This window comes from Cetorhinus maximus, chromosome 9 (genome assembly GCF_964194155.1).
Source record: "Cetorhinus maximus chromosome 9, sCetMax3.hap1.1, whole genome shotgun sequence".
Lineage (NCBI taxonomy): Eukaryota > Metazoa > Chordata > Chondrichthyes > Lamniformes > Cetorhinidae > Cetorhinus > Cetorhinus maximus.
Window position 1 is genome coordinate 667,122 of NC_135887.1, and position 112,690 is coordinate 779,811.

The 112,690-nt window shown below is 43.3% G+C and overlaps 1 protein-coding gene and 1 long non-coding RNA gene across 2 annotated transcripts; one reads left to right on the forward strand and one right to left on the reverse strand.

Annotated features, from left to right (window-relative positions):
- Nucleotides 1-7,596: 7,596 nt before the first annotated feature.
- Nucleotides 7,597-63,402, reverse strand: LOC144684308 (apoptosis-inducing factor 3-like). Its single transcript, XM_078547930.1, has 18 exons — nt 63,268-63,402; nt 61,974-62,083; nt 60,162-60,271; nt 52,229-52,273; nt 52,036-52,117; nt 49,000-49,112; nt 42,402-42,488; nt 37,937-38,028; nt 33,726-33,856; nt 26,605-26,720; nt 26,209-26,280; nt 26,027-26,090; nt 25,833-25,909; nt 19,763-19,880; nt 17,243-17,341; nt 11,481-11,556; nt 11,263-11,367; nt 7,597-9,255 (listed from the first exon to the last, which is right to left on the reverse strand). The coding sequence occupies exons 1-18, from the start codon at nt 63,312-63,314 to the stop codon at nt 9,222-9,224; spliced, it is 1,578 nt and encodes a 525-aa protein (XP_078404056.1). The 5' UTR covers nt 63,315-63,402; the 3' UTR covers nt 7,597-9,221.
- On the forward strand, nt 12,795-38,799 carry LOC144684309 (uncharacterized). The gene is made up of 3 exons (XR_013577481.1): nt 12,795-12,999; nt 25,874-26,092; nt 38,022-38,799. It is a non-coding gene; the product is annotated as an uncharacterized LOC144684309 (long non-coding RNA).
- Nucleotides 63,403-112,690: the final 49,288 nt, after the last annotated feature.

The following is a 112,690-nucleotide window of genomic DNA, read 5'->3' on the forward strand; positions in this document are numbered from 1 at the left end:
CAAGCTATGAGCGGATGATGTAGAACAATTATAGAACTGAAACAAGAGTTCATTGGAGACAGACCTGGCCAACAGTGAAACCAAAATGAAGGACAAGGACAAAGCTCTACTGCAGACAGAGAAAGGAAAGACAGAAATAAGATAGGAAAATGTCAATCTGACACTGAAACTCAAGGACCTAAAGGAAAAAGCACAGGATGCCTCAAACATACCGAGAACCATTGAGTTGTTGAAAATGAAATGGTGTGAAATGAAAACAGAGAACCTAGGGCAGAATCCCGTTGGCGTTGGGCGTCATGGTGGGTGCGAGCAGGCAATATGACAAGAAGGCCAAAAATTGGTTTTACGCTGTCGTGAGACCAGTTTGCGACCGTCCGCTCCGTCCATCAATGGTTGGCCTCATTTCCTGCTGCCACACGCCAGGAATCTAATTTCAATACTTCAGCTTCTTATTATAAACCCTGCTCACCGGAAACATCCCCCGCCATGTCAAATTTACCGCCCATGCTGATGTGACTTCAGAATGGCGTGATTCATAACTGCCTTTAAAAGGGTTGCACCTGGTGACCTGAACTTCGAGGGGAACTCGGAGTTGAGTGCACACAACCTTGCGCAGTGTTCACAAGCATCACCCATAGGACATCAAGGAACAGACATCGCGTATTTGGTGGGTCACAGGCAAGTCGCTTTCCCCCAGCTGGCTTTCAATGTGGCACCGGGGCAGACCAGGGTGGGGTGGGATAAGGCTGCACAGATTAAAGAAAGGACACAGGCACATGCCAATGGAGTTGGGGGTGGGGGGAAGGGAATCGGCCATGCACTTGGAAAAGCTCATCCAAAGTGAGCATTCTTTTGCAGCTAAGACCGTTCAGCAGCAGCTCCATTGACAGGCTTGAGGTCAGGCCTCCCTGAAGCTTCTCTGCCCACACAAGCAACACAAGAACATGGAAGCACCACCAAATGCTCCAGAACTTTTCACCCCTCGGGCGCAGACTGCAAATTAATCTGTGATTTAGGGGGCAGCAAAGCAATTGGCCGACTGGGCAAGTTGTACAATCTCCTTGCGAAAGGTGGCCCTGGTGCAGTCACTGCAAGGGGTTCTGAGCACCTCCACCAATGTCTTTATTAAAGTTTGGACCATTAACCCTCATGATTCAAACTAACAGCACAGCCTTGCAGTGCGGGTTAGGAGAATGTCTGCGCCTGAGCTGAGAGCACAGCCTGCAGTCCAGAGGCTGAAGCTGCTGCTAAGTCGGTCAAGTGGAGTGGGGCGGAGGTGGGTGGGGTTTCAGGCAGCCTTAAAGCACACTGCACACTGGCCATCCAAGTGGTGGCCAGCATTCTCTTGCATGTGTGGAGGGGCCTTGAGACTTAACCAAAAGAGGTTTTTGGTACACCCATGTTAACCCACGCACCTCTGTCTTTGATCCTGCAGGAAGAGAATATCAGGATCATGGAGCCTGGTGATTTAACAGGATGCATCATGGCTTACAGAGAACAGAGAGAAAGAAGAAGAGTGTAGCAGAGGCGACTGGCTTGGCAAAGGGAGGAGCACCTCCGTCAAGATGAAGGGGCGGCAGAGCCTGCTGTGCACGCAGCTGAATATCCACAGAGAGCCATCGCTTGTAGGCACCTCGCTGGACCTGGGATCTATAGATGACGCTAGACATTCCTGCAGATGACGGAGAATCTGTGTCGCCCTGACTGCACATTTCTAGGGAACTGGTCGGTCGCTTACGCCACCTGCTGCAAGATTTGGTGCCACAGGGACATGGAGGGCATCCACTGCCAGTGGGTATGAAAGTGATCGTGGCGCTCAATTTTTATGCCAGTGGCTCCTTCCAGGGCTCCACAGGTGACCTGTGCAGGATCTCACAAGCCTCCACACACAAATGTACCCAGGAGGCCATCTTTGTGAAGGCACAGAACTTTGTGCATTTCAAGCGGGATCAGGAAATCCAGGAAGCTGGAGCACTGGGAGTTGTGCAGATCTCAGGTTTTTCACAGGTGCAGGGTGCCATCAACAGCACTCATGTGGTGCTTAGATCGTCGTGGCAACAAGCAGCCAACTATGTCAACCACAAGGACACTCATTGAATGTTCTGCTGGTGTGCGACAATGACAAACACATCCTACAGGTCTGCGCACGATTCCCAGGGAGCGTCCATGACTCCTACATCCTTAGGAGGTCTCAGATCCCTGACATCTTCCAGGGTCCAGGGAAGCTGCAGGGTTGGCTCCTCGGGGACAAGGGCTACCCACAGAGGATGTGGCTGATGACACTCATGCAGTGGCCTCACACTGCAGCAGAGCGATAGTATAACAATGCTGCAACCTGGACTTTGGTGGAGCAAATGATAGGTATTTTGAAAATGAGGTCCTGGTGCCTTGACAGGTCCAGGTGACCCCTGTAATACAGGCCACCAAGGGTTTTTTGTTTGTTCATGAGATGTGGGCATCGCTGGCTAGGCCAGCATTTATTGCCCATCCCTAATTGCCCTTGTTGAGGGGGCAATTTTTTTTAAGAGTCAACCACATTGCCATGGGTCTGGAGTCACATGTAGGCCAGACCAGGTGAGGACAGCAGATTTCCATCCCTAAAGGACATTAGTGAACCAGATGGGTTTTTACAGCAATCAACAATGGTTTCATGGTCATCATTAGACATTTAATTCCAGACATGTATTGAATTCAAATTCCACCATCTGCTGTGGTGGGATTCGAACCCAGGTCCCCAGAGCATTCCCCTGGGTCTCTGGATTACCAGTCCAGTGACAATACCACTACGCCACCGCCTCCCTATGCCACCGTGCATCACCATAGCTTGCTGTGCGCTACACAACCTGGTTCTGCAATGGGGGGAGGACCTGGCCGAGAAGGAGATGGAAAAGCTGCTTGTCTCCTCTGATGAGACAGACGTTAAGGAGGATGCTGACAATGATGCCATCGCACTGGTCTGACGAGGTAGGTGCGCTCGGGAGTCCCTCATAGCTGCAAGATTCATGGAGGATGATGACGAGATGCAATGAGGACATTCCTGACATCACCACCTTGCATCTATGAATGTTTGACTCCTGTGTGGCTGATGGCAGCGCACATACCCTCAGAGGCAATCAGTGCATGGCAGGGACTGCAGAGCAGGGGAATCACAGCCTTGTCGTCTGCTGGATGTTGCACTGCTGGGTCCCCACTTGGTTGAGCAATGCCGACCTCACCGTCAGCACAGGAACGGTTCAGATTGTCATCGGCCAGCTGGCTGACCCTGTTTTCAAAGTCTGTGAGAATCCTGATGCCAGGCATTCCTCCACCAGTCTGCAACCTCTTCCTTTTGTCATGTGCAAGCTTGTTCTGCATAAATACAGGATGCCTCCCAGATCAGATGCTAAGGATGCCTGGCATGTGTGGGTGGTGAGTGGTGCCATGGATGGGATGAGGATCAGGGCAGATGAAGGTGTGTGTGAGAGAGAGAATGATGATGTCTCTTGAACTGGCAGTGAGTGAGATCCCTGTGGATGTGTGATGGGTTTGCAACTGTGTGAGTTGAGAGTGATGAGAAGAGTGACTTACCCTGTGGAATGGAGGAGATCATTCATCCTCTTTTGGCACTGGGTCCTCTTTTGCAGGGTGTTGACACTGACCACCACTGCCACTGCTTTCCATGCTGGATTGGTGACCTTGCTTGCTGGCCTTTGCCCAGAGCAGGGGTAGAGGTCTTCATGGCAGCCTCCACTGTGTCCATTAGATGCTCAAGGTGGGGGGCGGGGGGGGAGGGGGGGGTGTCGCTAAATTTGGAAGCAGCATGTTTCCTCCCTTTGGCAGCCATGACTTTCCAGCAGCTTCCGATGCCTTAGAGAGGGCTCGCTCTGTGCACGGGCACCCATTAAATATGGTGCCCAGATTACAGAAGGCCTGAGGTGATGGTGGGGTGGACGAATCAAAAGCTGCTCCACCAGCAAATCCGACGGGAGCTCCAGGAAGGTGGTGACATGGCATGAAAACCCGCCATTGCAGCCAGCGGGTAAAACAACCTTTTTCACACCCACTACCACATTTAGCGCCCATCTGGGATGATTCCGCCCCTAGAATGTTAATAAAAAGTTGAGCAGTTGCAAGAAAAAATAGAAGTTCTCACAAAGGAGCATGAAGAGTTCCAGACAATTAGCAGAAGTGAAATTAGAGACTGTGAGCTTGAAGGGGAGCAGATGAGAATTAGGCTCTGCTAAGGGAAAACTGTTCAGTGCAGAGAGCCAATATTCATGTACGGGAAGATAAGTTTGCTAATGAAAAATTAGAACTTGTTGAAATATCTATTAAGTATCCTGAGCAATGCCTGAAACAGGAAAAGGTGATGAATCAGAACAATTGGTCAAATGCAGAATTAATAACCAAAACTGATGAAATGTTGGAACTTCATCCTGAAAAGAGAAATGAAATTGTTATTTGGTAGTACGGAACTTGAGTACTGATAAAAAATGGACATGTCCAAGCTTTTCATCTTGCACTCATCAGAACACTCACAAGAATACCAATATATTGGGGGAAAACAACAATTTATACTGTATGTGAAGAGAGTGCTGAGTGTTGGCAAGTGGTGTTGCCATGGTGAATGCACCAGTGATGGTGACTGACAGCTGTTTGAAATTTAAACCAGGCAGCTTGACCCTGATTGGTCAAGGCATTGCCCTGAGGAATGAGTCAGCGAATGGCTATCACTTATTTTGTTTTGTTGAAACAGGTGCAATTTGTGTACATGTTCTTTCTGTCCTGATGAGTGGAAGATGAAAGCTTAGACATGTCTCTTTCTCAGCAATATTCTAGGACTGAAATTATTGAGCTTCAATCCAATTTGAGCAACATGAAAGATGTTATGTGCAGAATGGAAGAGCAAATCCAGACTTTAAAGGCAGATAAGGAAACTTCTGAGAAATAGATCAAGGATCTGATGAATTATTTCAAAATGTCTAAAGAGCAGTCAGTACAACTATTTTACAATTTGTATTTATTTTGAGAAGCGTGCTTTGAATTCAGTAGTAATAAGACCACCGAGTCTTATAGGTTTCTCACAAAACTAAATTAAACCTAATTAATAAAAAAAGATCTTAAGCACATACAGAGGTTTACAAATTACTACTATGATAACTCCTAGCCTCCCTAGTTAATCTAACTCCCAGTTACACCTCTGTCAAGGCAACAGTAAGACACAGATTTTAAAAGACCCAGGCAAAGTAACCCGATACCCTGAAGAGTTGAATTCAAAGTGAGTTTTCTTCACTTCAGTTTGTGTAGACAGCAACTTGAGGCTTAGATGCTGAAGGCTTTTCCCACTGGTTAGACCTTAGAATTCCTTCCTCTTACACATATGGCAGAGTTTTCCCATTGGCGTGCGGGAGCAGGCTCTGCACGCACGTGCGTAAAATGATGCGCGGTGACGTTGGGCGAGCGTGCTGATGTCACCGCGCGCCATCACGATAATTCATTGCACAGGCGCGTGATGCTCTCCAATGCGCACCCGCCATTAATTAACAGGCAACTTAAGGCCCTTGACGCTCCAATTGACATGATTTTTCAGCGCCCGTGCGATCTTTGGATCGGCACACAGGTGCAATGGGCAGGCGGGTAGGACACATTTGTGTAAACCTCACCCACGGGTGGGGTAAGAGGGCTCAGTGGGGTTGCGAGTGTCTCTGTCAAATATTGATGTTTCAAAGTTACTGATACTTGCCTGTGTGATCTGCAATACTTCAAAACACATCCCGGCTGCTTGGTCTGGACTCACAACCTTCAGGTCAGCTCTCTGCAGTGAGGAATCTTTTTTGGGTCCACAGGTTTCAGGAAGACTTCCCTTAGACTGGGAATGGGAGCTGAACTCTCCACTGAAGGCAACTCCTCTGAGGAGGAAGGGAGGGCTGGAAGGGGGAGGAAGCCAGGAATGCACATGGAGCCTGCAGGGGAGCCACCTTTGGGAGGTCAGGCACAGGCACAAGGGGCGCAGAGAGATCTGGAAGAATTGTCAAGCCTCCAGACCATCTGAATTTATAAAGTCAGAGTCTTGAGGGGGTGTGGGGCAGGGGCAGGGGGTGGTGAGGATGTGGAGGAAGGGGTAGCAAGTAAAGATTGTATTGTAAATATATTTAAGTAAGGACTTGGAGGGGCCTAGTATAAGAGTATTCGGCAGAGAAAGGGTTAATGTGGGACTAGAGAACAGTACTGCCCACGGTATGAAGTAGAGAGTCACATGATAGTGGACTGCGTGTCGATTAGCTTGGAAGGAGCCAGTGTGGAGACAGCACCCATGCAGGGCTGTATCTTGGAAATGTCTTTTTTTTTATTCATTCATGAGATGTGGGCATTGTTCATGGGCATTTATTACCCATCCCTAATTGCCGTTGAGAAAGTGGTGGTGAGCTGAGCTGCCTTCTTGAACTGCTGCAGTCCATGTGGTGTGGGTACACCCACAGTGCTTATGGTGGGGGGTAAGTTCCAGGATTTTGACCCAGCGACAGTGAAGGATCAGCAATATATTTCCAAGTCAGGATGGCAAGCGGCTTGGAGGGGAACTATATAGTTATGGGTTACCAATAAACAGTTTATGTTCAACCACACAAACCTCAAGACCTCTTAGTGAAACACCAAACAACCTTACAACAAATTTTGCTTCAGAAAGTTTACTTGTGGCCTGTTAAGTCCCACATATATGCATCTACGTGGCCCATGAAGACCAAAAGCTTAGATATTCTTCAGCCACACTGTTTTGTTTGTTAAGGATACATTATAAAAAGACAGAATCACAGAATTGTTACCACACAGGAGGCCATTTGGCCCATCGTGTCTACGCCGGCTCTCCAAATGAGCATGACTTAGTGCCATTCTCCTGTTTTTTCCCTGTACCCTCGCACGTTATTTGAATAGAAACAATCATCTAATGCCCTCGTATGCCTCAATTGAACCTGCCTCCACCACACTTCCAGACAGTGCATTCCAGACTCAAACCACTCGCTCTGTAAAAAAGTTTTTTCTCACATCACATTTGCTTCTTTTGCAAATCACTTTAAACCTGTGCCCTCTTGTTCTCGATCCCTTGATGAGCGGGAACAGTTTCTCCCCAACTACTTTATCCAGTTCCCTCATGATTTTGAACACCTCTATAAAATTTCCTCTTAGCCTTCTCGTCTCCAAGGAGAACAGTCCTAACCTCTCCCATCTATCTTCATAACTCAAGTTTCTCATCTCCTGGAACCATTTTTGTAAATGTCTTCTGCACTCTCTCCAATGCAACCACATTCTTCCTATAGTGTGATGCCCAGAACTGAACACAATACTCCAGCTGAGGTCTAACTAGTGTCTTATATAAGCTTAGCATAACCTCTCTGCTCTTCTACTCTATAGACAGGATGGAAGTTCCAATTCTAATAGCTATGGGAAAACTTAATTAAATTAACATGTACCAGTGATGCTATAAAATGCACTCCACTTACTGGAGAACAACATTGATTCAAAAAGACAAAAATTGGCCCTCTCAGCTAAATGACCAGGATAAATAAAGCACTAACACCAGGGGACACTAATAGTTTCAGAATTAAGTTTACAAAGAGATCATTTTGCATTTATGATTAGGTTTTTGCAGTTCGGAAAGTGAAACATCAGTGAACAAGATTCGATATAAAAATCATAAACCAATCAACATAAATGTGATTTCTTTCACCTGAAACTATAAAATCTGTGTTAGTCATGTGTATGAAAAAGAACTTTTATTTAAACACAATGTGAACTGTTTAGAAGCACAAAATATTTATTTTGCTTGACAAAGAAACTTGTGAGAACATTTTTTTTATTTAAAGTGGATTGAGCTGAAATGTTCTTGTATCAGTTCAGAACAAGCCATCCAAAAGAGAGCCCTGCATCACAGAAATGGTGTAACTTTGCTGGAGAGAGAAGACAGACAAGTTAACTCAGGAGGTCAATCTCTCTTGCAGACACATTTGGTCTGTTCTGGAATTGGCACAGATTCCGTGTTTTCATTGTGAACGTCCAAAGATAGATGTCGCAGCAAAGATAGATGTCGCAGCAAAGATAGATGTCGCAGCAAAGATAGATGTCACAGCAATGTGGCAAGCATTGCTCCATCCTCAGATATGGAATTTGTATCTCAACCAGAGGTATAAATATAGAATCAGATTTAGATGCTACTTTCAACAAATACATTCTAGAATAGTTCTAATTTTTGAGAGGAAAAATAGAACAACTCCCTAAAAATCCAACAGACTGAAAAGTCTGGTTTTTCGTGGCTTGAAAGTGACAGGAAACTGAGAGAGAATCATTTTTGAAAAGGATATGAAAAATGGAAAATGCAGAATTTTAAATGAGTACAAGTCTAAGGTACTTTGCCATCTTCCTTTTGCAGCTGCTGACAAAGTACATTGCCACCATTTTCTGATTTGATTTCAGATTTCCAGCAATCCTTTCCATCATGTTTTTGGGACAAAAAGAATTCCTGAAATTCCTCACCTTGGTGTTTTTGTCTGTTTTTGGTGGGATTTAAGATGCATCTATGTTGCAAAAGTTGAATATAAAGAAATATGTTCTTCATTTGCAGATTCCTCATTTGTAAACTTTTTTTTTAGTTTCTGAATTAAACAAATAAAATGCCAAAAATAATGTGTGAAGAGAGGGATTAACAAGAACAGATCAGCTTATGTTTTTTTTTAAATAAAAAAGAGCCCTCGAGTCTTGAATACATGATTTTGCAACAGACTTAAGCTACAAGTTGAAATGCATCTTTTCCAACATCATAACAGGACCAACCCACCAATTCATGCTCAGTTCATTGGAATATCCGATTATAATGAATAATATATATCATTGCCAGTCATGGTGATTAATTATGCATTCAGATTCCCACCTAGTTACTCAATGGCTAATTATACAAATGAAAATAGATATCAGAACAAGAAGCTACCATTGAAAACACTATTCATTGCATTTTTATGGTATTTCTATAAATTTCTGTTTATTCAGCAGAGTAAAAATTAAACTTTGGACAATGCTAAGATATATTGAATTATCAGATCATAAAAATCATTTCTTGCGTTCTCCAGATGAATATACAACAATGATTCAAAATAAAGACTTAATGAAATATGGGAAAGTCAATCAAGTGTTGCAAGACTCCCTTAGGACCAGGATTCGAAAAGAAGTTCGCTTGAAGCACAGGTAAGCATATATCAGATGTTTTTAAGCCATGGCCTGTCCCCAGCCCTGTTAAAAAAAGATGGATAAGTACTTCAGTCACATACACCTTGCACTGCATTACAATCAGGACAATAGGCAAGCAGTTGGAACAAAACAGCAATTGGAACAAGAGAGCAGAGTCGTACTGAGGGAGGTTTAGAAGTAAGGGAAGCAGATTTTCCTCCTCTTGCACTTAGACATAGGAGCTTCACACAAGAAATGCACAGATAATTAAATTGAGCTGGAGGACTGCATGTCTGTAACGAAGAATGGTTTTCTGGCCATTCATTCAGATGAGTGGAGAAACACGTGGGCTCCTATATCAGAGTCGGATCCTCTCTGCCTGATTTTCCACAATATGTGTTTTTCCCAACCGTCCCTAATTGCCCAAGAGCAATGCTTGTCACAGACGTCTGTTCAAGACAACAGCTATTACAGAATACATATGCTGCAGAAACTTAAGGCAGAGTGCAACACAGGCAATAAAGAGTTCATGTCACACAAGATGGGATTAGTTAACAAAATAAAATTAAATGCAAAGCTGCAGCAACATTTATCCGAAGAATGTTGAATTGCCTATCTTTCAGATCAATATTTTAAGAAACTTATTTGTGCTACACAATCCTAAAATTGCATGTATCTTAAAATGCTCAACACTCCAATCAGCACTGTCACAGGGGAACTGTGGTTGAAAGGAAACAGAAATTAGAGATTGGGTAAAAATATGGTAGCGCTACTTCACTGGGCCCCTGTCAAGTTTCACCCCCAGCTGGGAGCATGAGGTTGGTGAATTTACTTTCATGAAAACATTGATCCGGTATCAAACTCTAAGACGACATCTAAACAGTCAATTCTAGTTTTGTGCGTTATCCCATTTACCACAAAAAGTAGCATTTTGTTACTAGTGCAGAGCAAAATATTAATACCATTTTATAAAATCTTTTACCAGCTTAGAGGTAAGTGAACATTTTCGAAACATAGCTCTAAAATCAACAATGTAGATTTACTCTAATTCTTGTTTTTTAAAATCATGCAACATGAAAGAAGCACAAAATTAAACACTTCCATGGATTAAATACAATAGTGTTAGAAAGTGGTTAAATATTTCTTACATCTTTCCATATGAATACTGACTAATCAGGTATTCACTGAGTAGACGACACTGGTTTGTGATGCTACAATCAACTTTGTCACCTCCCTAACACAACCTTGTTGTTCCTGAGCATAGTACATTTAAACCTCTCTCAAGAGTCTAACACATGACTAACTGGTGTCAGTGACGCATCATCATCTACGTCATACATTAGCATATTGATTCTGTTAACCCTTACTGTTAAAGTTGACTAGAAGGTTGTGTGAGTGATAAGATATGCAGATATTAAGTTAAAAATATTTGAAGATATTTTTTAATGGTGATAAAAACTCAGATATTAAATGAACAGGAGTGTGGATTCAGTTTGTTCCTCAACTTTTTTTAAAGAACTATTTTCCTGATTGAAGGTATACACAAGATAAATGTGCCCTATAAATTCTCCCTGGGCTAGATTTTTTGCCCAACTGGTAATTGTGTAGGAAGGCTAGCCCTGCTGTATATGGCCACATGTGCAAGCATAAGATGAATAGAATTTTAACAGCAGAATGGGTAAAGTGGCATTAAGAGAGGGAGAGGGAGAGAGAAAACATTTTTTTAAATCACACTTTACTCCCATGAAGCAAAAACATGCTAGTTTGTGCAAGTGTCTTCATCAGTTTTAGTGCATTCCTGGGCTAAGTTCAAAGTGCACAATTCATGCTAATTATTACAACATTTTAGTACCCACATTTAGTACTAAAATTCTAACAATGATAAGCAATCATAAATATTTTACAGTGAGCTTCTGCAGTTAATTTGAGAGAATTGTGGCCTACATTAAGTTTTTACAATCAAAGACAAAAAAGTTATGGCCCTTATTTTGTTAAATTCAGGAAGAATTTCTCACATTAGTAAGACAAAAGTCTCACATTAAACCAAGTTCATTTTTAAAAGCGACATACTGAGCTTCAGTCTTTGATATGGTCTTTCCTGAGGCCAGAACTTCAGCCACCTGGGCAACCACAGGGTCATAGTTCAAACTAGCAACCGCAACAACCTTATCCTCTCTAAAAATGGAAACAGAATATTACAGTTAGAAAACACAATTTCCAATTTCAGCTTAATAATTTAGAATGTTTTTCTTTTTTGCTTTTTGAATGTGTTCACACTGAAAACGTACTTGATGTAAAATGCCACAAACTTCAGTTCACCAATGTTGCCTTGAAATATGACTTCTTCATAACCTGTGCCATATCCTGCCAAAACAAAAAGTACAAACTCTTCAAGAAAACTTAAAATGTGATTGCCTTGCTGGACTCCCAAGTTATTAGTGTCTACAGGGTAACTCTGTACTGACTGGAAACAATGTCCACAAAGTGGATTTAGTAGATACCATAGAATCACAGAATGGTTACAGCACAGGAGGAGGCTATTCAGGCCCTTAGTCCATGCTGGATCTCTACAGGATCTTAGCTCGTCACACTTTCCTGCACTCCCCCGCCGCCCCACCCACCATAAAAAATAAGAGGGATCCCTAACCACTTTGTGTCATATCATGAGCAGAATCCTTTAACAAGTTCTTTAAATAGAACACACTATTCAAAGTTGAAATGGGAATACAATTATCATTTTTTTAAAAACTTAAAATTAATTAGCGCATGAGGGTGCCGCAGGCTTTACAGGGTTTCAGGCTATGGTAGTTTTCATTGGAGTGTGTGTGCATGTAGAGGATTTGGGAGGGCTCAGGGGTAGTTGTTGAGGAAAATCAACAAAGAGAGAAATAGCCAAGACAAAAAGTAATGGGGCCTGTATTTGATGCATTTTTGATTGCCTAAATAAAAGAGTTCGCAAATCTTTGGGTACCCAGCAAGATTTTTTAAAAATGCTTTCTTTCAGCTCAGACCATTTCCACATTCTGTGATATAACTCAACAGGAGCTGGTTTCTGCTGAGCTTGGTAATCAGTCTCCACTGTCTCCGCAGCCACAGGAGATTAAAGTTCAGTCTTTTGCACTGCATCTCTTCCAGTCAAGTGTCTCTGTCTGAAGTAGGCCTCAGCACCTTTTTAGGTGCGATATTCTGTTCTCTCTGGGTTAGTCAGTCAAGTATAATCCACATAGGAATTTTCCAGAGAGTGGTTACTTTATATTCTCAGCCAGCTTTTGCTTCTATGTCTTTTTAAAAAAACACGTACCTTCCTTTAAAAAGTTCAGTATGCCAGTAAGTAATTCAGGGCTATGATCCACTGTCATGACAGCTGTTAGCGATCTGCTTGCCATTGCAATAATTGATGGGTTCCCTGCTTTGTCATTTTGCACGAGAACTGCAACTAAGCCAACCAGGCTCGCGTCTACAACTAGCTGGGTGGTTTCCTCAGGGTCCAAATAGGCATCTGTGCAACTTGCTGATAACCACTGTTTGAACTGGTGTACTAGCCTGTTTGTGAGATGTAGTCCACTCCCATCTGATGGTCTCGTCAGATTGCATAGCGGGGCAGCTCACACAGCAAGGCGAGGAATGAAGTGACTACAGTACGTGGTGAGTCCTAGCATACTCTGAACTTTGTGCACATTTGTAGAATCTGCAGCATTTGCAATGGCTTTAATTTCCCATGGATCAGGTGACACCCCTTCACCACTGAACACATGACTGAAGAATTTGATGCTGCTTTTATTGAACAAGCACTTGTCTTTGTTCAAGGTGAGGTTACATTCTAAGATGTTGTAGACATGCCTCAAGTTCACTTTTAGTGTGACCATAGGTTAGAATGTCATCGCTGGTGCTCAGCGTGCCTTCAAGTATTTGAAGTGCTGTCTGAATTATGCACTGAAATATCTCAGCTGCTGAATTCACTCCAAAGTTAAGCCTCCTGTATCGAAAAAGGCCAATTCTGTAAGCTCAATTTGATGGTATCCTGCATTGAGACAAGTTTAGCAAAGTGTTTAAAACCATACACTTTATGATATTGATTGTCCACATATCAATGCAGATTCTCATCCAGTTCTCATTCTTGGGTTTCTTGATGACTTGTATGGGAGAGATCCAAGGGGTAGACTCATCATCAACTTTCTCAATAATGAGAAGGCCAAGTAGACACTGTAGTTCCTTCTCAGTCTGCTTCCTGACACCAAAAGGTATTCTCCACAATTGATGCATTTCTGGGGTCACATTAGGGTGCACATGGAACATGGAATTGGACTTTTTCAGTTTGCCGATGCCAGTGAAGCAGTTAGCATACAATTCAAGAATGTTGGTGGTATGCGTAGGAATTGCATGTGTGATGGTAATCATGTGCAGGTCTGTTGCTGTATGGAAATTGATAAGTGGGTCACACTTCCCAGATATGACAAAATACAGCCTTTATTCTGGTGTCTTTGAATGAGGTTGGCGTTTCAAAAGTCCTGAGAATTTTCGGTGGTGGTTTGTCACTGTTCTAAGGGAAAGTTTTCATATTCCCTGGTTTGCAGAATATAGGACAATCCAGGTTTCTTGAACATTTTGACTCCCATGACACTTGCAGATGCTCCAGTGTCTATGGGAACATTTACGTCTGAGCAGCCAATGGTCAACATCTCACGTGGCTGTTTACTGTGTCTGAATGAGAGAAAAAAAACTATGTTCAGGGTCATCTGCCTCTACTTTGACCACATTCCCTCGCCGTTTTGCCGTGGTGGTGGTACACACACGTGGCATTCGTCTGTTGCTAGTTGTCTTAGCAGTTGATTTTGCTGATGAGTGACAACATGAACAAAGTGGTTGGATTTTTCCACAGGCTTTACACTGTTTATCAACAGTGGGACACTCTGTCTGGAGTGGGTAAACACCACTACAGTAGAAATATTGTTTGCACAAGTCACAACTCTGCAAGACGGCAATTGTTGCTTTGCAAGTGGTTTCCTGTCACATGAGCAATAAAGAGTGTTCACAGGAGTTGAACTTGTAGTGTGTTTTTTGGCAGCCTCAACTTCAGTAGCTCTGGAATCTGAAAGCGATAGTAACCTTGCTAACTCCAATATGTCTGACAGCTTTCTGTCTTTCTTGAGTGCTTTTTGATGCAGTTGGCTGGAGAGCCAGCCTTCAATTACTTGCGTATTGGTTTCCCTTTTGACAATTTCCATATTGCCAAAATCACATTTGGTTGTTAGTTGCCTCAAGCACATACAATACTGGTCAATTTTCTCGTTTGCTTCTTGCTTTGTGTGTGAAGATGATTGTTTCATCTATTGTGCTTTTCTTGGGTGTGAAATAGGGCATTAGTGTCTTTGTAGCTGAGTCAGTCATTTTTCTTAGATGTAAGTGTTTCAAAAACTCCTACTTCTTCACTGCTGTAGTGGAACAGTAAGGTCTTTATCCTTGCATCTTCTGTGATGGAAAAATCTTCCATAGCACCTTCGATATGTCTCAGCCACTTTTGCCAATGTGGGAATACAGATAGCTCCAGATGTGCTGCCAAAAGTTGATAGATTGGCCAGAGACAACACCATTTTCATCAACAAAAATGAAGAAATGTCTCTGTAAAGCTTTCCTGCTTATTTGATCCAAGCTCATATGCTTTCAAGGCAGCCTGATAGTTTCTTGGAGGTCTGTAGCTTATAATGCTGACTTAACCTAAATTCTGTTTTCTTTGCGTATAGGCAAAACCATCCAGAAAGATTCATACCTTCTTATTTTGCAGCATCCTCATTGTCAGTGAGGTTCATGGGACTTGAAACAGCCAGAGTCAGACCAGAATAAAAGTGCATGAGCAACATGGTTCCTTTTACTAAAGCAGCTTCTTCATACTCCCTGGACAGGATTTCCGCCCCCCCGTCGGGGGCAAAGTTGAAGTGCGGGCACACGGAGTCACCCCTCCAATTGGCACCCCCAATCGCGGGCATGGCGCCATTTTACGTGGGCGGGCCAATTAAGGCCCACCCAGCGGGACGTCCGCGTGGAAGCGCTTTGCGCTCCCTGCGTGGGTGGGGAGAATCTCTAAACCCAAGAGTGAGCTCTTTCACGCATGCGCACGGAAGAGCGCACTCATCCTCCTGAGGCTAAGCGCAGCCTCAGGGAGATCACCTCTACTGTCAAAAACATTAAAAATAGAAAAAAAAAATTTCCCTGACATGTCCCCTCATGTGACAGTGTCACATCAGTTGGGACATGTCCATAATTTTTTAAAAAACTTTAATTAAATTTTTTAAAACCTACATGAAACCTCATCCCGCCCGTGGATGAGGTTTGATGCTTTTTCTAATTCCTGCCAGGGCTCCCGGCCTCCCCGCCAACCTTAAGGTTGGACGGGCAGGTCCATTAATTAGTTTAATGACTGTCACTGGCCTGAATTGGCCATTGACAGGTCGGCGGGCGCACAGCTGATTTTGCTGAGCCCCCGCCTACCGGAAAATTTAAATGGGGCGTGGTGACGTAGGGAGTTCCGCCCGACATCACCGCGCATCATTTCACACATCAGCGACTGGGCCCCGCCCCCCTCGCTCGCCAACGGGAAAATCCTGCTCCCTGTTTCTGCTTGCAAACTCCCTCTGCTGGCACAATTCTGCATGGTATCTTCAAATGAACAATACGTATGGCATTGTACTTTTCAAAACATTAATACATTACAATAAGAGGGGTTTTAAATGTTAAGGTATACATTCCTTCAGTGTTTTCCCCCTTTAGTCCTCACTGAGCTACACCTGCCACCTGTTGCCCACTCCAATAACTTGTCTTTGTTCTCCTGTATTGTTATATGTTCTCCCCTCACAAATAGCGTTACAGTTAGGTGTAAGAGCCAGAGGGAAGCTAAAATCAACAGTCCTTCAAATAGCTTTACTTTAATTCAACCAGAGCCAGCAATGTAACTACTCATTTAATCAGAACTCAGGTCATTAAATCACTTGGACTTTCATATTCCTTCTTTGGCTAAATGAGAATATGTATACAGGTTTCACAAGCTACGCATCAATTTCCGCTTTACACTAACGCTAAACTTGCATTGTCAGTCCAGAGACAGGGTGTGACCTGACTGCAGAGCAGAGGGAAACTCACTGGAAGGGTAGCCTCACATTATTTAGTATATTAGATGGGGTGTAAATGCAGTGCAGGGTCAAATCTAGTTTTATATTGTGCTTGGGGATCTGTTAGATCTCCTGGGCACTTATTAAACCAAGTGACTGAACAAAAATGTTTAGATATTCATTTAATAGTACAGAACCTGAGTATTGCTGAATAAAGTGACATGCTATCTAAACTTTTCACTTTGCACTAATCAGGATAGCTCCTAACAGAAATTACCAAGCTGTAATGGGGGAAAACGATCAAAGTCCAATTGCCAACCAATCAGCACTCTCTTCTCATGCATTATAAATTGTTGCTGCATTACAGTTTGGTAATTACTTGCGAGTTATCCTGATGAGTGCAAAACGAAAAGTTTAGATAGCATGTCTCTTTTTTTAGCAATGTTTAGATAGTGAGAATATCACGTACATCTCTAAACATTTACGTTCTTAAAATAAACTGCAGAGAGAAAGAGAGTTGCATTTATGTATATCCACGCATATGTAGGATTCTCTCATAGGCAGGTTGATTATATCTCCATCAAGACAAGGCCAAACAATGTTAGCAGGTTACTATGTGGTTGAAAATAAAAATGCAACAAGAAGTTTAAAACTCAGCAGCTGTACTCTATATGTACCCCAATTATAGTTAAGCATTTGAAGACTGCAAATACTGGTGGGACAATTTGGTTTGTTTTATGTATGAAGATTAGATCAGTGGTATATCATGCAAGTGGGAATGGGTAAAAATAATTCTTGCAAAGGAAGCCAAACATGCTCTTGATGCATTGCACTATTGTAAATTACAATTATTTTCATACTATCATGTACTTCTACATAGCGGGGAATGACCACATTTATTTTGGTTGTTTCCCCCAGAATGATGTGTCCCAAAAAATTACCGTTACCTGCATATCGGAAGCTCTTTCCAAAAAAGTGTGTCCAGAAGAATGGCACAGTATTAATGCCAGTGTTTTTCTTTTGCATGTTCAATGCAGCAACATGACCTAAATAAGAAACAGGTCTTAAAACCATTTTCATATTAACATGCACAATGCAGTCTAATGGACAATGCTACACAATTACACCTATATAACATACATTTATATAGCACCTTTAGCATATTAGAACATCTCAAGGCACTTCACAAGAGCATTATAAAACAAAACATGACACTGAGCCATATAAGGAGATATTGGGTGGAATTTAGTTTCAGCAACAGAGGACCCCCCCCCCCCCTCCCCCTACCCCACCCCCCCTCCCCCTACCCCAACCCCCCCCTACCACAACCCCCCCCACCCCACCCCCCCTCCCCCACCCACCCTCCCAACCCCACCCCCCCTCCCCCCACCCCCCCCACCCCACCCCCCTCCCCCTCCCCCACCCCCCTCCCCCTACCCCACCCACCCTCCCCCCCCCTACCCCACCCCCCCCTCCCCCCCCCCCTCCCCCACCGCCCCCCTCCCCCACCCCCCCCTCCCCCTCCCCCACCAGCTGGAGAACCGGTGGGAGCCTCGCTTCAATCTGTCAGGCCTCCCAATCAGGTACTTACCTGGCCGGCATCAGGCCTTCCACATCAACAAAGGGCCCCAGAGGGAGGAAATCTTGGCCCCGAGAGTTGCTGGCTAATCAGAGGCCAGCCGCTCTCCATGGCTGGCAGTGTCACCAGGGATGGTGGCTGCAGTCAATAACGCTCTGAGGCCTTCACCAAGGATTGTCACTGGATCCCTGGAAACAGGTGTGTGGTGGGATGGGGATCATGAGGAGGGAGTCACCAGTGAGGGAGGTCAGGTGCAAGGGCTTTCAGCAGACCCCACTTCCCAATGCCAGGTCCAATCGGGAACTGAGTGCCTGTGAATGAGGGACCCCCCAATAGGTCTCTGGCAAATCTGACAGGGTTTGGTGGATCTTCAGGAGCCACAGGAGACCTGCGAGAATCCTGTTAAATCTCTAAGCCATAATTAGATTCCAGTGGGCTCAGGGATAATTGACATCCCTCCACCGAGGGATGGGATTCCTGTGTCAGGCCCTTCCCACCCCCTAAGCAGTGCATAACTTTCCTAATTCTGGAAATCAAAAGTGGGTGCACCCATCCGATTCTCCCGGCACCCCCGCCCCACTCTCCCCTCAACCCCCCCTGACATCGTGCCCACTCTGGCAGCCTCTGTTAAATCCTGGCCGTTAGAGATGACCAAAAACTTGGTTAAAGAGGTAGGTTTTAAGGAGCGTCCTAAAGGAAGAATGAGAGGTTGAGAGGCAAAGAGGTGTAATTGAGGGAATTCCAGAGCTTAGGGCTCAGACACATGATGGTGTAGCCACCAATTGGGTTGCTCAAGAGGCCAGAGTTAGATGAATGCAGATATTTCAGAGGGTTGGAGGAGATTACAGGGATAGGGAGAAGTTAGGCCATGGAGGGATTTGAAAACAAGGGTGAGAATTTTAAAATCAAGACATTGCTTGACTGTTCTTTTGTTCTTTGTAAGTAATTCCTACGTCTTATGTTCTTAAAGTGCATTAAGTAGTTTAACTTTGCGATGAGTCTCAGTAACATTTTCCCAAGGATCAAGCATCAATTGTGGAGGCCACACCCTCCTCCCACAGGGAAATACCTCTGAAACCAAAGTGATTGTTTCTTAGCTTTAAACATGATGGATGGGAGTAAAGAAATACTATCCTCCTTGACATTTTGTTTAATGAGCACAAAACAAAGTTGTATACATGCTACATAATGGGAAATATTCACAGTTGTTCTAGTTGTTCTGGTCCACAGCCAGCTTTGTAGACACCCAGTACAATGGATCTGTCTGATGGGGAAGGGCAATATTGGTGATGTGTGTGGCAGCTTGGCATCTGCCCAACTACAATTAACATAACCAGAGATCAGCATTCTACCTAACCACAGCATGCAAATATTTTGATTTTGATATTTTCTGTAAATATTCAGCGTAAGGATGTAAATGTTACCAGAGGGAGCACTTCTCCACTTTTAACAACCAGCATCAGTATAAGCAGATCAAGATTAGCTACACTCCTTTGCCTAAATGGCATTCTGAGAAGAGTTCACCTTCCTGGGTCAATGTAACGTCTCATTTTCTACACCAGTTACCTATGTGAACTCTCCAAATTACAATGTCAACTAATGCTGAATTTTTGAGTTCCATGAGGTAGCTTCTGTCCAAATAGGATCTGGGTCGGGATTGGACAGACATATTTTGGTTTGCACTCTTTCGGTCTACAGAGCGAACTATCCCACCAACACCAGGTAGAAGCCTATTTCTCAGACAACAGGCCCTACATTATTTTCCAAACACAAAAATTGACCAAAAAGCCTCCTTCTGTGCCAGAAAACAGGGATGAAAGAAATAGGAAAATTTTCATTCCACACTGCAATTTCTAAAATAATATTTTTCACATGACCATCTCATTACCTTGCATATGTGCTAGCTGCCAGTGACCAATATTAACCCTCTGGTTATTTTGCAGTGGTAGTGGAAATGAAGTAATGTCCCCAGCTGCAAATACTTTAGCAACACTGGTCTGCATGAACTGAAATGAAGAGCCAAAAAAAGAGAGAATAATCACTTTCCTGGTACAATCCAAATCACAGCATTATATTCAGCCTGCCACAATATTCCATATAGTTCAACTTCTGACTCAATCATATTCATTTTATTTATTCATTCATGGGATGTGGGCATCACTGGCTAGGCCACCATTTATTACCCATCCCTAATTGCCCTTGTTCAGAGGGCACATAAGAGTCAACCACATTGCTGGCCTTAACAGGCCTTTTCAGTAATATGAAGAGTGTTTAGATTCTTCAGTCCCTAATATAGTGCACCATCATTGGATCAATTTTTCCATATGTTTTGATAAAACTGGACTATTAGTAACACACAATGGAAGGAAGACTGGTCCAGTGAGTGCTTCCACATTCAGATTCAGTGCTATGACGGGATGTAATGCAATTTTAATATCAAAGACTTTCATTTCAATAAATCCCAGGGGACAATTCCCTTTAGAGTTTTATCTAGAAGTTACAGAAATTAATCAAAGTGAAGGTGACATTAAAAACATGAACTGTCAGGAATGGACAGTTAGTAGGTGCAGCCATTCAAGTGACTTGAATCCATTGGCAAAACAGAGAAGGCTTTATACAAACAAAGTAGCGCTACAGTCAGAAGGAGGCCACTCGGTCCATCATCTCCATGCCACTTTCTATAAGAACTAACCTAGTTCCGCCCCCATGCCTTTCCCCATAACCCTACATATTTTTCTCTGCAGATAATGATACATTTCTCTTTTGAAGGCCTCAATTGATCTGTCTCCAAGCAGTGCATTATCGATCCTAACCACTTCCAGGGTAAAAAAGATTTTCTTCATGTTGTCATTGCCCCTTTTGTCAAACACCAGGAAGCACTGAGGGTGACAGAGGCACAGAATGTACTCTGGGTGGGGGACTTCAATGTCCATCACCAAGAGTGACTCAGTAGCACCGTTCCTGATGGTGTCAACCTGATGAAGCTACAACACAGGACAATTTGCATGCTAAACAGCAGAAGCATCATTCAATAGGCAGAGCTAAGCGATCTACAACCAACAGATCAGATCTAAGCTCTGCAATCCTGCCACATCCAGTCGTGAATGATGGTGGACAATTAAACAACTAATTGGAGGAGAAAGCTCCACAAATATACCCATCCTCAATGATGGGGGAGCCCAGCACATCAGTGCAAAGATAAGGCTGAAGCATTTGCAACAATCTTTAGCCAGAAGTGCTGAGTCGATGATTCATTTTGGCCTCCTCCAGAGGTCCCCAGCATTACAGATGCCAGTCATTAGCCAATTCGATTCACTCCGCGTGATATCAAAAAACAGCTGAAGGCACTGGTCACTGCAAAGGCTATAGGCTCTGACAACATTCTGGCAAGAGTACTGAGGATTCATGCTCCAGAACTAGCTGTGCCCCTAGCCAAACCGTCCCAGTACAGTTACAACACTGGCATCTACCCGGCAATGTGGAAAATTGCCCATGAATGTCCTATTCACAAAAAGGACAGATCCAACCCAGCCAATTACTGCCCCATCAGTCTACTCTCGATCATCAGCAAAGTGATGAAAGGGGTCATCAACAGTGCTATCAAGTGGCAACTCACTCAGCAATAACCTGCTCACTGACGCTCAGTTTGTGTTCCACCAAGGCCACTCAGCTCATGACCTCATTATAGCCTTGGTCCAAACGCAGACAAAAGAGCTGAGCTCATGAAGTGAGGTTAGAGTGACTGGCCTTGATATCAAGGCAGCATTTGACCAATTGTGGCATCGAGGAGCCCTAGCAAAACTGCAGTCAATGGGAATCAGGGGGAAAATTTTTACCGGTTGCAGTCATTCCTAACATAAAGGAAGATGGTTGTGGTTGTTGGAGGTCAAGCGTCTCAGCTCCAGGACATTACTGCAGGGGTTCCTCAGGGTAGTATCCTCGGCCCAACCATCTTCAGCTGCTTCCATCATAAGGTCAGAAGTGGGGATGTTCGCTGATGATTGCACAATGTTCAGCACCATTCACTACTCCTCAGATACCGAAGCAGTCAGTGTCCATATGCAGCAAGACATGGACAATATTCAGGCTTGGGCTGGTAAATGGCAAATAATATTCATGCCATACAAGTGCCAGGCAATGAAGTTCTCCAACAAGAGAGAATCTAACCATAGCCACTTAACATTCAGTCGCATTACCATCACTGAATCCCCCACCATCCACATCCTGGGGGTTACTATTGAATATAAACTGAACTGGACCAGTCATATAAATACTGTGGCTACAAGAGCAGGTCAGAACTGGGAATTCTACAGAGAGTAACTCATCTCCTGACTCCCCAAAGCCTGTCCATCATCTAGAAGACACATGTCAGGAGTGTGATGGAAAACTCTCCACTGGCCTGGATGAGTGCAGCTCCAAAAACACTGAAGAAACTCAACACCATCCAGAACAACGCATCCCACTTGATTGGCAGTCCATTCACCACCTTAAACATTCACTCCATACATTATTGAAGCACAGTAGCAGTAGTGTGTACCATGAACAAGATTCACTGCAACAACCCACCATGGCTCCTTCAACAGCATCTTCCACAACCTTTACCACCTGGAAGGACAAGGGCAGCAGACACATGGGAACACCACCACAAGTCATATAGCATCCTGACTTGGAAATATATTGCCGCTCCTTCACTGTCACTAGGTCAAAATCCTGGAACTCCCTTCCAAACAGCACTGTGGACTATAGTAGTTCAAGAAGGCAGCTCACCACCACCTTCACAAGGGCAATTAGGAATGGGCATAAATCCTGGCCTAGCCAGCAATGCCTTGAACAAATATTTTAAAAACCTTAAGTTGATGTCCCCTAGCTCTCAATCCTTTCCAAAGGAACAGTTTCTCCCCACCTACTGGGTCCTGACACCTCATGATTTTGAGCACCTCCATCAGATCTCCTCTTTATCTCGTCTTCTCCAAGAGGATCTGTCCCTGCTTCCTTCTGTCTCGAAACATACAAATTAAATGCAAAAGTATAGATTCCCTCACCAGCCTAACTGGTTTTCTGCCCTCATTCAGGCTTGCTTAGAAAAATATGCTACTTCCCTCTGTACCTTCCTTTATATTTTTCATCAGGCCCATCATGACATATATACCAATGGACCTTCCAAAAATGGCAACTCAATTTAATCCCATCTTTTACCCTTGGCAAAGATCTTGATTGAAGCATTCCTCAGGGATCAGTTTTTCAAACTTCCTACCCATTCTGTTTTCTCTCTTCACTGTTGCCTACCCTGCTTCTGCCAAATCAGCATTCACCATTCTCTGCATTTCCCTTCACAAAAGTCATTATACTGCTAAAATGGCCCTTACATTTCAATTTTATAGCACTAACTGAAACCCGATTCATACTCACCTTTTGATCCTTATTGAGACCCCGCCTTGGCTATTCTTTCCACTATTTGCTCCATCATCGTTAAGTTTCCGTGAGGGTATTCCCCTTATTTTTCTTGTTCCTTTGACCACCTGATCCTCTTCTATCTTTCCCCACTCCTAAATTTCACTGTTCTCTTTTCCTCTCTCAACCTGCCCCTTCATATTCACTCCCCAACTATATCGCTGACCATCTCCTTGACTATCATTTCTCGCAGCCTTTGTAATATTTCTTTACTGACAAAGGTATCACCGACCATTTATCTTTTTTCACTCTCACCAGGACCATCCTTTCCCCCCTTTATCCTCATTATTCACCTCTTCCCCTGCTCTCATAAATCATTCCCTAATTCCCAACTTCCTCACTTTGGTCACTCTCCCAACTTTATACCTCTGCCATTCATGTAGTTCCCTAATCTGTCTTCAATGCCCATATTTCTAGCAAACCAATCACTGTTTCCTGCACTTATCACTTCCCCAATACAGTCCCAACCTCAACCCTCTCAACGCCCAAGGAGTGCAGATTTTAGCACTCAGCCCACAACTGGTCTTATCAATTGCTAGATCTGGGTTAATCATGCCAAGCTTTCCCATGTTTCCAGTCTGTCAACCAACCCTGCTGACTATTCTAAGATCATCCCAAACTCTTTTCTAAATGACTAGCCACCTCCCGAAACTCTTCTTCCCTGTTCCACTCACCTTCACATTAAAACGTCACATGAGGCGGTCATGCGTTTCTTTAAATCAAAGATGGCCGAGCTGCACAGTTACCTCCACTGCAACCACAAAGCCCAGTCCCTAACCTCTCCCACAACTCCTGGCCACTAACTCTGTGCCCACACTTTCTGAAATGTTTCACTCTCTCTTCTACTCATCTCTCCAAAATCACGTAATTCCTGCTCTTGTTCCCTTCCACTTCACTCATTTTCTTTCCATTATAAATAATTCCCTCCTTTCACCCATCATCGTACTGCCTTTCAAAAATATTGCCATCATCCCCTTTCATAAAAGACCAATGTAATGGCCTCCCCATCTCCAATCTCTCTTCCCTTTCGGAGGTCTGTGAAAGTGTCACTTCCCAATCCCACAGCAAAATATCCCAAACTTTGCTTGAACTCTGACAGGCAAGCTTTCTTCACTTACATGGCACTGAAATTACTTTTGTCAAAATCTTTAATGCACCCTTTGTGACTGTAATCATGATGTTTCATCTTGCCTCATGCTCCTGGACCTTTTGGCAGCATTTGTTATTGTTGGTCATAAGAACTTAAGAAATAGGAGCAACAGTAGCCCCTTGTGGTTGATATTCTGCCTCAGGTCCACTTTCTCACCCACTCCCCATATCCCTCAATTCCCTGAGAGATCAAACAACTGTCTAGTTGTGCCATCTTCCTAAAGCACCTCTCCATCAACATCCAAAACTATGGGGCATCCCATGCATTAGTTTGTTCCTACCCTACCGAATGCAACCAGTACATCTCCAGTAATGGTTTCCCTCCTGCCTCCCACATTGACATCTCTCTAGTCCTCAAGGGCCTATCCTTTGTCCCATTCTATTTTATTCTTGATCTATATGCAGCCATTTACTGATGGCATCTGCAGGCACAAGATTGGCTTGAACCAATTGCTCTACCACCACCCTCAACCATCTCCACTGTGTCAAATGGCTTATCCAACATAAAGTCTTGAATATACCACAAACTCCTTTAACTCAACATCATGAAGACTGAATCGGTCATCTGGCTCCATAGGAGCTCTCTTGCCACTGATTCTATCCCTCTTCGTTGGACATTCTCTCACCCTAAGCCAGATCATTCAGAATAGTCAATGCTTAGAAAAGCTTTAAATCATATACCCTGTCCATCACCAAGATTGCTTACTTCCATCCCTGTAATACTATCCCCACCTTAGCCACTGAAACCATTACACGTGTGTATCACTTCAAGGCTTAACTATTCCAGCACCTCTGCATTGATGTCCAATCCCCCTCCCTTCATAAAGACTCATAGAAGTGAGTTAAATAAAAATAAACTACAACTTGTTCAAAATTCTCCCATTTGTTTACATGACTAGCACGAAATCTCATTCACCCATACTGCCATCTTCACCAACCTATCCTGGTTTATCATCCCACAATACATGCACCTCTACACATTCTTGCAAGAAATAAATCAAAGACCTCCCGCTTTACAGGAAACAGACAATTTATAAAAAATCTTGAAGCTCTCGCCTGTGGGAATCCCTTATTTTGAGTTTCTCCATGCGTCAGATAATTTCCATTACCAATGCAGTAGGAAGAATCCCTGGAAAGTACCCTGGAAATTGACAGTTGGGACTCGCTTGTATCCATGTGGGGAGGAAGAACGGCAGCAATAAAAACAATGAGGAAAGCTTTACTTCTGCATTTGAACTTGAAAATGGGGGAGTGGTGCATGTTAAAAAGAGTAGCATACAATCATCTCATACAGAAAGGGTTACCCCTTAAGATGACTGATTTTAAGGTAAAAGAATTCAAGATAAGACAATCTTCACCTGATCAACAACAACTGTTCCCTTTGAATCTGTCTTTATAGGACTTCCTCTAAGGAAACTGGTGGCAGGTGTCACTCCTTTCCACCAGGCAGCAAGTCATTCATGCAAAAGAAAACAAGATTTGAGAACACCAGCAATCGGAAACACTAAAAGATTCGAACAAGGCATCTAGTTAAAAGGGAAGAAGTTTATACCAATTCCAACGACACAGATATCTGTTGGGAGAACCTTTCCGCTTGCAAGTACAACTTCTTTCAACTGTAAATATATGAAAAGCAATTGTTTTTCAAACACATGGTGCAGAACTTGAAACAGTGTGCAAAAATATAAGGAAACAGTTGTAAATTTAAATAATTAAACATTTAATGGGCTTTACCAATCCATCCTCTCCCCTTAGTTCAGTCACATGATCCAGCATGTAAAACTTAATGGCTTCTTGTTCAAACATCTGTAATTTTACAGGTTTAAAATTAGAATACCAAGTTAGAAGTTCCACATTTTATTTCATTCTAGTAAATCCAACAGGACAGTGGAGACCATGTAAAGTTTATATTAAAAGCTGAGGATAACTGCAGCAGGTCTAAGTGCTCTTCTTGAACAGCAACAAAATACTTTGAAAAGTTTGACATAAATTAGAAGTTAACAAAATGGAGAAAGTAGAAAATACAAAACAGCAGTTTCCTTTCAGAACTGTCTCTGATCTACCATTTCCAACCATGCTATCTGTGAGTTCTGAATCGCTTGCATTTCAGACATTTGAATTTCAACTTAACTTCATTATAGCTTTGCCGATCTCCATCCCCAGCACATTTTGGTATGGGACCTCACTGGTGCCAATCACCGACACAGACTTGGCTTTTTCAGCTAGATAGGCAGCTACCTCCATTCCTGGAACATGAGAGTAAAATTCTTCAGAGAAATATTTCCATGGCTTCATTTTATGGAGCAGTGTGCCAGCCATGGTTCAGTGACAGCACACTTGGCTCACAGTCAGTAAGTTATGGATTCAACTTCCACTCCATAGGTTTGCATAAAATCTAAGCTGACACTCTAATGTGGCACTGAGAGAGTGCTGCATTGCTGGAGGTGCTGATTTTCAAATGAGGCATTTAAGTGAGGACCTGCCTGTTCTACAGGGTAGGCATAAAAGGTGCTATATAAATCTGGGGGCAGAATCATCCCAGATTTGCACTAAGTGCAGTAGTGGGCGGGAAAAAGGATGTTTTGCCTGCTGGCCTCAATGGCAGATTTTCGCACTATATTGTCCCAATCCCACCTTATTAATCATGCATTCCCGGGAAACACGCTGTTTCGCTGGCGAGAAGCTGATTCCCCAGCTATGCCATCACCTCGCCTTTTCCTCACACTGGGCACCATATTTAAACTGCAGCTGTGCGCACACCTCTCAGCGCTTCCAGCCCGGGACTGCTGCACAGAAGACTTGGTCCCGAAAGGCATGAAGACTGCAGCCCCCTGATTCAGTGACGCATCCCTGGGACACCTTCTGGACACTGTTGGAGCCCGCCGCGATGTCCTCTACCCCTGCTCTGGCTGCAGGAGGTCCATCAGTCTCACCACTCTGGCTTGGGAGGTGATGGCAGTGGTGGTCAGTGCCAACGCTGCACAGAAGAGGTCCTCCATCCAGTGCAGAGAGAGGATGAATGATCTCATCCGTGCCATCAGGGTAAGGCAGCCACCTCATCACTCTAAACTCACCCACTCACAAACCCATCACACATTCACTGGCATCTCACTCACTGCCAGCTCAAGGGACATCACCACTCACTCTCTCACACACATACCCTCATCTCCATCTGGCTTCACACACCATGGGATATCGCCCTTCCCCCGAGTCCTGCGGTTGTTGCAAAGCCACCACCCCCCCCAACCTTACGGCTGGTTGCGTGAACCCCCCTAAAAGTGATGTGGTGCCTGTGAAGCGTGGCGCTGATGACTGTGAGTGCTGCCTGAGGCAAGGTGGGCAAACAAACCTCAAAGTCCCAAGTGAAGTGCAGCCCACCAGGTGCACGTCGCTTATGTTCAGTTGTGAAACACATCGACATGCAGTCACGCCAATGTGCTCGGATGATCCAGCGTGAGGGGTGATTCTGACGAGCAGGGCTTATAATGGTCTGATGTATTAAAATGAAGTTCCTGACGTGTGGCAGTGGGAAACAGGGCTCACCATTGATGGGCAGAGCGGATAATTGCAAACCAATTCTTGGCCTTCCCGCCATATTGTCTGCTCACACCCACCATGGTGCCTGTGCCAAAGGGCACGGAAAATTCCACCCTATGTCTTTAATCTTCTTAATAGACAAACATAGAAAAATTTTAATTGCCATTAATGGGGTCGTCCACAGCTGACCCATCATTAAATAGTTGACACCATATAGTATCTTTCAAACACTTTAAATAGACATCACTGCCTAGGAGAAGCTTTTATTGTAGTTGCTGCAATGCTGCTGCCTTTACCCCAAAACTCCGCTGTGCACATCTGCAATGTGACATATAACACGACAAATAAACCTATCATTCAGCTCAAAGCAATTTCACTGTCTAAAATATTAAGAAATCCTTAGATTATTGGTTTCAGGTTACACTAGGATATCTGAATCTTTTGATTATTTGACTTTGACTTTGATTCAGAAACACACTGCGAATTAATTAAACTGGTAGATGATACCAGTTTAAGCAGCAGCAATAGAATTGAAAGAGGCAGCTCAGAAAACGTAGAATAAGCTGGACAAAATATGCAAGTAGGCAGATGGTCAGATAGTAGATTAACTTTAATACAAATGTGCAAAGTATTTCTCATAGGATTAAAAAATGGGTGTAATGAACTCCATAAATGGTTGATATAGCTAAGGATGAAGTTGAAAAAGACCTATGAACCTTAGCAGACTTAGTGCTCAACATGTCCAGCAATTAACAAAACTAATGGAAAGTTGAACTGTATTGAAAAAAAGAATATATAGTCAAGGGAAGTCATGATCAAACTGGACACTGCTCCAGTCAGTCCATACCACACAACCTGTGTCCAGGTTGGGTCATTGAGACACAAAGGAAACATGCAAGCATTGTAAATAGACAGAAAAGCCATGAAGTTGATTCCCAGTACTTGTAGTCTGAGTAATGAAGAAAGATGAGAAACTTTGGCAGGTTCTTTCCGTCCCCATTGGTGCAAGTGTCAGGGCAGCCTGAGTGAACAATATGGCGAGAAGACCAAAAAGACCACTACATCGTGAAACTAGTTTGCAATCGTTCGTTCCACCTGTCAATGGTGGGCCATGTTTCCAACCATCAGACATCGGGAACATCATTCCAATACATCTGTATATAATTATAATCCTGCTCCCCACACTGGTTCACCCAGGCATGTCATTGTGCATGTTTCATAACAGCATTTAAAAAGCGTGCAAATGGCAAGCTGAACTTCGAGAGGAACTTGAAAATGAGCGCATACTAATGTTCCACAGCGCTCGCGAGGGTCACCTGCTCAACTTCAAGGAAGAGGTGTCGCGCATTCAGGCAATGGCACAGGCAAGTCGCTTTTTCCCGGCTGGCTGCTGTGCCAGGGCAAGGGCTGCACAGCAGTTGGGGTGAGTTGGGGGTGCAAGGAAGCATGGCCAGAGGCGAGTTGCAGGGGGGCAAAATAAATGAATTCACGGCACAAATAGAGCTTAACGGGTATGATCTTATAGCCATTATGGGGACATGGTTACAAGGAGATCAAAGCTGGGAACTAAATATTCAGGGGTATGTGACTTTTCAAAAGGACAGGCAGGAAGGAAAGGGTGGTGGGGTAGCTTTGTTAGTACGAGACGGAATAAGTACAATAGCAAGAAATGATCTTGGATCGGAAGATGTAGAATCCATGTGGGTGGAGGTAAGAAATAACAAGGGGAAGAAGACACTGGTGGGAGTAGTCTATAGGCCCCCTAACCAGTAGCTATACTGTAGGACAGAGAATAAATCAGGAGATAATGAGGGCATATAAAAATGCAGTACATTATTCATGGCTGACTTTAATCTTCATGTAGATTGAGAAAATCAATTGAGGTAGCCACGAGCAAGAATTCATCGTGTATTCGGGACAGTTTCCTAGAACAATATGTTGTGGATCCAACCAGGGATCAGGCTATTTTGGATCTGGTAACATGTAATGAGGCAGGTTTAACAGATGATCTCAGAGTAAAAGATCCCCTAAGAAACAGCACAAAAACAGAAACAGAAATACCTGGAAAAACTCAGCAGGTCTGGCAGCATCGGCGGAGGAGAGCACAGTTGATGTTTTCGAGTCCTCATGACCCTTCAACAGAACTAAGTAAAAATAAGAACAGTGACTAGTAGAATTTAGCATTAAGTTTGAGAGTGAGAAACTTGGATCGGAAACAACTGTGGTAAACTTAAATAAGTGTAATTACAAAGGAATGAGGGCAGAGTTGGCTGGAGTGGACTGGGAAAGGAGTTTAGCAGAAAAGACAGTTGATGAACAATGACAGGTGTTTAAGTAAATAGTTCATGACTCACAACAAAGATATATCCCAGTGAGGAAGGAGGATTCTAGGGAGAGGATAAACCAACCATGGTTAACCAAGGAAGTTAAGGATGTATGAAATTGAAAGAAACATACAATGTGGCAAAGATTAGTGGTAAACCAGAGGATTAGGAAAGTTCTAAAAACCAACAGAAGATGATCAAAAAAAGTAATAAAGAAGGCTAAAATAAACTTTGAGGTTAAACTGGCAAGTGTTATGAAGCTATTAATGTATATATTATTGGAAAATATTTCTCTTTTAAATTAGAGGTTTAGTCTGTGGGTGTGTCTTAATTGGGTTAAAGCCAGCTAGTCTGGGTGCTTTGATGTGTACTAGTTTTGATATGTGGGAGAGATAAAGTGCATTTTTTGAATAGAGCATTCAAGAAGTGGGGTGAAAACTACCACCTAGCTAGCAGGTATCAAGCAATATGTTTATATTACTAATAAAATTGGTACTATGAAAAGGGGTTTTATTGTTAGAAGAGGCTGGTGATACAATGAGAATTTACATTCAATGAGCGGTGGTGGGTATAACTTCAGCAGTTTTGTGTGTGCAGGGCAGAGACAATGTGAGATCAAAAGGCAGCTGCAAGCCTCCAGCTGACTCCACAGGAACCAAAGTGAAAAGAGCCTCATTTTGAATTCGTAAGGTGAAAATGTTTTGCCTGGTGTTTGGTTAAGTCTATGGGTTGCTGTTGCCTTAATGGAGATTAGTTTGGGAATTTGTTAAAAGTTATGATAGTAGTAATTTGTAACCATGTGTATATATATTTTAACCTGTGCAAATTAATAAAAAGGTTTCATTTAGTTTAATGTAAAACCTCGAGAACTGGTGGTCTGATTCCTGAATTTAGAGTTGCATCTCAAACATAATGCTTAAAATTATAGGCTATGATGGTTGTTTGAAGTTTCCCTCTGGGATTTTTAAATAATTCAGCTGTACCAACTGCATCGGTCATAACAACAAGTAATATAAAAATGAGCCGTAATAGCTTCTTTAAATATATAAATAGGAAGAGAGAGGCCAAAGTGAACATAGGCCCCTTAGAGAATGAGGCTGGGGGAATAATAATGGGGAACCAGGAAATGGCAGAGGAGTTGAATAAATACTTTGTATCAGTCTTCACGGTAGAAAACACTAAAAGCATTCCAAAAATACTAAATAATCAAGGGGCAAGAGGGGGGAAGGAAATAAATACAATAACTATCACTAGAGAAAATGTACTAGGGAAACTAATGGGGCTAAAGGCCAATAAGTCCCCTGGACCTGATGGGTTACATCCTAGAATATTAAAAGGAAGTAGCTACAGAGATAGTGGATGCACTGGTAGTAATCTTCCAAGAATCCTTCGATTCTGGAAAAGTTCCAGAGGATTGAAAAACTGCCAATGTAACACCCTTATTCAAAAACAAGGTAACTATAGGTCAGTTAGCTTATCATCCGTTTTTGGGAAAATGTTAAACCCTGTTATAAAGGATGTAATACAAAGCATTTAGAAATGCATAATATAATCAAGCAGAGTCAGCAAGGCTTCATGAAGGGGAAATCATGCCTGACAAATTTATTGGAATTCTTGGAGGAGGTAACAAGCAGGATAGATAAAGAGGGACCAGTAGTTGTAATATATTTGGATATCCAAAAGGTGTTCGATAAGGTACCACATAAAAGGCTACTTAAGATAAGAATCCATAGTGTTGGGGGTACTATATTAGCATGGATAGATGATTGACTAACTAATAGGAGACAGAGAGTTGGGATAAGGGGTTAGGGTTAGTGGAGTGACGCAGGGATCAATAATGGAGCCACAATTATTTTCAATATATATTAATGGCTTGGATGAGGGAAGTGAATGTACTATCACCAAGTTTGCGGATGACACAAAGATAGGTGGGAAGGCCAATGGTGAGGATGACACACAGTCTACAGGGGGTAAATGACAGGTTAAGTGAGTGGGCAAAAGACTTGGCAGATGGAATATAATGTGTTTTTTATTCAGTCATGGGATGTGGGCTTCACTGCAGGGCCAGCACTTATTGCCCATCCCTAGTTACCCTTGAGAAGGTGGTGGTGAGCTGCCTTCTTGAACCACCGCAGTCCATGTGGATATATATCCCTCCTCCATCCCCACCCCCTTTCCGTTTCTTCCCCCTCCCTTTTGTTTTTTCCAATAATTTATATAGATTTTTCTTTTTCCACCTATTTCCATTATTTTTAAATCTATACCTTTAATGCCCTGATAGTCTTTCCACCCCACCCCCACTAGAGCTGTACCTTGAGTGTCCTGCCATCCATTCTTAATTAGCACATTCTTATAGATAATATCACCACCTTCAACACCCCTTTGTTCCTTTGTCTGTGACATCTTTTGATTATCTGCTCCTATCACTGCTTGCTTGTCCCTACAACCACCTCCCCCCCACTTCTCTCCCCCCACCCCCCCCACCTTAAACCAGCTTATATTTCACTCCTCTCCTATTTTTACTTAGTTCTGTTGAAGGGTCATGAGGACTCGAGACGTCAACTTCATTCTTCTCCACCGATGCTGCCAGGCCTGCTGAGTTTTTCCAGGTAATTCTGTTTTTGTTTTTTCATCTCCCAGTCAATTCTGGCCAGCTCCTCCCTCATGCCTCTGTTGTTGCCTTTATTCAACTGTAATACCGTTACATCTGATTCCAGCTTTTTCCTCTCAAATTGCAGGGTAAATTCTATCATATTATGGTCACTTCCTCCTAAAGGTTCCTTTACCTTAAACTCCCTTATCAAATCTGCCTCATTACACATCACTAAATCTGGAATTGCCTGTTCCCTAGTGGGCATACTGCATGCAATCACTGGGCTCAAAAAGAAACACTCCATAATTTATAGCACCAACAACTACACCTTGATTGTGGTACTGCCTCGTAAATAATTCATCAGTTGGAGCCCATTGAGGAGAAACAGAAAATGCTGAAAATATTTAGGTCAGGTAGTATCTGTGGGCAGAAACACAGTTAACATTTGAGGCTGATGATCTTTTATTTGAGGAAAATCAAGCTAGCTCTGTTACTGGTAAATGATCTTCCAACCTGATTTTTTTTTTTTACACTGTCCAGGTAGCTATTACTAAGTGCAAAAAGGGAAAAGTTGCCCCATATTATGTAATAGAAAAGTGCAAGCATTTACATGCAATCACAGGGCTCCAACAAAAGAAATACTCCTTAATTTGTGGCATCAGCAGAGCCACTTGAATTCTGGTACAGCCTTGGAAAACTAATTTCTATCTTGCATACAAATACCTTTCCAGCTCTCCATTAAGTAATGGAAACCTATACCGTCAGTAAGCTTCTCCAGAAGAAGTTTTTAAAATTACCAATGAATGAGGAGCCCACGATGATGACACCCTTTCCTGTTGCTAGTTCATCAATTTTATTCGCATCTTCAGGGGTTCGCAAGAGACAAACGTTTTTTAGATCTGCTCCTGGACAGTCAAGCATTCTAGGGCTGTATTTAAAAGGATAACATGACATAAATAGAGCAATGCAAGAACTCAGAAGGAACACAAGCATGCCCAATGTTTTGATCTGCGGCTGTGATGCTAACCAGGATACATAGCAGAAACTACACTGAATTCCAAAGAACTCAGAAATAAAACAGATCTTAGGCACTTTTAAATTAATAAGCACCACATTGGCAGCAAGACAGTACCAAGTGTAAAACTATTGAAACACACTTCATTTGTTATTTAAACATACCATGGAAGGCTTCTTTATTTGACCTGTACATATGCAGCTACAAACATACCTGCTTTTTGTTGATACACATCCATGTCTGTTACAAACCCAGTTCATAACCTTGTTCCTTGCATACAGGGAACTATTCAATGAGGCCAGTCTGCTGTACACCAACCAAAAACAGGTTTTGATTTGTGCATCACAAGTCAATGCACTGATGCTTCACTGAAAGTGCTGGAAGTAATATGAAATTGCCAGCACATGAAATGTTTCTAAAACTAGTGCACATATGCTCTTTTAGATCAGTAAAGCCATGAGCTCAGTGATACTGTCATAACTTGGCATTGAGGCTTCCCATGAGTTTGTGGGATCCTTAATTGCCATTGTATAATTGTGACATGTGTCAATTTCTACAGAAAAATATATTGGGTAGTTTGCCTTGGTTTTGAATCAATTGGTTGACTTAAAACTGGGTAACTAGTAAACCTAGATGGTGAAAAAAACTGATATGCTCCAACCCAAACTGCAATTAGAGATTGCTAAATTATAGCGATAGTTTTATTTGTTAACTGATTTATAAAAGGCTATGGCAAATGCAGCAGACTAGTAAAACGAGCAGCAATGTGTTGATGCTAGTTTATATAACTAAGAACATTAGCTGGTTTTAAGGTAACTTGGCAATTTTCTGCCCCTCCACAATTACCTTTGTTAATGATCTATCCTTGGTCTCCTCTTATTTTTCAACTATATGCTGCCCATCTGCAACATCATCTTAAAAAAATGTTTCCTCATGTATGCCGATGACGTCCAGCTACCTTGAAAAAGCATCTCTCTTGACATCTCCACTTTCTAAATTGTCAGACTGCTTGTCCATTGTCCAGTTCAGCAGGAGTAGAAATTTTCTCCAAATAATATTGGGGACACTGAAAGCCGTTGGCTTCAGTGCCTGTTGTAAACCCCATTCCCTAACCACTACTACCATCCCTCTTTCCAGCAACTGTCTGAGGCTGAACCAGACTGTTCACAACCTTGGTGTTGTATTTCACCACACATCTTCACCATCATTAAAACTGCTTAATTCCACCTCTGTAATAGTGCCCGACTCCACCCTTGCCTCAGCACATCTGCTGCTGTAACGCTCATCCATTTCTTTGTTACCTCTAGACTTGACTATTCCAATGCACTCCTGGCTGCCTGTCACATTCATCCCTTTGTAAACTTGAGGTCATGCAAAACTTTGCTGCATGTGTCCTGCTCACACCAAGTCCTGCTCATCCATCACCCCTGTACTCTATGGCTTACATTGAGCTGTTGCATAACCAGGAGCCAATCTTAAAATTTTGATCCTTATTTTCAAATTGCTCCATGGCCCTGGGACCTCCCGATCTCGGTAACATCCCAAAAACCCCCCAAGATAACTGCACTCTTCCAATTCTGGCCTCTTGTGCATTGCTGATTTGAATTGTTCCACCATTGGTGGCTGTGTCTTCAGCTGCTGAGGCCCTAAACACTGGAACTCCTTCCTAACCCTCTCTGCAACGCTGTTCTTTTAAGGTGTTCCTGAAAGCCAACCTCTTTCATCTGCCTGAATATCCCCTTGTGTAACTCAGTGTCCAATTTTGATCGTTAACACTCCTTTGAAGCATTTTGGGACATTTAGGCCAAGATTGTTTTCTTTTGAATAAAGGAGATTGAAAGAAGAATTATTTGAGGCGTATAAAATGAGCCTAGATAGAGTGGATAGGAAGAACGTATGTCCCTTAGCAGGGAGGTCAATAACCCAGGACATAGATTTAAAATAATTGGTAGAAGGATTGGTGGGGAGTTGAGAAATAACGATTTCACCAAGAGAGTGGTGGGGGTCTGAAACTCACTGCCTGAAAGGGTGGTAGAGGCAGAAACCCTCATCACTTTTAAAAAACGCTTGGATATGTATACACTTAAGGTGCTGTGGCCTACAGAGCTATGGATGAAGAGCTTGAAAATAGGATTAGGCTAGATAGCTCTTTTTCAATCGGAAAAGGCAGCATGGGCCAAATGGCTGCTTTCTGCGCTGTAATTCTACATTAAAGGCTCTATATAAATGGAAGTTGTTGTTAATTAAGATAGGAGCCTATATAGTCCAGGTAACAGAATTAATTATATAACCCTTTAAGAAAAATCAAATAAGGGTGTCTACTAAAGTTCAAAAATTTCTCTTTAAAATTAAGAGCACAGACAAGGCGTTTCAATAATTAACTCACAAAAATACCCAGATTTAAGATTATTCCCTGCAATTGTTAATACAGGGATGGAGCAAGATGGGGTTGGGGAGGGAGGTGGAGGTGGAGGGGGAGGGGGAGGGGGAGGTGCTATGGTGACCCAGACGTCCCAGAATTGGGGAGGTTCTGCCAAATTTAATGGTGTCACCTGCTTTTCAGATTTTAACGCTGTTGCTCACTCAGCAACCCGATTGGCTGGCCAACTGCCAGATCGGAAAGCCAGAGTTGTGGATGATCGATAACCTGGAAAGATCGAGAGTTCTTGGGCACTGAAGGGTGGCAGATAGGAGTCAGAGCTGCAATTAGGATGAACGGGGTTATCAGGAGAGATTGCAGGTTGGAGAGTGAGGGTTTGGCTGATTGCAATAGAAAACCTGCTTGAGTGGTCAGAATGGGAGAGAATGGAGCACTCCTGCTCCTCTTGACCCACAAGCAATGATATAAAAAGCATTCATTTGCTAGATCCAGCTGCCCTTGCCTCCCTTTAGCTGTAGGATTCCCTAAGCAAAAGTACAGGAAATAACTTCAAATATTATAATTATGGATCCACCTCTCTAGACTACTCAAGGCCCTGATATTCACCGCAGTTAAAACAAAGCGAGGTGCATTTGTGATGTGTTGGGTTCTGTGAATTTGACAATTTAACCTTCCCATGACTTGCCCTGCCAGCCTTGAGAATTAAACTTGCCCCAATTTCCACCTTCCCCCACGGTGATGACTTGATGTTCTTTGGTCATAATATTCAGTGCTGTATTATTCAAAAGACTGGGTAAGGAAATTCTGGCAAAGTTATTAATAATTGGTGAACGTACTCTTTGAAAGTGTTGTTTCTATAGTTTGAAGCAAAACAAAGAAATTGAAAATCAAGGGAAATCTGGACAAATACAGTAATTAACATCTTAGAGTTGAATTATGAAAATTCAGGCAGTTTTGTAGACAAAAGACAGGTGTGAAGACAGTATGAATAAATGCAACACTCAGAACCATGAGGGAGGAGATAAAAAAGATTACTTCAGATTTCACTGGAGTAATTCTGTTTTAAGCAATGGAACTAAGCTATGATGAAGAAATCCAAATGAATCTCAGCAAAGTGCATAAAAAATGCATTTCAAATAGTTTCCCTTGTTTCTGCAGCAGGCAGACAAAAGTAGAAATAGGAATTTAAAATTAGTGAAAAAATGAGCAACACCTATAAAATTTTAATACTCTAGCTTCAGATACACCTTAATCTTGCTTAAAGCCTTCCTTAAACCTGCACACCAGAGACATTCTTCCTCCTGACCACTTCTAATCCAGCCAGACATGCTAGTCAATGAATTTAAGAAGGCAGAAAATAAATTTACCAAGGATGGGGGAAAAAATGGCATTTTTCAAAGCCTCAGACATCACCATGAGGCAGTCCGTACTTAGCTCCTAATATGCATAATTCATTCTCTATCTCATTTGAGATCCAAGCAATAAAGCGTGGATTTTGTAAAAAAAAATCCAAAAGATCTAGGCAGGTTATGAGGAACCCAACCCACATATAGGATTACTAGCAGCAGTTACTCAACTCAAAAGGGACTGATTTAAGAGGATCAACCACTTACACGCTGCCTGTTGCAATCAGCAAGTTGTCATATTGCTGAGTAGTTCCATCCTTGAACCTGACTTTCCTATTTTTTGTGTTCACAGATGTGGCCTAAACACAATAAAACAGAGGACATAAATTTCAACCTGAAAATGGCATGCTTAAAAAAGAAATCACTCTGGACCTAGGATACAGTAAAAATACTAAGAAGAACTTAATGTAAGCAGAAAAATCCCTTTCTTCACCTCATTAATTGAAGATATGTTCACTGATCCTTTAGTAGCACTGACATATCCTATAAGCGCCAAGGGATTAATGTAATTAAACCATCATGAAAAGTGTGATACATTGCATTCTTACATGACCGAACATAGATTCAACACACAGAACCTGGAGTATGGGCACTTCAATTTCAGTTAATAACAAAAAAAAAATCAGTAGTTTAAGGTGCAGTACAGACTTCCTGTAGTCTAAATGGTTGGGCTTCAATTGAAAATACTCTGAAAAGCTAGCTCCCTGGAATGGAGGTTAGAATTATGCAAAATCTAGTCACTAATGCTAGCTTTTAGATGAACAATGTAAACAGCACTCTTCATAATCAGCAAGAAAGCAAAAATGAAGAAAGAATCCAAATGCGACATAACTATTAGAATATTTTTACTCACTACAGGAAGACCCACATTTTAACCATTTAGGCAATTTTGGATTGAGTTTGAAGAAAGAACCTGCTCTCAGTTAAATATTATCTGTGAACTTTACAATGTACATGAATGTATTTGGTTGATTTGACTAAAATATTGTTCAGAACATACCTAGCGCGGAAAGACTTTCACAAGACAGCTATTGAACATAGAGTGGATGAATAAAATCAAAATGAATTTATATTTGCTTGTTGAACCTGTTTAGCTAACTAAGATTATGTTAAGTTTATGTAGGCCTGAATTTTACAATCAGCAGCGAAGCCACAGTGCTTAACACAGGCCTAGAAGAAAGTTGCTCACAATCATCTAATGATCTCTGTGGTGTGGAATTCATCTTTCCAGACATCAGTTTAAATCTAGTGTCGAGTCAAGGGATCACCAGGGGGAGGATCTTCCAGTCAGCAAGCAGGGGCGGGGCCCGCTCACCGACACATAAAATGACGCGGGATGACGACAGGTGGAACTCCCGAGGTCACCTCGCATCATTTCCATTTTCAGGTCAGTGGGGGTGCAGCTGAATCAGCTGTTGTGCGCCCACTGACCTGACAACAGCCTATTGAGGCCATTGAAAAAGTAATTAGCATCATTAATGGATCTGCCCATCCAACCTTAACATTGGCGGGCAGGCCGGGAGCCCTGGTGGGCTTCAGGAAAAGCATGGAACCTCATCCACGGGCGGGATGAGGTTTCATGAGGGTATTTAAATATGTAATAAAGGTTTTAAATAAAAGTGATGGACATGTCCCAACTCATATGACAGTGTCACATGAGGGGACATGTCAGGGAAATCTTTCTATCATTTGTTTAACAATTTTTAATTTGGAGCTGATCTCCGAGATCTCCGGGAGATCAGTGTGCCCTGTCGTGCACATGTGTGAAAGAGCGCATTCCCCACTGAGGGAATCCCCCCGCCCGCACAGGGAGCGCGTGGTGCTTTCTGGCGGGCGTCACACTGGGCGGGCCTTAACTGGTCCACCCGCATAAAATGACAACGCGCCCCCAATAGGGGATGCCAATCGGAGGCACGCCTGCCCGCGCCCACTCCCGCACTTCCCCCATGACAGGGCGGTGGTGGGGGGGGGGGGGATTTTTCCCCAGGTGTCCAGCAACAATGATGTCATCAAGCAAGGTAAGCAGCCAATCGTTTTGGAGTACTACACAGACAGTAAAGGAGAAAGTGAAAAGCACTAGCTTTTCCAATTTTAAATGGAAATTTTACAGATAGTGAAATAAATGATTGGGGCATACACATGGTATCAAGGTAAACGCTGAAATGTCATAAACAAATGTTATTTTGTAAAAAAAAAACTGAATTATCAGAATGGAGAAATTTGACATACCACATTTTTTTGGTACAATGAGGCTGTTCAGCAGTAGTTATGAACTTAGTACACTATTAAAAGCCTGGTTATAATACCTACAACCCTTTTTCAAGGATTTCTACAGTGAGGCTAATAGCATAAAAGGGCAGGTTTTCATCAGTGCACTGATTTCTCAATGCTTGCTTTCTGTGGGACCTTCAACACCAGACCCTGCGGGGAAGCAAGAGTCCCTGACAGCAATGTCTGGGTTCCACATTTAACTGCAGATATGCAGATCTAGGAGTTTCTGTTAGTTTCAGAAGAGCAATGAAGGAGGACACTGACAATTTCACTATCATTACTCTCGGAAGATGTAGAATATACTGTCGTGTGATCCTAAACAGTTGTTCAATTTGCAATAGACAAAATTAAAATTCTAAACTCAAGATTTACCACGGCTATTAGTCACTTGAAAATATTGTGCCGTGACTTACTATGCCATTGGTTATCCCACGCTATCGGCACAAGGGAAGGATTTCTCTGGCCACAATGTTTAAACATTACTATTCTAGCATGTTTATGATTTTGCTACATAAAGCAACCAAAGAAATTCTTCCCTATCGTGAAATTCGAACCTTTGCCAGGCTATTTGAGAGAAGACACATTCAGATAAGTTCATACCATGAGGTGCATAAATTCAAAACTTAGAATTATATCATATCATTCCTTTTTAGCGCCAGTTCCAGAAACTAGAGCGACATTTATTCTACTGACTGTCATTTTGTTATGACTGACAGCCCTATTGCCTCTGAGGCAGAAGTTTGTTGGTTCAAGATGATATTCCACTGCAATGCTAAGGAAAGTGTTTCATTGTTGGAGGGACTGTTCTTTGGATGAAACATTAAACTAAGGCTCTGTTTAATGGTTCCCAGTAATTCATATGGCCATTAAAATCCCAAACACTATTCAAAAAGTAGAGCAGTTGCGCTGGTGTGTTGGCCATCATTCCTCCCTCAACTAACATTTTAAAAAAGACAGTTTAGCTGGTTGTTTTTTTTTTTAATTCATTCACGGGATGTGGGCTTCGCTGGCTGGGCCAGTATTTATTGCCCTTCCCTAGTTGCCCTTGAGAAGGCGGTGGTGAGCTGCCTTCTCGAACCGCTGCAGTCCATGTGGTGTAGGTACACCCACAGTGCTGTTAGGAAGGGGGTTCCAGGGTTTTGACCCAGCGACAGTGAAGGAACGGCGATATATTTCCAAGTCAGGATGGTGAGTGGCTTGGAGGGGAACTTCCAGGTGGTGGTGTTCCCATCTATCTGCTGCCCTTGTCCTTCTAGATGGCAGCGGGTCGTGGGTTTGGGAGGTGCTAAGGAGCCTTGGTGAATTCTTGTGTGTGTCGTTCCTATGTGGGCTCTTACTGTGACTGAAATGACAGTCATGTTTGCCTATGTAAAAATAGTCACTGCATTTCAAAATAATTTATTATGAGTGATATGTCTCAAAATGTTTCAGAGGCATAAGTTGTTACATGACTGCGCCTTTCCTTTCTTTCCTTCAGTCTGATAGGACATAGTGGGAGTACATTTTTGTACATATGTCAGCAGTGGGAAAGTTCACCTGCTGCCAGCACAATGGAAAATCACAGCACCACCTGTGACGTTCTGATAAGCGGTTATGCTGGATACATTTCTCCACAGCCAGCACGTATCTGGGGAATTTAGGCTAAAAGGTGCAACACTGCTTTGAGGAGAAGAAAATATGAAAACGTTTCAAGTGAAGAGTCGTGACAAACCTGAAGTGTTAAGCTATCTTTTCTCCGATGGCAATGAATCTCTTGGGATGACTTTCTTCCATCACCATGTTTAGCAACAGTACCTAGAAATGCAGAAAGATTTCCTCTGATCAGTATTTTGTGAAGTTGTAAATGCATTTAACATTTACAAATTCATAGAATTATCAACCAGAGGAAATCTGTTTATGCTGTGGCTATCATAGTGACAAGGGGAAATCAAGGGTACATCCATTCTTTTCCCTCTCTTTGCAGTTTTATTTTTTATGATCTCTGGCCTGGAATTCCCTGCCCACCCTCTTCAGTTGTGGAATCGCTTGCAGCTTTGGAGGATAAGAAGGAAACAAATGCATTGGGAAATGTGTCATTTGACAGCTTTAATAAATTTGAATCTTGTCTGAGTTTCTGTTAGTTCAAGGTTGAGTTGGAGCAGATTGGGAGGACTCTTTTCCACAGTGTGGAAAGCGCTGATGCAATATTACATTGCACATGTATTAAAACTGGATTCTCTGCTTCATAGAGTTTTGCATTCCAGTCTTTGGCTCGATACCAGGCCACACTGGCTTCACAGCGCACTCTCAATGTGGTGACAACGTGTTCTCCTCTATACAGACATGGGCCTCTTGTAAGACAATTGTGACACTTGCTTTTTTTAAATTATTTTGGTGGAGTTAATATAAAGTCACATCTCACCTCCTTGTTGGTCAATACTTCAATACCATAAGTTGAGTAGAACTCTGGTTTCCGCAACAAGATATTTTCAACCTGGCTGTTTAAATTCTAAAGAAACACACAATAATCTGGTTAGAAAATACAATGCCTGGTCCTTTGTCACAGAGAAAGAAAGAAAGAGCTACAGTTAGCTGGATGAATGCTTCTGTGGGTGTGATCCAGATTATGTGTACAATGATGTTGTTATTATGATCAGTTCTCAGCTCATGCAATTGCTATTTTTTTCCCCAGGGGTCAAGAGGATGAAGCTAAGCAGAACAAAAAGGTTTTAGGAAGGCTGACCATTTATATAAGCATGATAGAAGTCCATCATGTTTCAGGAGCTGAATGACTCTGCCGGAACCCAAACCGAGCGTCTGAGAAGGATATTGCTAAGCAAGTGCTGCTTGATAGCACTGTTGATGACACCTCCCATCACTTTACTGATGATCAAGAGTGGACTGATGGGGCGGTAATTGGCTGGGTTGGATTTGTCCTGCTTTTTTGTGTACAGGACATACCCGGGCAATTTTCCAGGGGTAGATGCCAGAGTTGTAGCTGTACTGGAACAGCTTGGCTAGGGGCGTGGCAAGTTCTGGAGCACAAGTCTTCAGTACTATTGCTGGAATATTGTCAGGACCCATAGTCTTTGCAGTATCCAGTGTCTTCAGCCATTACTTAATAGTACGTGGAGTGAAACAAATTGGCTGAAGACTGACATCTGTGATGCTAGAGACCTCCGGAGGAGGCCGAGATGGATCATCCACTCCGCACTTCAAGCTCAAGATTGTGCAAATGCTTTTGCACTGATGTGCTGGGCTCCCAGCACTGAGGATGGGGGTGGGGATATTTGTGGAGCATCCTCCCTCCTGACTCCCCAAAGCCTGTCCACCATCTACAAGGCACAAGTCAGGAGTGTGATGGAATACTCTCCACTTGCCTGGATGAGTGCAGCTCCAACAACACTCAAGAAACTCAACACCATCCAGAACAAAGCATTCCATTTGACTGGCACTCCATTCACCACCTTAAACATTCACTCCCTACACCATTAAAGCACAAAGGCAGCAGTGTGTGTATCATCTGCAAGATGCACTGCAACAACTCGCCAAGGCTCTTTCGACAGCATCTTCCAAACACACGACCTCTACCACCAAGTAGGACAAGAGCAGCAGATGCATGGGAACACCACCCCCTGCAAGTTCCCCTTCAAGCCAGACACCATCCTGGCTTGAAACTATATTGTTGTTCCTAGGTCAAAATCCTGGAAGAATCCTACTTCCTAACAGCACTGTGGGTGTTCCTACAACATGGACTGCAGCGGTTCAAGAAGGCAACGCACCCCCATCTTCTCAAGGGCAATTAGGGATGGGCAATAAATGCTGGTGTAGCCAGCAATGCCCACAACCCATGAATCAATGTAAAAAAGGTCTTTTTATTTTCAAGAGTACAAAGACTCATTAATGTTTCTTGCTAAAATAATCCTACAGTGCCTATGAGGATCTATGGAAACTTTAGCAATAGTGAGCTAGTTGGATAATTCAACCACTGTTTGCCACTTTTCCTTGTAGTGGTTTCAAATGAATTATGCAATCACCACTGGTGGCCAGGCATTCAATCGCAAAATCCCAAGCTCTGGAATATCCTCCCTGCACCTCTCCACTTCACTTTCCTTCTTTAATATCCTCCTTACAACCTGGCTCTTCCATCTGACCTAATATCTCCTGTTGTGGCTCGGTGTTATACTTTGTTATATAATGCTCCTTTGAAGCACTTTGGAATGCTTTATTATGTTAAAGGTACTACATAAATAGAAGTTGTTTTCTTTGACAGAGCTTGTGAAAACTCAGTCATCATACTGATGTACATTATTTTAAAAAGTATGAGTGATGCAAATAATCTGTATAAATTAGAACATTTGACAAATTATTATCTAGGTAATTTCAATAAGTCACTGTTCTCCAAGTTGCAAGAATCCTGCTTATATGATCGTTTGTTCTTGGATTGTGGAAACCAAAAACCTGTCAGTCTAATGCTGTTGGGAGTCTCATGTCAGTAAGCATACACGCACACGCACATGCATACACACACGCATACGCACACGCATACACACATGCACACGCATACACACACACACACATATACACACACACACATATACACATACACACATATACACACATATACACACACACACACATATACATGCACACGCACACGCATACGCATACGCGCACACACGCATACACACACACATATACACACACACACACACACATACACACACACACACACACACACATACACACACACACGCACACACACACCAAGTCATTGCGGAAACTTATAATGGAGTTCGCCAGGACTGAAGGAGAGCGTTTCCCTCTTTTTAAGCCCAATATTAGTTTTAAACTCCCAAAAAAAGCACTGGGCAAATTAAGAGCTAATTGTTCTCTACTTTGCTTACATTGTGCCTTGGCACTTAGCCTTAGAAAAATACTTTGTGTTATATCATCACAGTTTGCGTTATCACAATCTTATCAGCAGTCATGTTCTCCAACAACCATCAGAATTGTGATGCATGAGTGTGATGCATGAGTGTGATGCATGAGTGTGATGCATGAGTGTAATGCATGAGTGTGATGCATTAACATACCCAGCTGCAGAATGAGCCAAAAACAATGGTGCCAATGTTAAATGATATCACAAATGTTACAGCATGTACAGGCATCACATTCATTAAATAAAAAAGGACCTTTAACAATAAATTAACAGATTAAATGAGAAAGCAGCTTTAAAACTAATATGGCAGAGGTTTTAAAATTGGAAAATGTAAGTATGCTAATAATAATATCCTTACGAACAAATTCAAAAATCAAATTTCCTACTACATGAAGAAAGAACTTTTTCTTCATCTCTTCCCCCAAATTTAACACAGTGCCAGAATGAGTGTTTGCTCAGAATGCATCACATGACCTGGAATACATTACACCAGATCTAAAGGAGTAGGCGAATTTCTGCATCAGTTCGCCAATTTTTCCATCGCACTTCAGCAAAACAGCTGTGGAAACCCTGGGAAAAAACGGCACAAAGGGCATTTACGTTGTTATTCCAGGATTTCCACAGCTCACCCAGAAAGAGCAAATTAAAACTTATCACATGGAAGCAAATGGTACATGTGCAATGTATGGAGTTTCTGATTTATGGAAAATAAAGCATTTGTGATGTAGCTGTGTTACTCACTTGTACCTGTTTGTAGGTGCTAGCATCACTTAGTTATTTTAATACTGTATAATGGCTTAAGACATACATCTGCAATAGCCTACACCGTAATCCCTAATGGTTTCCTAAAGCACGAATCCTAAATTAATGACATGATTGGTAGGTTTCTATTGTAGATTTACATGTGGTAATTTGGGTAAATCCGATTTCACTTAGAACCATAGAACACTACAGCACAGGAAAACAGGCCATTCAGCCCTTCTAGTCTGTGCCGAAATATTATTCCGCTAGTCCCATTGACCTGCACCTAGTCCATAACCCTCCAGACCTCTCCCATCCATGTATCTATCCAATTTATTCTTAAAACTTAAGAGTGAGCCCGCATTTACCACGTCAGATGGTAGCTCGTTCCACACTCTCACCACTCTCTGAGTGAAGAAGTTCCCTCTAATGTTCCCCCTAAACCTTTCCCCTTTCACCCTAAAGCCATGTCCTCTCGTGTTTATCTCTCCTAATCTAAGTGGAAAGGGCCTACTCGCATTTACTCTGTCTATACCTCTCATAATTTTGTAAACTTCTATCAAATCTCCCCTCATTCTTCTACGCTCCAAGGAATAAAGTCCTAACCTGTTTAATCTTTCCCTGTAACTCAACTCCTTAAGACCCGGCAACATCCTAGTAAATCTTCTCTGCACTCTTTCAATCTTACTGATATCCTTCCTGTAGTTAGGCGACCAGAACTGCACACAACACTCCAAGGTTGGCCTCACCAATGTCTTATACAACCTCACCATAACATCCCAACTCTTATACTCAATGCTTTGATTTATGAAAGCCAGTATGCCAAAAGCTTTCTTTACAACCCTGTCCACCTGTGACGCCACTTTCAGGGAATTATGTATCTGAACTCCCAGATCCCTTTGTTCCGCCGCACTCCTCAGTGCCCTACCATTTACTGTGTATGTCCTACCTTGGTTTGTCCTTCCAAAATGCAACACCTCACACTTTTCTGCATTAAATTCCATCTGCCATTTTCTGGCCCATTTTTCCAGTTGGTCCAGATCCCTCTGCAAGCTTTGAAAGCCTTCCTCGCTGTCCACAACGCCTCCAATCTTAGTGTCATCAGCAAACTTGCTGATCCAATTCACCACATTATCATCCAGATCATTGATATAGACAACAAACAACAATGGTCCCAGCACAGATCCCTGAGGCACACCACTAGTCACCGACCTCCAGTCTGATGATCCTAATACCCTCAGCTCTCAGAGAAAAATATCCTCCATCCCATTAATCAGAATGGGATCTTGGGGGGGAGGTTGGCGGGAGAGGGAAATGAAAGGATATGATAGATTGCCATTCTCAAACAAACAGTCAGGTTCCAGGGTTATGGAAGGTTGGGGCAATGAAATAGCCCTGAGAATATGTATGGGGACTGTGATATGTGATTAACCCATGCCGATCGATTGCTATGCAGGCAACAGGCTAACTCCAAGCTGCCTGTTCACTTCTGTGATCTCTGCATCCAGCCAGCACTAATGTGCTGTTCATGCACTGCACACATCAACAAGGAGCTAATATTGTGAGCAGCTAGCATCACTTTAAGCTGGCCAGAACCTCTCAAAGGGGAGATGCATTGTGGCTGCATCAGATGCTGGGAGTTTTGCAAGAAGTGAATCTGAGCTGGGAGAGGTATGGCACAACAGGGGAGGGTGTGGGAGATAGGAGAGAGCAGGTTCCAAAATTTTCAGGCACTGCACTGCAAGTCTTGGTGGGGGAGGTGGAAAGGAGATATCCTGGGATCTGCAGGACGACCTCCACATATAAAGTCAAAAGACTGCATTTGAGTACCGGGGAACTCTTCTGTAAATTCACTAGTTGTTTATTAAGATAAGTGCTTAATTAGAAAATGTATCTTGAAATGCTTCTACCTTGTAATCCCAGAAATATCTCTCATACAAAAGGTGAAACAAAGCATGTATACATGTAATCTTAGAAACATTATGCCTTGCAGATGAAAGTGGGAAAGTGAGTATATTAGGAAAAGCTGGACAATTAAAAGGGGAGTAATGGGTAATATGGCTAAGTAAATTAAAGGAGTAACAGAAGAACAGAACAGAGCTGCAAACAGGGCAGTTGCATTCCCATAGGAACCAAGGCTAGGCACCTTCATTGGAATGTGATAAGGAGAGAGGGGAGGACTGTGCCCTCATTCAGGATAAGGGGAGAGTGGCAGAGCAACTCCAGCCAAAGTTAATAAATCATCAAGGTGTTATATTTCCATGGTAAAAGCTGCACTGATAACAGCTCCGACAGTAGAAAAAACAGGTGAGGTCAGGAAATCGCAAGACCTAAACTGCAGCAAACAGTAGCCTTGTGTACATTTCTGTAATTGGAGAATAAGATGATAAACCAACGTAAATCAATGATGGGTTTAGTAAAATTTATTGGCTTTGAATTATAGAAAGAGGTGGGACCCCTTCTCTCCCACATCTCCATATACTTCCAGTAACTTACCTAGCTCTAAATAGCCTCTTCTAGTTCTCCAAGTAATGCTGTGTTCCGGGGGAACGGCTACTCATGCACCCACATCTCAGAGCAACTGGTTTGTGGAGTAGCCTTGAAGTCAGCAAAAAAGTCCTTCAGCAATTGCCCCATCACCTCCTGTAGACTTTTGAAATAACTATAGAAAGCACCAAACACTTGTAGAGTTGTAGTAACCGCCAGAAGACTATCAACCAGCAACTAACCTGTAATTAGTGATGATCCTTTTAAATAGTTACGGTGGAGGTGTGGTAAGGGGGAATACTTGCTGCTGAACATATATTCAGCTGTGCAAGGTTAAGAGGATGCTACCTAGAGCATTGAGCTCCAAGATGACACTGTTGCTGACAATCAGCACTGCATATTGATTGATACCATGATCTTCCTACTCTGCATAATTCCAAGAGACAATCCCTGCATGCATGTTAATGTCTGCGACAATATGGTGTCTAGTGGGATTTGTCCCACATGTGCACCACAGAAGACACTTTGAAGCTCTGAGGCCAAAGGCAAATTTAATTTGTCCCACATTATATTTAGGAAAGTAAAAATTGTGTTTTTAACTGCTGTTCACAAACAAAGTATTATTTTTGTTGTTGTCATTCTTCAAGCACAATTCCAAATGCACCTCGATTTTGTTCCAGATGTATAAATTGTGCATTATCAAGAGCCTAGTTAACGTTTAACCTGTATTACAAAACTAATTGATTTAATCATACAAACTTAACCATAAGAACATGACAATACTGAGCCCACATGTTCCTAGTTATTATTCATGTTTGTCCCATAAAACAGCTACTTTTTTCTCACTAACCTTGCTGAGTTTCGGGCGATCATAAGGCAAGTGCATTTCTTTGGTTGCGAGTATTACACGTCCTTTGTAACCTTCCTGGCGAAGAGTTTCTGCACAGATTAATGAAGCTGGACCTAATGGCAGAAATGGAAACAGAGCACAGTGTGGACAGAAGAACCACATTCTCACTACCACAATACATTACTGGGGAAGGTATCATCATCTAATGAAAAAAATAGACACAATTTCTTTTTAAATCGACATTCTCTTCTTCCCTGGGGTTTTACCCAGTAACAGAACATGTACAGTTGCTTCCAGGATACTACCAATGCTGCTCTGAAAACAGCCACAAGAAAACGCACAAGTACAGCCCAGAGCTGCTCCTTCTCCTTAGGCTTTTCACGAGATGCCATTAACACCACTTTCCCACAGTGGCACAATAAGGTCAGCTATTCACTCTGTGGGGAGAGCTTAGGAAATGCACGTCTAACATGTGTGAGAGACAGAGTACTTCAGTATGGGTGACAATTCACACCTAGAAGGCAACCAAAGGGAGCACTGCAGCATTTTGGAACTTGCAACTGCCTCTTGACAACATAGGCAAGAGTACATCCACTGAAATAGGTAGACATAGGGCCAGATTTTTGCAGAGGTGGGAACATTCAAAAATAGGAAGGTATAACCCAAATGCAGAAGTCCCGACTCCTTTTCCAATTTTTGCCAATAGGGGAAAAAAGATGGGGGGAGGGGCGTGATTCACACAGAAAGGAAAACCCAAATTCAGCAGGGACATTTGAACTTAGTGTTGAGTTAAAACCGATCCCATTTTGCCTGTTGCAAGGGGCTTAACCAGAATGTCGGAGTCACACATTTATGGAGTACACGTAAAAGCTCTTGAAGGATGGACAAGATCTATTTAACTATCATAATCTGAAGCTACCTAAATCCCAACCCTTTAAAAAATGAAAAAAGGCTGCACTGTCAGAGAGAGTTACAACAATCTCTGCTGTATTGCTTTCATTGACAGGCCAGGTGATGTAGCATCTGTTCTAATAGTTTCAGTAGCTCTTTGTTGACAAGCACTCATTAGGAATGTTTGGGTGATTTGTAAAAGCTATAATTATCTCAGCAGGGGGATCTGAGTTCACAGTTTGATTGATGTGTTAAAGAGCCCATTGAAGAATAAGCAGTCTTTGATGTGAGGTATGAATAAAGGATTGTTTGTTTTTAAATAAGAAATTAAGCACTTGATATTGAAAAAATGCTCTTGAACTGGCTTTTATGAATTAGAGTTTCTATTTACAATCAAGTCTGTATAGTGAGAGCCATGTTAAATATTTCAACTTTTATTTTATTCCATCTCTACATGGCTCCCAAGGTGTGGCCAGGGTGGATATTGAGTGAGTTGGTTTAGAGGGTATAAGGGGCCATGGGGTGGGTGGGGATGAGGGGATGTGAGGTATAGAGGGCCTAAACTATTATAACACAAGTCCCAGAGAATTGAAGCAGGCCTTCTAACCAGCTACCTTGGCACTCAGCTGGCCGTGGCCACCTAGGCTCTGTTTCCAAGGCAGCGGAGGCTCCATCCCATATCCGTGCCCCTGGAGTGAAGATCGTGGCATTTGGAGGTAATGTTTTCCTAAGCGGGTCAGTGAGTCTGGAAATTTCCTGACTTGAGCTACCTATGTCAGTCGCAAATGTTTGGGCCATGATCTCAGTTAAGCACCTCATTGAACTCAAAGGCAGGGCCAGAGACAGTTTTTAAATCACCATTAAAAAAATAATAGCACCCACTCACCATACTTCACATCTCTCAAAAGATGAATGACAAATTAATACAAAATTTGGCAAAATTGTGTCCACTCTGTAGGAGAAGTTATATTACCTTCTTTATTACATTGATGTAAACAATGTTCCCTCTAAGTTCTCTTTATACTGACAGGCTACAAACGCCTTTCAGCACTATTTTGTCCATATAAAAAGCTTATATTTTATAAAGTACAATTGTTACGAAGTTGAGTATTTCAATGCATGGTATACTCTAGATTGTTGCACAGTGCTTAGAGGAAGCATTATTACCCTTCTACTGGTTCAATCCTCCCTCTCCTCACAGCTCCCATTCCACCTTCACTTCTCACTAGTGTGAATCCTCTGAGAGGTCATGTCATTCTACTACTGTCTCACATTTCAATCAGCTCCCATTCTCACTCTCCTCTTACTGGTCCCATTCTACCCATCCTCATATCTGTTCCATTCTACCTGTCCTGAGACATCTCACACCTGGAATGTTAGCTCCTCTTTCTAGACATAAGAGCTCCCACTTTCAGGAGAGGAAATGAAAACAAAAGGAGTGGGGGGGTAGGGGGTGCACATAGCCTGAAAGTCCACTTTTAGATCATAAGCCACCTTAAAAATCCATTCATCTCACTAAATTGTGAAATGAAACTCTCATAACCTGGTCCCTCATCATCCATTAGCCTGAACAGCTTCATTTATCAATTACCCTGCGATTTTCAGGCTGGTATACGTGGCCCAATCAATGCTAACTACAAGTTAGGTCCATATACATGATCAATAACACAATCTGTATCATAAATCTAAAGTGCTCATTTAGACGAAAACCATTGATCAACTTCAGCCCAGAGTGTTGTACAGCCATGCACAAGAACACCTTCAAGGGAACATTAACGCAAAGGTGATTTCAGGTAAACACTAACACACAATTGGCTGCATAAACTGGGCATTTGTATTAGTTTACTTTTCAATATTGTTAATGTTAGGCGAAAGCACATGATGCAGCATGTTGCTTCCTAACATTATCAACTGAAAAGGAACTCTGTGCCCACACGCAAGCTTGCATGCACAGGTTTCATTTGTTGCTGACCTCCAGTGCAATTCGGAGCTGGCAGTATAACTTGGGTCTGCTGGCTATGCATCACAGTCCACAGCAAATCAATCACTGCAGACAACTGTAGCCTTGAGACCATGAAAGACAAAAATTAATTAACTTCATAAATAACAGAGAACACAACTTTTGAATTGGCACATTAAACCTACCTCCACCTATAAGAAGAATGGCACCTTTATTCCCTGGTGACCGGGTAACCATATCCTGTGTTCTTTTATTTAATTCCAGGACCTATTTAAAACGCAGAAAATACTGAAACCTATTTATAGGCAGCCAAACAAATTGGTAAGAAAATCCAATTTTTTTCAAAGTTTGCCTTGAGGCCTACAAAAGGAAACTTACCTTACTGCTTATGAATAAAATAACCTTGCCATCCTGAACTTCAACCTGTAGAAACAGAAACAAAAGCAATGTTAATATTATTGTAAATTAACAGTTTTCTTTAACACATGCAACATATCAGCATATATATAGGATACCTTTCGGAAGTCTTTTATTTGTTTTACAGATTAGCTGGAATTATTCGGCGGTGCGAGGATTCCATAGCCCAGATATCCAATAATGAGACACAATGAAAAGGAAGTCAGTCTTTTTCAAAACAAAATGACTGATGATCATTTGAACTATACGAGGCATTCCGGTGAATATTTGAAGGAAAACTTGAGCCCCACACCATTGATGGTGTTTACGAACACTCTTTCATTCATGTAAAAGATAGTCTCCAATGGGGACCCAAGATTGATGGTCTTTCATGTTCCTTAAAAGACATCTTGCTCAGAGTTACAGGTTGAATTCAAGCTCTGCTTGCTTTCTCTGCTTTGCCAGAAAGTAAAATAGATCTGAAAGCAATACGACCAAGGGGGCTGAGAAACACAGACCATCGGTTATTGCAGCAAGTCCACACTCTATAGCAGCCACAGGCAACAGCATTCAAACCCATAGAAATGATTTGTCAATTCAACCCATTGTTAATTACTGAGTAAACTAGACCAAGATAATCTCCCTTCTGTGCTGAAATAGCTAATCAAATAGAGTCATAGCGGAAGAGAGGAATTAAAATCAGCCAAGGTTCATGCACCCAATTGCCTTGCAGTGATTCTGTTAACGAGTGGTTGTGTGTGGATGTTGTGCTAGGATGGGATTGAGCCCACTGTGACACCCCACACAGTGAAGTTACCTGCCCCTGCTTACTGTGCAAGTTTACACTTTAGAAACAGCTACTTGGACGAAAAACAGGGATGGCTGTCATCACATGTGGAACTATGCCTCAGAAAAAGACAGTATATTAATAAGAGAAGGGGAAGATTGAAGGATCTTTATGATTTATGCATTTTATGATCTGTTTCTCTGGGGCTGATCATCATTGTCTAACACAGGAATGCATCCACCATGGGGCAGAATTTTGCCCTTGGTGGGGGCAGTTGGAAACATGAGGGGCAGCGCTGAGCGCTGCCTATGTGGGGTGGGGGTGGGGATGACAGGGAGGGTGAGTGGGCCCAGCACAAACACTTTGAACATGTGAGCAAGTGAACGCTGCATCATCTCCCTGAGGCACGGAGCTACCTTAGGGAGATGAAGAGATACCTGAAAAATTAATTTTTAAAAAGTGATGAAACATGTCCCAGTTCATGTGACTCTGTCACTCGAGCAGGGACATGTTATTAATTCAATTTTAAAATATTTATTTTATTATTATTTGCTTTTGGAAATCTCATCCCGCCCATGGATGAGGTTTCCAAGAAATTGCAAAGGCCGCTTTGGCCTTTTTGCCTTCCTGCCAATGGACAGGCAGCGAAAACATTTATTCAATCGATTCTTTAATGGCCTTAACAAACCGAGGTCAACACGCATCATTTCACACTCGAACAAATATTTCTGCCCAGGGCAGTAATCCTGCAACTAATGGCTGATTGAGGATGGTTCCACAGTAAAACTCCATGGTGGTTCTCTCAAGTACTCAGGAACAAAAGGCTTTGCCCTGGGATAATACATTAAGCAATACACATTTTACTGGCCTGCCTCAGTGCAAAATTCATAATAGAAATTAATAATTTATTGCATTTCATTGAGATTGTGACTGGCCTGATTTACTAGCGGCTGAATTCTCTGCCTGTCGGGCAGGCGGAGCTGGAGCAGCCGGGCACTGACCGATCGGTGCCCGCGATCGGGTCCGTGCCACCATTTTGCACCATTTTGTCAATTAAACCCCGCCCAGTGTATTTGCCGACTCCCGTGAATAGCGGGAGTGTGCAGGCTGTGGCGGGCGTGTACAGACTGGCGGGTCCAATGGCAACCCGGCAGTATGTTTACCTCCTGGAGGCTGCTCACAATGGCCAAGTCCAGGTCACACTGCAGGGGGTCAGCTGAGCGGGCCAGGCTGCAGGGTCTGCTCAGGAGCAGGGCCAGGCTGCAGGGTCAGCCCCAGGAGCAGGGCCAGGCTGCAGGGTCAGCCCCAGGAGCAGGGCCAGGCTGCAGGTTAGGCCCCAGGAGCAGGGCCAGGCTGCAGGGTCATCCCCAGGAGCAGGGCAGGCTGCAGGGTGAGCCCCAGGAGCAGGGCCAGGCTGCAGGGTCACCCCCAGGAGCAGGGCCAGGCTGCAGGGTAGGTCAGCGGGGGGCCAATGTGCCCCTCACTTTTCTGATGACTGCCTTGCTGCCCTCCTTGAGGAGGTGACAGTACGACGGGAGGTGCTAGTTCTCCATGGACAGGAGCAGGAGGCCCCCCCACATGACCGAACGTGCCTGGGAGGTGGTGGCGGAGGTGGTGAGCTCCCGCGATGTGGTGCGGGGCACCTGGATCCAGTGTCACAAGCGCTTCAATGATTTGTTGCGCTCAGGAAGGGTGAGGACAATGTTGGCAATGGGCATTTAGCCCAGTAGGTAGCCTTAGCCTTTGAGGCCCCCCCCACCCCACCACCAAAGTCTTAGTGTCGTGACTGCATTGAATCATGTTGGGCAAGCAGATAGTGCCCATGCTTATATCAGCCTGAGTAGTTCATGAGGAGATGAGTTCTCCCCCGCACAATGTGTTGCTCTTAGTCGCACATGACTAGCCTGGGGGCAACCTGCAGGAGATACAGCTCGGCGCATACTCAGAACTCCAACACATGTCCTATTCATGGTGATGAGATGGTGGAAGGGGAGCCTCAAGGTGTCGTGGCCAAGGACCATCTACTGCCCTCTACGCTGCACATAGTTGCGCCTCCTTGCTATGGGAGCAAAGACCGTGTGTTTCCTAAAGTGATGTACGCAGAATGTGTCCAAGGTGGCCGTTGGTGGGGGGTTGGGAGCAGACGTATTGTCTTTGTGTGGCTGATCAGCTGTAGCGGGGAGAGGAGGCCTGATATGGGCCACTGTGGTTGCGGTGCGGTGTGCGCGTGCAGAGTCCATGTGCAAATTGCCACAATGAATGGTCTTCTCTGTTTTTCAGAAGAAGAATGCTCACAATGTGTCGGAGCGTTCGAGGACAGGAGGCGGCCAGGCTCACCTGCTGATGTTAAGCCACTTTGAACAGGAGGCCCTGGAGCTTGAGAGGCGCCGGGCACCCAGGTCAACTGGTGTCGGTGAGACTAGGGTGGGACAGCCAGGTATTTGAGGCTAACAGTGAGATCTGCTCTGTCCTCCCAACATCCATAGCACTGATGATTGTTTAATTTGTTATTGTTGCAACATTGCTCGGTCACAGAGTGATAGAGTCAGAGGTGTTGGTCATAGAGAAAGGTCCCTCAACCCTTCGAGGATGCGCAGGCCAAATACGTTCCTAAGTCTCCTAATCCCATTTCCCAGCACTATGCCCATGGCCTCGTATGCCATGGCATCACAACTGCACATCCAAATACTTATTACATGTTAGGAGGGTTTCTGCGTCTACCACCCTTTCAGACAGTGCGTTCCACATTCCCAACACACTGTGTGCAAAAGTTGTTCATCACATCACCTGTCAACCTCATGCCCCTTACCTTAAATCTATGCCACCTGGTTACCGATCCCTCCGCCAAGGGGAAAAGTTCCTTCCTGTCTACCCTATCTATGCTCCTCATAATGTTATAAACCTCAATAATGTCCCCCCTCAATCTCCTCTGCTCCAGGGGAAATAACCCCAGTCTATCCAATCTCTCCTCATAAGTCAAACTCTCCAGGCCAGCCAGCATCCTGGTCAGCGACCTCTGCATTCTCTCCACTCCAGTCACATCCCTCCCATGAAGTGCATTTCACAGCTGCACGCAGAACTCCAGCTGTGGCCTAGGCAGTCTGCACTTGGAACATTACCTCCCTGTCCCTATATTCTATTCCTTGGCTAATAAAGGCAAGTATGGCATTTGCCTTCTTAAACGCCTTATGTACCTGTCCCGTTACCTTAAGGGGCCTGTCGACATGCCCAGCAAGGTCCCTCTGATCCACCTTACTTTCCACGGTCCTACCATTCATCGTGTATTCCCGTACCTTGTTTGTCCTGCCCAAATGCATCACCTCATACTTATCCGCATAATATTCCATTTGGCACTCATCAGCCTATCTGACCAGCCCGTCCATATCCTCCTGTAATATAAGGGTATCCTCCTAACTATCTGCCACCCCACCAATGTTCGCGCCCATTGGTTCTGGAAGGTTGAGCACATAATGAGCCAGGGGGACAGGGGTGAAGTGAGTCACTGTGTGCACGCTCACTGATCCACTGTCCTTATTGTTCCTTTCAGCATCATCACAGCATGGCCAGCAGGAGGAGCTGCAGATGCTCCTCTCACACCTGAGGGCCCTCAAGTGTCACCTTTGTCACACCATCTCTGCCAGGCAGGCACCAGCGCAGATACTAGCACCTCAGTGGGCATTGCAACATCGGCTAGTGTCCCGGGGCACAGTGGAGAGGACACTTCACAGTCGCTGGAGGAGCTGGCAGAGACAGAGAGTGCCCATGGCGCCAGCAGTCGGAGGGCTGCAGGGGACCAGGCACATGCTCAGTCGGTGCCTGATGATGTCCCTCTGGAGTCGTCCGCGATGCAGCACGGACAGGAAATGCGGCCGGGTGTGCGGCAGCATCTGGGGGAGATACATGAGGCTGTGCTTGGCTTGGTCTCCGGATGATCGCTGAAGCAATGAGCCTCATGTCCGAGTGCCATGCGTCATCCATGGAGAGAGTGGTGACTCTCGTGGAGAGGCTCCTCCAGGAGACCCATCAGGGCTTCCTGGGAATGCGCTTGGACCAGCAAGCCCTCACAGTGCCAGTGGCCACAGCTGGTCAGTGCCAGTGTGGGAGATGGTTTGGGCATCAACTTTCCCAGCTCGGCGCCCATCCATCCACGGTGAGCAGGGAGGTCTGAAGCGACCTCACGTTGGTGCAGCAGCTGCCTGGCGTCTCTGCGGGCACCTCTCAGGGCGCTCCGGATGAGGGCAGCAGCTCCCCTGCCCCTCTCCCAGTGACCGTTGCATCGGTTGAGGCTGTGACGACTGGGGAGGTGCCAGCTGTGGAACTGGCAGCTCCATCCCAGGCGGGGCCAGCACAGGCTCCACGGGCCAGAGGACGACCGCCAAGGTCATCGAGGCCAACAGGACAGCAGAGTCAGCAGCTGTCTCAGATACCACTCCCAGCGAGGGGGCAGCACCAAGACACAGCACCCGGAAACGTAAACATAAGGCACCTTAGGCACAGCACGGGATTATCACTGGTGCTTTTGTGTTGTCCCACAATGAGGTCTTTATAATTTTTTCTGCTTGATTAACGTTTTGTTTTGGATTTGTGAGAACTTCTGATGTTTAAAATAAAAATCAGATGTGTGACCATGGCTGAGGGGGGCTCCTTTGTTCTGCATTTGTATGTTTAAGATAAATGTCATGAGTGTTTGTTTTGACATTGAAATTTATGTCCGAAGCCCTTAGTTGCTGCTGATGACCTGGCAGATTTCGCACTGTGGGGCCGAGTGTGGAAGCGCCAGGCAAGGCTCCTGATCCATCTGTGGTGTGCCAGCTGAAGGTTTGTTGGATTAAAGCCTCCCAGGTGTCCCTGCCTCCCTGGTGTAGTCCCGGGTCAGCGTCTACCCCCTCAGCATTTCCCTGTGTGTACTCATCCTCGGACTCACTGCTGGACTCATCGTGTGCAGCCGCAGCCACTGTGTCGACATCTTCATCGTCCACTGCGTCCTCCCTTTCCAGCGCCAGATTGTAGAGAGCGCAGCATGCAACCACTATCACCGAGGCACGAACTGGGGGGTACTGGAGTGCGCCCCCTGAGCGGTCCAGGCATCGGAAGTACATCATAAGACCGATAGTTCTCTCCACCACAGCCCTTGTGGTGCCCTGGCTCCTATTGTACCGCTGCTCAGCTTCTGTTCTTGGGTGTCGGACAGGCGTCATGAGCCACCTTCTGAGGGGATAGCCCTTGTCACCCAGCAGCCATCCATCCGGCCGGGCTGGAGCACTGAAGAGCCCCGGCACCTGGGAGTGTCTGAGGATGTAGGTGTCGTGGGAGCTGCCTGGGTACCTTGCACAGACTTGTAGAATCTGCATCCTGTGATCACACACTATCTGCACGTTCATGGAGTGGAAGCCCTTCCTGTTGATGAAGGCACCGGGCTCACCCGCTGGCGCCTTGATGGCCACATGTGTACAGTCTATAGCACCCTGGACATGGGGGAAGCCAGCAATGGCCGCGAAGCCTCTGGCTCGCTCTGTCTGACTTGCCTGGTCCCAGCGGAAGTGGATGAAGGTCAATGCCCTTCTGAACAGAGCGTCTGTAACCTGCTTGACACAAGTGTGGACAGCTGATTGGGAGACACCGCAAAGATCACCCACCGAGTCCTGGAAGGAGCCAGAGGCATAGAAGTGGAGGGCAACTGTGACCTTTAGAGCCACTGACATGGGGTGTCCACCCACACAGTTAGGGGAGATCTCAGGCCCAATCATCTGACAGATATAGTTGACTGTCCCCCTTGAGAGATGGAGCCTCCTTCGGCACTGCACCTCAGTCATATTGAGGTAGCTGCTTCGCCGCCTGTAAACCCTGGCAGCAGGATAGTGGCATCTTCTGCGGACCCTTCCACCTTGGACAACCTCTTGGCCCTGCCCCTTGTACCTGTGCCTGGCCTCCCAAAGGTGGCTCCCCTGGAGGCTGATTATCCACTCCTGGCCTCCTCCTTATTCTATCCCTCCCTTCCTCCTCAGAGGAGCTGCCTCCAGTGGAGATGTCAGAACCCAGACCCAGGCTAAATGGAGGCCTCTGGAAAGCTGTAGGCCCGAGGAAGATTACTGACTGCAGACTGCTGAGCTGAAGCTTCAAAGTACAGAGAAAGCTGTTGGAATTCGTTCTGAACAGCTACCGATCACACAGGCAAGTTTAGAAAACTTTCTGCAATAAATACTTCACAGGCCAGATTCATGACGCCACTGAGCCCTCTTATCCCGCCCAGGGATGAGGTTCATTAAAAAGTCTCTTACCCACCTGCCCATTGCGCCCGTGCGCCGAGCTGAAGATCGCACGGGCGCCTGAAAATCGCCATTGATTGATGAATTAATGGCCTTAACTAGCCCGTTAATTAAAACTTCATCGTGTGCCCGCCCAGTGAAATATCGCAATGGCGGCGGTGACATCAGGACTTTCACCCGACATCACCGCGCGTCATGTTATGGGCTGACATGTGGGACCTGCGCCCCGCACGCCACCCAGAAAATTCTGCCATAAGTTTCAATCTGTTTAAAACCAAGTCAGACCAAATTGGGTTAAGACTGAGGTGTAACATGATCAATAGTAGGAGATTTCCTAAAAGAATCCGTTTGTTATTACAATATTCTACTTTATTTGGAGCTCTCTGGTGAACTGAAAGTTTTCCATATTAATATTTCTCCACCAGGGATCCAAAGTTATTTTTTTTTGTATACTTAAAAAAGTGTAAGTTTTAGTGTGAGTCCAAAGTTTACCCTGAATGGGTGGGATGATCCTGCTCTGCAAAGATGTTACTTTTAATTGGATCAAATATGCTGCGACAGTAATTGGAGAGAATCTCAACTAGTTCCACTGCTGTGTGGAAATGTAATCATCCCTCACGGGGGGGCTTCACCATTTATCATCTCCTCGCCCTCACCCCTATACTGCTCATCTGGATTCTTCATTTGAAACCTTCAACAGTGTAGGTATGGAATTAAAAAAATTAATGGAATTACTTTAAAATTCAAATTAGCCAACAATCTCTGGGGTGTTAGCTGCAAAATTTTATTGCAAAAATTTTCACTGAAAATTAGTTCCAGTACAAATTATAGAAATCAGTAGAGCAGAGTCAATCAATTGTACCTTAAAGCTTTGTAGTCCATCCACACAAGGGAACTCCTCAATGTCACCTGTTTTTATATTAAAACATGCACCATGCCTGGAGCACCGAACCCTTCCATGTGAGAGAACTCCTGGAGGTACGGGAAGATGGGGGATAAATTGTCAAAAGCAAAATAATAAACATGCATTTCAGAGGATTGAGCATACCAACTTGGCTCAACTGGTAGCATAGTTACCTCTGGCTCATAAGGCTATTGGTTTAAGCCTCAATTCTGGGGGCTTGAACCTAAGCAGAGACATATCTACAGTTCTGTCCTAGAGCTCCCTCTCTAACCGCACTGAGGGTGCATCTGCACCACAGGGACTGCAGCCGTTCAAGAAGGCAGCTCACCACCACCTTCTCAAGGGCAATTAGGGATGGGCAACAAATGCTGGCCTTGCCAGCAATGCCCACATCCCATGAAAGAGTATTTTTTTTAAAGTACTGCGTGACCTGCTGTTTTGCCAGATGTGCAGTCCCTTCAGTAAAGCATCAAACCCAGGTTCTGACTGCTTATTGAAACACTGCCACAAGGACTTTAATCTTCAGGGAGGTGTATCCTGGCCAAGATTTCTCCCTCAATCACACCACTGAAAACAGTTTAACTCTTTGTTCATTTCATTGCTTTTTGAGGGATCTTGTTGTTTGTAAAATAGTTGCTGTACTTGCCTGTATTGCAGCAATTACATTCCATAGTTATGTGAACCATTTTGAGATGCGATAAAGTGCTAGGAATTTTGTTTTCATTAAATACCAAATAGAAACTCGGTGCCTGTCACACACACAAGATCAAATCACCAGGCCAGTTACTCTAGACACTTTCCTGCATTGGTCAAGTACCTATTTTGGATAGGCTATGGGCAACATTTTCCCCCTGTCGGGGGTGGGGGGAGGGGGGAGTGGGCGCCAGTGGGTGGCCTTCCGATTGGCGCCCCTGGTTGAGGGCGTGCCACCATTTTAAGTGGACGGGCCAATTAATGCCCACCCAGCGTGATGTCTGCCAGGAAGCGCTATGCGCTCCCTGTGTGGGTAAGGGGGGAGGAATTCCCTCAGCCGGGAGTGCGCTCTTTAGCACGTGCGCATGAAAGAGCGCACAGATCTCCCTGAGTCTAAGTGCTGCCTCAGGGAGATCGGCTCCATTTTGAAACTTTTAATAAAGGAGTTTAAACATTTTCCCTGCCATGTCCCCTCGTGTGACACTGTCACATGAGTTGGGACATGTCCATAAGTTTTATTGAAACCTTTCTTAAAAACTTAAATACCCTCATGAATCCTCACCCCGCCCATGGATGAGGTTACAGGATTTTTCTGAGGCCCACCAGGGCTCCCGGCCTACCCGCTGACCTTAAGGTTGGACAGGCAGGTCCATCAATGAGTTTAATTAGTTTTTTTAATGGCCTTAACAGGCTGTTGACACTTTGATGGGCGCGCAGCCCGCTAAACTGAAAATCTAAATGATGTGGGATGATGTCGGGACGCAGCCTGATGTATCCCCGCGTCATTTTACATGTCGGCGAGTGGGCCCCACCCCCGCCCGCCGACCGGAAAATCCTGCCCTATGTGAAATTTGGCAATCAGCACCAAGGTCAGAAATTCAACACATGGGGAAATTAGAGCACAAAATTTCATTCTGGTAATTGGTGTTATCATGTGTTAGATCACTGGCAAATCACACACACCCATAACCAACATAAGGTATTTTAAAATTACTGGTCTTATAAATAGTTCATTAGCAAACAAATTATTTGTGCTATAATGAACAACTTAATGTCTATGGAATACAACACGTTTACCTTTTACCAGTGGACTTCCATAATGAGAGCACAAGTGCCCTATGGCACTAAATTCTCCATTATTTTTGATAAGTAGCACCTTGTGGTTTTTTATTTCAACTTCACGCATCCTGTGTGGAACAACAAAAGATAAAACTGATTAAACACAGGAAATAGGATTAAATATCACTGGAAAAATTCTTAAGTAACAGTACAACCAGTTCAAGGTTACATTTTCCTTCTATCCTTGCACGTTAAGAAGTCAGGTTTTAATTTAGTCGACTGGAAGAATTTCAGTTGTAATCATGTAGTTAATTTTCACAGAAAACTTAAGCGTGCAGTTTCTTTTTCACCACTACAAATGTATGTGTTGTAGGGAAATTAGATGATCATGTGCAATTATCTAAAATTTTCAGTGAGTAAAATAAGAATACAAGACCACTGCACTCTGATATTCCGATTCTGCATTTTGTGCTTTGACAATTCACCCCATAAGAGGGTGCATCATTCACAAATTGAATTGAATTCTAAGTGTTTATAAGGGCAATATTAAACATTGCTTTAAAAACATAACTAAAATCATAACAACAGGAAGTATATGTAGGCAGAAGATTTGGAATACTATATTTCAGCCATGATCATCCAGCAATTGTGATGCAGGGCAGGCAAAAACTGGTCTTATCCAGCCTGTTAATTTTGTACATTCACCCTCACTAGCTGACTGTCGGCACACTGGGAGTGAACTATGAACTGAGCTGAGGCGTGGAGCAGGCTGGAGGTTACAAGCTGCGGGTTAGGTGGACACCAGACCAATAGTTTTTAAACATAGCATGGAATAATGAGATCAGTCACACCGACCAATCAGATCCCAGAAACAGAGCTCAAATGGTCTTCAGTAACAAATGGATAAAGACATAGTTTGTGACAAAAAATAAATAAGCTGTGTTTTACTTTCACCCTGACGTAAACAAGCAATGGATGACAGGCAACATTCAAAACATAATGGCCCATTGCTCTTTTAACTTGGAACCATTTAAAGAAAGATTTATCTGCTCAATTATTTAAAAAGTGGCAATGCAAAGATCTCGGATATTGGAATAAATATAAATTGCTATACCCGCTATGTACATATTTTCCATTTCCCTTCTTCAGTAATCAAAACCTTTTCCTTGGGGCAGTAAGGAGAGCAAAGAGAGCATTTTGACAACAAACTTTCCATTCCCACAACACTAAATACCAGTCTGCAACTGATAATTTCTTAAATGGAAAAACATTAATATGTTGAAGACTGCAATTATAAAATACCAGCACTTACTCTCCATCTTCCATCTCAGTAACCAAACAAACTTCTTTTTCAAACATAGTCTCAGACTCCTCTATCACTTTACTTTTATACTTATGTCTGGCACCATGCAATTCATGTTCCTTGGCTCCAGGAAGTGTGAGAAGATCAACTGTATTGGGGAAAAAAAGTGGATAAAAACAATTTAAGTTCACCTCCTTTTGTAAGGCTACAGGAAGAGTAGCTGTGCCATCTCCAGGTGTGACAGCTGTATCACAGTGACCTATGTTTACATCATTGTTGATTAGCTTTTCCTTTACTAACAATGCCCGTAGTGTCACTGTTAAAGAGCACATTACGCTGGATTACAAGTAAGTTTTAGAATTTGTATTTGAACAATATAGTTAGCATCCAAAAAAATATAACTCAGGTTTTGGAGAACAAAGACTATTAGATTTACTTGTTCAAAAAATGATCAACCTCCAAAGAGTCCTGCTTAGGTCCTTTCAGCATTAAGTCAGGCCCTGATGCAGAATACAAGCCATATTGAGCTGAACTTGCAGCACTGCCAAAGGAAACAGCTCCACACTGACAATCCAATATAAGAGTCAATGCATCAAGTTATCACAAACAAGTTAGGATGATACTGAATTCCTTTTCTTGGAGTTGCAGACTGGCATTGGGGAAGGGGCATTGGTACTGAAGAAAGACAACACTATACTGAAAAATCCCTGTGTAGCATGCCTAAGGAAGACTTAGTGCCGCGGAAGTGAAAGTCACCATCTGAGTCCAAAGGCAGCATCAGTTTCTCACCTCTAATTTCTCATTGCAGTGAGCAGATGCTCCAGCTGTTGACAGCTTTACCTTAGCTGGCTGTTAAACAATCATTGACGTTTCCAGCATGGAAGGAGACCATTCAGCACCGACCACCAAGTAATCATCCAGCTTAATTCAACTGTCCAGCTCTTGGCCCCTAGTCTAGTTGGTTATGACACTAAAAACATATCCAAGTACTTATAAAATATTCTGAGGGTTTCTGGATCTACCATTATTTCAGGTAGTGAGTTTCAGATCCCCACACCCTCTGGGTGAAAAGAATTTCCCCTTGAATGCCCTCTAAATCTCCTACCTCACCCTAAATCCATGCCCCTGGTTATGGATCTCTTAACCAAGGGGAATAAGGCCTTCCTATTGACCCTATCAGGACTCCTCAATTTTATACACTTCAATTAGGTTTCCCCTCAGCCTCATCAGTTTCAAGGACTGCAGCCTATCCAATTCAGTCCAGGCAACATTCTCATAATTCTCCTCTGTACCATCTCTAGCTCAATCACATCTTTCCTACAGTACAATAACCAAAACTGCACACAGTACTGTAGATGTAGTTTAACCAGTTTTTAAATATAAAAGCAAAATACTGCAGATACTAGAAATCTGAAATAAAAACAGAAAATGCTGGAAAAACTCAGCAGATCTGACAGCATCTGTGGATAGAGGAACAGAGTTAACATTTCAAGTCTGTAAGACTCTTCTTCACAGCTAAAGAGAAGGAGAAATGTGATGAAATTTATACTGTTTAAGGGGGGTGAAGCTGGATAGAAGGTCAGGGATAGGTGGGGGTTAAGGAGAGATTGACAAAGATGTCATGGACACATGACAAAAGGAGTGTTAATGGTAGTTTTAATATAGTTCGAGTATAACCTCCCAGCAAATATATTCTATGTCTCAGCTAATAAAGGCAAGGATCCTTTATGCTTTCTTGAACACATTATCTAGGTGTCCAGACACCCTCAGGATCTGTGCACATACATTCCAAGGTCCCTTTGTTCCTCTTTCCTTCTCAGAATCCTTCCATTTATTTTGTGTATTCCTTTGCCTTGTCAGCCTTCTCCAAATGCATTGCTTTGCACTTTTCCAGACTGAACTCCATTTGCCACTGCTCCACCCAACTGGCTAGTCTGTTGATATCTTCCTGCTGTTTGCACCTTGCTTCATTATCAACCACATGGCCAATTTGTGTATCATCTGCAAACTACTTAATCCTAATGCTTAAATTCAAATCCAAATCATTGATATATACCACAAAAAGCAAGGGACCCTGTGGAACCTTACTGGAACAGCTTTCCAGTCACAAGAACACCCATTGACCATTACCCTTTGTTTCCTGCCACTGAACGAATTTTGGATCCAACTTGCTAATTTGCCTTTGGGCTTTTATACTTGTGACCAGTCTGCCATGTGGGACTTTATCAAAAGCCTTACTAAAATCCATATAGACCACATCAAATGCACTATCCTCATCGATCCTCCTCGTTACCACCTCAAAAAATTAAATCATGTTAGTCAGACATAACCTTCCCTTAACAAATCCATGTTGACAGTCCTTGATTAATCTGTGTCTTTCTAAGTGAAGATTTATCTTGTCCCTCAGAGTTTTTTTCCAATAAATTTCCCGCTACTTAAGTTAGGCTGACTGGCTTGTAATAACTTGGTCTATTCATTTCTTCCTTTTTTAAACAATGGTACAATATTAGCAGTCCTCCAGTCCCTTGGCACCACAGCTGTAGCCAGAGAGGATTGAAAAATAATGGTCAGAGCCTCCACTATTTCTTTTCTTAAAATAGCCAATTTCACCCTTCAACTGTAGGGACGAACAGAAAGCCCTTCATAAAATAACAAATGTTTAAAAGATCCATTGCTGTAAAGCAACAAAAAGGAGTAATGTAGAAACGCTGCCAGCTTAATAGGATTTCCATCATCTCTCACCCACATCAGTTCAGACAGTCTTTTAATATGTACATCCTTGACTTTTACTGTTCCTGAGGATATAGAGCTGAGTAGAGTATAAGATTTTGAACAGTTGGCTATTCAAGAATATTAAGGAGGGAATGATTTTCGAATGATTTTTGAAAATGCAGCTTTTCGGGAATTAAAATGTAGTTTTTTGTATAGCTCCATGTACGGGTCAATACTAAAGATCCTAGTAAGAAAGCTAAACCTACTGAAAATAGCCACTTATTAAAATTTGCTCACTAAAAAAAATTACAAGAAATCAGAATCTAAACTCAGAGCATTACCAAGCCTGAAAACTACTTTTTGTTCAAATGGAAACACAATCCAGGATGGAAGAATTTAAACTTTCCTTTTAACCATGAGTCACTGTTATACAACAGACTTGCTGCTAAAGATCCACAGATTAGTTGTCTTATTTCCAACTGCAAGCCTGCAATTTGATGGACGCTCACTGTCTTAGTTATTACCCACTTACAACAAGCTGTTGTAAACTACGCCAGAAAACATATGCTTTATGGGACATTTGCTATTAGGATTAATCAAATAAAGGAAATGTTTTGTTTGATGTAGGTGGTTCCCTTGAAAGACTCGTGTTGCCACAGAAGTTATTTCCAATGCAATTATGTTATCTGCCAATGTTAGGGGTTTGGATGTCCTATCACTGCTATTAATTTCAATCACACTCTGACTTTGAATTCAAATGTAGGCTGCAGCCAAAGCAGAGAAACATGATTTAATTTAGCAGTATTTTTGAACAATGAGGGAGTCCAATTAACTTACAAATGACAGGAATCATTCTCACAAGCACAAGTTATTGTGTAAACCACATAAAGGTGTGAGGCTGAACTAAGGCCACTTAAAATATACTGCATATTTGTTTGGGAGTAGGAAAGAATGCCACAGAATCCTAAACCCTCAGCCACTATACCCCCTTCCACTGACCTCCCCACCCCAACCAGGAGCAGAGATTTAGCAAATCCCTTCACCCACACAGAGTGCAGTTCCAGCAACACCTCAAAAAAAATCCTCTCCCACTGAGTTTTTGCTCCTCTTCATCAGCCCCCAACAAACTGCCCCTCTCTAAAGCCGAGTGTAAACCCACTCCATTCAAAACAAAACACTCTGGCAGAACTGAGATTTCCTGAACGGTAAACAAAAATTCATCTTCCACATTCAACCCCCATTCAGAGCAAAGGCCCTAAACTCCTAAGCAGTGGAGCAAATCCACTGAGAGTAATGATTGCTCTAAAATGAGTGGAACCCCCCCTCTGTCCGACCCTTACTGTCCAGTAATCTAATCCTCCTCCACAGAATAAGCAGAGATTGTAGCTATTCTGAACCCTTCCCCCTAACAGAGTAGAGAAAAGAATTATTGATAATAAAGGAGTGGAAGTGCAAACAAGAGTATTTAACGTCAACTTTCTCCATGAACCTGGGTAAGAAAATGAAAGATCTTAAGCGGACAATATGCATGAGAAATTCTTCATACATTCACTCCTTTAGAATAAGGGGTCAATTCTAACTGTGAAATGCTAATGAGACATATACGCCATCACAGGAATTGATGCAATGTCTCATTATCTTGCTCTTTCTTATACAACCTCCTCATAACATCGAGCCAGCAATAAGAGATGACACAATAGTGTAAACATTTTCCTTACCTCAGCAGACTCTATAAATATTCATTGTTGGGACAACAAGACTAAGGATATGACATGGTGGCAGTGAGCAAAGGAACAAGCATGGAAAAGCTTCGACTAGGCAGCAGGACTCAATCAACGAGAAGCATGGCTGAACTGGTGGTGCAGATATGCCAGGTATCACACAGCATCAGGCCTCATGATGAAGCTGAGTGGCAAGCAGGTCAGTATGCTGTTGTATGTAGTGGGCGGCTGTGTAGACAATATCCTAGTCAGGCTAGGGATCGAAGAAAAAGCTGTGTACGATGAAGTAATAAAGGCACTTGATTCTTTCATCAATCTATGAAAGAATACCATTGTTGAGCGGCTGAATTTAAGAAGTGTTCCCAATGACATCTATTAAAAAAAAATCCATATAGACTTGCAGAGAACTGTGAATATGGCAGGTTAAAAGATGATGAACTAATCAGGGACAGAATTATTGTCGGAGTTTTAGATGAAGCATTGTCTGATCACTCGCAGTTGGTGGATGATTTAACCCTAACAAAGGCAATTCATCTGAGCAGACAAACTTATGTCAGGAAGCAAAATCGATCGATCGATGATTCGGGGTGATGGGGAGAACAATATCCCAAAAACTGACTCAGTGGAGTATGTTAAAATTAAAAGCAAAGATGTGGCTGTACAGAAGCAGGAAGAGCATCCATCATCTGCCCCAGCTAACTGCAATTGGCGTGGTGGGAAAAAACACAGGCGTGAAAATTATCACGTCAAAGAGGCCAAATGCCAATTTGGCAGAAAGAAGGGGCACTTTCAGGCTGTGTTACAGCAAGGAGGCTGTGCAGAATTAACAAAAAGAAAAGCCTTTGAAACGTGGCAAGATCCATGAAATAGAAGATATCAATGATATTGAGATGTCTTTCCTTGGGGAGATACAGGAACCAAGTGGAAGCTACTGAAGTGCTGTTATCCTAGATGAAGTAAACAAGAGACGCTTTAAGTTAGGCACAGGTGCAGCAGCATTGGCCCTTTCTGATGCTGAAACGTGGTTGCAGGAAAGTTCACTTCACCCATCATGCATAAAACTACACAGGCCAGGAAGCATAGAACTCAAGGCGATAGGACCACTGAATGCAACCCTTCAATATAGAGAGAGAAAAAACACTGAAACCTAATATGTGATCCTGAACCAGAGTTGTTCACTCTTAAGCAGGAAACCCTGTGCTGACTTGCAACTGATTTGCAGAGTAGAGGAACTGGAAAGCCGAGAAGATCAGCCTAAAAACTTCAGAGCTGAATTTCCACAGCTGTTCACGGACTAGGAAAGACGAGGACAACATATCACATTACTATACATCCTGAGATGAAGCCAGTGTATCTGTTTACACCCAGGAAAGTTCTTGCCAAAGGTAAAAAAGGAAATTGACTAAGTTGAAACAAGGAGTTATTTCACTTATGACAGAACCAACAAGCTGGTACTTGGGAATGGTCCCAGTGTCAAAACCTAAGGGACCTATCAAAATTTGCATAGCTCTTACACAGTTGATCAAAGCACTTGAACGTGAAGTTTATCTTATGTTGTCTGTGGCGGCGAGTTTAGCAAAACTGAGAAAGAGTTCAATCTTCACAAAGATAGATGCAAATAGTGGTTTTAGACTGTTCATTAAAGGGTAGTTGCTGACAACCTTCATTACACCATTTGAAAGATTTTGTTTCACCAGATTACCTTTGGCATCACATCAGTGCCAGACATCTTCCAGAGGGTAACGTCAAGTAACCTAGAAGGACTAGGTAGAGTCTTAGTCACATGGACGATGTCCTGATGGAGCCACCCAGACGGAACATGACATTAGAGAGAGAACTGTGCTGTAACGCCTACAGGAGGCGAAACTTAACACTCAACAAATGCGAATTCTTGCAGTTGACTGTTAAATTCCTTGCATATTGTGGATGCATCAGGTGTCAGAGTTGATCTACAAAACACAAGAGCAATTAAGGAGTTTCCAGCTCCTCACAGTGTGATTGAACTCCAGAGATTCATGTGTATGGTAAACCAAGTTGGAAAGTTCTTGCCCAATCTAATGAGCCACTATGTCAGCTATTACGTCAAGACAATACATGGTGCTGGAAGGAAGCACAACAGAGGTCTTTTAAGAAAATCAAAGAGATGCTGATATCACCTGATAATTTAGCACACTATGACTCAAAACTATCCATCATCATTGCTGCAGGTGCATCTTCTACAGGATTGGGAAATGGACAGGTGGAGAGAAAGCATAGACCAGTTTACTGCGTGTCCAATTCACTGACAGAAACTGAACAGATATATGCTGTAATAAAAAAAGCATTAGCTGCTACATGGGCTTGTGAAAAGTTTGCAGATTATGTTCTTGGTCTCAACTTTAAGATAAAGGCAGACCACAAATCCTTAGTGAACACTAGCAAAAATGCCTCCACAAGCACAACAATTCAGATTGAGGATGATGAGGTTTGATACAAAGGCATAGCACTTCCCCAGAAAACAGCAGACTACAGCAGATGCTTTGTCCCATATCCTATTGACAAGACCTAAACAAGGTGATGTAGCCCTTGTTCATGGGGCTGTAACCTTTGCATTGAGAACCTCCAAAACTCTACCACCAACAACTCAGCGACTAAATGAATGCAGAGATGCACAGAAATCTGATGAAGAATGTGCTCAGGTCAGAGAGTACTGTATCAAAGGATGGCCAGCATACATGCTACCCAATCCCATTGTCAGACAACATTATGAAAAGAGGGCACCTCAATGTAGTTGATGATTTAGTCATTTGACAAAAGAGCGGACATTCCAAGAGTTCTAAGACTCGATATCCTTGGTGCAATTATTGCAGTGTATTTGGACATTATAATATATTGAACCAGAGCAAGATATTCTGTTTGGTGGCCCAGTCTCTCAAAGCCATTGGAAAATATGATATAAAGCTGCACTGCTTGTACTGTTTATGAACAGGAGACGAGAGGACCATTGATGTTATCTTCCCTTCCACTGAGACCATGGGAACCTCTTGGGATGGACCTCTTTGAACACAGAGGTAAAATGTTCTTGATCATAGTAGACTAATACTTCAGATAGGCAGAAGTCAAGCAACTGCAGGGTCACGCTCCTGAAGCAGTGATTACATTGTTGAAGGAGATATTTGCAACACATGGAATCCAAGACCCTGTAACCTTGGACAATGGACTGCAGTTTGGAAATGAATACCTTAAAAAGTTCACAACATCATATGGATTTGTCCATACTACCAGCTCACCAAGATACCCTCAAGCCAATGGTGAAGCTGAAAGAGGAATACATACAGTGAAAGCATTGCTGAAGAACAATATCATCCACTTTGCACTTCTGAGCTATCATTCAACTCCACTAGCACCATTTGAACTCCTCATGGGAAGGCAACCGAGAACTCAACTCCCTACTCTCCCACCCACACTCATGCTGCAAGTACAAGCTGATGGCTTGGACAAGGTGAGGGAGAAAGAGGATGAGTATCATTCTAGCCAGATGTGAAACTATGACAAGCGTCACAAAGCGCACAACCTGCCACACTTCCAACAGGAGAGCTAGTTTGGATCCAAGACCAAACTCACTAAGGACAAGTAGTTGAATATACACCACATCTACGGTCCTACCTCATTCAAACCAAAAATGACATGGTGAGACGGAACAGACGTGCACTATTTGCCACACAGAAGCAACCTTCTACACAGCTGAAGCATTCATCGACACAGCCGAAAAAAGCAGACATGCTGCATTCGTTGAGGGATCCAGGTGACTGGTGAACCTGAGTCATCTACAAATTCTCCTTCTGCCAAAGAGAGTCTGACAGGTCACAAGCTGGACTCAAATGCCCAATCTTCACCAAAGGACCAGAGGACCCAGTCGGCTAGGCTAATGAAACCACCACAGCAGTAACTGTCCCTATAAAAAAGATATTAAAGTCAAAAACTTAGTGGAGATGTAGTATAATGGGGGAGGAGTAGTATAAGGGATTAATTCTATTGTGTGATATGCTAATAAGACAACACATAGGAAGTGATGTAATGACTATTGATCTTGCTCTCTCTTAGGTATCATGGTAAGGAACCCACAGTAAATTGTTTCTTAATAAACATTTTCCTTACCTCAGCAGACTCCATAAATATTCTGTGTTAGCACAAGACCAAGAATATTACAGCTCCCTCTGCAAACTCAAAGTTTGCGCCTCTTCCAACATTGAGGAAAGGTTTGGCACAACACCCCTTACCCCTTCTTCCCCCACACTCCTCCCCTCACTTAGAATATTTAACTTGCGTGACTTCACCCCAGAGCTGAAAACCTTCCTTCTATAATTCCCAGTTCCCAGGTGGAATCCTCTCTCCACAACCCCACCCCAGAGGTGGAATTGGCTTTCACCAGTACCACCCGACCCTTCCGCAGCCAAGATCCACGTCCTCTTGCCTAAAGTCTTCCCCTCCTACCCTCCCTTCCCCATCTACCTCACACTCTTCCTCTCCATCCAAACCCTCTGAAGAAATGGGGACTGCCCTAGTGCCATGAGCCTTTTACTAAATTCTGTTGCTCCTCTTCCTCAACCTCTTCCTCCTGCACTGCAATCTCATCCTCCTCTCCCCTCCTTTACTCCCAGGTACCAACCCCCATTCTGCTCTCCGTGCCACCTGTCCCCACACAGCTCCCTCCTCTCCCATGGCAGCCTAGCCTGCCTGACACCCCACCGCCCATGGACACCATAAAGGGAGATCCACTAGTGAGGGAGAAAAAGACTCATTATCGCAACAAGATACAACATATCATTTCACATATTCAGGAGATACTAACACCTAAACTTATGTACGGTTAAGAGAATAAAACCCAATCTACGCCCTATTAGTGGCACCCGCACTGACTATAACACAGCTTTTTAATGTTCACTTAGATACCTTCATATGTAAACCCTAACCCACACCTCTCCACATACACACAATTCATTGAATAAAAAATAGGCTAGTGACCAGAATTGTAAGTGCCATGTTTGGGAGATTCGCTTGACGCGATCTTCAATCTAAAAACACACCTACTTTGTTTGACTTGACGCTATTTGTAACAAAATACCGATACTGAATCTTACTCCCAGATTACTACTGACAAATTGCGAAGCATCGTGTAAAGTGCATTTAAATTACTCAACTGTCTAACAGAGTGGCGCAAATTTAAATAACAAATAATGATTTAAAATACACTGAAGCTCACAATTTGACCAGAACATTGAAATAGTTTCGATCACTTTACCATGATAATCTGCCCAGCTCATCTGGAAAACAGGACACGTTAAAAACTACCGAAAACAAACTTGGAAATAAAGTTTCAGTAATAGGAGTGGATTGAACATTATGTAAACGTTGTGTGTTCCCTTTGAACCGCGGCTTGGTTCATAATCCAACGTGCAAACAGTTTTCCCCGACACACCAAATGGGAACATTATTGTCAGTACCTGATCTGGATCTGGATGCTCCCATCGGATCGGATATGTTGGCTTTTTAGAAAGAGGAAGGACCATGAGCGCAGGTACAATGAGCAGCGAGCAGGAGCCGCAGTCAGTGAGAGGAGGCGCCGAGCTCTGGGCAGAGGAATGAATGGTCAGCCAGCTCTGACCCAGCGAATGGTTCGCGGAGCCGAGGCTGGCGTCAACACTAAACCCAGGGTAAACAATCAGAGACTGTGTGTAACACGCCGGTCTCCTAGGAACCGCCACGCCCCCTCTCCCCCACCCCCCAATTATGTCACGAGCTGTCACTGCCCCCAGACCTAAAATAAAAGCAGAAAAAACTGCGGATGCTGGAAATCCAAAACAAAAATAAAAATACCTGGAAAAACTCAGCAGGTCTGGCAGCATCTGCGGAGGAACACAGTTAACGTTTCGAGTCCGAATGACTCTTCAACAGAACTAAGTAAAAATAGAAAAGAGGTGAAATATAAGCTGGTTTAAGGGGGGTGGGACAGGTAGAGCTGGATAGAGGGCCAGTGATAGGTGGAGATAACCAAAAGATGTCACAAACAAAAGGACAAAGAGGTGTTGAAGGTGGTGATATTATCTAAGGAATGTGCTAATTAAGGGTAGAAAGCAGGACGAGCAAGGTACAGATAGCCCTAGTGGGGGTGGGGTGAAGGGAAGGGATAGAAATAGGCTAAAAGGTAGAGATAAAACAATAGATGGAAATACATTTAACAATAATGGAAATAGGTGGGAAAAGAAAAATCTATATAAATTATTGGGAAAAAACAAAAAGGAGAGGGAAAATCGGAAAGGGGGTGGGGATGGAGGAGAGAGTTCATGATCTAAAGTTGTTGAACTCAATATTCAGTCTGGAAGGCTGTAAAGTGCCTAGTCGGAAGATGAGCTGCTGTTCCTCCAGTTTGCGTTGAGCTTCACTGGAACAATGCAGCAGGCCAAGGACGGACGTGTGGGCATGAGAGCAGGGTGGTGTATTGAAATGGCAAGCGACAGGGAGGTCTGGGTTATGCTTGCAGACAGAACGAAGGTGTTCTGCAAAGCGGTCACCCAGTATGCGTTTGGTCTCTCCAATGTAGAGGAAACTGCATTGGGAACAGCGAATGCAGTACACTAAGTTGAGGGAAGTGCAAGTGAAATGCTGCTTCACTTGAAAGGAGTGTTTGGGCCCTTGGACAGTGAGGAGAGGGGAAGTAAAGGGGCAGGTGTTGCATTTTCTGCAGTTGCATGTGAAGGAGCCATGGGAGGGGGTTGAGGTGTAAGGGGTGATGGAGGAGTAGACCAGGGTGTCCCAGAGGGAACGATCCCTGCGGAATGCCGCTGGGGGGGGTGAAGGGAAGATGTGTTTGGTGGTAGCATCATGTTGGAGTTGGCGGAAATGGCGGAGGATGATCCTTTGAATGCGGAGCCTGGTGGGGTGATAAGTGAGGACAAGGGGGATCCTATCATGTTTCTGGGAGGGAGGAGAAGGCGTGAGGGAGGATGCGCAGGAGATGGGCCGGACACGGTTGAGGGCCCTGTCAACGACCGTGGGTGGAAAACGTCGGTTAAGGAAGAAGGAAGACATGTCAGAGGAACTGTTTTTGAAGGTAGCGTCATCAGAACAGATGCGACGGAGGCGAAGGAACTGAGAGAATGGGATGGAGTCCTTACAGGAAGCGGGGTGTGAGGAGCTGTAGTCGAGGTAGCTGTGGGAGTCGGTAGGCTTGTAATGAATATTGGTTGACAGTCTATCACCAGTAATTGAGACAGAGAGGTCAAGGAAGGGAAGGGAAGTGTCAGAGATGGACCATGTGAAAATGATGGAGGGGTAGAAATTGGAAGCAAAATTAATAAATTTTTCCAGGTCCAGACGAGAGCATGAAGCAGCACCGAAGTAATCATCGATGTACCGGAGAAAGAGTTGTGGGAGGGGGCCGGAGTAGGACTGGAACAAGGAATGTTCCACATACCCCATAAAGAGACAGGCGTAGCTGGGGCCCATGTGGGTACCCATAGCCACATCTTTTATTTGGAGGAAGTGAGAGGAGTTTAAGGAGAAATTGTTCAGTGTGAGAACAAGTTCAGCCAGACGGGAGGAGAGTAGTGGTGGATGGGGATTGTTCAGGCCTCTGTTCGAGGAAGAAGCGGAGAGCCATCAGACCATCCCGGTGGGGGATGGAGGTGTAGAGGGATTGGACGTCCATGGTGAAGAGGAGGCGGTTGGGGCCAGGGAACTGGAAATTGTTGATATGATGTAGGGTGTCAGAGGAGTCACGCATGTAGGTGGGAAGGGACTGGACAAAGACTGCCCAGACCTAAATGAGACTTCGCAATTCCTTTTTATCATAACAATCAGAGAAACTTAGCAGCAGCAGCAGTCACTTTATCACGTTGCCCTGCACATTGAAGGGGGTTACGTGGATTCCAATTAAAGCAGAAAGTTATTTGGCTCTTTATGGAAATAGAGTTCCATGACACCCGATGGTTGTTTGGCACCAGTCTAGGAACATCTGCAGTATTAAAGCCATTAAGGTTATAGCAGGCTGATCTTCATCCCCCTCCTTTTATCGTGCTGGGATCAGTTAACTCAACAAACTCCTGCAATTGAATCTGGGACCTATTGCTTTACTTTTACACCCTTTGTAATTTACACAGCAAGATTCCTGGCCCCCAAAATTAAAACAGCTATAATGTTGTTCAACATTGTCAACCTGAAGCAATGTAAAAATGATTTGCTGTACAGTATGGTGGTATTAAAAATAGAAAGGCACGAGATAATAAAAATACAAAGCTATTGGCAAGTTGAGAGGAAAGGTTCCTCCCAACCCCCTCCCCCCCAGCTGAAACATTACCTTTAGAGGCATAACTACTTGGGAGGGTGGGTATGATAGCAGAGGCGTTTCCAGGTTCAGAACATGAGCAGGGCGTATACACGTGTCAACAAAGGTTGAATGGGAAATCACAAAAGAAAAAACTTCCAGTAGGTGCTGGAGTCTGAAATAGAAACAGACAATGCTGGAAAACTTTGACAAAGGGTTACAGCTGAAATATGCTGATTGTTTCTAGCGCTTTGTGTTTTTGTTGGATGAGATATGTTCCTACACCCACTGCTGGCCGTGCAATTAGAAAAAGACTTTTTCCTCTTCCCGATTCACCTGCTGTGCATTTCCAGCATTCATCATTTTGCTTTATATCTGAACTATAATGCAGCTCGAAGTCCCAGTACATTCATTAGTATCTTTAAACCACTCACCTAAAGTTGAAACTTTCAATGTTCTGGTCAAATTGTGAGCTGTACTGTATTTTAAATAATTATTTGTTATTTAAATTTGCACCACTCTGTTAGACAGTTGAGTAATTTAAATGCACTTTACATGACACTTCGCAATTTGTCAGTAGTAATCTGGGAGTAAGATTCAGTATCGGTATTTTGTTACAAATAGCATCAAGTCAAACAAAGTAGGTGTGTTTTTAGATTGAAAATCGCTTCAAGCGAATCTCCCAAACATGGCACTTACAATTCTGGTCACTAGCCTATTTTTTATTCAATGAATTGTGTGTATGTGGAGAGGTATGTGTTAGGGTTTACATATGAAGGTATCTAAATAAACATTTAAAAAGCCATGTTATAGTCAGTGCCACGAATAGGGCATAGATTGGGTTCTATTCTCTTTACATAACCATATGTTAGAGGTAAACTAAAGTTTAGGTGTTGGTATCTCCTGAATATGTGATATGTTGTATCTTGTTGTGATATTGAGTCTTTTTCTCTCTCACTAGTGGATCTCCCTTCATGGTGTACATGGGCGGTGGGGTGTCAGACAGGCATGCCATGGGAGAGGAGGGAGCTGTGTGAGAACAGGAGAAAGGGAGAGCAGAATGGGAGTTGGTACATGGGAGTAAAGGAGGGGAGAGGAGGATGAGATTGCAGTGCAGGAGGAAGAGGTTGAGGAAGAGGAGCAACAGAATTTGGTAAAAGGCTCATAGCACTAGGGCAGTGCTCATTTCTTCAGAGGGTTTGGATGGAGAGGAAGAGTGTGAGGTAGATGGGGAAGGGACGGTAGGAGGGGAACAGTTTAGGCAAGAGGATCTTGGATGGGGAAGGGTCGGGTAGTACTAGACAAGCATTACTGGCATGATAAAAATTATGGTAATGTAAACTTGACTGCATTTGACAAATTATTACAAATCTAAACAGGATACCAGTCAAACCACCAACTATTAATAGTCAAGGTAAATACATACTTTTCAATAACATCTTGGTATAGTGGTTTAGGTGTAGCTGTACCTTTTCTCGATGTAGCATTTATTAATCTGACATTGCAGTTATGTAAGTTCTTTTCGCATGTTCAAGATTCAAACATCCGTGGTAAACAATCCTCAGCCTGGGAGAATAATATAATGAAAGCTTGAGAAAGGAAATAAAGTCACTGTTTCTGCATGAGAGGATATCCTGTATGGCTAGTAAGGTACTTTTAATGATACCTGTGCTCAATATTTTGTGCTAAGTGGTGTCTTGTAACTTGGTTTAAATCAAAACATTTTCAGCAATTATTTAATCTATCTTCACAAACCTGAAATCTGGCCTTTAATGCTCTTGAGTTGTCATACAGGAACACTGATGTCCCAATATTGAAGATAATTACATCCTGAACAGGTATTGGAAATTATAACGAATGACATGCTCAACTGGAGTCCAAAAGTTGTTAGGATACTGTCAATCGCTAAACCTGAGGACACATAGTTGAGATGATGAGTTCATATATCATTTCAAGGTGCATTTAGATGATGTGATCATGAAAATCCAGCAATGTCACAGTTTCATTTTGTTGATTTTGAGTGTGTCACTGATAATTTGGTGATTGGATCTACCCACACTTTCTCTTGAGAAGTTCACCCCTCACCAGTTTATTACTATTAAACTTTGTAGATTATGTAAGATTAAATAAGCCCCTTCCTAGTAACAAGAAGAAACTGAATTGCTTCCTTCCATCTTTCTTTCTTCCTTCTTGTATACTTTTAGTGGCTTACATGCACGTACAAAAATTTCAGAACTCTCAATTCTGATGAGTGGAGGGTGATCACAACTCTGGTGGAAGGAGTTCAGTTATGTGGAGCGATTGGAGAAGTTGGGATTGTTTATCTTAAGGCAGTGAAGGTTAAGGAGAGACCTAATGGGGATATTCAAAATTAAGGTTTTTGATTAAGGAAGTAGGGATAAACAGTTTCTTCTTGGGTGAGTAATCAGAAGTCATAGGTTTAAAATAATTGGCTAAAGAACTAGAGGGAAAATGCAGAAAAAATTTCCACGCAGATGCTTGTTAAGATCTGGAACACACTACCCAAAAGGGTGGTGGAATCAGATTCCGTGAGAACTTTTAAAAGGCAATTGGACATGTACTTGAAGAAAACCAATTTGCAGGGTTATAGGGAAACAGCTGGGATGTGTGACTAAATTGGACAGTTCTTTCAAAGATCTCACACAGGCATGATGCACCAAATGGCTCGTTTCTGTGCTGTAAGATTCTATGTCTCTAAATGCTCAGCAGGTTTAGGCAGCACCTGTGGAGAGGGAAACAGAGTTGTTTCATGTGGATAGCCTCTTGTTGGAACTGGCAAAAGTTAGAGATGTAACAGGTTTTAAAACACACATACAAGCAGAGAAAGGGAGGTATTGAGGGGAGGAAAGAATAAATATGATGGGGAAGGAGAAGTGATTAAATGAGAAAAAGGATGATGGTACACAGCAGAAGTGGGTGGTAGTGGGATAAGTAAAGAAACAAAAGGTCGGTCAAACAGAGCTGTAAATGGCACAGCAGAACTGATACCAGCATCTGTAGCCTGTGAAATGGGAGCAATGGTTATAGTCTGAAATTGGTGAACTCAATTTTGAGTTCAGAAGGTTGTAAAGTAACAGTTGTAAAATAATTATTCGTATCTTTTGTTTTTCTGATATCTTCCAATTGTCTCAGTGAGGTGACGTTTTACATCAGAACATTATTTATAATTGTTTATTGCCTCCCAAATAAAAACATTGCGTGTCATTTAACTTCATCTCATTAATGGAAATATCTTTGTTTCTTTCCTTCCGTATCTTTCTTTCTTTGTAACTTTGCAAAGGGTCTTTCTTATCTCTCAGTTTTGAAGGAAAAATATTAGCCTGCTTTAAAATTATTACCTGGACTCCTCAGTATTTCCAGTATTTATATTTAGATTATTACCTCCACCACTGAGAGTCTGTTTGTCTGTAAACAATACATCTCAAAAACTAATGGACGGATTTGAACAAACCTTGGTACACATATAAAGTATGGCCCAAGGAAGAGCTGATTAGTTTTTGGCTCTGGATCCTGGAATTTTTTAAAGGATTCGTTAACATTGGAGTTAGGATAAATTGACTTTTTCTTAGAATGGTGTAGGATGTTATGTTTAAAACGTTGTTAATTGTTTTAGGATATGGTGGATTATCGTAGCCATTGTGGTGGAATTTGTCACAGCTGTCAAAATGTCAACAGAGTTTTCAGAGCAGTTTGTTGGATACGGATTGGCTTGCAGCCTCCTGAGTGAGATGGAAGCTCTTTTTAAGACGATTTCTTTTTTCAGCTTTGTAGTTACAGGCAGGAAAAAGCCTCAAGGAAGAACTGCATAATTGTAATAACATTGAGTTCAGAGAGGTGGTCACACTGCAACTTAGGAGCTTGGAGGCAGAAGGGGAATGGGTGACCACCAGGCAGTCCAAGAGAACTAGGTAATTAGTGCAGGAGTTCCCTGGGGCCCCGCTCACCAATCGGTTTTCTGATTTGGATACTGGTGAAGGTGTTGGTCCCTAGAAGGAATGCAGTCAGAGCCAGGTTTGTGGCACCACAAGCGGCTCTGCTGTACAGGAGGGAGGAAGATGAGGGGAAGAGCAGTGGTGATAGGGGATTCGTTAGTTAGGGGAACAGTCAGGCATTTCTGTGGCTGTAGACGTGACTCCAGGATGGTATGTTGCCTCCCTGGTGCCAGGGTCAAGGATGTCACAGAGCGGCTGCAGGACATTCTTCTGCGGGAGGGTGATCAGCCAGAGATCGTGGTCATGTTGGTACCAATGACTTAGGTAGCAAAGGGAATGAGGTCCTGAAAGCAGATTTCAGGGAGCTAGAAAGGAGATTGAAAAGCAGCAATCTTAGGATTACTCCCAGTCCCACATGCAAGTGAGTATAGAAATAGGAGAATAGAGTGATTGAACACGTATCTGCGAAGCTGGTGTAGGAGGGAGGGCATCAGTTTTCTGAGACATTGGGACCGGTCCTGGGGAAGGTGGGACCTGTACAAGCTGGATGGTCCGCATCCCAACAGGACTGAGACAAATACCCTCACAGGGAGATTTGCTAGTGCTGTTTGGGGTGGTGAGGGAGGTTTAAACTAGATTGGCAAGGGTCTGGGAACCACTCAGAGCAGGGAAAGGGAGATGGAGAATTAGTGGGTGACTCTGAAAGACAGAAGAAGTACAAGTTAAAAAGTGTACAGCACAGGAATTTGGCAGTGTTAAAGGTGTGTATGTAAATACAAGGAGTGTAGATGAAGCTGAGGGCACAGATGGATACATGGCAGTGTGATATCATCGCTATAACAGAAACTTGGTTTAAAGAGGGGCAAAAAATAGCAGCTCAACATCCCTGGATATAGAGTTTTCAGGCAGGATAGGGAGGTGGATAAAAAAGATGGGGATGTAGCATTATTGGTTAAAGAATCTATGAGGAGGGATGATATACTAAATGAAGCATCAAATGAGGCATCAGCTGAGTTCAAAAATAAAAAAGGGGCAGCCACATTGCTAGGAGTGTGCTATATACCCCCAAATAGTGGAAGGGATTTAGGAGAGCAAATATGTAGGCAAATTTACTAGTGCAAGAACAATAGGGCAGTAATCTTTGGAGACTTAACTATCTAATATCAATCGGGAAACGAACAGTGTGAAGTGCACAGAGGGCACAACATTTTCAAACTGCATTCAAGAGAACTTTTTCAGCCAACATGTAACAAGCCCAAGGGAAGAGAGCACAATTCTACATTTAGTCTTGGGAAATGAAGCTGGGCAAGTGGATGGAGTAGCAGTGGGAGACCATTTTGGAAACAGTGACCATAATACAGTTAGATTTAGCATCACTATAGAAAAGGACAAAGATAGAACAGGAGTAAAAGTTCTAAATTGGGGAAAGACAAATTTTGCTAAGCTGAGAGGTGAACTGGCAAAAGTGGACTGGATACAGCTACTAGAATGGAAAATAGTGTCAAATCTATGGGAGGCATTCAAAAATGAGATTCTACGGCCACAGTGTAGACATGTGCCCCCAAAGAAAAAGGGTGGTACTGCCAAGCCTAGAGCCTGCTGGTTATCCAGAAACATACAGTGTAAGATAAAGCAGAAAAAGAAAACTTACGACACTCATAAAAAGCTTAACACTGTAAAAAGCCTAGAGGAGCATAGAGAGTACAGGGGTGAAGTAAAAAAGGAAATTAGGAAAGCAAAGAGAGGATACAAAAAAATACTGGCAGGTAATATCAAAGGAAACCAAAGATGATTTACTAGTACATTAAGAGCAAGAGAATAACAAAGGAAAAGGTAGGGCCTATCAGAAATGTACATGGTAACTTGTGCGTTGATGCTGAGGATGTGGGCAGGGTTCTCAATGGGCAGAAATTTCCCCCCCCCCATCGGGGGAGTTGTGCAGGGGTGGGCAGGGGCGGGCAAGAACCCGATCGGTGCCTCTAACCAGGGCTGCGCCGCCATTTTACGTGGACGGGCCAATTAAGGCCCGCCCAGTGTGACATGCGCCTTGAAGCGCTGAGCGCTCCCTGTGTGGGTGGAGGGGGAATTCCCTGAGTCAGGGCTGGCGCTCTTTCGTGCATGCGTGTGAACGAGTGCAGAAATATCCCTGAGGCACAGAGCTGCCTCAGGGAGATTAGTTTAAGGTTTAAAAATTTTAATGAAGAAAAGAAAATATTTTAAGAAATGTCCCTTCATGTGACAGTGTCACATGAGCTGGGACATGTCAATGAATTTTTTCAAAAGTTTTTATTTAATTAATAAACCCTTCATGAATCCTCATCCTGCCTGTGGATGAGGTTTCATGAAAAATGTGAAGGCCGCCTGGGCTCTTCGCCTGCCCGACAACCTTAAGGTTGTACGGGCAGCATTCTAAACAACTTTAATTACTTTCTTAATCGCCTTAATAGGCCTTTGACATTTTGGCAGTCGCACAGCCAACTCAGCTGTGCGTCCACCGAACTGACAATCTAACTGACGTTGAGTGATGTCGGAACGCCCGCCCGACATCACCGCGTCATTTTATGTATTGGCGAGCGGGCCCCACCCCTGCTCGCTGTCCCGAAAATTCTTCCCAATGAATACTTTGTCTTCGCGAAGGAGAGGGATGATGCAGACATTCTAGTTCAGGAGGAGGAGTGTGAAATATTAGATACAATAAGCATAGTGAGAGAGGAAGTACTGGAGGGACTGGCATCCTTGAAGGTGCAGAAATCACCAGGGCCAGATAGGTTGTATCCCAGGCTGCTAAAGAAACCATGGAGGAAATAGTGGATGCTCTGATGATCATTTTCCAATCCTCACTGGATACGCTGAGGTACCAGAGGACTGGAAGTCTGTGAATGTTATACCAATATTTAAAAAGGGTACAAAGGATGGGCCAGAAAATTATTGGCCGGTCAGTCTGACTTCAGGGGTGGGCAAATTATTGGAATCAATTCTGAGAGATAAGATAAACTGTCACTTAGAAAGGCACAGATTGATCAGGAATGGTCAGCATGGCTTTGTTAGGGGAAGATCATGTCTTACAAATTTAATAGAATTTTTTCAGGAAGTAACGAGGAGGATTGATGAAGGTAGTGCAGTGGATGTTGTCTACATGGACCTTAGTAAGGCATTTGACAAGATCCCACATGTCAGACTGGTCAGAAAAGTGAGATCCTGTGGGATACAGGGGAAGGTGGCGAGTTGGATCCAAAATTAGCTCAGCGACAGGAAACAAAGGGTAATGGTCAATGGATGTTTTTGAGGGTGGAAAGTGGTTTCCAGTGGCATTCCAAATGGCTCAGTGTTGGGGCCCTTGCTGTTTGTTGTATATATTCATGATTTGGACTTAAATGTGGGAGGCATAATTGGGCAATTTGCAGATGACACAAAAATTGGCCATGTAGTTGATAGTGAAGAGGATAGCTGCTGTCTCCAGAATGATATCATTGGATTGGTTGACTGCACAGAAAAGTGTCAAATGGAATTCAATCCCAAAAAGTATGAGGTAATGCATTTGGGGAAGAATACTCAATGAACGGGAGGATATTGAGAGGGGTTGAGGAAGTGAAATGTGCATGGCCACAGGTCCCTGAAGGTAGCAGGACAGGTGGATCAGGTGGTAAAGAAAACATATGGAATGCTTTCCTTTATTGGTCAAGGTATTGAATACAAAAGCAGGGATGTAATGCTGGAGCTGTATAAACTGGTTAGGACACAGCTGGAATTTTGTGTACAGTTCTGGTCACCACATTACAGGGAGGACATAATTGCTCTGAAGAGAGACAGAGGAGATTTACAAGAATGCTGTCAGGGCTTGAAAATTACAGCGATGAGGAAAGATTGGATAGGCTGGGGTTGTTTTCCTTAGAACAGAGGAGGCATACAAGAGGTGTACAAGATTGTGAGGGGCCCAAATAGGGTAGGCAGGAAAGACTTGTTTCCCCTAGGTGAGGGATGAATTTCTAGGGGGCATAGATTTAAGGTGATTGGTAGAAGGATTAGAGGAGACATGAGGAAAAACTTTTTCACCCAGAGGATGGTGGGCGTCTGGAATTCACTGCCTGAATTGGTGGTTCAGGCTGAAATGCTCAACTCATTTAAAAGGTACCTGGATTGGCACCTAAACCTGCATGGCTATGGGCCAGGTGCTGGAAAGTGGGTTTAAATACAAGCTGCTAGTTTCTTTTTTTCTGTTTTTAAGTGCAGATACAATGGGCTGAATGGCCTCTTTCTGCACCGTAATTTTTCTATGGTTTCTATGGTTTGAGTTAACATAGTGTGCCAGAGGTATATGCTCCACCAAATGCCCTCTTCAATAGCTTTTATTCATGAAAACATTTTTTCCTGATCTTAAACTAATTTACCCCAAATAATAACCTTTGTTGAAGGTTAACACAGCAAGTTTTATATCGATACTAAAAAATCTTATGTAGACCGTAATGTAACAGAAATACTACATTATTATAAATGGTAAAATATTGCAGTTATCAGCATAGTTTTGCTGTTTTGGATGTTAATCTGAGGACAATCCAGTCATATGGTCATTTATATAATTCATTGTACATAGTTGCCATAAATGTCTATTCTATATGAAATATGGTTAGCACAGAGTAAAATGCATTTGTAATATTGCTCTGTCCTCTTGTGCCTGCATTCAACAAACTGAAAAGGGAAATGAAGTTCAAATCTTAATGCAGAGCGGGCTTCTAAATACCGATTGTCAATATTAGGCTGATAGTTTCTACGTTGTTACACTCATCAATGATTCATATATCTCCTAAGTAACAGATGGTTTGTTTAGCATAGAACCTGTTTTGATGTTTGAGAAAGAGGAGGAGAAAGACTAAGGTAATTCAAATGATTGTCATAAAGAGGGATAGAACTTAATAGCCCTGTAGATCCAACAAGCTTAGTACAGCCATGACAGTTATGAAAAAAACTACAGTAACATTTTCCCAATTAACTCACATATATAGGTCGCACTCAATGAAAAAGCTGCACTTTCAGGCACACACCCTGAACCTTTAATTGGTAAAGCTTTGAACGTAGCAAAAATATTGTTTCTACTTGTTCACAAGATGTCATCAAACCTGGCAAGTTGCATTTATAGGCATTTCCCATTTGATACTTGCCCTGAGAAGATGCTGATGGTCTTTCTTTTGAAGGCAATTGCTCCAAAGTTAACTACCATGTTTTCCTCAGTTATAGGCTGTACTCATTTGCATGCCTGCAAGGAATTTCTCTGCACCTGAGAGAGAGAAAAAAAGACAAACTGAGTCTTCGGTTTGTGACTGAGTCACAAACTCAGCTTCCAGATGAGATCTGGGCTGCCAGACTGTGAGTCCAATTACCTCATAGAATCACAAAATTGTACAGCACAGAAGAAGGCCATTTGGCCCATCACCCCTGTATTGGCTCTTAGAAAGAGCTGTGTGATTAATCTCACATCCCAGCATTTTCCCCATAACCCTAAAATTTAATCCTCTTCAAGTACATGTCCAATTGTTTTGAATGAAACACCTTTCTTTTGACATGGGGTCTTGTATATGTTTGTTTGGCAAAGTGACCTGCCCAGCAGATTAAATAAAAACCATTCTAGCACCATGCCAGAAAGTTTAATAACCTGACCAGGGCAGGCAAAATAATACACCAGCTACTATCCCTTTTGTTCCTTGGCGCAGGCACACCCATCGCATTAAAAGTAACAGCAATATCTTAACTCTTTGCAATACACTCTGGTTAAGGAGGGCACTAATTTGAGATCTTACAGGATGCTACCCATCTGCTTTGACAGCGACTACGACATTTAATTTCATTCAGGTGTTTATAGCCATCCCAATGCTGACAATGTGTTCAAGGCACAAGCTATGCAGCAATCCATTCTCCATTCAGTCTAACACCACACTACCCCTTCGCTTCCAGGAAGTGAGATAAGGCACAGTTTCATGTTGACAAAGGACAGCATGTGGAGAGCGTAAGTTGTCCTATGGACATTGCCTGCCACATTCATTTTCTTATTTACACTGGGAGGATGTGTTAGGTATGAAGATGAATCATTTGTCTAGCAATCTTTTCATGCATCATTTCATTTAATCTTGGGCAACACCGCCCAAGCGGGTTAGTACAAACTGCCTGAGCCATAATGTGTGCATCTTATGGAGCATCCTGCTGGTGCTAAAAATTTGGTCTCTTTCTGCCCTTATCTCTGTCAACAGAATACCCACAGAAGTACCTGAGAATCTGTGGCAGATATTTAAAGGGATATTTCAGAATACACAGAATAGATACATTCCAATGAGAAAGGAAAATTCCAAGGAGAGGACCCACCATCCATGGTTAACTAAAAAAGTTAAAAACAGTACCAAATTTAAAGAAAAGGCATATAATTGTGCAAAGGGGCTGACAGGTCAGGAGATTGGACAGAATATAAAAAACAGCAAAGAAAGGCAAAAAGATTAGTAAGGAGGGGAAATAAATTAAGGTATGAGAGAAAGCTGGCTGGAAATATAACAATGGATAGTAAGAGTTTCAATAGATACTTAAATAAGAAAAGAGTTATCAAAGTGAGCATTGGTCCTATAGAAAGAGAGTCTGGGGAATTAATAATGGAAAGTAAGGAGATGACAGATGAACTGAAAGGGATTTTGTGGGCTTCACTATAGAGGGTATAAGTAACATCCCAGAAATAGCTGTAAATCAGGAAATGGAAGGTAATCAGGCATATTAGCATTGTTTTGTGAAAGGTAAATCATGCTTAACCAATTTATTGGAGTTCTTTGAAGGAGTCACATGTGTTGTGGATGAAGGGGAACTGGTGGATGTACTGTACTTAGATTTTCAGAGGGCATTTGATAAGGTGTCACGTCAAAGGTTACTAAGGAAAATAAAAGCCCATGGTGTAGGGGGTAACATATTGGCATGGATAGAAGATTGGCTAGCTAACAGGAAATAGAGTTGGCATAAATGGGTCTTTTTTTGGTTGGCAGGATGTCATGAGTGGTGTGCCACAGGGATCCATGCAGGGGCCTCAACTCTCTACAATTTATATAAATTACTTAGATGAAGGGACCGAAAGTATGGTTGCTAAATTTGCTAATGACACAAAGATAGGTAGGTAAGTAAGTTGTGAAGAGGACATAAGGAGGCTGCAAAGGGTCATGGATAAAGTGAGTGGGCAAAGGCCTGGCAAATGGAGTATAATGTGGGAAAATTTGAAAATGTTCATTTTGACAAGAATAATAAAAAAGAAGCATATTATCTAAATTATGAGAGATTGCAGAGCTCTGGGATCTAGGAGAATCTGGGTGTCCTAGTGCATGAATGACAAAAGGTTAGTATGCAGGTACAGCAAATAATTAGAAAAGCAAATAGAATGTTATTATTTATTGCAAAGGGAATTTAATACAGAAGCAGGGAAGTTATGCTTCAGTTGTACAGGGCACTGGTGAGACCACATCTGGAGCAACGTGTACAGTATTGGTCTCCTTATTTAAGGAAGGATGTAAATGCATTAGAAGCAGTTCAGAGAAGGTTTACTAGGCTAATATCAGGAATGGGTGGGTTGCCTTATGAGGAAGGGTTGGACAGGCTAGGCTGTCTAAACTGGAGTTTAGTAGAATAAGAGGTGACTTGATTGAAACCTTTAAGATCCTGAGGGATCTTAACAAGATGGATGTGGAGAGGATGTTTCCTCTTGTGGGAGAATCTAGGGCTTGGGATCACTGTTTAAAAATAAGGGGGGGTAGTAGAGAATGTGGAGTTGGAATTACAATCATGTCAGCCATGATCTTATTGAATGGCAGAGCAGGCTTGAGGGGCTGAGTGGCCTACTCCTGCTCCTAATCCAGATGTTCATATGCTCATATGTTTGCATAGCAGGGACCCTTTAAGTTGCTCTTGCTTAACCCAGTTCAGACCTCTCTTGGCACTCTGTTGTTTCAATTTCAAGATTCTTGTGTACCTATAAGCAGCTGAAACTTTTCAAATGCCTTACTGAAACTACAATTGCCTTCCTCCCAATGGTGGTATGCCACTCAGGAATGGGAATACCACTGTAAACCCATCCTGTGTATCAAATGAGGCTATGTCCTGGAAAATGCCATTGCTTTCCAGTGTTGTCAAACGAGCAGGCTGAAGACCTATCCAGCCTTGGATCAATTCCATCAGGCAAAGGAAACTAACTAGAAAAAGAATCTCTGCTCAGTTGTATTGACTGCAGCCTGTGAAGAGATGAACACGTGAAGGCTCTGAGAGGGGTTCAACATCACATATAAACATCGACTCAGGTCTCCTGGTCTCCAGATTGTCGTACCCCAGAGGTAAGTGAGAAGATGCCCTGGGGAACCCCTCGGAAGCCCCCACACTCTGACCGCATGGGAATTGCCCGGGAAGTTTCAACATCCAGTTCTGCATCTGGAACCCTCTAAAACTCGAAGTTAAAGTTGGAGAATTTGGATGATTCCGTTTCACTTGCCAGAAAAGTTACCCGGAAAAAGGAACAAAACCAGTTATAACTCTTGGGTAACTATGTTACTCATCCCCCGTGACTCCCCACTGGACCCCCGACTACACCTTCCGACTACCCAACTATCCCCCTATCCCATCCTCAATTACCCCCGCAGCCTCCGACTGCTCCTTGACCACCTGACTACCCCTGACCATCCAACAACCCCCTCACCCCCCAAACTACCATCCTAACCCCCGATTGCCCCCAAATCTCCAAACTACCCACCTGAATCCCCTGACCACCCAACTACCCCCACAACTATGCTCCCAACCCACCCTACCCCTCACCCACCCACCTGCCATCCTACCCCCTAACCCACTTACCTGCCACCCTACGTCCTCACCCACTTATCTCCGACCATACCTTCTCAGGAATTGAGAGTTTTTATGCTGTAGGTTAATAGAATTTGGTTGTCACAACTTCTTTCTCCTGTTTAAGTTTCACCATCAAATAAATCTAATTTTTAAACTATCGTCTAGATTACATGGTATAATGGAATACTTATTCTACCAATACCCACTATTGTATCATTTCGAGTGAGCAAGAAGCAATAATATGTGTGTTCTGTTCAACATTACTTTCCCGGATATTGAGCGTATAAATTGCTATGTCAGCTTGCTGGGGAGTGAAAACTCATTTACAGGCCAATTAATGGCCAACCAGTGTGAGCTACAGTGCTCAGTGTTGCTGGGGCGGGGGCTTGAGGAGCGTGAGTGCTGAAGTCCGCAAATGCACGTGGGTGCGCGCAGTAAAAGCTCCCTGAGGCACAGAGCTGTCTCAAGGAGCTGAAGAGTTTTATCAATAAAAATAAAGATTTTTAAAATAATGAAAACATGTCCCCTCACGTGACTCCGTCTTATGAGCAGGGGCATGTTAAATATCAGTGGAAAAAGTTTTTTTTTAAATCACTGGTCGAAACCTCATCCTGCCCGTGGATGAGGTTTTGCCAAAAATGCAAAGGCCGCTTGGCTTTTTCGCCCACCCACCAACCGAGCAGTTGGATGGGCAGCAAAAAGTTTCAATCAATTAGTTGGTTATGGGCCTTAATAGGCCACTTAATTGTCAATGGGCAGCTGCTGACTCCCGCTTGCCCCCGCTGACCAAAATATCGCGTGAGTGTGTGATGACATCGGGACGCTCACCCAACGTCATCGCAAGTCATTTTACGCTCGAGCATGTTGGGCACATGCCTGCACACCGAGCTAAATATTCTGGCCTATGTTTCCTGTATCGATACCAAAGGAAATAAACCTACAAAGAAATACAACCTATGAAAGCTTTATAAATACAAACTAACAGATAGTTATCTACCAGATAAGAAAATTTAAACCATTCTTTAAGAGGTAAATGCTGCCTGTTTGAGTGCAGCTTGTTTTATCAAAGTTTGTCCTTAGAAAATAATACTATTGAATAGTTTGTGAGCTTATCAGAGAATGCTTTTTGTTTGCACACTTTAAACTTTGTAATTCATGTCTAATTCCCAATAACAATATGATGGAGCCCCTAACACCATGTGCAAACATGACCTCACTGCCAATTTTATCACAGATTTTAGTCCCTGTGAGTCTACTATTAGAGCTGCTAAACAGAATTTTATTGCAAAGTGTCATCTGCTGTCCCAATGGGGGTCATTTTTATCTTCACCGCCTGGGTAATGACCTGGCAGAATGAATTGATCCCTTGTGGTAGAAACCAACAGGTGGAAAATTGGACAGGTTCTATGATCAGCAGGCAATCCACTCCAGCACATTGCCATCCAGGTAGTGAAGATGAAAGTTACCCGTGCCCCTCTAGCAGCAGTCTTTTTAGTCATTAAAGTTATCAAAGGTAACTTAATTATTCTTCCATTCATCCAGATAATACAGTTGCTAATTATATGAAACATAAAAAAACATCCATAATAAACTTTACCTGAATAAAGCTTTGGAAACTTGTCTTTTAGCATTACCTCAAATAGTATTGAAAAACAAAAAAAGCAAATATGACCCGATTAAATGCGTTCAATGCATTTTGGAAATGGTGCACTATAGATCAGCCCATACAAACTACCTTCAGCTAATGGACCCACAGCTCTTCATCAAAATGTCAGACCCAAATAACAGGTTAAAACAAGCAAAAGACATGAAATGCTGAGCCCTGCAAGTAAGGACATCAATAAGGGTACAAAAGACTATTTCATGCTGCAATTTATCATGGTATTGTGGAGTATGTAATTTTTAACTTTTTTTATATTGCAAACTTTATTTTGGGCAATATAAATTTCAGTTACTGAGAAAAAATATGGAAGATAATTGTTCTGAGGATTTGATTGGTTCAGTTCTTTTTATTATTGGTGAGTCCTGACTACTCATTCAGGATTGCCTGTTTCCATAAGTCTTTAGTAATTTCTCACTTGTAATATTCCAGTCATATTTTTCAATTTAAATTATGTATTCTCTACATCCTCAGTCTGATTTTCTGTTATTTTACTTTGAAGAAGTTAATGAAGTGTGATGAAAAAGGTGTGATGGTGAAAATATGACAGGAAAGTCTGACACTGTAGGAAGTAAGTGTTACATAATAGTGCACACAGACCTAAATCTTTTTATTTATAGTGGAAAAATAAATGTGAACAGTAAATTTAGACTGTATATTATGGTCTAATCGAGTGATATTAGCAGGATTCAAAATTGGATCGAGACACAGCGAGTATCTTATATATTCCCTGACAAGTAATCTACTGTGGTCAAGGTTAATTGTTAGACTTTGACCATGTAAACTCAGCATATTTAAGAACAAAATACAGATATCAGTTCATAAAAGACTCAGTCCTTTTTCTGAGAAAAAGAAAAACACAAACTATGAGATTTATACCCAGCCAAACTGTAAGAATCTTCCTATTTATAAGCCATTATAGGACCTCCTTAAAAAAATGTTAAAATGAACCAGACATAGAGATGTAGCTTCTTTGGATTTGAGCCCTGTCAGTGAAAACCACATGTTCTCTTAGTTCTAAACAGATTGCCACTCCTGAAGTACTGAAGGGAAAATATGACTCCAAGTAGTGCTAATCATCTTAAAATAATCTGATTACTAAAGCTAGGTCAAAGGTTATTCAGGCAAATCCAAATCCATTTCAAGACTATGTAAACTATGAGTCAAATGTTGACAATCCTGATACACTTGAAAGGTAAACAAAACAATGAACTTTCTACCCCACTGGAGCATAAAAGCATTATCCTCAATTATGCTTTATATCTGCAATTGAAAGAGTATTCCATTGCACAGAAGGGATGTGAGAAAGCAAATACGAGAAGTAAAGAGGGATTATGAAAAAAGGCTGGCAGCTAACGTGAAAGGAAATCCCAAAGTATTCTATAAGCACATCAATAGTAAAAGGGTGGTAAAAGGGGGAGTAGGGCCGATTAGGGATCAGAAAGGGGATTTACACATAGAGGCAAGAGGCATGGCTGAGGTGTTAAAGGAAAATGTCTTTATCTATGAGGCAGATGTTGTCCAGGCCATGGTGACAGAGGAGCTCAGGGCAGAATTTTTGGGTTGGCGAGCGGGGGCGGGGCCTGCTTGCCGATGTGTAAAATGACGCGTGGTGATGCTGGGCGGGCGTCCCAACGTCACCGCATGTCATTTAGATTATCAGTTCAGCGGGCGCGCAGCCAACTTGGCTGTGTACCCGCCGAACTGTCAAAGGCCTATCAAGGCCATTAGGAAAGTAATTAAAGTTGTTAAGAATGCTGCCCGTCCAACCTTAAGGTTGGCGGCAGGCGAAGAGCCCAGGCGGCCTTCACATTTTCCATGAAACCTCATCCACGGGCGGGTTGAGGTTTCATGAAGGGTTTATTAATTAAATAAAACATTTTGAGAAAATTAATGGACATGTCCCAACTCATGTGACAGTTTCACATGAGGGGACATGTCCTTAACATTATTTTTAAATTAAATTTTTCAGAACTTAAACTAAGTTCTGCACTCTTACACGCGCATACGCGAAAGAGCGCAGGCCCTGACTCAGGGAATCCCCCCACCCGCGTAAGGAGCTCACAGCGTTTCCGGGTGTGCGTCACACTGGGTGGGCCTTAATTGGCCCGACCACGTAAAATGGCGGCGCGCAGCCAATCGGGGGCTCTGATTGGGTTCGCACTCGCTCCCGCCCACCCCCACACAACCCCCCTCCGACGCGGGGGGGAAAATTCAGCCCTAAGTCATTACAAGAGTTTAAAATTCACAAGGAGGAGGTATTGGATAAGCTGTCGATACTTAAAGTTGATAAGACACCTGGACCAGATGAGATGCATCCAAGAATATTGAAGGAAGTGAGAGTGGAAATTGCAGAGGCACTGGCAATAATCTTTCAATGTTCCCTGGATTTGGGGGAGCTTCTGGAGGACTGGAGAATTGCAAACATTATACCCTTGTTCAAAACAGGTTGTAAAGATCTGCCCTGCAATTACAGACCAGTTAGTTTAACTTCAGCAGTGAGAAAACTTCTAGAAACAATTATTCGGGACAGAATTAATAGCCACATAGAAAAATGTGTCTAACTAACTTGGTGGAGCTTTTTGAAGAAGCAGTAGAGATTGTTGATAAGGGCAAGGCCGTTGTTGTGTTATATATGGACTTCCGAAAGGTGTTCAATGCAGTGCCACACAACAGACTTGCAAGGAAAGTTATAGGTCATGGAATAAAAGGGACAGTAGCAATGTGGATACAAAATTGGCTGAGGGATAGGAAACACAGAGTAATGATCAATGGATATTTTTCAGTCTGGAAGAAGGGTTGCAGTGGAGTTCCCCAGGGGCCGGTATTGGGGCCCTTGCTGTTCCTGATATATATAAATGATTTAGATCTTGATATGCAGGGGATAATTTCAAAGTTTGCAGATGATACAAAGCTTGGGAGAATTGTAAACTGTGAGGAGGACAGTGTAGAACTTCTAAAGGACATAGACAAGTCGGTGGAGTGGGCAGATAGGTGGCAGATGAAGTTCAATGCGGAGAAGTGTGGGGTGATACACTTCGGTACAAAGAACACAGAGAGACAGTATAAAATAAAGGATACTATTCTAAAAGGTGTGCAGGAGCAGAGAGACCTAGGTGTATATGTACATAAGTCATTAAAGGCACCAAGACAGGTAGAGAGAGCTGTTTCTAAAGCATACAGTATTCTAGGCTTCATTAATAGGGGTATAGAGTAGGGAGGTTGTGATGAATTTACATAAGACACTGGTTAGAACTCAGCTGGAGTATTGTGTACAGTTCTGGGTGAAGGGTTCTCAAAATTCCCAAATTTTTCATATCATCAACAAGGATATGACTTTTGGACTTTTATGGCAGAGGACCCAACTGCTGAGTTAAGTGTAGAACCCTGCAGACAGGAGGCTAGGCCCATGAAGGCCTGGGACTGGACATGCCCGGACTTGTTGAGTACAGTGTGGATTGTTGCCTGGAACCAGACAACGAGAGGAGACAGAATACGCATTCTTCCCTTTAAAACAATCAACCCAGAGAAAGACTTCATCTTACATGAAACTAAAGCCCATCAAAATCTTGCATAAATAATCACTACTAACTACTAAGGCAAGAAGGCACAATCAATGCAATTATGTGAACCCATCAGTACTCCTCATATACAATGGCTTTCAGTTCAAGACTAGTTACGGGGACAGGAAGACAACGATAAACATCATGCGAGCCCATTAAAACCAACGAGACCACAATCACCTGAAGAAGCCCACCAAAATCAGACAAAGAGCTAACCTTGATTTGGATTCCGATAAGAAATTCGAAAAACAGTATAACTAGGCCACCAGTTACGAAGGTGAAGCTGACACAGGAGGGTGAGCAGTTTTGGGTGGCTGAAGCAGAGTTTAAGCAGGGCGAGGTAGCTGAGCCAAGCGCAGGGAGGAGATCTGGAGGTTTGCAGGCCCACAGGCAACATCACGGCGAGGGGCATGGAGTGGCAGGCTCAACCGAAGACAACAAGGCCACAACCGCAGCCCTCCATGAAGATCGACCGCCCACAACCACGCCCTCCACCCAACTGAAGAACCTTCGCAGATTCCACAGACCAGGACCACATGGGGACGGCAGGCCCCAGAGGACATAAAGAGCGTACCCCAAAACTGCAACCGGCTTACCTGGCTGGATTTCGAACTGTCAAGGAACCCTGGTTGGTGAGCATGATCCCTGACCTCTCCTAGTTCAATTTAGTTAGGTTTTGGGGGTGGGACAAGGGTAAGGGGATTAGTAGCGTGATTTTCCCTCGTTACGCCGTGTGTTCCCCATTCTTAACTAAGTGTACTTTGTAGGTCTGTATAATCTCAGTGTAATCCTAATGTTATAAATTCATTTGTGACTTCAATAAACCCAGTTTTTTTTCCTTGCACCAAAACCACTTGTCTGCTGCACTTTGTCACAACCCCCAAATAAGTCCAAGGTCTAGAACCCAGGGAGTGGGAGTGATTCGGACCGCTCAGAAGTCAGAGATGAAGCTGACACACGCCACCCCCTACATGGGCACCACACTATAGGAAGGATGTGAACGCATTGGAGAGAGAGCAGAAGAGGTTTATGAGAATGGTTCCAGAGATGAGACATTTCAGTTATAAGGAAAGATTGGAGAAGTTGGGACTGTTTTCCTTGGAGAGGAGAAAGCTAAGAGGAGACTTGATAGAAGTTTTCAAAATCATGAGGGGTCTGGACAAAGTAGATAGGGAGAAAGTGCTCCTGCTCAAGAACCAGACGGCACAGTTTTAAAGTGTTTTGCAGAAGAAGCAAATATGAGGTGAGAAAACACTTTTTCACACAGCGAGTATCTAGGGTTTGGAATGACTGCCTGGAAGTGTGGTGGAGACAGGTTCAATTGAGGCATTCAAGAGGGCATTGGATGATTATTTAAATAGAAGCAATGTGCAGGGTTATGGGGGAAAAGGCAGGAGATTGGTACTAAGTTAAAATACTCAGAGAGACAGTGCAGACATGATGGGCCGAATGGCCTCCTTCTGCACCATAACAATGCTGTGATTCGGTGAAATGTAAAACTTATGTAACACCTTATGGAAATAACAAGTTATGTTTCCTAATGCAAATCTCTATTGACCAATTCTTTGGTAGGGTACATACCAGAAAGAAAGAAATACATTGAGAAACTTCACAGCTACAGGAGAGAAACAAAGATGAAGCACACATATTTATCACATATTTATGGGTACAGTATATGTAGCCTCATGTATGTCACTACAAATTAATGTAGGATGTAAAGTAGTGATGAGAAATTGACAAATCTGCCTTGCTTTCATTGGGAAAAAGGAATGAAAGGAGACATAAAGCAGATCTTGAATTTGTGTATAATGTGAAACGCAAATATAACAGCTCAGTTAACTGGAATGCAGAGCCAAGCTTTTTCAGTATGGCTACAAAACTGGCATCTACCCAACAAAGTGCGAGATCTCCACAAAAAGAACAAATCCAATCCAGCCAATTATCATCCCATCAGTTTACTTCCAATCATCAGAAAAGTGATGGAAGGTGTCACTGAGCATGCTCTCAAGCTTCGCTTATACACCTATACCCTGCTCTGTTTCAATTCTGCCAGGACCACTTGGCTCCAGATCTCATTATAGCCTTGATCAAACATGGACTAAAAAATTGAATTCCAGAGGTGAGGAGTGAGTGACTGCACTTGATATCAAGGCAACATTTGGCCTTGTGACATCAAGGAGCCCTTGTAAAATTGAAGTCAATGACAATCAGGGGAAAACTCACCAATGATTGGAAGCACACCTTACAAAAAGGAAGTGTGCTTGTTAGGAGACAATCATCTCAGTTCCAAGACATCACTGCAGGAGTTCCTCAAGGTAAGCCCAGCCATCTTTAACTGTTTCATCAATGATTTTCCCTCTAACATAAGGTCAGAAGTGCTGCAAGGAACCTATCTTTTTATTTCTGTTGGACTGTGGATTAAAATTGCAATGGTTGCAGTTTAAAAGACATGTCTACTGGAATATGTGAGGGGTATATACAATGTTGCTGTCCTGGGACAGAGTGTGACATGAAAGACAGGATGGTGCTGAGGAAGAATCCTGTCTCATGGGGAACTGCCTGGCAACAACATTTTAATTGGCTCCTGACCTGGTGACCAGGGTTTATGTGAGAGCAGTGCAGCAGAATAGCTCCTAGCCTGAAAAGAGAAAAGACCTAAAACCTCTTTCTCCTGTGTGTGTAAGATTCCATTAATTCTACAATAATATTTTGCTGTTTTTTTCCCCATTTCTCTATAATCTGCTCTCTCTCTCTCTCTGAAAACCTCTGTCAAGAGGAAAGGGAAAAATCACCATTCGAGACATTGAAAAGCAAGTGCTCAACCAGTGAACTACAGACTGAAAGTGCCGGAAGAACCACCTCGTGTCATCAACAAAGAACTGAAAGGAATTTGGGAGACATCGATCAAAATCAACCCATTGAGTCCTGTACTCCGGAATTGGTGCTATTGAACTGTTTTATCCCACCCTTAAAATCCATGTTTTTGTGTGTCTTATGTGTCTTGTAAGTGTGTGTATAGGGATTTAAGAAGGGGTAGAGTTTAGGTTATAGAGATGGAAATTAGCAGTTCATATTTCTTTCTTTTGTCACTGGTTAATGACAATTTGTTCAATAAACAATTGTTTACTTATTAAATTTACAAACCTGGTGCTTGTATTCTGTTAACCGAAATTAAACAATTAGGTGGGTTGATCAAACTTTTCCCATTTGTCGGGGCTCAGGGAACAGTGGGGATTGATATTGCATCGCACTGTCCCCAGTGAGTCGGGACAAAGTTTGGGGGTTTGACCGAGATATTTTGGAAGAAAAGGCAATGACGATTTGGGTGTAGATTTAGTAAGTAATAAAAGCTAAAAGGAAACACTAGGTTTGTACTATCAAAAATAAGATGGCACTGGAAACTGCTAAAGCTTTCCTGCAAGTGGAAGAGATGTCCCTGATGATTTTACAAGGGATCCCAAAAGCCAGGTTAGTTGAATTGGCAAGTAAATTAAGAGTAGGATTGCCTGCCAAAGCTAGGAAGGCAGAGATAATCAAAGAGATAGCACAGCATTTAAAACTGGAAGGAATACCTGAGAGATCGAGTTCTCCAAGGGGCGGTTCATTGGAATGGGCTCAAATTCAAATAAAAAAATTAGAACTAGGGGCAGCAGAAGAGGAATGGGAAATGGAACTGCGAAAACTTGATCTCCAGAGGGAATTAGAAATGGCAAGGTTAGAAATGGAGAAACCTAAACTTGAACAGGAAAGAACAGAAAGAGAAAAGGAGAGAGAGACAGAGAATTCCAGTTTAGAATGCTGGCAGCTAAACAAACGAGACACCAGGAGGTGAGGCAGAACTTATTTCCAGATCTGAATCCAGTGGGGAGATGTTTAAATTTGTACAAGCTCTTCCCAAGTTTGAAGAAAGGGATGTTGAAGCATTCTTTATTTCATCTGAGAAGATAGCTAAACAAGTGAACTAGCCAAAGGAAAACTGGACATTGCCCATGCAGATCAAATTGACAGGTAGAGCACAGGAAATTTATGCTTCACTGTCAGAGGAGGTTCTTGGGCTTATGATGTGGTAAAAAGGGCCATTTTGAGTGCATATGAGTTGGTCCCTGGAGCATACTGACAAAAGTTTTGAAATTTAAGGAAACAGCCTGGGCAAACTTACATTGAACTCGAAAGGGTTAAGCAAAGTAGTTTTGACAGGTGGAAACGAGCATTGGGAGTTGAAACAACCTATGAAGTTCTCAGGGAGACCATTCTCTTGGAAGAATTTAAAAACTTCCCACGTTCTGTAATAAGAACCTATGTTGAAGACCAAAGGGTTGCAACTGCTGGACAGGCAGCAGTAATGGCTGCCGATTAAAAGCTGATCCATAAAACTAAACCGTTTTTCCATCACCCCCAAAAATTTGAAAAGGATAGAAAGTGGTAGAGTGAAAGGAAGGCAAGTAGCCATGGTAAAAAATGGATAGCTGGCAATACCTTGAGATCTCCTCCCCAGATCAGGAAGGAAGGTACCGAGGGTGGAGGTGAAACTCGAAGGACTAAGTGTTCCCATTGTAATAAAATAGGACACATTCGTTCAGAATGCTGGATGTTGGGAGGGAAGCCCATGGGGCATATTGGAGTTCATGAGAGTGAGTCCGAAAAGGGAACTTAAAAAGAAAATGCTCCAGATCAAATTGTAGCTTTAACTACAAGTAAGGGACTGGAGGTAAACATTGCTGTGAATGCAGGTGAAACAAATAAGGTAGATGAGAGATATAAAGGGTTTTTGTCCAAAGGGAAGATAACCCCTTTTTCATCAAATGATGCAGCTAAACCTATAACTATATTAAGGGACACAGGAGCTTTTCAAACTCTTTTGCTGGAGAAGGACCTAGTTTTCCCTCCAGGGATTTCCTGGAGCTGTTTTAAACACTGCGCCCCACCCGCCCCCACAATTTACATCATTTACAATTTACAATAAATTACAATTTAAGCGTTAGTGGGATACGTTTTTACCTCATTTGTGCACCTGAGTTAAGTTACACTTGTTTCAGCAGCTGTGAAGATCAGGTACAGGAAATTAGAAGCTCTTGACATTAAAGAACCTGCAGATCTTTTATTAAAGGTCCCTAAGGAAGGCATTTTTTAAAGAGAACGTTTGTATTCTGTATCTAGACATGTGCACATGCTTTTAACTGTATCTCAAGGTCAGCACACCAGCGGATCTTTGGAACCCCATGCTCAACATGCCCCCAAGCAACATTGGGATACTCCGGAGCAAGTGTACCATTCCCAATATGTGCTTATTCTGGTATTGAGCCTGGCTGCCTCTCTGGAGGACGCTCTCCTTGGCAGTCTGATTTTGTGTCCCACATTCCATTGACATGGTGTTCAGAGGGCGCAACTGGACGCTTGTCAGAGACAACAGTACCTTGTGGATGAAACTCATGAGTAGCTTAGTCCTCATTCTCCTCTTTACCATTATCTTCCTCTTGCGTTGTTATTATACTGGATCTTCAGCAATGAAAGTCAAAAGGCATTAGTTTCTTCAAATTAAAGAGACACACAAGGGATGGAATGTTTTGGCTCTGTGGCACTTTACAGGGATGTCAGGGTGACAGCACAGGCACTCAGCTAGTAACCTAGTGCCAGCAAGATGCTGCTGACCTCAGCATCTTCCATGGCCTGAGCTGACTGCTTCCCACAAGCTGCCTGGCCTTGACCTCAAAAGGATGAAGAGTTCAAAGTTGGGGAAGCCTCCTCAGTTTGCCTGTTTTTGGCAGGCATTGTGCATCAATGTCTTCCGCAAAGCAAAAAGTAAATGAGCGTAAGACTGACAGTTAAGGAGTTTATAAAAAGCAGATTGGGACAGATGAAGTAATATGAACGGAGTTGTGAATGTGCGGAGATAGGGGTTTGGGCATCATGCGTTATGGGAGCAGGGTAGTTACAGTACAGACTAGAGAGTTAGATGCTCCCAGAGAGCATTGTGAAGGGTTAATTGCTTTAAGAGGGTAATGAGTGTGCTGGTCCTCAGGGTGCCTGCCATGCTGAGGATTGAACTTTTTGCAGGACTCCTTTACGTCCAAGGGATGAGAGAGTGAGCAGCCAACTCTGGTGCCACTTCTCTCCAAGTGCGGTCATTCTTGGTGACTTGGGGCATCCGCACCCACGAATCTGTGTGTCCTGGCTTCAATGCCCCCAAAAGGGCTTGGAGGTTTGAATGAATGAAGTTGTACCATTCTTCATCTCTAGCTTGGCGCCATCCCCTGCTGCCTTCTGAACATGGATAGCATTTGAATATTCATAAAAACATCCATGTGTGATACAAATATTGTTAACACATGTGATAAAGTCATTTGTGAGAGAATTGAAAGAGTTAAGCAGTGTTCCGGTGTTAGCTTTTTGTCCCTGTGCTCTGCTGAATATCACAGGCTGAACAGTGCAATTACAGGATTGCGCAGAAGTTTCCTGCTGTATGAGCTGCTTGTGGTTTTACAGTACTGCTTGCACAATGGATATACCCAGAAAGCCTCTACACATCTCCCTCTAGAGACCAGTGGCAGATGTGATACTTCCTTAAACTTAATATGCAACAGCAACCTGATGTACATCTAGGAAATTCTGCAGCCTGAGATTAGAAGGAATTTACTTCCCACTACTAGATTGTTAAATATGCAGAATAAATTTCCAGATAAGAGCAGTTAAGGCTTCACTGACTGGTATCATTGACTGGGACATAAGTGCAGCAAACAGTTAGGAAGACAGTAGTAGACTTCAAGAGGGCACATAGGCAGGCGAGTAGAATGGACAGACGCATGGCAGATAAAATTCAATGCAGAAAAGTGTGAGGTAATATATTTTAGTGGGAAGGATGAGGAGAATCAGTATATACTGAATGGTACAATTTTCAAGGGGATGATGGAGAAGAGAGACCTGGGATGCTTGGCATTAGTCTTTGAAGATGGTAGGTTAACAAAGCAGTTATTAAAGCATACGGGATCCTATATACAAAAGCAATGCAACAATCTTGCAGAATGGATATGTAAATAGCAAATGAGTTTCAATATAGCAACAAACATGTTGCATTTTGTACTCCGCTGGCATTCTGAAAGCTGTTATGATGTGGCAGATGATGTGTGCCAGGTGGATCAAATCCATGAGAGAAACTTGATCACACGGTCACAACTGTTTTGCAATTTGTATTTTATTTCGAGATGTGTGCCCTCAATTCAGAAGTAAAAAGACTACCATGACTTCAGAGGTTTTTAGAAAACTGAATTAAACATTTATTAACAAAAGAAAAGATTTCAAGCACATAATTAGGTCTATAAATTACTACTATAAGAACTCCTAAAACCACTAATTTACCTGGCTTCCAGTTACACCCCTGTTAAGGCAACAGTAAAAAACAAATGGATTTAAACAGACCCAGGCAAAACAGCACAATACCCTGGAGAGTGGAATTTAAAATGAGTGCTCTCAGCTTTGGTTCCTGTAAACAGCAACTTGATGCCCAGAGGGTGGAGGCTTTTCACTCTTGTGTTAGATCTTAGAATGCCTTCCCCTCTTACACATAGCCTCATCTCCTTTATACATGTTTCTCCCTTTTTAATGCAAATTCCATTGTTCCGGTATGACTTTGGAACTTTACCTTTCTCATAATATAAATCTTTTCATAGTGCTAATTTTATCAGTAACCTTTGTGAAAAACAAACACACTGTTTGGCTTAGCTTCTTCTGGCTAGGTGTAACATCTTACCATCTCTTTGAAATTTAAAATAACCTAATTCATCTATTAATGCTAATTTTCCTTACACCTCACATTCTAAAACTTCAGCCATGTTTACATATTTAGCATTTCAAACCTGGCTTCTTGTTGATGACCCATAGGGCAGAATCTTCGGCTCGACAAGTGGGAGCGTGACCTGCTCGCCGAGGCGTAAAATGAAGTGTAGTGATGTCGGGCGTGCGTCCCGATGTCACCATGCGTCATTTAGATATTGCATTCAGCGGGTTCGCGCCAGAGTCAGCTGCGCGCCTGCCGAACAGTCAAAGGCCTATTAAGGCTTTTAAAAAAACCAATTAAACTTGTTAACAATGCTGTCCGTCCAACCTTAAGGTTGTCGGGCAGGGGAAGAGCCCAGGCGGCCTTTGCATTTTTCATGGAACCTCATCCACAGGCAGGATGAGGTTTCATGAACATTTTTAAAGTGTTTTAAAAGTTTCTAATAAAATTAATGGACATGTCCCAGCTCATGTGACAGTTTCACGAGGAGAAATGTCCTTTAATTTTTTTTTTACCTTTAATCAATGATTTATAAGTGAAAGTAATCTCCCTAAGGCACCTCTGTGACTCAGGGAAATTTCTACGCTCTTTCGTGCGCATGCGTTCAGCGCTTCCGGGTGCACGTCACGCTGGGCGGGCCTTAATTGGCCCGCCCACATAAAATGGCGGCGCCCAGCCACTTGGGGGCGCCGATCAGCTGCGTGCCCGTCTGTGCCCACCCCCGCACAACCCCCACCCCGACGGGGAGAAAATTCTCCCCATGGCCCCCCAGACAAGCTATCTCCAATTTAATTAAATCCCACACACACACAAACTATCCAAACCCCACTATAAACCTACCTTTACAATAAATCACAATAAATGACAATTATTATATTTTCATGACAAAAGCTGTGACGAATTCCACCACAGTAGCTGAGACAATCCACAACATTCTAAATCAATCAACAAAAGCCTAAATAAAACAACGCACAGCATTCTAAAAAAAAAAGTAAATTCTTCCCAACTCCCAATTTTAACAGATCCTTTAAAAAATTCCAGGATCCCGATCTGGAACTGGATCTTTTCCAAAAGCTAATCAGTTCTTCCTTAGGCCACACCCTATCTGTGTACCAAGGCCTGTTGAAATCCATCCATTAGTTTTTGAGATATGTAGACAAACAGGCCAACAGAGGTAAAAAGGTGGGTGTACGTAATAATGGTATCTCGTATGTAATCCTCCTCACATCCTACTTCCCCTTCACCCCTCAATCTCTTCTGATTTATAAGTTGCAGATGGTGTAAACATGCACCTCTTGCGTTACAGCACCCCTCACCATAACCCTGCCTTTGTGGCTTTCTCCTTTTAGATACCAAAGAACTGCCACTGGACCAGGGAGTGGGGGAAGAGTAAGAGGTGGAAGAGCAGGAAGACAGGGATAAAGAAGGAACACCGTCACTCACTCTTACAGTCAAAGGCACCAGTTCAGATTAGAACACTTCAGTCCAGCTTTTCACCACGATGTAGAGCCTCTCCATTCTGGCAAAAATAGCAGAAGTGTCCAAAAATTGTAAGTTTCACCCCCTCACATGGCAGTTCCCATTTTTATGAAGGGTGGAAAGGGAAGTGTTTTACCCGTGCACATTTTACAGAGGCAGATAGCCGTTTAAATCATTAGCTGTCTTCACTCTAGTCTGATTTTGATATCCAAGGAGCATGGATCCTGAAGAGTGCAGAGGAGACTTGGTAAGAGCAGGTCTGAACTTCACGTATTTCTTTGGATGTCCAGGGAGCCCTTTGGAGAGTTAGGGTACCCTTGTGGAATTTGCCTTTAGACTTTATTCACTGCCCAGGAGTGGCACAAAACAAATCCCAACTGTCTTCCCTTAACCCAAGGGAGTAGGAGGGTGGGGCAATTATTTTTGCCCCTACTGACTCGTGCACCCAGGTGCAGTGAAGAAATTTGTTCTGGAGAAGGGCACATAGCACTTTGTGTGAAGGAGCGTAGAAGATGGGCATAGAAACCTCACACAGAGAGGCCATAGAAGCCGGTCACCATGAGCAGCCAGAGGCCAGCTGGAGAGCAGAAAGGCAGAAGGAAGAGGCTGCAACATGTGCACCAAGAAGGATATGCAGACCTAGAGCATCCTACCTCAACATGACGGAGAACCAGTGTCGAAAGCAACGGAGGCTACGCCATGAAGTGGTGACAGACCTATGTTACATGGTCCAGCAACAACTCAAACCACTGTCCATCAACCCCCATGCCCTTCCAGTGGCTGTGAAGGTAAACATCGCTCTCAACTTCTATGCCTCAGGATCTTTCCAGGGATCATCAGTGACCCATCTGGTATATTCCAATCAGCAGTACACAACTGCGTTAAGGCTGTAGCTCATGCCCTGTTTGCTCATGTGGGGTTCATATGAATTTCGTTATGGAGTTGGCATCTCGGATGCAGATAGCCACGGCCTTTGCCCAATTGGCAGGCTTCCCTCAGGTGCCGGGTGTTATTGATTGTACCCATGTTGTCGTAAAGGCCTCAACTCAGCATGTGGGCATCTTTGTCAACCACAAGTCTTTCCACTCAGTCAATGTACAGGTGGTTTATGATCACCACAAGGTCTTGCTTCATGTCTGTGCAAGGTTCCCAAGCAGCTGACAGCCTCATTCATACCAAGGAGCTCCCAACTTCCTCCGCTATTTCAATGCAGATCCGTGGTTGGCTTCTAGGAGACAAGGGCTACCCCTTAAGAACTTGGATATTGACATTCTTTAGGAGCCTACAAACAGGTAGAGCGCAACTACAACAGCAGCCATGTTGTCATCAAGAGTACCATCAAGTAGGCAATTGCAGTTTAAAGATGCACTTCAGGTACCTCAATCGCTCAGGTGGAGCTCTGCAAAATGCACCAGCAGAGGTATCAAGAACATTAGTGGGTGTGCTGCATGTTGCACAACACTGCACAGTGGAGGGGCAAACAGATTGATGATGATGCGGCCATGGGCAGAGCTCCAACCTCTGAGGAGGAGGAAGCTGAGGAGGAAGAGGAAGTCGCTATCCTTTCGGAAGATCTCAAGATGGATGAGGATGAGGAGGCCACCAATAGCAGAGCAGCTGGGAGACATTGGCATGTAGCCAGGGTTGACTGTGCTGAGGGGATCATCACCAGAAACGTCCTTGTGCAAAACAGATTCTCACAATGTTCTCTGATATCGCCACTGCAATCAACCAGTCCCTGGTGACATACTTTCACCTAAAGTACTTTGTACTTTGAGTCCACAATAACTCAAGCGGCTGCCCATCCCCCAGAAGGGAGACAATAAACATCAGTGAGTTGGACTCAGTCACATTCATGTGGCTGAAAACCTCACCATCATAATCTTGGGCCTCATCATATTGCAAATACACATGGTAATAAGTCATTCACAACCTGGCCCCCTCACATGAACACCAATAACTATAAGTGAGGGGCGCATGCTGCCAAATTGTCCATAATTAAACCATGCCCACAATGCTGAGAGTGACACGACATCCAATTTCAAACCCTATACGTGCTGGTATGTTGTAGCATACATGCAGTTAAAGCATTTTGCACATGCTGTGCCAATACCTGTCTAACAACAGCTTTGTGAAAGAACGTGTTGCACCGTCCATCTGTCCAATGGTCCAGTTTCAGACATGGGCACCACATGCAACATTGCTGACTTCCATATACCTCTGCTTACTGCACAAGCACATCCTGTGACATCTGGAATGTAAATACAGCCAAAGGAGTGAGCACAGCAGACATATTACCTGCACGATATATGGCCTCTCAAGCTGCAATGCCTAAGCCTAGGCCAATGTGTAACACTGCCCTGCGGGTGAATGCCTTGCACCCAGCGCTCATGCCTGAGATACACCTGCTGCCCAGCATCTGCTCGTGGAGTCTGATCATTGAGCCTCCCTTAAGATCAAACTTGGATGGACAATGAAATATACAAGGGGGGTATCTCAGTGCTTGAGCCTTTGAACATTGGAATCTTCTCAGCAGAGAAGGGAGAAGACCTCCAAAGCATCACAAATCAGCCAACAACCTTGATCCTCTTGACAGCACGTTGAGATGGATCTCAGTGTGCTGCCTTCATTATCACTGGTAAGAACCATCTTCATTATGTTACCATTCTTTTTGAGCTCTCTTGTCTACAAACACACATCGAGTCATGTACAAGTGTAAGTAAATATATGAAAGAAATGCTCAAATGTGCTATATACAATGTCAAAGGAGTAGCCACAGTGAACCCATTAGTGCTCTAGGTGAGACAGCACCCTTTGCTCTCTCACACTCCTACAAAGTGCCCCCAGCTTTTGCCTCAGACAAGGTGGAGGCAGGCTGCTCACTTCTCTGTCTAACTGAAAATGAAGAGGATGGAGTCCCTGCCTTGTCATAAGGCACACGTTGGGGTTCTCCTTCAGACTGCGACCTCTGCCTCTCTGCATGGGCAGCTGTGGTCACTGGCATATGTGCAGCAGATGAGGAATCTGGAGGGAGGCGCTGGAGAGGTGATGAAAGATGAGGGTACTGAGAAGCTGTCAGTGCCTTTGCCCTCTTCAGTGACCTGCACAGCCCAGTTGGCCTATGGGTGAGGCTGAAGGGTCTGGCTGCTGGTGCGCAGCAGTCACCCATTCCAGCAACCACTGTGCCAACCTGTTGTAATATGCCTTTAAGGGATAGCAGCATGCCTTCAATTTAAGGGGAATGTGTCATGTGATCCAGCCTCAGTTCCACTTTGGCCTGGAGCAGAGCACACACACGGACACACACACACACACACACCTCTACAGCTCTGATGCCTCAGTTTTCTATCCATGTGTATATATTCACATGTGCCTGTTCTTAATAAATGAACACACAACGTATTTGCACAATCTCTTATGAGCAATTGGTGCCTTTATATCATTATAACACATACAACACGGTGGCAACAGTGGCTTCTTCTAAACGACATAGTGCTCAACCTGGCAGCAAGATTCAGTACAGTTATGACATAGTGAACTGTTTTAGATTGTGCTACATGGCATGAGACCACCCTCGATGTTCTGATCAGACTGCAAACAAATCACAGCATCGGGGAGTGTTGCAATTGCAATGTGGTGACTGCGCAGAAAAGCTTTGAAGACACTGTGCTGGGATGGTATTCAAATGTAGAGCTGGTAGGCAGACAGATCCCTTATGGTAAGATTGCAGCACATAGCCTGTCAGTTCAGTGTGTGGGACAATGCGTTGAGAGGAGCAGCACTGGGTCAGCTCAGTCGGGAATGGTGAGAGACCAGGGTGTGGGCCCGATCGATAACAAGCAAGAAAGAGTCAAACAAAAAAAACCCAAAAAAAATGTCCTAAAAATTGGGCCAGAGCAGGTTGTGATTATAAATAAAAACAGAAAATGCTGGAAGACTCAGCAAATTTGTCAGCATCTGTGGAGAGAGAAACATTGTTAATGTTTCAAGTCCGTTTGACTTCTTCAGAGTGGTTGCAATTATAATGGGGGGAGCTTTGGAAAAGCGCATGGAAGCGGCTACAGTGACACTCATCCCAGGTACTATCGGAGAAGGAAGGTCAAAGGGGTATTGTCAAACTATCTCCAAAATTCTCCTGTCTAAATTGAGATGCAAATGACCTACTATCCAAATTCAGAATGTTCAAACAACATACAGAGCTATGGTTCCTTGATTCAGGTGTATCTGAATCAGAAAAGCAAGCCATAAAAACTTAGCTAGCAATTGGGAATGAAGGTCTACACAGGCTGAATACATTTGAATTAACAGCAGAAGAGCTCAAGGATCCCCAAAAGATAGGGGCTACATTGGAAGACCGGTTCAGTATCAGGTTAAACATCCGTATTCATCGACTGGAGTTCATGTCATTTCACAAGAGCACAACAAATAGAAGCAGAAGTAGACCATATGGCCCATCGAACCTGCTCTGTCATTCAATATGATCATGGTTGATCTTGGATTTGAACTAACTCCATTTTCCTGTCCACTCCCTACACCCCTTAATTCCCTGAGCGACCAAAAATCTGTCAATCCCAGCATTAAATGTATTCAACAATTGAGTGTCCGCAACCCTCTCAGGTAGAGAATTCCAAAGATTCACAATCCTTGAAGTGAAATAATTTCTCCTTATCTCAGTCCTAATCCTGACATAATACGAGAGGAGAAATTCTAAGGGCTGGGCTGTGTGCTAGATGCTTAGAGTCCACTTCAACCCCGCTAATGTAACCTAAAAATATGACTTGCACTGCTATAGCACATTTCACAACCTCAGGACCTTACAGCCAATGAAGTACCTTTGAAGTGTAGACAGTGTAGCAATCATTGTGGTAATTCACACTGCCACAACATACATGTGTGCCTAATGACAGTCAGTATGTTCTCTTTTGTGAAGCCAGGATTAATTTGTCTTTGTAGACACACTTTTTGGAACAAACAACAGAAGGAAATATTTCACATGAATTCCTGGGGACATACAGTACATCAAGGAGCTGCTGCACTAACTGTTTGTACCAAGCCTGTGCTACAGCCCACAGAATCCATAGACTACTTTGTCAGCAGATGCAGGGAAAAGGGCATGCATTGTTTTTTTTTTCAAACGCAGAACTAGCAGACAGAATTGTTGTGTTGGTGATTGCATTACTTCATTCCAGCAAAATCTGCTAGACAAGCCCAAAATGTACAGCATTGAAGAGCTACTCAGGGATCAATGTAAGTATGAAGCAATCCTCGCAGGTCGGTGAAGCATTCAAGTCCTATGCAGAACCCCAATTGTTAACGCACTTACTAGAACACCTAAACCTAGCAAAACATGTGGAAGGTGTGGCCTTCTGCATGCACCAAGGAAATGCCCAGCTTTCAAGCAATTCTGCAAAAAATGTAGCAGAAAGGGCCATTGGCAGCAGCAGTACACTACAGCAAAGGCTGATGCAGCTACAATGAGTCGTGCACTGATCCAAACAGATCATACACAACGGGTGCCTTCAAACATTAAGAATGACCATCCAGTATCTCATCAGAAACATGTACATGTAATGACTGAAATACCAGGAAATGATGATGATGTGCACAATGAGACAAAGAGCAATGAACACAGGTTTCACACCATTAATCTCATGGGAAATAAAGATGTCATCTTACCATTCAAGATGTTTGCCAAGATTCAAATTATCTGTCATAAGAAAGTTGGTAACTACTTGTTATTGGCCAAGACAGGGGCAAGTGCTAACATACTACCCCCTGCGAATTGTAAAAGACATGGGGCAGAATTTTACATCCTGTGGCTGGGCGCACGCCCAACCTGATTGGACGTAAAATAGCGATGACATTGGGTGAGCGTCCTTACATCATCGCGCACTCATGTGATATTTCGGTCAGCAGGTATGTGTGAGAGTTGACAGCGCGGCCGCCGACAGTTAAGAGGCCTATTAAGGCCATTAAAGTTTCAATTAGTGGAGATTTATCGCTGTCCATCCAACGTTGTGGTTGGAGGGCGGGCAAATCAGCCAGGCGACCTTTGCATTTTTGAGGAAACTTCATCCAAGGGCGGGATGAGGTTTCCGATATTAGTTTTAAAAAGACATGTTTGGACAGAATTTTTATAACCAATATGTTTAGGTGAGTGGTTCTTATGGGTGGAAATTTTTGGGGGGATTTCATGCTGTTTATTTTTGTATTTAAAATTCTTCAGCTCCCTGAGGCAGCTCTCTGCCTTCAGGGAGCTTTCATTGCACATTCCCCCCGCACCCATGCTGACGTCAGCCCTCGCCCTCTCCCCACACCCACCCTAGCAGCACTGAGCTTTCCTGCGTGCCTTTCACGCGCTGTCCAGTCAGCATGAAGTTGCAGTCGGGCGCCGATCATGAGCGGGGCCCGCCTATTGCACCCACCCACCGCGCCTGCCCGATGACCCAAAAGTCCTGCCCATGTATCCACAGGCATGAAAGACCATGGCGAAACCTACTGCTGTGAAACTTTCAATGTACAACGAATCACTAATTCCATGTGCCGGAGCCATAGTCCTGGAGTGCAAGTATAACCAAGCCTCTTGGGTGTCACAGGTGCTCCACATTGTGGAGACTAAAGGCCCAACGATTGTAGGTCTACTAGAATGCCGTGACTTCACATTAGTGACAAACCAATGAATTAGTCAGACATCACAAGACAAATCAACCTCAGGATCTAGTCCTGGCACCTCAGTTCATGAAGTAACCTCGAAATATCCAGAATGTTCTAACAAAATTGTCAGTTCCAAGGGAGCTGCAATGTTACACTTGCAGGAGAATGCAAGTCCATCAATTGATCAGGTGCATTTTGCACAATGCAAATGCCAGCATCTACAAGAAGAAACAGCGAAAGATTCTACATTACAGAAACTGTAGAAAACCATCATTGAAGGATGGCCTGATTCAGTTCAACATGTCCATGAACATGTGAGACCATTTTGGCCTTACCAGGATGAGCTAAGCATCCCCTAGCGAGCTATTTTTAAAGGCAGGCAGGTCATCATACCGGAATCTTTGCAATCTGATATTCTTCAACAACTTCATCACTCACATATGGGCATAGATCAGATGAGAAGATTTGCAAGAGAGACAGTCTATTGGCCGATATAAGCAATGACATTAAAGTCATCGTCAAGAAATGCAAGGCATGTCTAGAGCATATGCCAAGTCAGCACAAAGAACCATTGATTCCACATGACATTTCTACCCATCCGTGGACCCAAATTGCATCTGACCTCTTTCATGTCCATGGCACTGACTTCATTGTCATCATCGATTACCTTACCACATACCTCATTATTCGCCAATTGCACATTACATCAAGCACAAATGTCACAACACTCTAACTGCTACCTTCAGTTTACTTTGTGTGCCTAGAGAAATCATCATGGATAACGGTCCACAATTTATTGGTAAGCCATTTCATTACACACAAAGACGCAACAGTGAGGGGTAATCGAGGTCAAATCAGCTCCATTCCAGCTCTTCAACCACCATACAGTCCTATTGCAGCTAGGACAAGATCCCAAATGCAACCAGGAACAACATCCAAGATTGACAATCCCACAGATCACTGTGAGCAATGAAAGAAACCTCTAGACCAGGTTACCGTTACAAGATCTGAGTGCACCAATGAATTATCTCTATGTTTTAGACTCATAGGCTCACCATCCTGTACACTTATGAAATAGTTAGTAAACATGAACATGTATTGTAACTGGTTATACTTTGTTGGGGGGGGGTATCTTTAAAAAGAAAGGGGGCTATTGTAATGTGCCTTTAAGGGGTAGCAGCATGCCATCATTTTAAGGGAAGTGTGTCATGTGATCCAGCTTCGGTTTCCCTTCGGTTTAGAGCAGGGCACACACAGCTCTGCAACTCTGATGTCCTCAAGTTCTCTATCCATGTGCCTGTTCTTAATAAATGAACCCACAACATGTTTGCTCAGCCCCTTATGAGCAATTGGTGCCTTTATTTCATTATAACACACATGACATGACCATTCTGTTCAGAATGCACGGCTTCTCTGAGCAGACTGATCCAGGCACCCTTTCCTGGCCAAGATGCTGCTTTTGCATCCACTCTGAGTGCTGCTGCCTGTGTCTCTCCACGCGATTGACCAATCTCTCATGGTCAGAACTCATGCAGTTGAGCCCCCAGGACAATGTGGAGCTCATGATGGCGATGAACTCCTCCATTCGTAGTCCTAGAGCTCCCACTGCATCAGGGAACTCTGCTAGATGTCCAAACATTTGCTGCAGATTATCTAATACTGTGCCCCAAAAGGTGATTCCTGAGGCTACATGTTCCTGCCCACTGGAGCATCATCTTGACTTTCCTCCCTCCTCTGAGGGAGACTGTGCATAGATGCCTCTGACACTTCCTCCTAACTCTGGTGTGGTGATTTTCATTGTGCACCGACTCTACGCGTGCTACATCCTTCCAATGTACTTGTATCTGAGTTGGAGGTATGAGCTAGTCAGATATGATGCTGCCTCCTTGGGCATCTCTTCCTCCTCTTGATGGCTGAGGGATGATCAGGTCCGTGGAAGTTTGGGGGCGGTGGTGGTGGTGAGGGAGCAGAGTTGGGACCTGTGTGAGATACAAAAGGAGTTATTTCGATACAGCCCTTCTCACTATGAAAACATGCTCTGATGCGTGCCATTGCCTTAACCTTGCTCGTGCTGCCCTTATGATCCTTGCACTCCCTCTCATGCTAACATCCCATTGTGCTCAGTGAAGGACAGCATGACCTCCAACATTACCACCAAGTGTCACGGTGAGTTCAACACTGTCTTTATCACCTGCTAACAGTGATTCACCATCAGCAACAGACAGCTGTACAAGCACCCTGGCAATCTCCATGGTCATCTGTTTCACGGGCTGGATGCATCTTAGCCAGGCTGACCCACCCCAGACCGGGCCATCTCTGTGGCATTCTGCACCCTTTTCGATGACAATAACAAGATAAATTTATGTTAGGCTGATATATAGTGCATGGAGGTTCTTGCTCTTCACTGTGTCTGTGCATCACAGTGCTCATTCACATGTGTTCTCTGCACACCTACATGAGCTGCTCACATATACAAGCCTCAATGCTGAAGCAGGGCTATGTGCCAGGTCTTGCACATTAGCTGCAGCATGCAGACAAGGCTCTTCCCTCTGAACCCTGGGTGGATGAGCCAAGCTACTCATCTTGCTGAAATGCAGCAGGCCATTGAACCTTTCCCTACACTGAACCCATGAACACTGATGGTCTCCTGCTGTGCTCACTGCAGCCGCTATTTGAATCCAGGCCTTCTTGATTGCTATAGGGACATTACAGTGGCCAGCAGGGTAGAGGACTAGTGCCCCCTTCTGGACCTCTTCCACCAAAGCACAAAGGT

What these genes read in the sequence shown, in the direction of transcription:
- LOC144684308 (XM_078547930.1), bottom strand. Translation starts at nt 63,314, where the DNA reads ATGTTTGAAAAAGAAGTTTGTTTGGTTACTGAGATGGAAGATGGAGA. An exon ending in TAAGGGGAGAGGATGGATTG is followed by an intron (nt 26,091 to 26,208) that starts GTAAAGCCCATT and finishes ATATATTTACAG; the next exon opens with TTGAAAGAAGTTGTACTTGC. An exon ending in TTTGTGGCATTTTACATCAA is followed by an intron (nt 11,368 to 11,480) that starts GTACGTTTTCAG and finishes TTCCATTTTTAG; the next exon opens with AGAGGATAAGGTTGTTGCGG.